Source organism: Patella vulgata, chromosome 4 (genome assembly GCF_932274485.2).
Source record: "Patella vulgata chromosome 4, xgPatVulg1.2, whole genome shotgun sequence".
Lineage (NCBI taxonomy): Eukaryota > Metazoa > Mollusca > Gastropoda > Patellidae > Patella > Patella vulgata.
Window position 1 is genome coordinate 10309106 of NC_065882.2, and position 131026 is coordinate 10440131.

Below are 131026 nucleotides of genomic sequence, written 5' to 3' on the forward strand. Positions count from 1 at the left end.
CAATTCGAAACCACGCTTGCACGTAAAAGATCTCTTGGCAGTTGGAATTAGTAATAAGAGTAGAACGTAGCGCCGCTATCCGGGCGGAATTTTCCTCATAGCACACTGCATGGCGTATGCACGTCGCCATTAGCCTAGTGTGCGCAGAAAGGTAGCACGTTAAACTCCATTTCATTTCATTTTCCATTGCACACAGCTTAAAGGTCACCGGAAAAACTTCAAATTTGTTTTTTGAATATTGGAGAGAGATGCGTTAAGTTTTATTCTAAAATTCGCTTGCGGGGAAACCCATCGGCATCCAATCCATTGAGATCGAAATCAATGGTAGACTTTAACTTGTGATGCACAGTGCACGCCTTAGACACTTCGGTCACAACAACCTTTGACAGTTGGAATTCGAAATAAGAGTAGGACTGACACGCGACCGTTTAGCCGTAAACAGTTGCCCAGTAAAATTGACTGGGAAGGGAAACTTTTTCGACAAGGATTCAATAAGACGGTTCCGGAACGCACAGAGCGAGTGTAATGAGACCTACGTTCAGACCCGAACTAGTTAGATATAAACAATGCGCCATAATTAGATCGCTCAACATCCAGGATATGGATGGGTTTTCCTTTTTGCTATATTTCCATTATATTTTATTTCTCAGATAAAATGTAGCTATTTAGTCTTGCGTGTTGTTAATGATTTATTTCTGGTCTCGAAAATCACATAAAAAAACAAAACTATTAGAATCAAACTGCTGGATATCATTCACTTTGTCTCGTCCATGTTATTTCTATAGTCTGATATTCGTTAAATGAAAACTGAACTAGAACACAGACACGACAAACAAGGGTGGTAGCCTTAAAAATGGATAAAACTTCCGGGTAAATAAAAAGATTTATTTAAAGCCTCAACACGTCATGAAAGAAATGAAATGAAATGAAACTGTTCTACTCCGACGTACTGGGCTAATGAAGACGGGCATACGCTATGAGGGAAATTTTGCCCGGACAGCGGTGCTACGGCCTGCTCTTATATCGAATTTCAACTGCCAAGGGATTTTTACGTACACACCTATGTGTACACGCGACTTCGGTTTTCGTACCATCAGTACGACTAGACAGCTGTACTTGTCAGCCCCTCCACCCTGCACCACTGACAAGGGGAAACCAGGCCGCAAAATCCCGATGAACTTTCTCGGCAAAAATCAGAAGCGAACCCGCGACCCGTCAGTTCAGGGGCCTTATATAAACTTAGACTAAAATCTCTGCGCGTGATTTGTATCGTAGGGTGGTACGGGTGGATGAGGAGTTAGGATTCACCAAAATAATTGCGGCTTTTGATGATATGAAAAACAAATCGACCCACGGTGGCTCATTGGGTGAGACGCTACTTCACTAGTCCAACCTCGTGAGTTTTCTCCGGGTCCTCCGGTCTCCTCCCACTGCTAAAGACCCCTACGCGTAAGCGAATTCTTGAAATAAAATTAAACCATATGTTAATCCCGAAATGACCTAGTTTGTGTCGAGTGGACGGTAAACCTCTCTCTCTCTCTCTCTCTCCCTCTCTCTCTTTCTCTCTCTCTATGACCCGGAGAAAACCCACGAGGTTGGACAGGCGATCCTACTCCTTGTAACGTACAACCGGGAAATCGAAACCACGCCAGTTGACTAAATGACAGACCTTATGATACAGCGCGCACGTGCTAACAATTCGACCATCCAACCCCTCTCAATAGAATAAAAAAAATTAAAGTCATGTTAAAATATTCCGTTACATATATATGTGTGAGCTTTTTATAAACACTTCCACAAACCTCCTATAACACCGAAAGATGCATAGTCACGTTGTTGTCAAGGGGGCGTGGCTACTGATAAGTTCTTTAGATCTGTGCCGGTTTCCTCCCACTGCTAAAGACCCCTACGCGCAAGCGAATTATTGAAATTAAATTAAACCATATGTTAGTCCCGAAATGACCCAGTTTTTGTCGAGTGGACGTTAAACCCCATTTTTCTCTCTCTCTCTCTCTCTCTTTAGATCTGTGTTGTTGATGTTTTTTGAGGGGGTTTATGGGGTTTTCAGCTTGAACGCAATTAATGTATGTTTAAAATATAATTATATCTTATATCCACTGACCGAAATACGTCAATGATTTAAACTTGTAAGATTTTTCTGTGGAATACATTATATTAAAAATAATATATGTTGAATACATAGATAGACCACAAGCAATCTGATTAAAACACAGATCCTATTTCGTTTCGTTTTTTATAGTTCAAAATTTCGTTTGACTTGCATTCACAATACTAGGATCTGGAAGAGTTGTTATATAACAGGCGTACTAGTTGATGTGAAGAATTGGCCAATGAAACGGTCCGTTACGGCGAGTTCTTGACGTACTCTGCACGGAACTGTGGGTAAACCCCTAGAAACATCAACGCTGATTGATTAATCAATGACTGACGTCATAGGGTCACAAGCCGCTCGTGTGACCCCTAACGCGACCTCCCAATACAACTGGTCAGATCTTCGGGTAGTGTAAGCCATCGAAAGTATAAAAAAAAACGAAACGAAATATAGATCTGTATTTTAATCAGACTGAAATGATATATATTGAACACATAGGGCCGGTCGAATGGTTTAACATGTGCGCGTTAGATCACCAGGTCTGCTATTGGGCTATAAGGTCTGTCATTGTGTCAAAATGGCGTGGTTTTGATTCCCCGCTTGTATGTGACAAGAAGATGGGTCGCCTGTCCAACCTTGTGGGTTTTCTCCTCGACTTCTGATTTCCTCTCACTGCTTAAGACCCTACGCACAAGCGAATTATAGAAATAAAAAATATGTTAGTCCCGAAATGACCTAGTTTGTGTCGAGAGGACGTTAAACCCCATTTCTCTCTCTCTCTCGTGTGAAATGAATATGAACTATATTTTAGTCCCGTAATGACTTACTCTCTCTCTCTCTCTCCCTCTCTCTCTCTCTCTCTCTCTCTCTCTCGTTATATTTCAATAATGAGAATTTGCTTCGGCTTTCTATCACGAAGCCTCTTTAAAAACTTATTACTACCCCATATCTTCTGTTTATTTACACACTGTCCCACATACCCGAATATAATTATGTCTTTGTGAATAAAATTTTATGTTATTTTTATGTTGTTAGACATCGTTAAAATATATAACAAATAAGATGTAAGTCAACGTGGCCCTGGTGGGTGTCACTGGCCCACTAACTAGAAGGTTCAATCAACTTTAGCTTTGTTTTAAATCGTTTGTCATTGAGTCAACAGGTTCAGTCAACTCCTTGTTTTAAACAAATGAAATGAAATGAAATGGGGTTTAACGTCCTACAGTTCTGCTCCAATACTATGCTATGAGGGAAATTTTGCCCGGGCAGCGGCACTATCGCCTACTCTTATATCGAATTCCAACTGCCAAGGGATCTTTTACGTGCATTCCAATGTTTACACGGGACCTCGGTTTTTCGTCTCATCCGAAGGACTAGACAGCTGTCCTTGTCAGGCCCTCCGTCCTCCTTGTTTTAAATCGTCTGTCATTGAGTCAGAAGGTTCAGTCAACTTGTTTTAAATCGTCTGTCATTGAGTCAGAAGGTTCAACCAACTTCCCCCCTGTTTTAAATCGTCGGCGAGTAAGAGGCCGAATATTAATGAATTTTCAACCTGCCAGGTTAAAAAATATAAGGATAAAATTGATAATCGAGACTTAGTCTCGGTTGACAAGTACCGTTAGTACGATAATAAACGATCTTCGCTACATCTTCAAACTGTCATAATTACGCCACGTCTAAAGTATTTTGAAAGAACATTTCAATATATTCATTTTCCATTTTCTCTATTTGAACCATTACAGCAAGAACGACCAGCTCTTTATCTAAATCTTACATAGTGTATCTTTAAATAATCAGTCTGAGTATATACATGTATTTAGCGTGCATGTTAGATCTATTTGATAAGGCCAACTTCCAGTTTGGTCAAAGGTCACGAGACGTAAACAGGGCTAGCGCTAATCCCTGCCCTAACCCTAACCCCGGACCTAGCCCTAATGCTTACCCTAACCCTAACCTACAATCTCGCCAACAATCACATGCCCTATCCTTATTTACATCTCAGCGACCTTGACGAAAATTGAGCTGGCCTTAACAAATAGATTTAGCCGTGCATTAAGCCGTGAGAAATTGGATGTTTTAGCGAAAATGCAATCGACGCTGCTTTGAGCCTTTAATTCTTTCAATTTAAATAAAACTAATGAGTTTATATTGATGTTAAATTCTGTTGAGCTGCCAAAATTAAAATTGTCATGAGTTTATATTGATGTAATAGACCAAGGAGCCGCCACTATTAAAACGCCAGTCCTGCAATTTAACATGCACTGTATGTTTATAGCCCCTGGTGAATTACGTAGGAGGAGATAATTATATCCAATATACGGTTATTAATATAACCACGTCAATAATCTACTTTATGATGTTTTTAGATATAATTACGTCATTGAGCTAAAGTTACAAATAAGGTTACTTCACGTAGGTCATAAATAAGGTAACTCTATTAAAGGGAGAGAGAGAGAGAGGGGGGGGGGGTGTAACGTCAACACGACACAAACCAGGTCATTTCGGGACTAACGTATGGTTCAATTTTATTATTATTTCGCTAGGGAGTATGGGTCTTTAGCTGTTGGAGGAAACTAGAGGACCCGGGGAGAAGGTGTTAACGTCAACACGACACAAACCAGTTCATTTCGGGACTAACGTATGGTTTAATTTTATTACAATTTCGCTAGGGCGTATGGGTCTTTAGCAGTGGGAGGAAACCAGAGGACACGGAGAAAACACCCACGAGGTTGGAGAGGCGAAACTCTATTAAATGGGCACGTGTTGGTAGGTAGTAGACTAAAGTCATAAATAAAGTAACTGTATTAAAGGGCCACGTGTTGGTAGGTAGTAACTCTATTAAAGGGGGTGTGGTGGTAGGTAGTAACGCTATTAAAGGGCCACGTGTTGGTAGTAACTCTATTTTAATAGGGGGTCACGTCTTGGTAGGTAGTAGACTAAAGTCATAAATACAGTAGCTCTATTAATGGAGCACTTGTTGGTAGGTAGTAGACTAAAGTTATCAATAAAGTAACTCTATTTTAATAGGGGGTCAGGTGTTGGTAGGTAGTAGACTAAAGTCATCAATAAAGTAACTCTATTAAAGGGTCACGTGTTGGTAGGTAGTAGACTAAAGTCATCAATAAAGTAACTCTATTAAAGGGTCACGTGTTGGTATAGTCTGGTCGGGGTAGAAAATTTGTGGGAAGAAATTCCTACCCAAATGATTTCTTCATTTTCTGAAACAACTATGTCCCTAGTGTTCCAGATAAATCTTCCCCGCGGATCGGAGTTGCGCAAAATTTTTTACAGCATATTGACATTTTGACCCCCTGGGTCAACATAATGAAACTGAAAACCATTTATTACTTCAAAAATATCAATTTTACAGCCTAGAAATGTATTATCAACATATAGGAAAGTGATACCAAGGAATCCAAAAATAACGTACGACGTCACCGTGACGCCAGAATACAAAATGGCGGAACTATGACGTCACTTTGATGTCCAAAATTCAAAATGGCGGAGACGTGTTGTGAATAAAGCAACAACAGCAAACAAATAGACAAGAGGAACATTCTGGTCACCATAAAATATTCATTCGGATCATCATCAATAAAATCATCAAAATATTCTTCAGTTCTGATTTGTTCTACCCCGTGCCAAATTCATCTTCTAAATCAATGCTGATTTGCTCGCTATTCAGACAACCCTCCCCGTGGCATCCTCCACACGCTTCAACACATTTCAAACCATTCTGTATACAAGAACATGACGAGCATTGGTTTTTCAACGATTTACATTTACACCGGATGAAATTCAGAACGTTGTCTGGTGCTGATGGAAGAACCGTCGCGATGGGACCGTATCTATTCTCTATCACTTGCCAACCCCAATTCACAGGATCGACGCCATCGTCTAGTTCATCCCAAATTCTAACCTGAACATGCACGCGGTGAGCATGCTGCTCGACCGCGGCAGCTGTTGGAGGAAGTCTATTGATTTGAATGGAAATTTTTTCAGCGATCATAGCTTTGTAACTTAGGTACCGGACTTTAGTCAGAGATATCTCATTTTTGTGACCATACATTACACAGAATAACCTTCCTCCCGCTTCAGATACTTCGGACTGGGAACTTCCAGGTGAAGCTATTGTCTTGCTAGCTTCTCGAAAGATGTCACTGTTCGTATGTTTAAGAAGTCCCAATTTACCGAATCCGAAACAACCAGAAGTGGTATCACACCCAGACCAGAAGTGAATGAACAATAAATTGTCTAATACAGTTTTATCCATTGCGCTGCAGACTGATTTTATGTCATAGGTGTTCCGCTTTTTGTCCAAGTGTCGAAGATGAATTGTCGCCATTTCTGCTTTCGCGTGGTGCAGTAATAAGACCAAAATATTTGTGTCATTGGCAACTACCGTAACAGGTTGACAATTTCTAGCGTAGTCAATACACGTCTTAGTAATAGTGACATCTGCATCACCATTGCACCATTTTGTCGGGACTCCATGGGATTCAAGATCGTTGACTACCTGATTGATTAGACGGATTTTGTTTTCAGTGTTGGCCAGAAACTGGGCTTGACTATAGATAACTGTTGTGTCCGATTTCAGAGAAATGTCACTGCTCCTATATTTAGACGTAGCAGCTCGGCGCTCGTGCTCATGATCCTTAATATTTGGTTCATAGCCGTCGAACACGACGATTGGCGAGGGAAATCTTTTTACAAATGACCGATAGTTTTCTAAGATGTTGGAGATATTCGTACCCTTATTCCACCTTACAAAATTAATTAGCAGACCTCCATCAATTACAGTTATTTCACTGGTGAGCGAAGTGTTCGAAACGGGTGAAACGTTCTTGAGCAAATGCTGAGCGAGATCGGACTTGGTTACATGTCGCATGAAAGCTCCTGCGAACAGTGAGGACGGGAAGGCACTCAACTCATATTTGAAGAACTGTTGAATATCTGTATCTGTCCGCTGTGCCACCGTAATACATCTTTGAAAAAGAACTTCTGGTTGCACTCGCACTGTCTTGCCTTGAACTTTAACACCTGGCTTCAGGTCATCCAGAGTCTTAACGACACTAGATCGTCTGATCTTTGCTTCCGAAAAAATAACGTTGTTAAGAGATTCTTGGATCTTATATCCGATAGTTACGGCGTCATCACAATTTATCCCGTCCCCGGATTGGGACGTCAACCCAGTCGAGAGTGACCGCAAGTCGGAGACTTCGCAATCGAACGGATTGTTTGTATCAAACCAATCGATCAATTTAATTAGATGATCGGTGTCTGTTTCTCGACGCGAAATACCACATTCAACATGCTGTTCAGATGTGTGTAGGTCTTTACCGGTCAAATTTGACATGGCCATGTGCATCGCGATTATAAAAGGTTTACAATAGACGAATTGTTGTCTCACACTTTCAGTGAACCCGCGACCATGAGTCAGTCCACTGCGAATTTTCATCGATCGCATGGCGGTTTGTTCAATACAGAGATCGTTTGGTAAGCCATTGAACGGATGACCCGACCGTTGTATTACATGCATTCCCTTTTGCGCGTAGAGCTCATGTAAATTTGGATGAGTGTGGGGAAGTTCACGCATTTGCTGCAGATATAGTCGAGCAGACTTGGCATTATACCCATGTCCCGCTGCAGCGAACAATGGAAGAAGTTCATTCGTGATGTTGAGATGCCCATCCCAAAATTTAAGTCTGTCACAAGCTATGAAATATTCAACAGTTTTGATTTGCTCTAAAAAGTTTATCCATAGTTTACAAGTTCTAGACTTACTTTTCAAGTTGTCTTTCAGCAAAGATAGTTTGACGTCCAAACCACATCGGTGGATGGCATCTACAATGTCTTCAAGTTTACATTCCTCAAGCATAAGCATAGGAGCTCTTCTTCGAAAAAGATTGGTTCCATCATTGATATTAATTTGTAGGATAATGCGGCGTCCAACAAATGGAGAGCCCAGATGGCTCTAGCTATTGCTTTCCCACTTATAATCTGTGGTATGCTGTTTTCTGCATATACTACCTTTAAGGCATCTTCCACACCCGAACCTTTCATAAAATGGAACAAACTTCCAATTTCACTCATTAGCATATGGAATTGGCCCATTCTAACACAAACATTATTGATGCATTTGGATAAAGTGATTTCGACCGCCTTGATATATAACGGTTGGTCAAATGTAACAGAAGTAGAATCGACGGCCGACTTGCTAACCTCTTTGGATATGTAACTGAGGCAGGAGAATAGTGTTGTTTCATCGCTGGGGTTCAAGTCTATCAACGGTAAGATTGCAATGCTATCAAGGTCAGTTTCATCAGTACCTTTGAATATGTAAGTCATAAAACCAGACCAATTTAACCACGATTCATTTGATTCCCGACAACGAATGAACAAAGTTGAAGACCAAATGATGTTGGAATAATAAATCCACGGCATCTCGAAATAAGGGACTTGCAGCTGAACTAATGGTTTCAATTTGACCCCACTTAGTGCAGATGGTCCTAGTTGTACGTAATTCAAAATGGGTATACCTCTATTTTCTGTGATCTCGGAAACTTTTACCCTGGCACGTCGTCGAACTGACTTGTTATCATATCGTTTTAGCCTCTGTTTTGTGGCGCATATAATAGCAAGGCCGTGAAATGTCCCTTTACCATCTATGGTTTTAATATTGTTGTCAGCAACAAAACTAACAGGTGTTGACTTTTCTATTGAAAAGTTATTGATATCAGCATCTTGCACCAGCGAGTTTTTGAAAAGTTGAATCTCATCATACGATGTGCAAAACCCCAATGACCATAGTTCTTCTATCATCCACTTTGAACCGATCATATGATCTGTTTCAAGACCAAGACCAAACAGCAATGGAGCAATCACCGACCGAGGCCTAGTGGCTTGAGTTAGGGCTTGGCCGATTGCCGCAGATTTCAGGTTCTCTCCAATCAGCTCTTTCAAAAATACACGCATACTGTTCACTAGAAACGATTGACAAGTGTCAACATCTTTAATATCGTTTTGGTTAGGATAAGTTTCTTTTTCATAATGTCGTTCCTTTATCTCTGCTTTGATGAGTCGCGCAGCCTTTTTCATGATTCTACGTGATTCAGACTCTACATCATTTTCTCGATTTTCACACCATGACTGGTTAACTATGTAACCCGCCATATTTTTAAAACACACAACGTCTTTTCTCGTCCCACATGCTTGAGCGAAGAATATATGATCCCCGTACCGTTGTTTTAGCCTTTCTCTCATCCACTTTTCAGAACATACGTTGTCAGGATCACCACTCAAATCAATCATTTTTTCATAGAGTTCTGTAAGTGAGTAAGGTTCAACTTCTTTTTCCAACCAATCACATAATAGCTCAAAATTAACAGCATGGGTTTTATTAACTGGACGTCCGGGTACGTCTGAAACGGGGATTTCTGACAATTTAAATTCATGGTAGCATCGCTTATGATAGCGGCTGTTTGGAGAAACTAAATCATTGCATGACAATAATCGCGGTTTAACATCCTCGGTCCATCGATGGGCTTTTGCATCACAGTCTCTAAGAAGTGATTGCTTCAATTCCAGGGTTCGCACAATCACGATGGGGTCGCGATTTGGGTTTTTTGTGTCTTGTATGGCTGGGGCTGAGCAGAATAGGCAGTGTATATTCCAATCAAACGTGGACAAACTCGATCGTAATTTCTTCGCGGTATCATCATCACCCGAACATCCGGCATCATTCGCCCGCTTGCGATAATTCTCATTGATATTTCTACGACAATATTCATGAATATAGCATAAATCTACCTGTTGGAGTTTCCATTTCAAGTTTTCATGCACATGAGCCTCGCATGATTTCATCAACGTTTCTCGTCCAGTTTTGCCGATACAAACTCTGTCAACGGTCGGAAGCAATGTCTGAGCCATTAATGACCTCGACGATGAACCAGCAATTTGTTGAGAAGTCGTAAACGTGCCTCGTGCGTAAAACTACTTTCAGTTTGATTCACGGCCAGCTTCAGGGCTGGATACAAGTCAGACCAGCTTCAGGGTTGGATGCAAGTCAGACCAGCTTCAGGGTTGGATACAAGTCAGAATAAGCAGAGTGGCTAGTTAGAATAAGAAATTACAACTTGCGTATATTTGACAAAGGAGAAAAGAATTCTGACGTCACAGTGACGCAATAGTTCCGCCATTTTGTATTCTGGCGTCACGGTGACGTCGCACGTTACTTTTGGCGTCATTTCTGGATTCCTTGGTATCACTTTCCTATATGTTGATAATACATTTCTAGGCTGTAAAATTGATATTTTTGAAGTTATAAATGGTTTTCATTTTCATTATGTTGGCCTAGGGGGTCAAAAGTTCAAAGTGCTGTAAAAAAATTTGCTCAACTCCGATCGGCGGGGAAAATTTATCTGGAACACTAGGGACATAGTTGTTTCAGAAAATGAAGAAATCATTTGGGTAGGAATTTCTTCCCACTAAGCTGGATTTGTCACCTTCTCCAACCAGCCTAGTAGGTAGTAGACTAAAGTCATCAATAAAGTAACTCTATTAAAGGGTCACGTGTTGGTAGGTAGTAGACTAAAGTCATCCATAAAGTAACTCTATTAAAGGGTCACGTGTTGGTAGGTAGTAGACTAAAGTCATCAATAAAGTAACTCTATTAAAGGAGCACGTGTTGGTAGGTAGTAGCCTAAAGGGTCACGTGTTGGTAGGTAGTAGACTAAAGTCATCCATAAAGTAACTCTATTAAAGGGTCACGTGTTGGTAGGTAGTAGACTAAAGTCATCAATAAAGTAACTCTATTTAAGGAGCACGTTTTGGTAGGTAGTAGCCTAAAGTCATAAATAAAGTAACTGTATTAAAGGGCCACGTGTTGGTAGGTAGTAAGTCTATTAAAGTAGGCAGTAACTCTATTAAAGGGGTGTATGTTGGTAGTAGGCTAAATCCTTGTTACTTCCTTGTAAATCATTAAAAGGAATAAATGGATAATATTTGGCAGCTAGAAATCGACACAAATTGGTTCGCAACACATAAATATAATAATGTAAATAAACTGATTTACATTCAATCGTTTCCGTTTTTACTCTAATTTCAAATCAGTTATGTTCGACGTATTGCGCATGCTCTCCTGATAAGAATATCGCCATGGCCAATCGGTTTTGACTTCCGGTGGTTTCTTAGTAGACATATGGGAATGCCCTCTATAATAACACCCATAAAGACTGGGTTTTAATTCTCAATAGGAAATTCTACATATGCACATAATATTTAGTTATTAAATATGTAAATTATCATAATATTATATTTATAAATATTGCTATAACTATAAACGTTTGCTGTGTGTGCAATGCATATCATCATATTGTAAATATCAGTATGATGAATCAGAGATAAAATTAGAGTTTAACGTCCACTCAACACAAACTAGGACATTTCTGTACTATCATATGGTTCAATTTTAAATCAATAATTCGCATGCGCGTTGGGGTCTTTAGCATCGGGAGGAAACCGGAGGACCCGGAGAAAACCCAACTCCTTGTGACGTACAACCGGGGAATTGAAACCACGCCAGTTGACTCAATGACAGACCTTATGATACAGCTCGTACGTGCTAACCATTCGGCCATCCAACCGCCCCCCCCCCTTATATATGATGTTATCAACAAAAAAACTTAAATCTTATCTAATCAAGATGAGTAAGAATGATGATTTAATGTTCAGTTTATTTAATAAATTATACAATTGTGGTAGGATAAAATATCTTAATAACAAACCAATTAAATGGCCCACATTTCATGACTGAAATAAAAATTTAAAATTATTAAATAATTAGGATTGTTAGTAGCCTAATCACTTCTGAAGTTTTGGTAGACAAATGACATTTCAGTTAGATATACAAGAGAAAAACAAAGGTAATCATGGCCAGGGAGGTCAGGGGCAGATTTGTATATTATTTGTTTACAATTTTTTTTCTTTCCTCGCTGCATGTTTTTTCTTGTAAACTGTCTACTTTACAAATTGAATAAATACCGAGTGATTAACATGCTATGGGGTGTGTGCTTTTTTTTTATGGCTGGACGATATTTGAAATTTTCATCAATCTGATTAAAATACAGATCTATATTTCGTTTCGTTTTTTTTGTTTTTTTTTTTTTTATACTTTCGATAACCTATACTACATGAAGATTTGACAAGTTGTAGTGGGAGGTCGCGTCAGGGGTCATACGAGCGACTTTTCACCGTGCATCGCACACCAAGCATTTGCTGCAACAGACCGTTTCTTTGGCTAATCCCTCACACCAAGCAGAACAGTACGCGGGTTATATAACAATTCTTCCAGATCCTAGTGTAGTAAAGAAAAGTAAAATCAAATTTTGGACTATAAAAAAACAAAACGAAATAGGATCTGCATTTTATTCAAATTGTAAAAATATCAAAATCCACAATATATTATTTCAGTAATATATTGTTACAAGAACAGAAATGAAATGAAATGAAATGGGGTTTAACGTCCTACTGTTTTGCTCCGAACTGGGCTAATGAAGACGGGCATACGCCATACAGTGTGCTATGAGGGTAATTTTGCCCGGACAGCGGCACTACGGCCTACTCTTATATCGAATTCCAACTGTCAAGGCATCTTTTACGTGCACGCCAATGTGTACACGGGACCTCGGTTTTTCGTCTCATCCGAATGACTAGACAGCTGTCCTTGTCAGGCCCTCCGTCCTGCATCACTGACAAGGGGGAACCACGCCGGAAAATCTGGATGAACTTTTTACAAGAACAGAAGCTCGATGAGAGGTGATACCCACGTCAAATAGATTTCAAATGAGACGCATTAAATCAATATAAGGTCAAGCTTACATTATGTGTAGATAAAATATAAATATTCCTTCATTAGGGAAAGAGAACCCCACCCCCGCCCCGCCCCAAATGATATATTGTTTGAGGAACCTGACAAACCCCCTCCTGCAAAAATTCCTCCATCCGCCCCCGTTTAATTGTTTTACTTAAATTACAATTTTAAGCATATTTTCATTGTGAAAGGATAAAAGTCAACGAGGCAAAATATGTGTAGTAATTTATCAATTGAAATATAAAACTTGTATTGCCAGTGTAATATGCAAATTTTTTTTTTTTCAACTCACTTGAGGCAAAGCCGGATCAACTGACAGGAAAGGATTAATGATTATATTCTATATGGAGAGGTGAAGAAAACATCAATCAAGATATAATAACCATATACCCTGTCTAAGTGCATCGTATCGGATATCGTCTGTTAATGCAAAAATACCATTTTCGTATTAGAACAATGTTTCCCCGACACCTGTTAAATCTTTTAAAGGAGCTAAATCGCTAATATTTAGGGACCTAGAAATTGACACAAATTGGTCGCAACGAATACAATAATGTAATATTAATGTATATAAATTGATTTACATTCAATCGTTTCTGTTTTTACTGTAATTTCTAATCAGTTAGATTCGGCGAAATACGCCAGTATTCTCAATCGAATTTCAATCTCTAGCGACTGGTTATTCCAGCCTACGCCGATAGTATTTATTGGGCATGCTCTCCAGATAAGAATATAGCGTCACCTTTTGACATGACTTGTGGAATATGCCTAGCCTCGTTTTTCGAGTCCCTTATTTCAAATAGCGCTGAAACGTATTATGGTACACGATTCGTGTACCAATTGTAAAATGTTTATTTTGTCTTAAATATTGGATATCAGAAGGTCATCTTTTCCCGGTAAGATCACAACATCAATGTTGATTTAAACCGACAAATAAATCGTGTTTTTAATGTCGAAGATTTTGGATGATATTGAGTTAGAGACTTAGCTACTTTAAATGTTCATGATTACCTTTCCTGTATATGTAATAAATCATATAAAATGTTCTACTGATTTCTTGAAATGTCTAAAAATGTGTATGTATAGCGTTATTCTTCGAGTTCCTTGTTACAAATTGCGCTGAAACGCATTCTGGTACACGATTCGTTTACCAATAGTAAAATGGGGTTTTTTTGTCTTAAATATTGGATATCAGAAGCCCATCTTTTCCCGGTAAAACCACAACATCAATATTGATTTGTGTTTTAAATATTGAAGACTGTGAATGATACTGAGTTAAAGACTTAGCTACTTTAAGTTGTGTGCAATGGAAAACGAAATGAAATGGAGTTTAACGTCTGCTTTCCTGTGCAGAGTAGGCTAATGGTGACGTGCATGCTCGGACAGCGGCGCTACCTTCTACTCTTATTACTAATTCCATCTGCCAAGGCATCTTTACGTGCACGCGTGGTTTTCAATTGTCAGTGGTGCGGGGCTGGGCTTAGCAAGGAACAGTGTCTAGTCGTTCAGAGGTCTAAAGCTCGGGGTCCCGTATACACGTTGACGTGCACGTAAAAGAACCTTTGACAGTTGGTATTCGAAATAAGCGTAGGCCGTAGCACACTGTGTGGTGTATACCCGCCTTTATTAGCTCGGTGGATAAGTGGGTAAGGCGCTGGTTCGCTAGCCTGGAGGTCGGGTGTTCGATCCCTGCATTGGCCGAGAAAGTTCATCTCGTTTTTCCGGCGTGGTTTCCCCTTGTCAGTGATGCAGAACGGAGGGCCTGACAAGGACAGCTGCTTAGTCGTTCGGATGGGACGAAAAACCGAGGTCCCGTGTACACATTGGCGTGCACGTAAAAGATCCCTTGGCAGTTGGAATTCGATATAAGAGTAGGCCGTAGCGCCGCTGCCCGGGCAAAATTTCCCTCATAGCACACTGTATGGCGTATGCCCGTCTTCAATTAGCCCAGGTTAGGTGCAGAAGAGTAGGACGTTAAACCCCATTTCATTTCATTTCATTTCATTTCTGAGCTCTTCCATATTTTGACTGAAGTCGCCCAGGGGCGACTACTCGCAGATAGTTGTTACCAGGATACGACACATCAAATTTATAGAGCATCTCTTTGTACATCAGACTTAATATCAATTTCAGCATTTCATTTTACATTGATTAAACTGATTTGTTTCTAACTCAGTAAGGGTTTCATAGAATTGAAATGAAATGGGGGATTTAATGTCCTATTCGTCTGCATCAACCGGCTTAATGAAGACAGTTATAGCCTACTGGGAGTAATTTTTCTGTTCCTTCTCAATTTGATAACAAAATCAGAATTTTAACAATTCAATAACGCCGATTGCTGAGAAAATTTACCTCATAGCACACTGCTATACTTTTCTGCACCGATCGAGCCAATCGTGCTGTGTGGTATAATGGTAAATCTATTTGTTAAGATCAGCTCAATTTTTGTCACGGTCGCTGAGATGTAAATAAGGTTAGGGCACGTGATTGTTGGCGGGATTGTGGGTTAGGGTTAGGGTAATCATTGGGGCTAGGTCCAGGGTTGGGATTAGCGCTAGCTCTGTTTACATCTCGTGACCCATATCGAAAAATTGAGCTGGCCTTATCATTTAGCACTAACCCGAAATCGTGACATGATAGCGGCGCTACGGTTGGCTATTTGGTTTTATTTACAACATTACGTCGATCAATTGAGACTAATGCACGGTTATAGACATAGTGTGTGCTATGATTCGAAGGGCAGTATTGCTGCTGGGCCCGTAGCCATCGGATGGCTTAGCCCCCCCCCCCCCCCCAAAAAAAAAATCCAAATTATCCCCACCACCAATAATGATTTTTTTTTAGGAGTGTTCAAATTGGTAGGCGATCCGTAGGCTCGTAGTACGGTCCACCGAGGCCTGCCTGTCATCATCACCTACTGATCCTCTTGTCTTGGTACCATACGTGCGTTGTACATAACTACTGTGACAGGAAGAAGAAATAGTTCACAATTAGCTCGAGCTCTTGATGGTACCAGAGGCTGCATAAATTATCGCCATTTTCCTGGGGATCTGCCCCTTTATACCCGGGTTACGGGTTTAAAGAGGCCCTGGTTTATTTGTTCGCCTACAAGGCGCCGGTTCAAATGTTTGCATTTGCCTACAACCGATGTAAGCTGCCTACGGATGCCTATTGTGTCTAACATCAGGTGCCTATTGTGCAGTCTATACTGTAATTCTATGAATAGAATAATAGAATACCTATAGTTCACTTGAAATTTGATACTACAGCTGTATTACCTGGCCTAAATCTCCGAGTAAATCAAAAGACACTCTCTACTACCCTCAAGATGATATCGGCGGGAGGAGTCGAAGAAGGAAATTTCAGAAAATTCAGCCATAAAACCCTGTCTGGGGCACTTCAATTTGAGGCCCAGGAATGCACTCAGATGCGAGGAGAGAGCACCAAATTTTTAAAATTTTCTGGTGGAGGAGACCAAGCAAGGCTCGTGCCATCGGGGCTTCGCGGTGGCTTAGCCGGCCACCTCATCAGCCTCTCCAAAATATTCCATAGTCATGGTGTGTTCTATGATGTGGAGGGATATATATTAGTTATTTCAATAATTCGCTTGTGCGTAGGTGTCTTTAGTGGTGCAAATCCCGCTTCTAGTCTGATTTGTAAAATAGTGTGTTTTACTAAAAGTATATACAGACTGTCGTGTTTGTGACCAACACTCGTTTAAATCTCTCTTGAAGTGAATTGTGACCAACCCGCGTTTAAATCTCTCTTGAAATGAACTGTGACCATCCCGCGTTTAAATCTCTCGTGAAGTCTGATTTGTAAAATAATGTGTTTTACTAAAAACATTTACAGACTATGTCGTGTTTGTGACCAACACTCGTTTAAATCTCTCTTGAAGTGAATTGTGACCAACTCGCGTTTAAATCTCTCTTGAAATGAACTGTGACCAACCTGCGTTTAAATCTCTCTTGAAGTCTGATTTGTAAAATAGTGTGTTTTACTAAATAACATTTACTGACTATGTCGTGTTTGTGACCAACACACGTTTAAATCTCTCTTGAAGTGAATTGTGACCAACTCGCGTTTAAAATCTCTCTTGAAATGAACTGTGACCATTCTGCGTTTAAATCTCTCTTGAAGTCTGATTTGTAAAATAGTGTGTTTTCTAAAAACATTTACAGACTATGTCGTGTTTGTGTCCAACACTCGTTTAAAGCGATAATTTCATAAGTCAAAACATAATTATTTCAATGTCTTTTGCTCAATAGGTTGTCAAATCACTATTATACGATCATGGGTATTATTCTCCCTCTTAAAAATCCTTTGACCCCATAAATAATAACACAATTACCTCACTTGTTTTTCTATCCCCCCCACCCCATGGAATAGCTATCTTCAAATGTTGGAATTTGAAGTTGAAAATGATTTTTTGCCAATTTCTCAACTGGCAATAGTGAATTATAGGATTAATAGGATTATTCTTTAACAAGGTAGGACTGTTTATAGATACCATCTATTTTAAGGCTTTATTTTAATAAATTTTAAAAATATAACTTAAAAATATGAAATTGCAACTTTAAATCTCTCTTGAAGTGAATTGTATAATAATCTGTGTACATATAAAAAACAAGTGACGTAATTTATATAGGATTTATTTGAGTTGTTGCAAGCGGAGAAACAATAATATACGTGTCAAAGCAAAAGACAAATTACATTTATAAAGAGATGATAAAGGGCAACCATGGTTTTAAATTGAAAAAAGCCAAGAATCACAATAAAAGGATATAATGCTAACTGGTTTATCGCCAGCATAAAAGGGAATCACAATCAATAAGCGAGAATAACTGATTTATCGCTAAAATAAACGGAAATTACAAGTAGAAATCACAATAAATATATGAGAAATAAACCTATTTTATAGCTAGTTTATCGCCTGCTAAACCAATATTCTTTTGATCAAATTGATTGTACATTTTGTTCGATTTTCACTGGGTCAGAACAACAGTCATACAAGAGTTATTCCCCTTTTGATTTAGCGCCCGCTTTCTATAGTTTTTTTCTCCAATTTCTCAAAGCTATCCCACTTTAAGCTATATATACATATATAATATATGGTTTTATCAACAATGGACGCGGGAATGAAGATCACCATGTACTATCAAGAGAAGATTGTTGAACAAGGAATTAGGTATGTCTCCAATCTTTCCCACCCTGGGGTCATTGTAAAAATGTGCGTCAGTGAAAATAAAGACAGCCAAATACTCGTCAGATTAACCCTATACACTCATCCCTGTTAAAAAATCGATCAATTGTTTTATTATTGGTCTTTATTCTTACACAAGAGCGGTCGTGAGTAAATATAATGGGGGGTGAGGTAGGGTTAAGATGGCGCCTGTTAAAATGGCGCTTGCTAAAGACGGCGCATGTTAGACCTTTTAAAGTATTAAATTTCGAAAGTTGCAAATCAGTCCTGGTGGATTTCTTAAAAGTCCCTTGAGTCCTGCGAGTGGGAAAAGGTTGGAAACCATTAGCCTACGATGTACTTAGTGGTGGTTTGGTGTCCACACTGTCACGTACGTCATTTCCGTTGTCGATAAACACAGTTAAAATTGTCTTAAGACTAGCATGAAGTGTCGAAGAAGCCATTATCAATGCGCACGCACACACACACTATTTATCTATCTATATATAAATATATATTTGTTTATATCACATATTCTTCATCTCGTCCTCGTGCATCACCACGTCTCGCAGCTCCCCAAACCGACAGAGCCGTGTCGCTGTATTTCAAAGGTTCTGTATCATCAGAGGTGGCCTCGATCGCGCGTAATTCACGGTTGTGATCGATAATATAGTCCAACTTAGTAAAACAAACACAAGGCAAACAGCTTCTAATATCGCTGTACGCCAACCACAGGAAGGGAAAAAAGGAGATCTTCACAATGCGAACCCAAAGCGCAATCTCAACGCCTTTTAGACCGATACAGAAAGGTGCCGTGCAGGACAGAGTGGCGTTGAGCATGCCCACAACGAAGGAAGGGACTTCCATGATAAGTGAGAACACGGTGACGAGAGAGATGACCATAACGGCTTCTCTCTTTAACAGGATCAACACTTTCTCCAGCGGTTTCAATTCGTTCTTTCTAACATGGTACACGCCCGTCGACAAGGCTACAGGAACGATGAGCAAACCAGGGAATATGTAACTCATGACTTGAGCCGCTATGAAATAGTTCTTATCACCCATGTAGACGCATTCTCGCTCGGGGTCGGCTTCTCCCATCCCCACGTAGAAAAGCGGGAGAATGATGATGACTCCGATAATCCAGGGTGCCAAGAAGAGAATTATGGTCAAACCCCATCTTACCGGGGTAGTGAATGATCCGTCCTTTATCACAAATATACTTCGTTCAATGACCAGACTCAGTACCGTTAAAAGGAATACAAACACGTGCAGATAATCGTTGAAGAGCTTCAGCGCAATTCGTAATGGACAAGGGAGATAAGCGTTGATTTGAAGATGCACCAAAAAGGGCACGATAAAAAGTCCCACCATCAAATTTGTCAACGAAATATTTACGATTAAGATATTCTTGGGATTTTTACGAAGCCTGTTGCAACATAAAATGAAGCCTATCAAAGCAAGATGGCTGCCGAGCGTCCATATTGTCAAACACAACTGACCAATATTGGTGTTACTGAAATGGTGGACATCTGTCGGGATGACAGATTTATCATAAACACCGTCATCCATCTGAAATAAACAATAATAGTTGGCATTAAAACAATAATAGGTTAGTATTCAAAGAATTTGTAACAAAAACCAAGGTTAAAGGTCAACAACACAAACTATCTACGTCATCAGGAGTTTGTATCGTTGACAAAGTTAGGTGGATAAACATAAACCACTTCCTACATGATACTCAAATTAAATGAAACGCTTATGATGACGGATGAAGTAAAAGATACTCTAGACCATGGTCCAAGCCGCGTTTACGTATTGTCAGTGATGTACAACGGATGAGCTACTAGTTTTTCAGATGGGATAAATAACTTAGCCGCGCGTACACGAGACAGAGAGAATTGGGGTTTAACGTCCACGCAACACAAACCAAGTCATTTCGAGACTAGCATATGGTTCAATTTTATTTCAATAATTCGCTTGCGGGTAGGAGTCTTTAGCAGTGAAAGGAAACGGGAGGGGCAGGTGAAAACCTACGAGGAAAGGACTGTATTTTTTTATATTTTGTTAATAATAATACATCAGTTTTAAGTGAAGACATTTTACATTTTCTTGTCAATATTCGATCCCTGCATTGGCCGAGAAAGTTCATCCAGATTTTCCGGCGTGGTTCCCCCTTGTCAGTGATGCAGGTCGGAGGGCCTGACAAGGACAGCTGTCTAGTCGTTCGGATGGGACGAAAAACCGAGGTCCCGTGTACACATTGGCGTGCACGTAAAAGATCCCTTGACAGTTGGAATTCGATATAAGAGTAGGCCGTAGTGCCGCTGTCCTGGCAAAATTTCCCTCATAGCACACTGTATCCCGTATGCCCGTATTCATTAGCCCAGTTCGGAGCTAACAGTAGGACGTTAAACCCATTTCATTTCATTTCTTGTCAACAATAACATGTCAGTTTAATGCCCAGAGAGAAACAAGGTACACTATAGTTTGATCAATCGGTGTCAGTAACCTTAAAATATAATATATATCACACTGGTTTCCATCCTTTCAACAAAATACATCAAAAAGTATATTAAACATTTATAAACAATGTCATGCACATTGAAAAAAATTACAAGGTGTGGGCTATGGCTTGTTTGATCGACGTCAATATTTCTTAAAAAATTAATATATACATGTATATACATATAATCGAAACATCAAATATACCATGACAGATTATAATTATATGATATAAAAACAAGCTCGAAGTTTATAGAAAATTACTTCATATATCCCTTCAAACATATTTATTGTTACCCACGATACTAATAGCTGAAGGCCTGAAGACCTGAAGGCAGGTGTTTCACAGTGGTTGTTTTCAAATCCATTATAGGCCCATATAGTACTTGAAATACAATATTGTTTAGACCAAGTCAATCATAATTAGAAAACCTCTAAATAATAATAAATGAAAAAAAAATATGTTACTTGTTTTAGATAAAGTCTATATTAAACAGTTTCCAATAAACATGTATATTATTAACCTGGCATAATGAGAAAAACTCAAAATAATAATAAATGAAAAAAAAATATGTTACTTGTTTCGGATAAAGACTATATTAAAGAGTTTCCAACAAACAGGTATATTATTAACCTGGAATAGCATTAAGTGTTTATTAAATTCCTTTATTAAAGTCAGTTAAGCTGTTTAACGGGTGTTAACCCCAGGTCAAAGTCTATAGAGTTTATGAATGTATATAATATATAAGTATATTTAATACATGTATAGAAAAGGGTTAATTAAGAGTTAAAGAACTGTGTAATATATTATATATTCAGTCAAACTAATCAATCAAACACACGTCAATACCTGTATGTAAAGATCAATCACCTGGGTGACTCATCCGGATTATTGCAAATAGATATTTCAAAGCATTCAATTTCAATGTTCATTACATTCGAATAGCATAACAAATTTCATAGCGGAGAAAACCCTCAGATTTTTATAATCAATTCGATCCTTGCCATTGAAACCGTTCTGTCGTTTATAAATGCACCTTGTTTAATATGGTTTTCGTTTTTGGGTTTTAACGGTCCTGATGTTCTGCATTAACCATGCTAATATGGGATTTAACGTCTTACTGTTGAGCATTAACCACAGGCCCGTAACTATCCCCCCCCCCCCCCCCCGTGAAAAAAATTGTCGACCATTAAAAAAATAGATATACATTGTCCGTCAATTTTACAGCCCCCTTGAGAACACTTCTCAACCCCTTCGTTGCTCTGATATGGGGTTAAACGTCCTGCTGTTCAGCATCAACCATGCTAATGATATGGGGTTTAACGTCCGACTGTTCAGCATCAACCATGATAATGAAGGCCGGCAAACCGGGAGTAATTTTTCTTTTTCTTCTATACTTGATAACAAATACAGACTTGATTAAAGAGCAAACTTTCCCTTATAGTCTTATAGTACACTGCATGGCGTATACCAGTCTTTATTATCCCGGTTGGTGCAACAAAGTAGGACCTCAAACCCCATTTTATTGCATTCAGTAAAAAAAAAATAGTGTTAGTCATTGACAGAAGATCATAATATGCAACTCCCTAATTTAACTTTAATCGGATGGGACGAAAAACTGAGGCCACGCGTACACATTGACATACACGTAAAAGATCCCTTGACAGTTGGAATTCGATATAAGAGATGGCCGTAGCGCCGGTGTCCGGGCAAATTTTTCCAAATAGTACACTGTATGGCGTATGCCCGTCTTCATTAGCTCAGTTCGGAGCAAAACAGTAGGACTTTAAACCCTAGATAACAAACCTCATCTCTCAACCCTCCGTGTTTCGAGATAAGACATGGTGCTATATAGTTCCACGTAGCAAAGCCCAACGCAAATCACATCGGGCCCCAGTTAGCAAAATTGACAATATTTTTCATCAAAACAACGATTGATTATTGTTATTTACAATATTTCTGCTACATCTAACTACAACTAAGCATATAATACTACCTGAAACGGGTATAAATAATCGTATTTGAAATCGAGGCGTTAATTAAGCCGTTACTAAGAACGTCATTTTTAAACGGACGATGTATGACGGTGTATGTCGCATAAAAGCAACGCTTCGTTAATTTAAACGCGAATATTTGGAGTTTGGCGATAGTTGTGCCACTACATTGGCCTCTGTAAGTTTAATTAGTCATAATAGTATAAAATTATTTTATTTTTAAGATGTTACATGCATTAATAAAGAAACTGAGTTTGTCACTTGGAACTAAAAGCACCCAATCGTAGCTAAAAACAAGCACACGATATAGCTAGTTAAACCACATTTCACTTTAATTACATTTCTCAGAATGTTTGTCGTGTAGTCAAGTGCGTTAGATCGTAAGGTCTGTCATTGAGCCAAGTGACGTGGTTTTAATTCCCTGCTTGTACGTGACAAGGAGAAGAGTCACCCGTCCAATCTCGTTGATTTTCTGGGGATTTCTTTATTCACTGATCGAATATTCGAACATAATAATTTGTAAACAACATGCATATACACTCTTTAATCACAGACTATTGCTTTGATGTAGATCTAACATGATTGTAAAAGCTCCGGTCTACTTAATGCTTATTCATTAATAAACGACTCAAGAGAAATAAAATAAAACCGCGATATCTTATGATCTCTATTCACTTAAACATGAATCAAATTTCTCCTACGAACTTTATTTTCCGAAGGGATTAAGTTTCATAATCCCTGCAGATTATCTTGCTAAAGGTATAAACTGTTAAATTAAAGGTAAAGGCAGATTAACCTCGTTTTATTTGACTGAACATCATTTTTGGATATTTTATGGGTTAGTATTTTGTTTGAGGTTTGGGTTTGGTTTTTATCTATTTTTCTGGGTGTTTTTTTTTCTAAAGAGTGTATTATGTTAATCAAAAAGGAGACGAATCTTAAAAGCCTTTGGCTTATAAAATTTTTTTTGAATCCTCACTTTTTGACAAGGTGTGTATTTAACATCAATCTTATCTGAATAACTTGTTGTTTAAATCAACGGTAAAAGCCGATTTCATTTGATTGATCATCGTTCATATTATCTCATAGGTACTTTATGGGTTTGGTTGTTGGGTTTTTTTGTCTGCATTGATTTTAATAAAAGTGTTTTCTCTATCTAACAAAAATTGTTTAAAATCAATGACATTTAGTAACTGAACAGGAAAGACACGGGTCACAATTCTACAGATTACAAATACTGTTGATTACTGAGCAATCTGTTTAAAATACAGATCTTTATTTCGTTTCGTTTTTTTTATATACTACAAGTAAAACGAAATTTTGAACTATAAAAAACGAAACGAATAGGATCTGTGTTTTAATCAAATTGATTACTGAGCGGCGTTCCACTAGACTTCTCTAGTCTTTATTAATTACCATTAACAGTAGGGGGGGGGGGGGGTCACGGTGGCCAAGTGCTTAAGGCTAGCCTGGAGGTCGGGTGTTCGATCCCTGCAGTGGTGAAGGACGGAAGACCTGACAAGGACATATTCGCGTGCACGTAAAAGATCCCTTGCATTTGGTCTTCGATATAAGAGTAGGCCATAGTGCAAAATTTCTCTCATAGCACTCTGTATGGAATATGCCCGTCTTTCATTCCATTTCCATAAAGAGTACATATATTACATGTCTCGTGCGGTTATTTTCACGATCAAAAAGTCGGGGTTTAGATTAGAGATTTAAGATTATTAAAGGGTCAATGGCGTCTATTAAGGGATTAACCATAACTTGCCCGATTATATCAAACCTGTAGACTATATTAAAACAATAATAAATCTATACAAGTCAAAATAATTTGCTGCCATTATTTAGCCTTTAATCCGACTAATTGTTGAATACATTAACGATACATTATGGGAGATTCGATAACAAGTTCGCAGTTCTCACTATAATAGTTAAAATCTAGATAATGTAAAGGCAATTTGTTGAAAATTTCATTCATATTGATCCACTATGAACCGAGAACTAAGCGTTTGAAATTTCTGCCTAGCCTCCATCATCATTACTAAAGTCTGTACGATAAACAGCATAGTCTCGATTATACATTTAATCGTTAAATCGTGAAGGAAAGTTATGCAGTAAATCGGCTCATAATCCACTTAAGATCGCAGGCTAGCGATGCCATCGAGAGTTGATTATGGTCTGGATAGGTTGATTAATGTCTAATTAATAAATTAGATAACATTTCAGGCCGAAAGAAAGACCTGCAATAGACAAATTTAGTTCTTGCATAATGTATGTTTAAATTAGAAACTCTAACAGTTTATAGACTCCGCCACTAGTGCTATATTCTTCAATATTACCTATTGTATATCTTTCCATAACGTTACTGAATGTAGATGTAAACATCAGATTGGTAGAAAATCAATTTAAGAATCGGAGTTTTCAAACGCTTTATTCAAAGTGCCGTTTAGTACTTTCCGAAGAACTCTGCACATTTATCTTCAATTTAAAGGCGAGTCTTAAAGTTGTTCCTATGCCACGCCGGTGTTTGCACACCGATATAAGTACATGTTTAACTAGACCCAGGTATATATACCTACATTTTACCTATAAAATATTTATAACCCAGGGCTATACTGTGTTATATATGGAGCTATATACGGGTACTTGTGTATATCTATATAAACATACCAGTTTAAATGACAGATATCTGACATACATATCAATCATCAACATATACTTGACTGGAATATTGTTTTATAGTCTATATCAACATGGACTTGACTAGTATACTGTTTTATACAGGTACTTGACTGGTATACCGTTTACAATCTGTCGGCCATATTGTTAGTAGTTTAATAAAACTGTATCATAACCATAACAAGTGTGAAACAGGAACCGAGCATGGCTTCAGAAGTCCGATGCGCAATTGGCCAAGGAACATACATGACGATCGTACTTGAATTGTCGAGGCCATACGTCGTTTTCTGGACGAGCGTCGCCCCTAAGAATTACTATAAGATGTATGGCGCATGGGGGAGAAAGGGGGAAATGGGGTTTAACGTCCACTCGAAACCGGAGGACCCGGAGAAAACCCACGAGGTTGGACAGGCGACCCTACTCACGCCAGTTGACTCAATAACAGACCTAATGATACAGCGCGCGCTTGCTAACCATTCGGCCATCCACCCCCGTGGAGCATGGGAACAAGTTCATAGGCCAAAAAATTAATATTTTGGCTGTTCTTAATATGAACCCCCCCCCCCCCCCCCGACAAAAATGAAACGGAGTTTAACTTCCTACTTTGCTACATAAAGCGGGATAATGAAGTCGGGCATACGCTATGTAGTGGAATATTTACCAGACCGGAAGGTCTCGTGTAAATTTCTCGGTTTCGTTTGGCTAATTGGTGTTTCACATGATCAGATTTTTCACAAGAACGACGCTCTTCACAAAAAAAATAAAATGTTTTTTTTTTCTCCGACTAGGCTAATGAAGTGTGTCATGAGGGAGATTTTGCTCAGACAGCGGTGATAAGGCCTCGAATTCCAACTATCAATTTTCGTTACGTGCCTGCCAATATGTGTACACGGGACCTGGATTTTTCGTCTCATCCGAAGGACTATACGCTGTCCCTTGCCAGTCCCTCTGTCCTAATTTTAGTATGATATTTTTAAACTAAGTAAAGAATGAAATGATTGCTATTTGTATGGGTTATATAATGTGACCGTACCTTGTCTATGTAATATCTATCAACACCTAGTATTAATATTAACACTGGATATCATCAACATCATCTGTAAATATATAATATAGTATTTATATAACACATAAATAATAAACCACGTATATAAATCATATATCACAATCATCATCGTAATCCATGCCCATAGAAACATCATCACAAGTCAGGAATTGTGGAAAATATTCTACCAGCTTCATCACAATCTATAGGTTGTATGCAATTACGTCAATAAATTGGCTGTGCTTCTCTGGAATTTTCCAGCGTAGCTTTCCCCTCGTTCGCATGGAGAGGAAATCTTGCACGTAAAAGATTCCTTGAAAGTTGGAATTCGAAATAAGGGTTGGTCGTAGCACCTCTGTCCGGGCAAAATTTACCTCATTGCACACTTGCACGGGAGTAGGATGCTCTGGACATTTCTCACAGCCTACCTTAACGACTAGTAAACCAACATCTTACGGTGGCCCCCGCAGCATACCACGACCGGCGTTAATCTCACCAACAATCACGTGCCCTAACCTTATTTACATCTCAGCGACCTTGACAAAAATTGAGCTGGCCTTAACAAATATATTTAGCCGTAACGTAACTTTTTAAACGATCGCAGTATACCCTCTACTTACGTCGTCAACTAACATGCTATAATTGATAAACTGTCCACCATCAAGTGAACCAGCATCACTTAGTCCAAAATTAAAACATTACCTTAGATTTAAAAACTAGAGATACGCAAAGTTTTATGTTGTTCCGTTCTACAACTACTTCAAAATCAAAAACTATTACCAATAAAAGATCCAAGTGATACGTCGTCCTGTTCTACCCCAAATTTAAAATATTACCAATAAACGATCTAAGTTTTATATCGTCCTTGGCCCTGTTTCTCGAAATCTTAACTAAAAATAAAATCCAAATTTTAGTAGATACTTCATTTTTGATTGGCTAAGCACTAAAATCAATCTAATATTATCCAATCAAATTACTAAAATTTGGATTTTATCTTAGTTAAAACTTCGTGAAACAGGCCTCTGTTCTACACCAAATTAAAAATATTACCAATAAAAGATCCTAGTTTTATATCGCCCTGTACACCAAAATCAAACATGTTACCAATAACAGATCCAAGCACCATGACGAGCAAACACCAATATGGTGGAAATACGACAGATAAAAACACCTTATTATAGCGATAACAACAAGATGGCTTCATATTTTACTTAACCACACTCATCATTGATTGGGTGAAAAAAAAGAATTATTTTCAAACGAAACAAAGAGCTAATCAGTTGATTACCTGAATATCGATATAGATCGATATCTCACACAAAACTTTTGTTTTACTCGTCAATTAAGTAGGTTGTTAGACAAAATACGACGGCCATTGCTCAAAGATTTTCTGTAGACAATTGAACATAAAGAAACGCACTGCGTTCATATAGATGGAAGCAATGGGAGGCTGTTTTTCTCATGTGTTATCAAAATACAGTGGCAAAGGCGCAAATAGTTTCTGTTTCTGTAGATAAGTGAAAACAAAGACGTTGGCCATGTTTATAAAACCTGAATGCCCTGGTTTGTTGTTGTTCACATGTCGGCATAGGTGTTGGTTGGGGAGGGGGTGGGGGCATTATCATCCAATCCTTTTAAAGCGCGCCGAATGAACTCAAGGGGTGGAGTATTGAAATAGGTTCCGTCCCCGTTCGTCTGTCCTTCCGTCACAGTTTTATTTCCAGGGAATATCTCAGAAACCAATCCATATAGCTTTGTACACATATCGAGGTATTAAAGTAGTTATTCCTTTTGCTAATTAGAAATTTCGTAGTTGGATAATTTTACTTAAGATATTTTGCAATGGCGAGGGACGTTTATGACCTAGTCATCTTTGAAATTTGTATAGGTAGTCTGTCTATAAAAGCATATTCATTGGCTGAGATTCAAAATCTTAGAACAAATTTTATTTTTTAGCCAATACAAAGGCAGCATTCTGATATAGCATACGATTTCGTGGATACGATTCCCTGTATGTTCTGCGGATCACGGTGGCTAAGTGGGTAAGACGCTGGCTCGCTAGCCTAGAGGTCCGGTGTTCGAGCCCTGCATTGGCCGAGAAAGTTCATCCAGATTTTCCGGCGTGGTTCCCCCTTGTCAGTGATGCAGGACAGAGGGCCTGACAAGGACAGCTATCTAGTCGTTCGGATGAAAATAAACCGACGTCCCGTGTACACATTGGCCTGCACGGAAAAGATCCCTTGACAGTTAGAAATCGATATAAGAGTGGGTCGTAGTGCCGCTGCCCGGGCAAAATTTCCCTCATAGTACACTGTATGGCGTATGCTCGTCTTCATTAGCCCAGTTCGGAGTAGAACAGTAGGACGTTAAACACCATTTCATTTCCTGTATGTTCTATGACAATCTCCTTTTTTTTCGTTGCTTAGCAACTTATATATTTCAAATTACTTTGTTGTAAATGACTGGACACAAAGAAGAAGATGGTGGACCAAGAGCCTTTAAACTGAATACGGTGGGTTTCTGTTGATTTCAGGTCAGCCATTGTGAAACTTTCCTTGAGCAAGTTTCATAATAATGTTGATTTATGCAGTTGTCGGCTCATCAGTGCATCTTTAGTAAACATGATTTAATACGTTTGTCAATAGCAACCACATGTTCAAATCTTTACCGCCATTATCCTAATGTTTCTATATGACTAAACAGGCCTATAGCTTCATTTATTCTCATATTTAACATATAAATTTTAAACACATGAAAATAGTCTTTGATATCGTCGAGAACACATTATTCCTTTTTACTGGGTGTTTGAAAAGACAGAAAAAATAATCTCAGATGAAATGTCGATTTCATACCCATCTTTCGCCAGACTTTAGAAAGTTGTTTTTCTCTCTCTCCATAGAAGTTTGAGATTCGTCTACAACGTGGGTGAATTTCCACATATGAATTTAAAAAAGTCACGTAGTCCATTCAATCGGCAATCGATTGTCCGATAGCTTTAAATCTGGTGTATTCTATATTAGACAATTCATCGGAGATTGATGGTATGAGATATTGAGCAATTCCAGTTAGAACACGACGATTTTGAGATATAAAAGTGAAATGAAATGGGGTTTAACGTCTACTTTTCTGTCTCGAGCGGCTGATGCTGCTCAGACAGTGAAATTACAAATGTTAAGTAATATTGGGCGTTAAACTCTGATGCTGCTCAGACAGTGAAATTACAAATGTTAAGTAATATTGGGCGTTAAACTCTCTCTCTCTCTCTCTCTCTCTCTCTCGGGTATGCCCGATCGAATGAAGTTTACCGTCATACTAACATTTGGGTCATTATTTGGAGACTAAAATACCTAAATGTTTGGAGAACGGCGGAAATCACTAACGTTGAAATTTACCTGTGGCAGGTAACATTGACATTCGGGATCGTGTTATACTTATGGAAAGGATATGTTGACATAATTATTTGCATTAAATAAAAAAAATTATGAAGCTTTTCCGGTGACCTTTAATGGTTAAGTGAGAGTATAGGAATTTTCCCGAACAGAGGGGTTTCCGATTGCTAATTTGTTGTTTTATGTACACGCCAATAGGTAGGTTACATAGGCTATGTAGACCGCGATTGAGTCGCCGCATCTCGAAACCATTTGCATCGATGACATACTTTATGATCCAAAAGCCCACGCGTTAGACCTTGACATTGAAGGGATAAGCATATAGCCAAACACAGTAGTACTTGACAAGGACAGCTGTCTAGTCCTTCGGATGAGACGAAAAACCGAGGTCCCGTGTGTATACATTACAATGCACGTAAAAGATCCCTTGGCAGTTGGAATTCGATATAAGAGTAGGCGATAGTGCCGCTGCCCGGGCAAAATTTCCCTCATAGCACCCTGTATGGCGTATGCCCGTCTTCATTACCCCAGTATAGGAGCAGAACACAAGGACGCTAAACCCCATTTCATTTCATTTACCTACTACAACTACTAGGGATTTACATCCGCTTCCTTGATATATAAATGACTGCGACATGCCGTTTCTCACGTATAGGGTCGGGTCGGGTCGGGGCGGGAGAATGGCTTAACACGTGCGAGTCAAATCACAATGTCTGTCATTGAGTCAATTGGCGTGGTTTCGATTTCCCGCTTGTACGAGACAAGGGGCGGGGTCGCCTGTCCAACTTTGTGGATTTTCTCTGGGTCCTCCGGTTTAATCCCATAGCTAAAGACGCGCAAGCGAATTATTGAAATAAAATTGAACCATACGGTAGTCCCGATTGGCCGAAATGATCTAGTTTGTCTCGAGTGAATGTTAACTCCATTACTCTCTCTCTCTCTCATTTGTATGATACAAATAACGTAACATTGCGTCACTATGGCAACGTGACATAACATTTAATCTCCTAACCTGTGCCCAGTGTCAACATTAGTATTGTCCATAAAAACGTGTTACAGAAACCCTTGTTTATCCTCGTCCAATTTAAACAAATTTACGTTAAGTGCTGCATCACGCTGTGAAGGGACTTTTATAATTATAGCCTGACATCCATATTAAGGATTGTCACAACTTAACTCCGAACAAAGGGGTCGGCTCAAACAATTTATTTTACAAACCCATCCCGTACTTTTTATGAAACTTAAATTAAATGAAATGAAAGGGGGGTTTAACGTCCTACTCCAACTGGCTAATGAAGACGGCTGAAACTTAACCCCAACAATTGTGTAAATTTTATTACTGCTGGAGAAAGTATTTTTAGTCCTGATGTTTTTTCTGGGGTGTTATCTTCCTGAACCAGTGTGTTTGAATATTTTCTCTTGTACGGTCTCAACTCGTGAAGTCGGAAATAAAATGTGGCTTGACGTATTTCTGTTCTCTACCTACCGGACAAATGACGACGGGCCATAATATGTGATAGTTATAAGGCAAATTGTGCCCAGACAGCGACATTTAACCACCTGTTCTTCGTGGAAATCCAACTGTCAAGGGTTCCTTTACGTGCACGTTAACGAGACATGGGTGAACCTAGTTTTTTCTGTCCCATCCGAACGACTGGACGCGTATCCGGTTGACGTTAAACCCCATTTCTCTATTCTAACCATCTACTCGTGTCATGTCTAACCCGGAGTGTGGACCCCCCTCTGTAAATATACGATCTCTATATATAAACTAGCGTGTCAACCATTGCAATTTGAAGACAGGGTGAACGGTAAAGTAAGTAAACTTGAATTTTTTAAAGACAATAAACTTGCTTGCTATATGTATTATCATATATATAGCCTACGTGACAAAAAGCTATATATCACACCTGGCTGAATATATCCACCCTTTATTAAAAAAGGCTTATGTGTATATTGTATTACCAAGCCTTATTATCAAGCAATTTCATTCTTAAAAGATTGTTTGTTTTTCTCCCATTACGAAGACGAGTGATGCAATCAAATTGAATTCTTACAATAGACACATTTTGATGTATATTTGTATATATTGTAATTGTATAAAAAGGGCAATGGTTGTTAGAATTGTACAGAAAATGCATCAATTACATGAATTACAAAAAAAAACTTCGACTAGTTTTCAAATCCTCTATTCAGAATATTCATGTTACAATTGACATCAAAATATTGCAAGCCTAATTAATTCTGAAATATGTCATGTGGTTTTTAAATAAAAACTAGAGTTCGCTTTTAGAGCTGATCCAAATCAAAGGGAAACTTTTAATGGGGGCTAGTTTACCGTGCACTAAAATTAGTCCTTGGCAGTTGGAATTCCATGAATTTCCCCAGAGCATACTGTGTGTCGTATATCTATCTTCACAAGTCCGTCTGATGCAGGCAAAATAAGACTTTATGTCATGCCCCATTTCATTTTGAATACAACCAATCTGATTATAATACAGATCTATATTTCGTTTCGTTTTTTTATACTTTCGATAGCCTACACTACATGTAGATCTGACCGGTTGTAGCGATAGGTCGCGTCAGAGGTCATACGATCCTTTGTTGACCCTATGGCGTCAGACATTTGATTAACCAATCATCATTGATGTTACTAGTGGATTACCCACAGTTCCGTGAAAAACACGCCTAAAGCTCGTCGTAACAGACCGTTTCATTGGCCAATTCCTCACCCCATTCAGAACACGTCAATGATAACAACTCTTCTAGATCCTAGTGTAGTAAAGACAAGTAAAACGAAATTTTGAACTATTAAAACAAAACGAAATAGGATCTGTGTTTAACCAGATTGGAATACAACCAAATGTTAACATATAAAGTTAAATTATAGCAAATAGAAAAACATTTTTTTCCGACAGGAGAGATCTAGCCTCTTTAAAACACAAATTTTGATATCCACTAATATTATAAAAGCAATGAATAAAAACTGATTTTTTAGTAAAATGAAAAATATCTAGGCCTATATAATCCCGGAAAAAAGAGCCGGTTTTACAGCCCCTTTAAAACATAAGTCTGGTGGACTGACATTAAAGAAGCCGAGAATGAAATAGATATTTGACTACAACGAAAACTATTAGGATGTCGGATATAAGATATTGTGTTGTATAAATCTTCACAGTATATCGTGAACATTAATATGACAGATTAGAGGATAATATTATGTTATACTTTAAATTAAGATTAGAAACGGTCTAGCAGTCACATAGACAATTACATAATATACAAAAAAACAACACTGCATCGGTCTTTATACGGATAATATTTAGTGTCAAATAAATATTTATCTTCGACGGTGGAAATTCCTACATGAACATATCTATAGCGTCTGGTACGACGATGGGGATTCCTATATGAACATATGAATTATAGCGTCTTGTACGACGGTGGGGATTCCTATATGAATTTATGAACTCTGTAGTCTGGTACGACGGTGTGAAATCTGCATTTTATAAAGATATTATAACAAAAGGTTTGACGGTTTCTGTAAAATACACCCTCCGGTATTTATCCCAGAAGTTTATCAATGACCTAGAACTATCATTATTAAATATACGACAATAATAAACCAATGGACCTGAATAATATTATATTTGAACTATAAAGGTCAAAATATAAAGGCTGTGTAGATGTTTGAGCCATTATTAACTTCCACTTTGACGACGTTTTCTTAAAAAACACAACACAATTTACAATATGGAAAACAACCACTGGTTTGTTGACTAAGACACTTAAAGATACATTATGTACATTAAGATTTAGACAAAGAACTGGCCAATCTGGCTATAATAGTTCAAAAAAGGATTGATTATGGTCTTGTCATGTTAATAAAAGTCTAATAGTTTATATAACATTTAGACCTAAAGAAAGACCTGCAATAGGCAGATTTGGCTCTTACATAAATGCTAACTGTCTATAACTCCATTTTATAGAATTAATTCAATCAAATTGAAGTTCTCTCGGTGGATTACCCAAAATTACAGATATCTGGAAAATGTCTGATTCGACACAAACTAGGTCATGTCGGGACTAACATATGGATTAATTTTTATTTCAATAATTCGCTTGCGCTTAGGGGTCTTTAGCAGTGGGAGGAAACCGGAAGACCCGGAGAAAACCAGGCGATCCCACTCCTTGTCCTGACTCGATGACAGTGTGATAATTTATTACTAATTACATACAGGAGAATTTGTAGATAACGAATGATATATTAATATATTGCTATAAAAAAAACTGTAATGGCTGTCGTTGTCCTTTAAGTGCGAGATGGAATGTGATTTATTGTCTAGTCAATACAATATGGCGGTTATTTTGAGATTACGTAATTGCAGGAGAATTCTCCGTCCCATCTAGACAACTAGGCTCACTTGCCCTGTCAGTATTACAGACAAAACCTCTGACAAGTAAGAATCGGGGTTAAAAACTTCGAAGATTCATCTTGGGAACCTACCAAGTGATCATACACCGGAATCATACCGTGGGATCATACCCTGTGACCATACCAAGAAATCCTACCAAGGGATCATACCCTGGGATTATACCCTGGGGTCATACCTATAGAGATCCTATCGTGGGATCATACCCTGGGATCCTACCAACAGATCCTGCCATCCTCTGGAATGCTACCAACAGATCCTGCCATGGGATCCTACCAACAGATCCTGCCATGGGATCCTACCAACAGATCCTGCCATGGGACCATCCTCTGGGATGCTACCATGGGATTATACCCTGGGATCATATCATGGGATAGTCTTAAGGACAGACCAGTATAATTACAGATGGCTTACCACGGTTCCACACACCCCACATCCCTTGTATGTTCCGACAATTATACAATCCTGGTTTAAAACCCTCAGGTATAATCGATCGACTAGCGGAATGCACCCACCCCCTCCCCGCCTTACCGTTTATGTTCCGACCATTTTATGATCCTGGTTTATAACCCTCAGTTATAATCGATCGACTAGCGGACTGACCCCCCCCCCCTCCCCACGCGCCCCACCGTTTATGTTCCGACCATTATAGAGAGAGAGAAATGGGGTTTAACGTCCACTCGACACAAACTAGGTCATTTCGGGACTAACATGGTTTAATTTTATTTACATAATTCGCTTGCGCGTAGGGGTCTTTAGCAGTGGGAGGAAACCGGAGGACCCGGAGAAAACCCTCGAGGTTGGACAGGCGACCCTACCGACGATTATACAATTCTGGTTTATAACCCTCAGTTATAATCGATCGACTAGCGGACTATAAAGCACCCCACCGTTTATGTTCCGAACATTATACAATTCTGGTTTAGAACGCTCAGTTATAATAGATCGACTAGCGGACTGACCCCCCTCCTCCCTTTCTCCGCTTCACCGTTTATACATGTTCCGATGATAAAATGGTCCTGGTTTATCACCTTCAGTTATAATCCATATTGTCATTAGTTATAGGTATATATGCCTACTGATATACATATAACCCTGGGCTATAAACTAATGAACCTCACCAGGTATAAAGTATATAACAATATAATAATATACCTTAATGATCACTACTCCACTCTATATACCTGAACACAGGTTCAATAAGTTTCTCTTCCAACCAACTGAACCTAGTCGCACTGGTGAAGTACAATATTGACTTTAAAACAACTAAATAAACACAGAGACCCCGTCTTGAAATAGCCAGCTATTGAAGTCTTTATAGGACATATCGCTTTGACATTAATACGACTTGAACATACGTGCAAACTTAATGGATTTAAAAATAAAGGTATGAAATGTATACTACTCTATATAGGCCTACAATGTCTACTGGAATACTTTTCCTTGAATATATATAAATCAAGACGACATCTTATCAGACGTCTTCGTTAGTGTAGATGTAGAAAAGTTTAGACTTGAGGCTAAACTCTCCATTTTATTACAGTTTGTTTGTGTCATTAATAATAATACGACTTGAACATACGTGCAAAATTAGCGGCGATTTTATAATAAAGGTGTGATGTAGGCCTACTACTCTATATAGGCCTATAATGTCTATTGAAATAATTTTCCTTAATGACGTCTTCGTTAGTCCTGTAGATGTAGAAAATTTTCCTTGAATATCCTGTGGATGTAGAAAAGTTTAGACTTGAGGCTAAACTCTCCATGTTATTACAGTTTGCCTCAACACTGTTATCACACCACTACCTGATCGGTAAATATTTGAAAACTGCGCACAGGTTTAATGGCTTTTTAATTGCTCTTTGAAAAGGTGGACATAGAACGAGTTGTATTAAGTCACAAGTGTGCATTGAAATTTAATACAATTATGCCGTTATATATTATTAAACAGATGGAGCTTACCTCTTTCTTTATACAGTACGTGTGTGTGACCCTATTTCTCCACGTTATCATATGGTTCGCTAACTTGTCAACCACTGCCTCTAGTAATAACTCCTCTCTTGTCAGTGGTGCAATCACGTGGGCCAAAGGTCAAAGGTTTTTTTTTTAGCCCTGAGGTGAATATAATCTCGATCATCTAGGCTCACCAAACCGTGAAAACGTTAAGCGGTAAAAGTTGTCACATTTGGAGACCAAGGTACCCGAGGCTATATTGGATTTTGACTGGGCGTGGCTAAGTTTTTTCTGTCCGGATAACCAAGTGTATGTCAATATAGTCTTGTGTTTACAAGACATACAACTGTCGGTATTGCAATGTTTGTTTGAGATAGAGAGAGAGAGACAGACAGACAGACAGAAAGACGAGGTGTGTGTGTGTGCGTGGGCATAGGCGTACGGGGAAATTTTTGATTGGGGGGGGGGGGGTAATAGTTGGTGCCCGAAAATGTAGTTAGATTTTTAGTATGTTACATAATAATAATAAATTCGCTGTTAAATTGGACACATTCAAGAACACAATATTTTTTTATACAACTTTTACAAAGACAAAGTACAATTGTGTGCCCAAATTTTCCCAGCATTTGGTGCCCAAAATGGGGGGGGGGCACCACCCCCAGCTCGTACGCCTATGTGCGGGGGGGGGGGCGTTGGTCCGTCCACAACTAGGTTATTTTGGGACTAATAACATAATTCGCTTGATGGGTCTTAAGCAGTAAGAGGAAACCGTGTGACCCGGAAAAAAATCACGAGATTGGGCAGGCGACATATATATACTGCTTATCACGTACGCGCTAGAGATCGAAACCACTTGACTTAACGACAGGCCTTAAAGCGGACGCGTTATACCACTCCGCCACCCTATTGAGGTGTATTAGTATGAGGTTTTACAATGCTGCTGAATGACAACGCGACGTGGTCATTTCTGTAGAACTGTTACCTATTTTAAGCCACGTTTCTCAAAATCCCCGCACCCCCCTTACGATTCTTTTATCTTGGGCATCATCACAAAAACTACAGCCTCTGTCGTGTTCAGGGGGTGTAACTCTAGGACAAAAGGTCGCGGAATGCTGAATATCGATAGGGTTCGTCATCTCATGACTACAAAAAAATTGAAAAGAATCCGATAAAGACTGTATATAGCCTCTCATGCGTTCACAGGCCAATTATTGACGGAAACCCCGACGGACAGGATGACGACATCATACGCCCGGATTTTCTATGGTCTCGAGTGATCTTTGTAAGGAAAAGAGTTGATGAACAAATTACAAATCAAAAACAGACCCGACAAGTCAATGCGAAATGGAGAAAAAAAGGGGAGACAAAATTTAAGGGAAATAAAAGAAACTAGTCTTAGCCCATATCTAAAGGAACCGGAGTCTTTGGAATTAACATATAACTCAAGTTTCGTCAAAATCGGATAAAAATAGTAGGCCATAAGCTAAATACGTTTTTTTTCGTACAATCTGGGGCCATAATCCAGGAAGTTACAGTCTGGTGCGCGCTAATATCTAAATGAACCTATGTGCGCTAATATCTAAATGAATTTAGATCTTTGAAATATATACATATATTTCAAATTTCATCAAAATCGAATAACAACTGAAACCATGTAGAGGATCTACACACAAAATGTAAACAGACAGACGGACACAGGGAAGACGACATAATACGTCCACATGAAAATGTGGGCGTATAAAAGATCTGTTAAAATCTATATCATAATTGCAAGGTTTTAAAACAAGTTTCATGAAATTCGGACAACAACTCAGACCTAAAGACAGCCTTTATACCTTTTACGTTAAATCAAGATCGTATAATTCTAAAAATGTATATCTAATTATTCAGAAAAGAAACAGACACCCTTGTTGTCTCATAAAGCAACTTTTCTGAAAGTTTCAGAAAGATTCCATGAGATCTGTTAACTCTACCATGCTAACAGGTAGTTTCGACAAACAAATGGCATAAGTTTCAGAAAAATCTGATATAAACTGACAAGCATTGCAAGCAGTGTGGACAGGTTTCGGCAAAAAAGGGGCAAAACTCTAAAAATATTATAACGATTTTGATGAAAAGAAATAGGAGCCTTCGTCGTATCATAATACAAGCTTCCTGGAAGTTGCAAAACCATCCGATAAAAAACATAGCCTCTAGTGCACTAACAAGAAAGAGTGGACGGACTAAAAACATAAGGACCTTCATCGTATCTTAATACAAGCTTCCTGGAAGTTGCAGAACCGTCCGATAAAAAACATAGCCTCTAGTGCACTGACAAGAAAGGGTGGACGGACTGAAAAGAAATAAAGACCTTCATCGTATCATAATACAAGCTTCCTGGAAGTTGCAGAACAATCCGATAAAAAAAACCACGTAGATTCTAGTGCGCTGACAAGAAAGTGTGGACGGACTGACGGACGAAAAGGGTGATTACAATATACGTCTACATTAACATGTGCGACTTTGTCATTAGTTATGCTTATCTCTGAGAATGCACTAAATGGAGACGAAATTTCAACAGAACGCCTCAGTGAATGTCCCAAATCCCGCTGTTATTTCTAAATGAAAAGGCCAGCTCAATTTTTCGTCATAGCGCTAATCCCAACCCTAACCCTGGACATAACCGCAATGCTTACCCCAACCTACAATCTCGTCAACAATCACGCACCCTAACCTTATTTACATATCAACAAGGACCTTGACAAAAATTGAGCTGGACTTAACAGATTTATTCCAACCCCACAGCCAATTCCAAATGCTTTATTCAGAAATATTATAAATAGTCTCCTAATTTAGTTTCGGACTTTTAGAAGCGAAACATGACACAGGTGGCTAAATTTAAAAAGTTAATAGAGAATTAATCTTAGTTTTCATGTACCACTGCTACGATAATAAACAGGTGGGGTTGGGGGTGGATGGCCGAAAGATTAACGCGTGTACGTTGTATCATAAGGTATGTCATTGAGTCAACTGGCGTGGTTTCGATTCCCCGGTTGTACGTGACAAGGAGTAGGGTCGCCTGTCCAACCTCGAGGATTTTATCCGGGTCTTCCGGTTCCCTACCACTGCTAAAGACACCTACGGGCAAGAGAACTATTGAAATAAAATTGAACCATATATTAGTCTCGAAATGACCTAGTTTGTGTCGAGTGGACGTTAAATGCCATTTCTCTCTCTCTTTCTTTGACTGATTGAGATTGAAATAAAAGTAGGATGTAGAGTGCCCCCGCCCCCCTCTCTCTCACGCACACACACACATTATAAACATGTAACGGTAAATCTCTGATCTTTGGGGTATATTCTATGCCTTTCCGACGTGGTTTCCCCTTGTCAGTGGTGCAGAACGGAGGGCCTGACAAGGACAGCTGTCTAGTCCTTCGGATGAGACGAAAAACCAAGGTCCCGTGTATACATTGGAATGCACGTAAAAGATCCCTTGGCAGTTGGAATTCGATATAAGAGTAGGCGATAGTGCCGCTGCCCGGGCAAAATTTCCCTCATAGCACACTGTATGGCATATGCCCGTCTTCATTAACCCAGTATAGGAGCAGAACAGTAGGACGTTAAACCCAATTTCATTTCATTTCATTTCATATTCTTGAGGTCTGAAAGTCGGGGGCGGCTATGTATATATAGAGGGAAATTTGGGGTTATTCTTCTGAAAGTTTTTCTTTAAACCTGTAACAGGTTATACTTCTAGGGTAAGGTTTTTTTTTCCATAAGAAAACATGATCTAAGGTTTTTCTTATGGGAATTCTGTGATATTCTCATTTTGCGTAGATGAAAACGTAGGCGGTTTATAAGCAAGATAAAGTTCTCGACTTCGGTTATGCTGGGGAAGAAAGACTTCAGAAAAAAAACCTGTCGGCCTCGGTTTTTCTTTTTCTCTGGTTATTTTCTTCAGTCTTTCTTTCCCTAGCATGACCTTAGTCTCGTACTTTATCCTACACATAATAAACGATCTTCGCTACATCTTCAAGCATTCATAACTTCACCCAGAATAAAGTAATTGGAATGAAAATTTAAATATATTCATTTTTGAACTGTCAGTTCTTTCTCTAAATCTTACATACTGAATCTTTAATATAACTTTTTTAAAAATACGGGTGGTATGTTTCTTTGGGTTTAAGGAATAAGTCGATCCAGTTTCAACAATTCTTATTGCATATTATCTTTCCGGTCATATTTTGACTTTTAAAACTTTGTGAAAAGGATACGGAACCGGGTTCTAGACATTTTTGTATTGACTTGGATTGGTCGTCCATTTGATGCTAAGGAGGCACCCTATCGATTTTCGACAGCAAATCGTGAAATTATCCCCCCGGTTTAGGTCCAACCCCATGACCCGTCTTCAATAGCCCAGTTTTATAGAACAGTAGGACATTAAACACCGTTTCATTTCAAATTTATCACATTTTGTTAACCCGACAGAAATCTTTAAAGCTTCATTGGGGCATTAGGGAGAACCTTTTTCGATTTTTAATTTCGTGGAACCACCCTTCCGTTTCGTGGAAGTATCTTAACACTATCATCTTTAAGTGGCATTTAGCGATTTGGAAAAAAATTAACGGAACATGGTTTTTATGGGATACATTCACTGGTTTATTCTAAAAGCACGACGTGTTGACGTTTTGACGTTGTGTTTCAGAGGATACTTGTCGAAACGTCGTGCTTTCAGAATAAAACTAGTGATTGTTTCCCATAAAAACTGTGTTTGGTTATCTTTACGCTTTTTGAACAGTTTGGTTCATTATAATATTTTTTCCTTTTAGATATTTTGCTAGTAAATAGTTATAAGGTGCATGTTTCTTTAAAAAAATGTGAGACCTTTAAGTATGATTTTGAATAAGGCGGAGTCCCAATCTTTATACAGCTTATAACTTCACCAAGTCTAAATTTGGAGGCACTGCATGGTTTTCTGTTGGGTAAATTAATCTAGAATTGCCCATATATCTAGAATTGCCCATATATCTAGAATTTCTTTATAGAAACAAAAACCGTCTTTATTTATTGAATATAATTAAGCTTTCATATTACATATGAAAGCTTATTGTTTCTGTTAAGATTATTATTGTTATTTTTTTTTTGTGTTTTGTCCACAAATCGGATTTCTCAGAATCTAACCATAGGATCGTTCTGAAACTTTTACCTATCCCCCCAAAAATGGGTGGTGGCTGTTGATTAAATATATTTTCAAAACGTTTTACGAATCCGAAATCACCGAATTTTACGAAGGAATGCATTTGACCTACAATGCTGTAACTCTGTGACTATTTGACCTATTTTACTAATTCTTTTTTCTTTGAGTATCTTGAAACATTTACTTCAAATCTACAATTTCGGATTTTGGCATTTCGAAAATTCGTCGCTGTCATTTCGAACCGGAAGTTATTACCAATTTGACAACTTCTTTAATAGTTGTGCGATTTTCGTGAAATTTAGAATGTTAGTAGATCTTGCCAATGCGACTTCAATGATGTCCTTGGAAATTTTCTAAATTATCTCCCCTTGGTGAAATTAAGGATCAAAGTTTTCAAAAAAATCGTCGAAATATAGGTCAGAATGACCTAAAAAAAAAATTCGATACTAGACAAGTAATTACTGATTCGTACACAAAATATGGAGTTTGTCGATTGAACCGGAAGTGCCACCATCTTTAAACGTGAAAAATCAAAAAGGCTTTTTTGCTATTTTACTTACAGACTCGGTCGTCATATTTTTGGAATCCTGGAAGGAATACCTAAAAATCTATCGGATCAGAATTTTGATTTCGGTCACGTGATGGTCACCATTTTGAATTGAAAATGAAAAATAGAAGCAATTTGAAGGGCCGGGACTTTGGAACACAAGAACTCTCCTTCTAATTAAGCTAGAATGTTCAAACTTGGTGTAAGCGTTCACTAGGTCAATGTCATGATTGAGTTCAAAGATGAGCATTTTTTGCCTAGGGTAAGCAGAGATAAGCAAGCTGATTTGTTGATTCTTTAGGGCACGATGACATTGGTTATAATGAATGGAGGGCGATGAAACTCTTGTCAATCGAGAGGCTAATAGTTGGCCTGTTGTGTGAAATCATTGTATCATTTTTTATTCGAATTTCTCCTTTGATGTTTTCCGTGCCGACAAGGTTGTTTTCGAGTTTAGCTGGATTTGACTTCGCGCATGCGCTACGCTGGAACCAAAGGTACCATGAGTACTAAATTCCGGCGAGCAACTTTTCACGTTGGTACCTAGGTACCCTGAAAATTTCAAGGTGATACCTGCATTCGTTCAAGTCGTTTGTTCTTGTCACCTGCCTTTCGTCGTTTTTTTTCTAAGTCAATTTACGGCTTCCATGAGGGGAAAAAAGTGGAATTTCGCCGTGACACCGGCACCGATTGTCCGAAAACCATGAAATTTGGACACAATACGTCCATTACCACCCCGGACTCTGTGCCTTACCCCCATTTTGATCCCATTAAAAAAAAAGAGTTTTAGCAAAAAAACGATTTTCGGAATTTAATATTGGTTTTAACCCTGTACCCAGACAAGATATAGATATTATTATAATCCCTATGAAATATTTTAATTATTTACTGCTATAATATGAATTATCACTTATTCCCCGTTAAATAAATATCGGTCACCGGGTGCAGCTGTACAACTTCAAGGACCCTGGCTTCAAGTCAATTTACGGCTTCCATGAGGGGAAAAAAGTGGAATTTCGCCGTGACACCGGCACCGATTGTCCGAAAACCATGAAATTTGGACACAATACGCCCATTACCACCCCGGACTCTGTGCCTTACTCCCATTTTGATCCGATTAAAAAAAAAAAAGTTTTAGCAAAAAAACGATTTTCGGAATTTAATATTGGTTTTAATTAATTTTGAAATTGCAAATGCAAAGAGATTTTATCGCCTCTTCCGTATGTGATAGGTACTGGTACTATACACATTATCCTTAAAAGACAATTTTTTAAAATGACCGTAACGATGTATCGACACTAGAAACCGAAATCGCCTATTTTGACCTTTTTTGACTGCTGAGGTATCATTCCGGTGGTCCAAATCTCTGGAATTTCTAGCGGTTGGCTGCGCCGCGATGATATTTATCACATACTAAATTGAGAAAAATCCTCAGATATCAAGAACAATAAAAATTCGATAAAATACGGCAATTTTTTAAGCAAAAAACCTTTGATTGTTGGGGGCGGGTTTTGAATTTATTTTGAACGTTCTCGGAATCCAACACTCTTCTATTTTTAATATGTGATAGCTAGAATCCCAAGGTACATTCTGTGCATATTTGAAGGCAATCGGAGCACAGGAACGTTGCCTGGGCAGAGCAAATCAAAGGCTTCTTCGTCTTATGACCTTAAACACTGCGTATAAATTTAAAGTCAATCGGATATTAACAGCAAAAGGGGGGCGACGACAATATACGACCACATTTCAATGTGGGCCTATAAAAAGTAAATCATTGCCAATAGAAAAGACCCACCTTTCCCCCAACAACAACCATGTAATGCACTAGCTATAATGGGGATTTTTCTGGAACACAGCGAAATGGGTCTTTTAAAATGTTCACAAGTGTATCACAAGGAGGGTTTGCTTCTTCTCTATGGGACACCCGATACCACTTCTCAACGAGGAATTCAGTCACACAGCCAACACCATTTTGTATGTTTGTGTAATCTTTATTCAGTATAAATCAAGTAATACAAATAAAAAAATACTTGGATTGATGAAAACATAATTTTTGAGAGTTATTCATACATGTAGCATAATTGTTCTTATTTAAAAAATGTACATGATTACATGTTTGTCATAAACAACATTAAATAAACAATCATGTTTCTTCACGATAACAGTAACAGTATAACAATTGTATGAAATATATTTTCCTTTATTTTTTTTTATTTTTAGAAAGGCCACTTCCTTGGTTTAAAATATATCATAAATTGTAGTTATCTAACATATACTTCCATGTATGTTTATCTAACAGATTACCACGTCGCCTTATCTAACAGAGAGTAAATGGTATACAATATCAAATTATAATCTACCAGCATTACTTGTTTCAGTAATTTAATCGTGTGTTATTCTTGTATTTAAGTGAGAAGAGTGAATAAACTATCATGGGTTGAAACAAATATATTGGAGTAGAAATAAACATTGTATATTGGTTTGCAAATAAATAATTGGTACAGATAATGCAATGTCATACAACATACTTTTTGGATTCGGTACAAATACAACCTTTTTATCATCAATGAAAATAATGTGATTTCAAAGTAACGATGAATAAAAAAACATTGCTTATATAAAGTACATGTAATTGGGTTCATTTAATTCACTTTGTATCTATAATATACATGTAGTATTAAACAATAAATATATTGATTAATGCCAATTCTATACAAATCTCATAGTTGTATTCATGTTTTCTTTACCATAACAAGAAACAGTACAACAGATTTAGTAACAATATTATATTATATTCCTTTCTACATCCGTCAGAGTGGTTGATGATTCATAGATTCTAATAACCCCTTTTGAAGTTTATATGAAAGCTTTGATATCTGCTATGCAGATCTAGTTCTATTTATAATAACAGAAATAAGCAATTAATATATCTTAAACATTTGGCACAATTGGATATCACATTTAATGCAAGAATTAATCAACATTGTTATTGAACTGCACCTCGGACATACATTGACAATCAAAATCATGGCAATCAAGCCACAGTTAACAGCAGCGAGCAGAGACGAACATTTCAAGCAGGCACTTAATAGAAGTTTGTTTTTTTTATTTTGAAATTATCGCGGATATCTTCGTTGTAACCATTCCTAGAGTTCCACAAGCTGGGGGTTGAATGTGGATCTGTGTTTTAATAAGGAAGAAAGAATAAGGGAGACCAGAATATAGAATAAGGGTCCCCTGAGTATAGAACCTGTATTAAATGAAGTGGTTCAAATGTTTTCCTGACAGCCGATCTCATTTGGAGCACTGAACTTAATGTGGCTGATTTATATTTAATTTGAATAAAAAGTTTCTCATCTTGTTTTGTTTTACACAAATGTTTTCCTTCTCACATTTATTCTGCCCAGAACTTAACTTGGTATTGTTCTGGAGTAATCAACTGTGGACCCCAATATTTTACCGAGTAGTATTGTTCTGGGGTAATTATCTGTTGGCCCCATTATTTCACTGAGTTTTGTACTGGGGTAATCAGCTGTGTGTGTCCCAGTATTTCACTGAAAATTGTTCTTGGGTAATCAACTGTGGGCCCCAATATTTCACTGAGTATTGTTCAGAAGTAATCAACTGTAAGCCCCAATATTGTTCTGGAGTAATCAACTGTTATAAATCAAGTAAGCCCCAATATTTGACTAGGGTTACACTATAATACTGAAATTCACTTGAAGTGATCACTTTTACCAAGGTCCTTCCTATATATATTCCAACGGGTCACAGACAATGTCAGGCACAAATACAAATTCTGTCTTGTCAGGCACAATCTCTTCAGTGTTGTTTGGCACACAATTCTCTTCTTTTTAATGATAAATCCGACACAAAAGTCAAAATGTGAGTTACTAGTTCATTACATACAACTAAAATAACTGAGTTACTAGTTCATTACGACAACTAAAATAACTGAGTTACTAGTTCATTACATACAACTAAAATAACTGAGTTACTAGTTCATTACGACAACTAAAATAACTGAGTTACTAGTTCATTACAACTAAAATAACTGAGTTACTAGTTCATTACGTACAACTCAAATAACTGAGTTACTAGTTCATTACGTACAACTCAAATAACTGAGTTATTAGTTCATTACGTACAACTAAAATAACTATTTCCAGATATATATACATATATTAAACACAAGAACTTCTCTCCCGGTGTTAAACTGGTTCAACATATATTATACACCAGAACTTCTCTCCCGGCTCTTCATATATTATATACCAGAACTTCTCTCGCGGTTCTTCATATATTATACACAAGAACTTCTCTCGCGGTGTTATACCGAAACCCGCCATACACACGGTTAAAACTATGAGATCTGTCCGTGAAATTGTCTCACAAATTAGGCTCTGTTTCTCGGTGACTTCCTTCTTAATCACGGGTGATATGGTAAAAAAAATCGTGAAATGTATTCTTGACCATTCTATAAAAAATCCAGTATAATTTATAAAGCGTGTTCATACTAAAGACTTGTAGCAGATGCTGATGACTCCTTCCTTCACAAATCGTCTACTGTGCACCGTGTTTCCTTCTGTTTAAAACGGTTCCTGAGCTCAAATCATACATTTCCGGATTCATGTTCTTCATTCAAAAACATCAAACAGCTTAACATTGCTTTTTGTAGATAAATATTGTCGACTAGATATGGCATTGTGGTCGCCAAACGCACTTGACTTGACTTTACGTTATTATTGCTTATGGTGGTCTTTTTCTCTTGCGGAAACACCTGCACGAAATCGATAAGTGAGACAAACCCCACCGATATGTGTGAGACAAACCCCACCGATATGTGTGAGACAAACTCCACCGCAATGAGTGAGACAAACTCCACCGTAATGAGTGAGACAAACTCCACCGTAATGAGTGAGACAAACTCCATCAACATGAGTGAGACAACCCCCACCGATATATGTGTGAGACAAACCCCACTGACATGAGTGAGACAAACCCCACCAACATGAGTGAGACAACCCCCACCAACATGAGTGAGACAACCCCCACCGATATATGTGTGAGACAGACCCCACCGACATGAGTGAGACGGACCCCACCGATATGAGTGAGACAAACCCCACCGATATGAGTGAGACAAACCCCACCGACATGAGTGAGACAAACCCCACCGACATGAGTGAGACAAACCCCACCGATATGTGTGAGACAAACCCCACCGACATGAGTGAGACAAACTCCATCAACATGAGTGAGACAGACCCCATCGATATGAGTGAGACAAACCCCACCAACATGAGTGAGACAACCCCCACCGATATGAGTGAGACAAACTCCACCGATATGAGTGAGACAAACTCACCGATATAAGTGAGACAAACCCCACCGACATGAGTGAGACAAACCCCACCGATATGAGTGAGACAAACTCCACCGATATGAGTGAGACAAACCCCATCGGTATGAGTGAGACAAACCCCACCGACACACATAAAACAAATCTCATAGTCTTAACCTCACTTTGATAACATATATTTTGTTATTCACATGTTTTTTTGTCTCTGTAATGTTTGCGTCTTCAGAATAGTTTAATCCATGATAAAAATCAAACTTTATGGAGTTTATTTTTGTGTTTAACACCACTGTTTTCTTGTACAATTAAGAGCGCGAATTGTAATCACTGACGAAGCAGAGTTCAATTAATAGTGTGAATTGTAATCACTGACGAAGCAGAGTTCAATGAACAGCGTGAAGTGTCATTACTGATGAAGCAGCCGAGATGGAAGGACTGTTTAAATATAAAGCATATTCATTCAACGCCTGAAAAATATAAAATAAATAATGTTATCTATTATATTGGCATTCACTGTATTTATTCTATTATATTCACTCAGTCAGTAAGGTTTTGATTCGATCCCGGTGTTGTCCTCGGTTTCTCAAAGCATTCTCAAATACATCAATAAGAAACTATGTGCGAAGTTTTGTGTTTCTGGATCAAAGATATTTCCCATAAACAGTGATTTCAAGTTGAGTAAACTCTAGTCTCAAAATAACCCAACTATTGTGTCGACGATGCGTTAATTTTCCTTTCTCTCAAAGAGTCGCGGTGGCTCAGAGGGTAAGAATTTAGCTCGCTAATCCGGAGGTCTCGTGTTTGATCCTGGTGTTGACCCAGAAAGTTCATGGAAATTGTCCAGTCTGGTTTACTCATGTCAGTGGTGCAAGACAGGGGTCCTGGCAAGGGACAACTATAGTCGTTGGGAACGATGAGACGAAAGACCAAGGTCCTGTGTAGACACTTGCGTGTAGGTTAGGGATCCCTTTGTAGTTGGAATTCGATATAAGAGTAGGCCGTGGCACCGTTGTTCGGGTGAAATTTCACTCATAGCATTGTGTATGGCATATGCCCATCTTCATTACACCGGAGTATAAGAGTGGAACGTTAAACCCTACCTCACCTGACATGTTCTCTCACCTGATACATTAGAGTGTATTGTTCTCTCACCTGATACATTAGAGCGTATTGTTCTTTAGTTTGTACGGCTCCAGCTCTTTCCTTCCTCATTTTACTGACACAGTTTAATACGTCCGCCACCCTCTCTTGTTCATATTGTCTCATACAAATATCTATACCTAATAATGTACCAGTTCTACCTGTACCAGGACTACAAATAAAATATAAATAAAATATAAATAAAATATAAATAAAAATAAAATAAATTAATAATATAAATATGAATAAAATACAAATGAAATACAGATAAAGAAAAATAAATTTAAATATGAATAAAATATAAATAAGATATAAATAAAATATAGATAAAGAAAAATAAATTTAAATATAAATAAAATAAATTTAAATGAAATAAATTTAAATATAAATAAATAGATTTAAATATAAATTAAAAACAAAAATAATAAAATAAAAAAATAAAATAAAATAAAAAAATAAAATAAAATAAAGTAAAACATAAAATAAAATAAAATAAAATAAAATAAAATAAAATAAAATAAAATAAAAAAAAATAAAATAAAAAAAAAAAAAAATAAATAAAATAAAATAAAGCATAAAATAAAATAAAATATAATATAAAGTAAAGCATAAAATAAAATATAATATAAAGTAAAGCATAAAATAAAATAAAATATAAAGTAAAGCATAAAATAAAATATCAATAAACTAAAATCTAAACAAGCCAGCACAGCTCAAAATCTTTTGATTGGCCACATTTTACTGCAACCTGAAGATTATCTACCCATAATTTTGGTTTTGGTTTCTTGATTAAATGTTCAATAATCAATCCGAGTACATTTTAGCAATGATTAAGCTATGAAAAAATAAAAAATTGTCCCAAAATATACAATGATTGATTGTTTATCCTTCCTGCAATCAGGGAACAATGGTGGCTCAGTGGTTAAGTCATCTTGGGTTCGCTCCCTGTTTTGGCCGAAAAAGTTTATGGCAGGGGAAAATGTATAGTTGTTTGAATGGGATGGAAATGACCCGAAGAAAACCCATGAGGTTGGACAGGCGACCCTACTCCTTGTCACGTACAACCGGGGATTCGAAACCATGCCAGTCGACTCAATGACAGACTTTATGATACAGCGCGCGCTCGCTAACCATTTAGCCATCCAACCCCCTAGAGCAGAACAGTAGGACATTAAACCCTGTTTCATTTCATTTCCTACCTGCAATGAACAACTAGAGGACCTCCACTATCTTCATATAATTTTCTGATTTCAATTGTAAATTTGACAAGAGAAATGGCTTCAGGTAAACCTTGCATTGGCCAACATGTGTACCAAATATGTTTTATCTCTCGAAATAAATTATTCTGAAAAAACAAAAATACCATATTAATTGATTAATTTTACACATTTATAATACAGGGCTCTTGTTTTAATTATTTTTACCAGTTCTGATTGACAGAATACGAGACTTAGTTGTCTGTTGAGTTGCATGCCATAAATTAAAGGACAATATTGGTGTCAGTCATGAGTCATTATCACATATGTGATAGAACTGGTTAAACAGTTCCAAATATAATTTTAACACAGAGATCATTGCTACGATAGATGCGTAATCAAGGTTTCTACAAAATGAAGTGACGAACACAAAAGGAAAACACGAGTTATCCTTCTTTATAATTGACTGAAGTGACGAGTGATAAGAGATATATGGGCGAATTTCTGTTCAATAACAATTCCTTCGAAGACCAATAGTTGTTATGTGAGACTGTGCGAGGATATCTGACGATTCAAAAAAGTAATTGAATGTCACTAGATAAGAGAACACGAGAAAAATAGAAACAGTCCGTACATTCACGTGTGTTTATTCATTCTATACTTAATAAAAACATGGTAATGCACAGACTTTTTCTATATTTTTTCGTTTTCCCTTTTCTAGTGGCAGTCAACCCGAGTTGTTGTGTAAAACAAGAGAGGTGTGTTAACTTACATCTATATCTTTAAGTTCTATTGTAGACATGATATATTCTTGTGTAACGTCTCTCTTCTTTAAAGTCACCGTAAATTCAGCATATTTAATCAATGTACCAAGACAGTCCGGCCAGTATTCAGCACATTTTGGCTACAAAAAACAGGATGAAGCTACATTTATTAAATGTGATATTAGTGCTATTAACATTAACATGATGTATTGCCAGGGTTAATTACTGATAGTGAACATATTTGAAAAGAGTTATTTCCCTTTTGTTGCTTTCTGACAAATATTTTGCACAGTGCTGAGTGAATTGAATGTTGCTGTGCAGAAATCCAATTTGACAGAGACAGAGAGTGGGGTTTAACATCCACTCTACTACACAAAGTAGGTCATTGTGCGTAGGGATCTTTAGCAGTGGCAGGATACCGGAGGACCCGCAGAAAACCCACGTACAATCGGGGAATCCAAACCACGCCAGTTGATTCATTAACAGACCTTATGATACAGTGCCCACATGCTAACCCTTCAGCCATCCATCCACCCGCCCCCCCCCCCCCCCGAAATCCAATTTCATCAACTACTTCCATATTCATCAACCCCTTGAACACATGTGACCATGGTGTTATAGTGCTCACGAATACGAGTGCAGTGACTGTCACTTATGTCTGGCCACTGGATGACCTGGCAACAGATGTTGGATTGACCAGTACTACAAGGTAGAATACTGGAGATAAACCAAGAAAGCAGCTACCAAGTTGTCTACCCACAGTGCAAGCTGTCAGTTCTCTGAGAGAGAGAGAGAGAGAGAGAGAGAGAGAGAGAGAGAGAGAGAGAGATGGGGTTTTACCTCCACTGGACACATGGTCATATGGTTCAATTCTATTTCTATAATTGGCTTGCGTCTAGGGGCTTTTAGCAGTGGGAGGAAACCAGAGGACCCGGAGAAAAGCCAAGAGGTTGGACAGGCGACCCTACTCCTTGTCACTTACAACCAGGGAATCGAAACCACGCCAGTTGATTCAATGACAGACCTTATGATACAACAGGCACATGCTCACCATTCGGCCATCCAAACCCCCTGTCAGTTTTCTGATTGTGACCTTCACTATAAAGCTGTTTATAGGTGTATGTGAGGTTGTGCGTCTGCTCACTTTATATTGTCACTGAGGACAGGAGAACAGCAGAAGTTGCAGGTGGATCAGAATAGAGATTATTTATATTTTAAAAATCGACTTACATGGCCATGTTCATCCATAGCTGTTAACATAACAATAACTCTAGACTGTTGTTCCCAGATCATTCTCCAGAAATCAGCTTTAGTATTAGCTAATGGTGCTTGTGTGGCTATATACGCCTTCGATTCATCAGGATAACCCTTCAATAACAAAATACATTTATATAATCTATAGCTTAAAGAAAGGCAGAGAGAAAAATTGGATTTAACGTCCACTCGACAGAAACTAGGTCACTTCGGGACTAACATATGGTTCAATTTTATTTCAACAATTTCGCTTGCGCGTAGGGGGTCTTTAGCAGTGGGAGGAAACCGGAGGACCGGGAGAAAACTCACGAGGTTGGACAGGCAACCCTACTCCTTGTCACATACAAAGACAGAATCGAAACCACACCAGTTGACTCAATAACATTATATAAGGCGCACATGCTAATCATTCGGCCATCCAACCCCCCCCCCCTCCCTCTTCATAGCTTACAACTAGCCTTGGATTTATTAGGATAACCCTTGAATAACACTTATATAAATTTATAACTAGCCTTGGATTTATCAGGATAAAATACCATTATTTAATTTATAGTTCATTAATAACCAGTCTAAGGAAGCTGGGAGTCGAGCCAGACTTTCTCAGTTAGTTTTACTTGTCTTTACTAAACTAGGATCTGGAAGAGTTGTTATCATTGACATGTTCTGGCTGATGTGAGGGATTAGCCAATGAAATGGTATGTTACAGCGAGCTTTTGGTCTTTTGGTGCATGGAACTGTGGGTAAACCACTAGAATGTCAACACTGATCGATTAATCAATGTCTGACATCATAGGGTCAAAAGACGCTCGTTTGACCCCTGAAGTAAACTCCCACTACATGTTGTGTAGGCCATCGAAAGTATAAAGAAACGAAACGAAATATAGATCTGTATTTTAATCAGATTGCCTGGGTTCACTAACCAGGAGAACTGGGGTTTGATCCTGGTGTTGGCTAAGAAAGATTTTCTCGGACTTTCCAGTGTGGTTTACCTTTGTCAGTGGATACAGGAAGGAGGGCCTGACAAGGACAGTGTCTAGTTATTCAGATGGGACGAAAAGAAACACCGAGATCCTGTGGATACATTGGCGTGTACTTAAAAGAACCCTTGATGGTTGGAATTTGAAATAAGAGGGGGCAGAAGTGGAAATGTCTAGGCAAAATCTCTCTGTTTATTATGTACTGTTCTCGGAGGATCACAGTGGCTAAATGGGTAAGATGCTGGCTCACTAGCCTGGAGGTTGGCTGTTCGATCCCTGCATTGGCTGAGAAAGTTTATCCAGATTTTCCGGCACGGTTCCACCTTGTTAGTGATGCAGGACGGAGGGCCTGACAAGGACAGCTGTCTAGTCATTCGGATGTGACAAAAAACCAAGGTCCCATGTACACATTGGCGTGCACGTAAAAGATCCCTTGACAGTTGGAATTCGATATAAGAGTAGGTCATAGTGCCACTGCCCGGGCAAAATTTATCTCATAGCACACTGTATGGCATATGCCCGTCTTCATTAGCCCAGTTCTGAGCAGAAAAGTAGGCTGTTCTCAACAAATATAATCTATACTCACTGTGACAAAGTTAGCGTTGATATAATCTGATGTAGCTTGACTTAATTTTCTCTTTAGGCTTACACGAGTTCTTGGTACTAAAAATAAATTGTATAAAAAGGATATCTTGAAATTCCATCTTCATTAGCCTATTCCGGACAGAACAGTAGGACGTTAAAATCCATTTCGTTTCAATTTCATTTCCTTTATATTGAAATTAAACATTTTTGGGGGAAAACAGAATGTTATTGATTTTAAGTCAACAAAGGGGCCATAAATCAGTTGAAAATAAATCAAATCCCACAAAATACTAAATATCAAGCAAAGTTTAATATTAAAAAAAAAAAAACAGAAAAGAAATTAAAATAGGGTTTAACATCCTACTTTTCTGCAACAGTCAAACAGATGGATGGTGACAGAACCTTAGTTGTCTTCTGTCTCACCTGTAGGTGACTACAAACAAGGCCCTTAGCCACTGTGTTATTTCTGGCCTTTTAACAATGATACAACCAACTGGAGTGATTTTCAACAATTCAAGCCGAATTCTTGCATTCAGAAGCAAATGTTATATATATAGCAAACACAGAAATGAAATGAAATGAAATAGGGTTGTCTTACTATTCTGCACCAACTGGACTAATGAAGACGAGCATATGCCATAAAGGGTTCTTTTACGTGCACGTCAAGGTGGACACAAATGACAATACATTGTCCATTGCCAGACCCTCTGTCCATGTAGCAAACACAGGAGAGGACAAAACACAGTTGTACATCCTGGAGAAGTCATTTCTTTCTCTCTATTTATAAACTTACTTGGAATAACATTAGCATATCTATTCTTATCTTCTGCTCCTGATGGTACAGTGGACAATCTTGGCATCTCATTCTTTATAGCCTGTAAGAATCAATAATACAGTAACTATCACAAAATCAATGGAGTTTAATGTGAGAGAGAGAGAAATGGGGGTTAACGTCCACTCGACACAAACTAGGTCATTTCGGGACTAACATATGGTTTAATTTTATTTCAATAATTCGCTTGCGCGTAGGGGTCTTTACCAGTGGGAGGAAACCGGAGGACCTGGAGAAAACCCACGAGGTTGGACAGGCGACCCAAATCTTTGTCACGTACAACCGGGGATTCGGAACCACGCGAGTTGACTCAATGACAGACTTTATGATACAGCGCGCGCACGCTAACCATTCAGCCATCCAACCCCCCGGAGTTTAATGTCCTACTGGGCTTATGAAGACGGGCATACGCCATATAGTACACAGGGTCTCTGTTTTTCAAGCAACTATTTGTTGTCCTTTGCCAGGTCTTTCGTTCTGCATGTAACTATCACAAGGTGTGCCTTTCATAACATAATGTTACTAAGCATTGGAAAAGACACGCACCTGCTATTTATGTCACATGCACGGGGCTTGAAATGAAGGAAAATGTTACTGCGTACCATTTGGTTTTTTAAATGCCCTAAGCACCTTCCAAAAGATGATAAATGTACTAACAATTGTTATTAATTTTGATGATCTTATAATTTACATAGTCTTTTTCTTGGCCAATGATAGGATTTGAACCTGTGACTTTCTAGTTAAATGTCCAGTTCCCGTAATGTTCAACTACTGCTGGTTCACATTGTGGACAGATGAGCCAGTAAACTTAACAAAAGATTATTCATAATAAATTAAAGATGTAGTGCAAAGCTATAGTGCCACTTACATAAAATTCCTCATAAATTGACTCTGGTTCAGAACACAGGTTAGCTAAACCAGCAAAATTAACAGGATTTGATAAGACTCCCTACAAAATAATAAAAATTTGGATAGAAACATACATTAATATTAATTTTCTATGGTGAATTGAGAGCAATCCTAAAGAAGAAAGCTGTCATATCTTTCGGTAAGTAAATGAAATAGGATTCTTCTGTTTTTGCACCAACAAATGATATGGAGTTTAACGTCCTACTCTTCTGCTCCAACTTGGCTAATGAAAACGGGACATTTTTCTTGGCCAATACTTGGAAAGATAGCAGGATTGCACCTTGCTTGCAGAGCCAGCACCACCATGGCTCCCCTTTAAAATAGAGAAATGAAATGAAATGGGGTTTAACGTCTTACTGTTCTGCTCCTATACTGGGCTAATGAAGACGGGCATACGCAATACAGTGTGCTATGAGGGAAATTTTGCTCGGGCAACCGGAGTACCCAGACAAAATCCACAAGGTTAGATAGGCGATCCTACTCCTTCTCACACCAGACCGGGGAATCAAAACCACGCCAGTTGACTCAATGCCAGACCATATGATACAACGTGAACGCGCTAACCATGTGGCCATCCCCCCCCCCCCAAACTTACAAGTAACTAATATTCCACATGTGTGTCATATATTATACTTACATTATTGTTGATGAATTTTTGTATATCTAAATCTAATGCTGGGTTGAAGAGGCCGCTGTTAGGTCGACTTTTTACTGATGCCAGGGCTATGGAATCATTACTTGCTACAGAAAACCTTCTCCTATTACTATGGCTGTGACTGTGATGGAGTGTACGGGTTTTGCGATATCGTCTCTTCATCATAAACTAAAATTATATAAATAAATATATATAAGAAAACTTTCAACCCAAACAACCAACGAGGATTCACTCAAATCGTAAAAGTTTGTACTCCGGGGGTCTTCTCAAGAGTCCTTTCTTTACTGCTTACTCTTCATTGTATCCCTACTCTCTAGTCACTACTACAGGTAGTGGGAACCGAGCCTGAAAAATCCTATTGTTCTTCTCTGCCCAAACTTTGAACCTCGGTTTTTCGTCCCATCAAAATGACTAAACAGCTGTCCTTGTCAAGCCCTCCATCCAGCACCACTGATAAGTGGAAACCATGTCGGAAAATCCTGATTAACTTTCTCTGCCAATGCAGGGATAGAACACACAACCTCCAGGCTAGCGAGCGAGTGTCTTACCCACCGTGGCTCTCCTATTTATAGAGAGAGAGAGAAATGGGGTTTAACGTCCACTCGACACAAACTAGGTCATTTTGGGACTAACACATGGTTCAATTTTATTTCTATAATTCAGTTGCTCATATGAGTCTTTGGGAGGAAACCAGAGGAACCAGAGAAACCCACAAGGTTGGACAGACGACCCTACTCCTTGTCACGTGCAACCGGGGAATCGAAACGCTGCCAGTTGATTCAATGACAAATCTTATGGCACAGCGCGCACGTGCTAACCATTGGGCCATCCAACCCCCCTATTTATATAGAAGATAGATTATAGTTACCTGTAATACTATAACCGCTATACAACAGATACCACCAACTGAAGCTATAGTTATAGCAACAGTAACACCAGATATATCTTCAGATTCTGCATTAGGGTCAGCTGTAGCAATAATATTAGATCGACTCTCATCTTTTGTATTTAAGGTTACTCTCACCAACTTAAATAAAATCCAAACGCAAAATATAATAATGACACGATAATATTCTTATAGTTCGGGTTATAATTGAGAGAGGTGCCACCCGGCAAGCCTGGAAATAAGGCACCTGTCACAGACAATGTTAGGCACAGATTCAGGCTTTGTCAGGCACAAAACCTCTGGTGCCTGTCATTTTGTCCGGCACCGATTTGTCTTTTCTATTGATATTATTAATACATGTCCGGCACTAAGTTGAAAATGTCAGGTGCTATTTCATTAGTGTCTGACATTTTTGTCAGGTACATCTAAAACTGTTATTTCCAGATCTGCACCTGGAGAGGAAGAAATTGTCATGTGGTTTCTCTAGACCAGTTCTGTATTCTGAACAAGAATATATGAGGTAAAGAGGCTGTATTCCGAACCTTTTTCCGTGAGGGCGCTTTTTTCAAAATGGCCACCAAAATCTCATATATAGTGACTATGTGGGTTAAATAAGTAACAATGATGCACGTTTGACCACTTTTTGATTTATTTTTTTTTAAAGTTATTCCCAAACAAGCTACGATTGTATTCCAGACTGTAGAAAGCAATGAAAAGTGAGGGCGCTCTTCAAAATGGCCACAAAAATCATAGATAAACTGTATATATTTATTAATAAGCATTTATTAGGCCATGCAATGCTCACATTTTTGTATTATTTGTGATTAGAGTTATTGCATAAAAACTGTGACCTCTAGAGGATCTACAAGCTAAAAACGTGATTTTTCACACCATCAAGTGTCATTATCTAGGAAGTGATGGTCCAATATGCGCTAATGTTGAAACGGACCGATATCTTTGGGCTATAAACATACATTTTTAGTTTCATCAAAATTGGACAAAAATTGTGACCTCTACAGCAGCCACAAGCTAAGAACAAGACTTTTCGTACAATCAGAGGCCATAATCCAACAAGTTACAGTCCGATACATGCCAATATCAAAATGAACCGAGATCTTTGGGATATATACCTATATTTCAAGTTTTGTCAAAATTAGATAAATGGGGTTTAACGTTCACGCGACACAACTAGGACATTTTGGGACTAACATATGGTTTAATTTTATTGCCATAATTAATTCACTTGTGCATAGGGGTCTTTAGCAGTGGGAGGAAACCGGAGGACCCGGAGAAAACCCACGAGGTTGGACAAGCGACCCTACTCCTTGTCACGTACAACCGGGGATTCGAAACCACGCCGGTCGACTCAATGACAGACTTTATGATACAGTGCGCGCACGCTAACCATTCAGCCATCCAACCCCCCTGGCATATAAAAAGATAAGATAATGTTCCATGACATACGAACCTTGTCCTTAAAGAAAGATTCATCCCTGAATCCAGTTTGAAAATACTGAGCACAATCAACGGTCAACGAACTATCGTACTGGCCATCATAATCCACTATATACAGACGAACATAGATATACTCCTCCTCAGCTACAGACCAAGGTTCAACACAATAATTGATCTCTTCATTCATAATCTTAACCTGCTCTTCGTTAAAACTATCTTTATAATTGGCTTCTAATATATCTACCACTTCATGCTGAAAGGTCTGGTAGTTCACACAAAACATTGACCAAGACATACGAAATCGTACTGTCACAAACACAGGAGGTAGGCTTTTAAAAGTGGTGGAAGCTGATGGTAGCACTGAAGATTGCAATAGAGGAGAGCTTGGAGTAGTCACAGGATGTTGCTCTCCAGGAGGTGTACTAACAGTTGATGCAGGAGAAGCACTAGAAACATTGTTGATGGTTGATCCCGAGACTGTCTCATGAACTGTTATGTTTTGATTTATAAATGTTGTTGGTGATTGCGTGGTATTGGAGCCGTTATTAACCGTCGAAGTTAAAATACTCAGCAATGTTGTTGTACTACCTAACTTTTTCTTGGTTGTGGAAATTGTAGAAGTTAAATTTATCTCAGTTGTGTATGGTTTCTGAGTGCTAGTTGACGAACTGAGGGCTCCCTTTGTTGTGGTTCCCATAAAACCAATATGTATAGTTGTTCTCCTGGTGGTTGTCCTATTGTTGGCGGACCAGTTATGATGGATCTTCCGGGTAACATATGATGTTGTCGTTGGAACAGCATTTGTCGATGACACAGGATTTGTTGATGATACCGAATTTGTAGTTGTGGCTGATGCTCCAGCAGTAGGGGTAAATGTAAGGTGTGTTCTCTGTTTAATTTTGTGTTTATCATGTCTTTTTGTACTTCCTATTATTGTGGAGGGTTGTGTCGTGTTTTCATTTGTAGAATTAGTTGTTGGCATTAAACTGGTTGTAGTGGGTATGGTTGTTGCAGATGTAGGAGTCGATTCTTCTGATTGTACTGATATCAAATTCGTAGACGTAGTTGATGGAAATGGCGTGGTTGTGGAGGCATGTGATGTTGTAATTGGTCTCATGGTTTCCGGAATGGTATTATTTGTGGTTGGCAGAGATGTGGTTGAAGATGTTGTGGGCCTTGTGGTTGAGGATGCTGTTGTGGGTGTTGAAGCTGTTCCCGTAGTTGGCCTAGACGAGAAGCTTGTCTGAGAGGTTGAAGATGGTTGAGCTGCTGTTGGTGCTCTTTCTGTTGTGCCCTGTGTGTTCCGTTCCTCTGTAATTGGAACCAGTATATCTGAATCTCTTCTCACCGTAGTTTCCATGGGTGTAGCTGGAGATGTTGAGTTTGTAATTAATGGAAATAAAGTAAGAACTTCAGGAGTAATTGTGGTCAATCTGTTCAATGCTTGTACTGTAGGCAAAACAATTTGTGGTGTGGGTAAATCTGTGACTCTGTTAACAGTTGTGTTGTTTTTAGGAAAGAGAGTCATCCATATCCTTGATGTTGATGCCGTAACATGTGGTGTGGTAGAACTGGATCTCGCCATGGTGGGAACAGATTCTGGGATTCTATGTTCTGGTAAAATTAGTCCTGGACTTTGAGTAGGCAATGGAACTATTTCTGTGGTGGTTGTAGGGAATATTTGGGATACAGATACTAGAAGCAAATTAGGAACAGGAGAACTATTGATTTTGCCCAATGTGGATGAAGCTGCAAGCTGACCAGACCTGATTAACAAGCACAACAAATCGCAGGTGGCTGTTGTATGTGGCCTGGGGTAAACCAACGTTGGAAAGAGGCTTCCTGCAGATTGAAAAGATACTGATGTTTCTGAGGACTGCAGCAGAGGCTTGATAGCAGTTGAACTTGTTTGTTCATTGTGATGAGATGTAGGGATGGTTGAAAGTGGTGTAGTGCTACTTCCTGCAACACCTGCTGTCCTTTCTAGAGATAAATGATCTGGGAAGCTTGTATGAAGTTGTGGAGTTTCTGAATGATGATCACCCACATTTGGTTCTAGCTGGGTTTCGTTGTTTGTGGGTAAAGTTGGTGGTGTGGCTGGTGCTATTGCTTGTAAACCAACTGTTGGGTTTGGATTGATGACTTCAGGATGTTCGTGTTGAAAAGAGGGAGCATGATGAACAGTGTTAGGATTATGTTCATGTAGTGGTTCTTGTTCATTATTAATGTTTTCATTTCCTTCTAAAATTATAAAGAAAAGTGCATATTTGCTTTTATAGTCTGTGAGAGTATTTTTTAGATGAAATATGCTCACAAGATAATTTAAGATCATTTCATATTAGAGAGAGACACAAACAAGGTCATTTCGGGACTAACATATGGTTCAATTTTATTTCAATAATTCGCTTGCGCGTAGGGGTCTTTAGCAGTGGGAGGAAACCTGAGAAAACCCTTGAGGTTGGACAGGCGACTCTACTCCTTGACACTTACAACCAGGGAATCAATGACAGAGCTTATGATGCAGAGCGCACACGCTAACCATTCAGCCATCCACCCCCACCCCCCATGTCATATTAGAGAAATGTTTCTACCATTATCAGACTGTCATTAATTATCAAAATTTATCAGTAAGGATCAATCTAATTAATGTTGAACAGTCCCCACTATACTCAAATGATGAGTTGCAAACCAATCTGATTAAAGCACAGATCCTATTTCATTTCGTTTTTTATAGTTCAAAATTTAGTTTTACTTGTCGTTACTACACTAGGATCTGGAAGAGTTGTTATATAACCAGAACCTGCAATCTAGATGGTGTAAGGAATTAGCCAATGAAACCATCTGTTACAGCGACTTCTTGCCGTGCGCTGCACGGAACTGTGGGTAAACCAATAGAAACATCAACACAGATTGATTAATCAATGTCTGACGTCATAGGGTCAAAAGCCTTTCGTACGACCTATGACACAACCTTTTACTACAACCAATCAGATCTTCATGTAGTGTAGGCCATCAAAAGTATAAACAAGCCAACAGTGAGGCTGATGTCCCCCGCCGAAATTGCAAAATAAATAGATGACACATATTAATTAATCGCACATTTATTTTTTTCACTAAGTTTCATCACTCTCTATCAGATAGAATCAAGATTATGTTGTCCCAAACCATCGACAAATGAAATCGATTAGCTCTGCTTAGCTTCAGCTCGAAATGTTAATTATTGAACTCAGTCAAGACATTCACCTAATGAACATCTACATATACATCAAGTTTAAACATTCACCTAATAGACACCTATGCCAAGTTTGAACATTCTACCTCAATTAGAAGGAGAGTTATTGTGTTCCAAAGTTTCTACCAATCAAATTGCTTATCACTCTGCTTACCCTCAGCAAAAAATGTTCATTATCGAACTTAGTTAAGGTATTCATATAATAAATCTATACACCAAGTTTCATCAATCTCACTTAATTAGAACTAAAGTTATCGTGTCCCAAAGCATCAACCAATCAAATTGCTTATCTCTGCTTACCCTAAGCGGAAAATGCTCATCTTCGAACTCCATCAAGGCATTGACCTAATCAACACATACACCAAGTTTGAACATTCTAGCTCAATTAGGAAGAGAGTTATCGTGCCCCAAAGTATCAACCAATCAAATTGCTTATCTCTGCTTACCCTAAGCGGAAAATGCTCATCTTCGAACTCCATCAAGGCATTGACCTAATAAACACATACACCAAGTTTGAACATTCTAGCTCAATTAAAAGTTATCGTGTCCCAAAGCATCAACCAATCAAATTGCTTATCTCTGCTTACCCTAAGCGGAAAATGCTCATCTTCGAACTCCATCAAGGCATTGACCTAATCAACACATACACCAAGTTTGAACATTCTAGCCCAATTAGGAAGAGAGTTATCGTGTCCCAAAGCATCAACCAATCAAATTGCTTATCTCTGCTTACCCTAAGCGGAAAATGCTCATCTTCGAACTCCATCAAGGCATTGACCTAATAAACACATACACCAAGTTTGAACATTCTAGCTCAATTAGGAAGAGAGTTATTGTGTCCCAAAAAGTGTGACGGACAGACAGACGGACGGACAGACAGACAGACAGACAGACAGACAGACAGACAGACAGACAGACAGACAGACAGACAGACAGACGGACGAACCCATTTTAATAGTCCCCTGCTTTCTTCGAAAGGCGGGGGACAAAAAAATGAAACGAAATATAGAGACAGAGAGAGAAATGGGGTTTAACGTCCACTCGACACAAATTAGGTCATTTCGGGACTAACATATGGTTTAATTTTATTTACATAATTCGCTTGCGCGTAGGGGTCTTTAGCAGTGGGAGGAAACCGGTGGACCCGGAGAAAACCCACGAGGTTGGACAGGCGACCCTACTCCTTGCCACGTACAACCGGGGATTCGAAACCATGCCAGTCGACTCAATGACAGACTTTATGATACAGCGCGCGCACGCTAACCATTCAGCCATCCAACCCCCCGAAACGAAATATAGATCTGTATTTTAATCACATTGGTTGCAAACAGACTATACATTTCTGATTAATCAACAGATTAGATGTTGCCCAGAATTCCCCGATAACTAACCATTACCTGGTGCTGTTGGGGCTAAAAACCTCTGTGAGAGTATTACCTGTATGATGTTGATCTAATTGGTAACCTGCAGGTATATTATCTGGTTGTAAACTATTGGTCCCCAATAACCTGGGCTCTATTATTGATACACAATCTTCTACTTTACTTAATATAACACCTGGGGAAAATATATACAAATATACATCATTAGTTATACACTCTATAATACAAACGGATGCACAGAATCAGTACTATATTCATCTAATACATTTAAAAATGGGGTTGTAAAATCAATAGAATTAAAATGGGGTTTAACTCCGAATGGGCTAATGATGAAGATGGACATACGCCATTCAGTGCGCTACAAATGAAATTTTTCCCAGAGAGAGAGAGAGAGAGAGAGAGAGAGATGCGACTAACGCAACACAAACTAGGTCATTTTGTGACTAACATGGTTCAATTTTATTTCAATAATTCGCTTGCGCGTAGGGGCTATTGCAGTGGAAGGAAACTGGAGGACCTGGATAAAACCCATGAGGTTGGACAGACAACTGGGGAATTGAAACTGCGCCAGTTGACTCAATGACAGACCTTAATATGCAGCAAGCACGCGTTAACGATTCTGCCATCTAATGGTGGTTATAAAGGGAAGGGGGCTAATTTATATTATTTAACAGAATATAAATCCTAACATACCTAAGATTATCAAAATATTCCAAATGCTCATCTTTATCCGATTAAATACTGATCCGTTTACATGTGGGATTTCTGATCTGGTCTGGTCTTCAAGTTGTAGCGTTGTTTTCTTCTGTCGCCATTAATCTCCATTTGTAGCAGCGTGATATATACTTCCCTCTAACTGGCGTCACAAACCAACAAACTGAAAATAAAAATAAGTTAATTGGTGATACTCGATCATCGACTGTGACCAACAAGGATTCAATTACTACATTAACGTCAAGATCCATGTAATATGACCCTACTTGTAATACAGACGACCATACTTGTATACAGACGACCAAGGTTTCTAGTTTATTTAATTGCAGGCGAGTTTAATTAACTGACCTTGAAATCATCAGACAGAGAGAGAGAGAGAGAGAGAGAGAGAGAGATCCACTTGACACAAAGTAGGTAATTTCAGGACTAACATATGATTAAATTTTATTTCAATAATTCACATGCACGTAGGGTTCTAAAGTTGTGGGAGTAAACCAAGAGAGAAAATTCACAAGATTGAACAGATGACTCTTCTCCTTGTCACGTACAAGTTGGGAGTCAAAACCACCTACTTGCCTCAATGACAGACCTTATGATACAACGCACACATGTTAAACCAATTGACTACCCAATAAACATTCTTAGAAATGGGGTTCTGCTCCGACTGGGATAATGAAGATGACATACGTAAATCAGTGCGCTATTATGAGGGAAATTGTGCCCGGACAGCTGCACCACGGTCTACTCTTATATCAAATTCAAACTGCAAGAGATCTGTTATGTGTACGTCAATGTGTACATGGGACCTCAGTTTTTCATTTCATCAGAACAACTAGACAGCTGTCCTCGTCAGACCCTCCGTCCTGCATCACTAACAAATGGAAACAACGCCGGAAATACTCTGAGAGCATGCTTGAAGCAGTACATGTTTCTTACCAACCCCAACATACCTATAGATAGAAAACATTATATAAAATTTAATCTTCACTAAATTGGTCTTTAACTCTCCTATGTAAAACAGTTTACTTATGCGAATGAAATCGTGGTTTTAATTGTAGAGTAATCATGGTGATCCTATCAGGTCTTATCATATATTGAGGTCGGTGTTGAATGGATCGTGGACTCAACAAGGACAATCCTATCGTAACACATCGCACAACAGTGGGAATCTGGCATTAATTTCAATCAAGCAAATAAAAGCTAAACCTGAATTTTTTCCGGAAAACAGAAATTTCATTGATATGAGGTCAATAAAGGGCCGTAATTTACAGATACAGCAGTTAAAAGAGAAACTTACACATTACATGTTAGAATAAAATCCTTTTCTGGTAAATTTGTGATCTCTCACTTCAGTGCTCCATTATAACACAACGAGTACTAGATATGATATTAGGAGTGGATATTATTATTAATACATGTGTATTTATAAAATATGTAGCATACAGTACTTCCTGTAATAATATATCTGCTTAGAGAATCTTAAGTAGAAAAACTTGACTTACCCACATAGGATACATGTATTAAAGTAACGGTACATGATTTACATTTTGTCATAAAATTATCTCATTTTTCATGGATTAATAATCCATTATATTTTAACAGATTCATGGTTTAACATTTAATTCAAAATACAATGCTAGATAACCTCCTGGCTTGGATTCAATGTGGGTCCTGTTTAACAAAATTTTAACTAAGATAAAATCCAAATTTTAGTAATTTGATTGGATAATATCAGATTGATTTTAGTGCTTAGCCAATCAAAGTAGCTACTAAAATTTGGATTTTATCTTTTGTTAAGATTTCGAGAAACATGGCCCTGAGCTTTAGATGGTTGCATATGGAATGAAATGGGGTTTAACAACTGGCCTGGTTTCGATTCCCCGGTTGTACGTGACAAGGAGTAGGGTCGCCTGTCCAACCTCATGGGTTTTCTCCAGTTCCTCTGGTTTCCTTCCACTGCTAAAGACCCCTACGCACAAGCGAATTATTGAAATAAAATTGAACCATGTGTTAGTCCCGAAATGACCTAGTTTGTGTCGAGTGGACGTTCAACCCCATTTCCCTCTCTTTATGAGCACACCAATGTGTAAACGGGCTCTTGGTTTTTTGTACCATTGGAATGACTAGACACTGTCCTTGCCAGGGCCTCTGTCCTGCACCACTGACAAGGGGAAACCAAGCTAGAAAATCCTTGGGAACTTTCTTGACCAACACCAGGATTGAACCCCAGACCTGGTTAGTAAACCAGTGTCTTACTCACCGAGCCACCGCAGCTCACTGGTTGCATATTTACAAGCATTTACTTTCCTGGCCACTGTTCAAAAATTATCATTATATATCAATAATCAATTGGATTGTTTATTTTTTAACAGTGTTCGAGAAATTAAACGTTTGTAAATTGGACACTCATTATCAAAATTGAAGGTCAGCTTAAACTAGACACAAGTACAAATTAGATGATTTTGGGCAATTTTAAATGATTTTTACTAATTTCAAAACAATGATTTGATATTAAACGAATGTGAAAAAAAATTAGTGCTAGATACACAAGATTAAATGATTTTTGGTGATTTTTGGTGATTTTAAACGATTTTTACAAATTCCAAAACAAAGATTTGATTGATATTAAACGAGTGTGAAAGAAATTAGTGCTGGATACACAAGATTAAATGATACCCAGGTTACAGTGTGTACAACTGTATCAAATTACACAAACAGTTTAAACATGATAAGAGAATATTTTACACACTATTGTGTTTTAGTTTCTGTCAACACTTGAGACGAGGTAATCCTGGGGTATAGTTTATCTATTAAAACCTGATAATTAATTTAAACATATACCATCTGACATATAAACACACTTATATACACCATGAGATAACTGTATGGTTGTCTATATCATCCACCAATCAAAATGTACTGGAGAATTTTGAAAATCGACCCATTTGCTGGGGGGGTGTGATGGCCTAGTGGTCTAGAGTGTCTCGCTTTGACCTCTAGCTGGCGAGTCACCTCTGGCTTGCCGTTGTGGTTTTGATCCCTGGTGTGAGTGTATGTGACTTGGAGATAAGAGCGCCTATCCAAACCTTGTGGGTTTACTCCGGGTACTCCAGTTTTACTAGCACAGCAAAGACCCTTGCGCGTGACCTAAGATAATAAGAAAATGACAACTTGTCTGCGATATCACCCTCGGTGGAAGCAGATGTTAAACTTAAAATCTCAGTTAAGTCTAAATATTAAGGTCACCCGCAGATTTCGTCAAGCTCATGAGATGTAAACAGGGCTAGTACTGGGGGGTGGTTAAGGTGTGTGTGTGTTGCATCATAAGGTCTGTCATTAAGTCAAGTGGAATGGTTTTGATCCCCCTCCCACTCTCTCTCTCTCTCTCTTTCTCTCTCTCTCTTTCTCTCTCTCACTCTTTCTCCTCTCAGAGTGTGGATTAACACATGAAAAAATACATATTTCTCAAAAATGAACAGGGGGACCACACTACAGAGCAAAACAAATCTGAGAGGACAAACCTGTGGACAAGACACAAACTACACAGATGTTGCAAGAAATAAACAAACATATCAAATCAAGTGAATGAATCCATCAGTGTAAGTAATATTTCTGTCCCTCTGTCTGCCTTCCCCAACCCACTCTCTTCATACCATATTTTGCAATTCATGTGTACACTACAGAAATGATAAAATGAAATGAAATGGTGTTTAATGTCCTAAAGTTCTGCTCTGACTTAGCTAATGAAGATGGGCATACGCCATACAGTGTGCTATAAGAGAAATTTTGCCTGTTTCGTGACACTGAAAACGGTTCTCCGTCAACATAGGGATCGAGAGAGAGAGAAATGGGGTTTAACGTCCACTCAACACAAACTAGGTCACCGTGGGACTAACATATGGTTTAATTTTATTTCAATAATTCGCTTGCGCGTAGGGGTTTTTAGCAGTGGGAGGAAACCGGAGGACCCGGAGAAAACCCACGGGGTTGGCATAGGGATCGAACACAGGACCATTAGGTTAACGATCCAATGTCGTTCTCACCGAGTCAACCTGACTCCTGCGTACACTACAAAGGAGAATAACCAGATTGATAATATGTAAATAAGTAAGTCAATATATAAATATCTAATATCAATTGTTTTAAAAACTATCTTGATATAAAAATAAAATGATAACAGGTACAGTTAATACACAATAAACCATATGCATCTAATATCAATTGTTTCGATACCTCGCTTGTACACCACAAGGAGTATAGGGTCACCTGTCCAACCTCGTGGGTTTACTATGGGTTTCCTCCCACTTATAAAGATTCCTTTACGTAAAAGAATTATTGAAATAAAATAGTCGAGAAATGACCTAGTTTGTGTTGAGTGGAGAGATAGAGAGAGAGAGAGAGAGAGAGAGAGAGAGAGAGAGAGAGAGGGGGTTAATATCCACTGGACACAAACTAGGTCATTTCAGGACTAACACATGGTTCAATTTTATTTCAATAATTCGCTTGTGCATAGGGGTCTTTAGCAGCGCGAGGAAAACAGAGGACCTGGAGAAAACCCACGAGGTTGGACAGGCATCCCTACTCCTTGTCACGTACAACCGAGGAATCGAAACCACACCAGTTGACTCAATGACAGACCTTACGATACAGCGCGCACATGCTAACCATTTGGCCATCCAAACCCTCCCCCCCCAATGTGTTGAGTCACTCAACTTGAGTGGACATTAAACCCAATTTCAATGTCTCTCAACTGTTATTCATGGTTTCCCCTTGTCAGTGATGCAGGAAGGAGGGCCTGACAAGGACAGCTGTCTAGTCGTGCGGATGGGACGAAAAACCAAGGCCCGTGTACACACTGGCGTGCACGTAAAAGATCCCTTGGCAGTTGGAATTCGATATAAGAGTAGGCCGTAGTGCCGCTGCCCAGGCAAAATTTCCCTCATAGCACACTGTATGACGTATGCCCGTCTTCATTAGCCCAGTTTAGGAGCAGAACAGTAGGACGTTAAACCTCATTTCATTTCATTTCTCAACTGTTATTCAATATATCTTGATATAAAAACACATTAAACCACTACGTTTACATCGTGATAAACAAGAGAATTAAAATTTAAGGTACTAAGATACAGGAAATAGTACTTACATGGTTTAAGTGATCTATCCTATTGTTGTGATCTAAATTAGATATATAATTCACTGAAATGAAAGTTTAATTCGTACAATATTTCGATTTCATCTTCTATCAATATGAACTTTGACATCTTGATTCATTATCAGTTTAGGCAATCCTAAGTCCCATCCACTTGTTGCAGACCAATCAATATTGTTTCAGTGAAATTTAATAGTGGGGTCATTAGTACAGTTACATTAAAGATTATATAAGTCAGTTTAATTAGTGAAGTATCTGGTTATGATTACTGATAAGTAGATGTCATTAATAGTCACTGACAAATCAACATTTGGTTAAATTTTATAGAAATCTTACATACACAACTAACATGAGCTCAGAGAGAGAGAAATTGGGTTTAAAGTCCACCTGATACAAACAAGGTCATTTTGGGACTAACATATCATATTATGGCAGGCTAAAGGGTTTGGTAAATTTTTTAGAAATCTTCCATACACATGAGCTCAGAGAGAGAGAATGTGGATTAAAGTCCACCTGATACAAACAAGGTCATTTCGGGACTAACATATGGTAGGCTAAAGGGTTTGGTAAATTTTATAAATATCTTCCATAGACAACTAACACAAACTCAGAGAGAGAGAGAGAGAGAGAGAGAGATAGAGAGAGAGATAGAGAGAGAGAGAGAGAGATAGAGGTCCACTCTTGGCATTTGGGGACTGGTAGGCTACCTTTTAATTTGAACAATTTGCTAAAGGGTTTGGTAAATTTTATAGAAATCTTCCATAAACAACTAACCGGAGCTCAGAGAGAGAAATGGGGTTTACTGCCCACTTGACACAAACAAGGTCATTTCGGAACTAACATCCTTGTCACGTACAACCAGGGAATCGAAACCACGCCAGTTGACTCAATGACAGACTTTATGATACAGCGCGCGCACGCTAATTATTAAGCCAACCAACCCCCCCAAAAAGTAGAGAAAATAAGACAAAAGTCAGTGAGGATACAGAGTAAACTAAGACACTGATATGATCTACTTAAACATACATTATGCAAGAGCTAAATCTGCCTATTGTAGGTCTTTCTTTAGGGCTGAAATGTTATATAAACTATTAATTAGACATTAATTAACGTATCTAGACCATAATCAACTCTCGATGTCAACGCTAGCCTGCGATAATTGTTGGATTATGATCCGATTTGCTGCATAACTTTGCTTCTCGATTTAACGATTAAATGGATAATCGAGACTATGATTTTTGTCATACCGACTTTAGTAATGATGACCGAGGCTATGCGGAACTTTCGATCGCTTATTTCTGGGTTCATAGTGAATCAATTTGACTGAAATTTTCAGCAAATTGCCTTTACATTATCTAGTTTTTAATTATTTTAGTGCGAACTGCCAACTTGTTATCTAATCTCCCATAATGTATCTTTAAATAAATAAATAAATAAATAAATAAATAAATATTATCTACATTAATAGAGAGTGACATTGTAAAATAAAGATATCTGTTAAAAGATGAAATAAAAATGATGATAGTATATAAAGATAAGTATATTGAGTATTAACCTGATATGACAATCTAATCTATTTAATAACAAGTCTACCTACACCTAGATGTAAATCCTGGTGCATCCAGTACATATAGTAACAACAGTCATCAACAAGGTAAGGTATGCATTCAGTACAAATATCAACAACTGGGTATGCTGACTGTTAATTAGAAGTCCTGTTAGCACTTTAAAGAGGGAGAGAGAGAGAGAGAGAGAGAGAGAGGTCCACTTGACACATCATTTTTCTTGGCATGTTTCATACTACAAATATAGAACTTAGAAGTGAGAGAGAGAGAGAGAGAGAGAGAGAGAGAGAGAGATGGGCTTAATGTCCACTCCACACAAACTAGGTCATTTCATGACTAACATATATTTTATTTCAATAATTTGCTTACGCATAGGTTTTTTTTAGCAATGGGAGGAAACCGGAGAACCCGGAGGAAACCCACCTGGTTGGACAGGCAACCCTACTCCTTTGTCAGGTACAACCGTCAGTTGACTCAATGACAGACCTTATGATACAACGCGAACACGCTAACCATTCGGCCATCCAACCCCCCGACAGCACTTTAAAAGATAATACAACACAGACGTAAATTCTGGTGCATCCATCGATCTATGTTGTTCCTTATGTAATAAGTCACCTTTTTGTTGTCAACGAAAATTTGATGACGGGCCTGTTTTAAGTCTAATTGAATCCAAGCCAGGAGATTAACTAGCGTTAGTATTTTGATTTACTTAATTAAATGTTAAATAATCATTCTAACTACATATTAGTAAGCCATGAGACATTTGATATTTTAGCGAAAAATAGCCAAAAATCCATTGTTACTTTAAATTATCAAATGGTGCGCATGGTCTAATCCATTCAGTCATCCTATGGTCTAGTCCATTCAATATCATGGTCATCTGATGCACATGTGTTCTAACCCATTCATTATCACGGCCATCTGATGAACATGTGTTAGGGTGGCCCATGTACTCACAGAAATACAGTCCACCGCTGATAGTTCGAGACTACCACTGAAGCGTGCACATTCGCCGTGCCGAGACCAACTTTCTGACAGTATGATACTATAAATAGCCATGGCACGTGCAATTCTCTACAAATTTATCAACTATTACAGCCGTAAAAAATTTATTGTTGACGATTTTGAATAGCAGTAAAATTAAGCTTCTTGGTTATTACAGCAGATTTAGAAATTACGTTCGTTTCATTTTTTAAATCGCTTTATCATTAACTGTACCGTTAAGAGCGGCATCTTTTGGTTTAGTACAAATAATATCTCTGAAACACTCAGGTTAGGCAAGAACATGATACTAGCAGTAGTTTCATTTTACTTTTACAAGCTTCTTAAAACGATTGTTGAGCTACCTAACGTGCTTATTTCTAAATTCAATTTCTTGTTCTAGCTTTCTGTTATGTTTCGTAAAAAAGTAGTCTTGATTATCCCGACCTGTCAATCAGACGTAGAATGGTCGATAGACTGGTTAAGCGAGACTAATTTCAAAACAAGGGCACGTAACCTATCTTTTACTCAAAAGTGTCTGGATGTTATGGACGACTCTTGGAACCAGTTTTCAGTCTATTATTTATACGTGATTAATGGCCATAGCTTATTAAGTACAACATGATCGTTTATTTAGTGACTATAATTGTGTGGAACTGATTTGAGGCTTGGCATATATATAAGTATTGTGGCGTAATTGTCGAGATATATGGAGATATTTATTTATGGTGGGTCACCCTACATGTGTTCTAACCCATTCAATATCACAGCCATCAGATGGTCATGTGTTCGAATCCATTCAATATCATGGCCATCCGACTGTCATGTGAATAAATGTCTAAAATTTATATAACATTTGAAGCCAAAAAAAAGACCTGCAATGGGCAGATTTAGATCTTACTTAACCCTTTCACTGCGTATACCCGGTAGTACCGGGTATTATAAAATGTCGGTAAAATGCCCGTACCCGGTATTACCGTGTACTCAGTAAAGCCCTCGCTAAAATTAGTACCGTAACTGCAAGTGCCATCTATTGTATTTTCTATACACTAGAACATATTTCCACGTGTTGCAAAGCAGCAAACCGTAAAATGGCGGAGTGCATTGTGACAACGTAGACGATGCACTCTCGACGAAGTCGTGAATGACGTCTTGCTGACCAACATGTGGACAATTTCGAGGCGGGTGATACACATAATTCGTTTCCAGTTACTTGATAATGATAGTAGTCAGGACAGTGATTGGTATTATGAAGTGTGTGATTTGTTGCGCGACGTTCCGCCCATGGCTAGCTATGTCTCCCGTGCATGATGAACAAGCCCAATGTGAACACGATAGCCCTGTGTCTGCAGTAGATTCTGACAATAATTCTGATGTTGATAATAATGCTGGCCTGCTGGATCGTAAAATACGTAGGTAATTCCTGATTCCCGAACGTGTAGATCTATTGACTGACTATATTGATAATGATATGGGACTTGGGGATGAAAGTGAAAGTGAAAGTAAAAACAAGGTTTTGCAATCCGCACGTGGTCATGGCAGCGGGAGACGTGATGCGCGTGTTCGCGGCGGCATTGCTCATGGCTGCTATTGATATTTTTGTTCATTTTATATATCTTTATCAAAATCCAGTAAAAAAAACAATATCTTTGAAGTATTTCATGGAGAAAAATTCGTTTTCGTGTTAGCTTTAGTGTGAAATGAGAAATCCAAAATGGCCGCCATGACGTCACGTGACTACATTATTATGCAAATTTCCAAAATTCTATTTTTTCCTCTTAGCCCAACCTCATGCCCATCCCAACAGACAAAAAGATTTTTCATAAAAGCTTCCATAAGTACTGCTTGGCATTCAGTTCCAACCTCCCTTTTTTCCTCAAAAAAGGGTCTAGCACAGGCAGTGGATTTACGTCTAGCATTGAAAGGGTTAATGCATCTTTAAGGTCAAAAGTTGAAAAGCAAAAGAGGGTGAAAATCGTGTCGGATGTAAGTTAAATGGTTTTATCCTGTTCAAATTATATACAGATGATCCTTAAATCAGAGTGAATTGGACCAAAAAATGGATTGTGCATAAAGAGAAATAGATATGGGGTTTAACATTCACTGTGAAAGTTGAGAGAGAGAGAGAGAGAGAGAGAGAGAGGGTTTAACTTCACTCCACACAAACTAGGTCATTTTGGGACTAACATATGGTTCCATTTTATTTCAATAATTCGGTAGCACATAGGGGTCTTTAGCAGTGAGAGGAAATGGGAGGACCCAGAGGAAACCCACGAGGTTGGATAGGCGACCCTACTCCTTGTGAAGTACAAGCAGGGATACGAAACCACACCACTTGACTCAGTGACAGACTTTATGATCTAACATGCACACATTACACCGTTTGGCCACCCAACACGCTCAGTCTAGCTGCTAATTATTTAAACTGTCCTTTGATACTGATAACTACTATTCTATATTCTCTCATCATCATTTGAATGATTTTGAATTGCTGAATCTCAGAAATGAAATGAAATGAAATGAACGTCCTACTGTTCTGCTCCTATACTGGGCTAATGAAGACGGGCATCCGCCATACAGTGTGCTATGATGGAAATTTTGCCCGGGCAACGGCACTATTGCCTACTCTTATATCGAATTCCAACTGCCAGGGGATCTTTTACGTGCATTCCAATGTTACACGGGACCTCAGTTTTTCGTCTCATCCGAAGGACTAGACAGCTGTCCTTGTCAGGCCCTCTGTCCTGCATCACTGACAAGGGGGAACCATGCCGAAAAATCTGAATGAACTTTCTCAGCCAATGCAGGGATCGAACACCCAACCTCCAGGCTAGCGAGTCAGCAACTTACCCACTTAGCCACCGTGATCCCCATCTCAGAAAGGAATATCAGTCCAAAAATGGTTTGATTATGTTTAGTATATAGACATAATGAATCTCTTCTAAACAACTTTATTATACATGCTAAATCTTTGAAAGGAATAACAGTCTCAAAATGGTTCAATTATGTTCTGTATATAATAGACAGAATGAATTTCAGCATTTTCATCCTCTGAAGAAAGCGTCACCTATTACTAACTGTTGGGTAAAATCAAACTGAGTACATTTTAACTTGGATCACGTTGCGGACAAATAAATATATTTCAAAAACACAAATAATGATTAGGTTTTAAAGATGCATTATGTAAGATTTAGATAAAGAGCTGGCAGTTCTTGCTATAATAGTTCAAATATAGATAATGCAAAATGAATATGTATTTTATTTACTTTATTCCGAGTCAAGTTATCACTGTTTGTAGTTTTGACAAGATTTTTGTATTGATTGTGTATTATCATAACCAAAGTACTGGTATATTTTTAAATTAAATCAATAAATGGCCGAATCATTCTAATCTAGTTAAAATCTTGAGTATCCGATGGCATTGAGAGTTAATTATGGTCTTGTCATGTTAATAAATGTCAAATTAATAATTTATATAACATTTAAGTCATAAGAAAGACCTGCAATGGTCTTGTCATATTAATAAATGTCAAATTAATAGTTTATATAATATTTAAGTCATAAAGAAAGACCTGCAATGGAAATGAAATGTAATGGGGTTTAACACCCTACTGTTCTGCTCTGACTGGGCTAATGAAGATGGGTCCTGCAATGGGTAGATTTAGCTCTTGAATAATATATCTTTAACACAGGATTCTATAAATTTAAAAAACAAAATAATATACCCATACTTACCAATAAAATCTTTTGTATCATTGACATCTCTGGATTTTGTGGTGATTCAAATCATTTCACAAAAAACATATTGTATTAGATAATGTATTGAATTAAAGACAAAAATGCAACATTCCTCTATAATAAAACTCTGCACACTGACATCTTCAGAACATTATGGCTATATTGAGTGCATTTAAATTATTTTTTTAAAACCAACTTTCATTTGTGGTGAGACAAATTAAATCGTCAATAAATCTGTGGTATCAATCAAAGAATAAAATAATAAAACTCTGAACATTGGCATCCTCAGAACACGACAGTTACATTGAATCAATTTGTCGTGAGTCAGATTATTTTAAAATGTTGTCAATTAGTCATTAAATGAACACCACACCCCAATAACTATTGACAAAGAGGATGTGGTTTGAGCAATAGAAAACATCTCCCCCCTTTCCTAATTGTATGACTTAACATTGTTTTATTACAATGTGTTTTTCAACTTCCCTGTTCAAATATCATTAACACTGTAAGTTAATGGTATAACCATTGTATACTATTCAAAAAAAGTAGGGGATATTTGATTTTTAAGTGTTATTAAAGTCACCTAATGAAACTGACGAAGAAACAAATGACAAAATGAAATGAAGTTCACATTCATCGATTTATTCCAAATGATCGTTAGACTAAGTAAGGCACAGACTGACCATTATAAGGGTAAAATGATACCCGGGGTCAAACAGCAAAGTTACCACAGCATCACAACCAAGTCAGTAACGGGTAAATCCTCCTCTGTTTGCCAAACAAGCATTGATCCGACGTGGCATACTCCTAATGAGACGTCTAAGGTCATTTTGGTCCAGATTGTCCCATTCCTGTTGCAACGCAGCAGCAAGTTCTTGGACATTGGCAGGACGTTGTTGACGTTGACGTAACCTCTGTCCAAGCATGTCCCAGACATGCTCGATGGGGGAGAGGTCGGGACTCAGTGCTGGCCAAGGTAATGTGGTGATGTTCTGTTGTTGGAGGTAACCTGTAACGATCCTGGCCCTGTGACATCTTGCGTTGTCATCCTGGAAGATGAAACGGCGGCCATGACGTCGTGCGAACGGCACAACATGGACTGCCAAGATGTTGTCCCGGTAGTACTGGCCTGTAACACGCCCTGCAACAACATGTAAAGCCGTTCTTCCAGCAACAGTGATGCCTCCCCACACCATAACAGAACCACCCCCAAATCGATCATGTCTCATGACGTTAACGTCTTGGAAGCGCTCGTTTCGACGACGCCACACCCTCCTACGTCTGTCCAAAAAATCAACAGTGAACCTTGACTCATCTGAAAACATCACATTGCTCCAGCGTCGATTATCCCAGTGTTGACGATCCCTACACCAACGACGTCTTGCCTGAATGTGATGATCTCTCAAACAAGGGATCACGCGAGGACGTCGGGCGCGAAGGTGACCCCTATGCAGTCGATTCCGAATCGTCTGGCCACTCACTCTCACACCAGTGTCTGTTTGAAGACGAGCGCTGATCTGATTTGCTGTGATGACACGATTTCTCAAGGCCAAGGTACGGATAAATCGATCCTGGGCTTGAGTTGTCGCCCTTGGTCGACCTGAGCGTGGTCTGTCCTGTACAGATTGTGTATCACGGTATCTGGACCATAGCCTGCTTATGACAGACTGAGAAACATTCATCGTCCGCGCCACAACCGCCTGTGTTGTGCCGATCTGTAGCATGCCAAGGGCACGTAACCTTTCATTTTGGGTAAGCCGACGCATATCAAAATTTGTTTTCTGGTCACTAAAACAATTAAACTGATGTTTCCACCCTGGAATTCAATGCCACAATGACTGTAACATTCAAAGTCAGAGTCGTGCAAATCTTGGGTTGGACCCCCATGATGATCCCAAGCATCACCTGCATTCCATGCGGTAGCTATTGGTGCGTTTGGGCGTCACATGTAACTGGAAATGTTTCTTCTGTTAGGTTCTATAGTGACTTTTTTCGTAGTCATTTGCATATTTTAGTATTATGCCCCCAAAATCAAATATCCCCTACTTTTTTTGAATAGTATATTTAACACTCTAACTTAACACTATAAGTTAATGGAGAGAGAGAGAGAGAGAGAGAGAGAGAGAGAGAGGCAGAGAGAGAGAGAGTTTAACCTACTCAACAGAAACTAGGTCATTTCGGGACTAATAATTAGAAAATGAATGGAGGCCATTATGGCTGCTAGAGTTTTATAGCACCAGCTAGCTTCTATCAGTTAAGAAATTAATCAGACAAATTAATTACTCGACACCACTCGGGGAAAGCCAACAGTTGTAAACCCAACACTCATTATCTAATCTAGACAGACCATTTTAAACTATGCAACCGTAGGAACCCAACAATGATTTGAAACAGACCATTAAATACATCAACTCCCACTAACTTCTATTACCACCAGTTGGCTCCAATCAGTGACAGTTGACTTCTACCAGCACCAGTTAGCTTCCATTGCCATCAGTTGGCTTCTATCACCACCAGTTGGCTTCTATCACCACCAGTTGGCTTCCATCGCCATCAGTTAGTTTCCATCACCAGTTAGCTTCCATCACAACTAGTTAGCTTCTATCACCACCAGTTGATTTCAATCGGTAACAGTTAACTTCTACCACCACCAGTTACCTTCTATCACCATCAATTAGCTTCCACCACAATCAGTTAGCTTCCATCACCACCAGTTAGCTTCCATCACCACCAGTTAGCTTCCATCACCACCAGTTGGCTTCCATCGCCACCAGTTCGCTTCTATCGCCACCAGTTCACTTCTATCGGCACCAGTCGGCTTCCATCACCACCAGTTGGCTTCCATCACCGCCAGTCGGCTTCTATCACCACCAGTTAGCTTCCATCACCACCAGTCGGCTACTATCACTACCAGTTAGCTTCCATCACCACTAGTTAGCGTCTATCAGCATCAGTCAACTTCTATCACCACCAGTTAGCTTCTATCACCACTGTTAGTCACAAAGTGAATGTACATATATTTGTTTTATATTTCTTTAAACCCAGCTGGCTAAAGTTATGTTTTACAGCAAAATTATTGGGCATTGTCAATTACCAATCCATTGGTGGAACCAATGACAATACGCCCGTACCCCCCCCCCCCCCCAAAAAAACCCAAGTGCAACCAAGAAAATTTGCAACTAAATAAACGGCCCTATATTTTTTTTCAAATTGTCCAGGGTCTGAAAGTAGGTTTCTTCATTTCATGAACATAAATCGTGCATATCAATTTCATTTCACATTTCACATGTGGGTGTATAAAAGCAGATTTCATGATTCTCTTGATTTGAACCAGTACCCTCCCCCCTCACTGATTTGTCTGTATACCTGCTCTCCGCCACCCCCACCCCTTCACTGATTTGTACCAGTATCCCCCTCTCTCCCTTTGTAGCAGCACCTATTCTTAAAGAGAGAGAGAGAGAAATAGGGTTTAACGTCCACTCGACACAAACCAGGTCATTTCGGGACTAACATATGGTTTAATTTTATTTCAATAATTCGCTTGTGCGTAGGGGTCTTTGACACGTACAACCGGGGAATCGAAACCACGCCAGTTGACTCAATGACAGACTTTATGATACAGTGCGCGCTCGTGCTAACCATTCAGCCCCCCCCGCACCTATTGAAATGTATACAAAAAACATGTAAACTGATTAATAACCATGGTTTTTGTTGATCGATGTTGGTCAAGAAAATGAGGCTTATCATCTTGATCTAGTGGTTTTTAAGACAATGTGAAAACAAAAGAAGTACCATACCAATATATCATTAGTTGTACAGCCCTTCAAGCTATAATTATTCCATAAATACATTCATATACACTGTAACCTGGGTATCATTTAATCTTGGGTATCTAGCACCAATTTCTTTCATATTCGTTTAATCTTTGTTTAAAACTTTGTAAAAATCATTTAAAATCACCTAAAATCAAGTAATTTGTACTTGTGTCCAGTTTAAAGCCGACTGATTAATTTTGATAATGAGTGTCCAATTTACAAGTATTTAAAAGTGATTGAGAAATTAAACGCTTATAAATTGGACATTCATTATCAAAATTAATCAGTCAGCTTTAAACTGGACACAAGTACAAATTGGGATGATTTTTGGTGATTTTAAACGATTTTAAAACAATTTTTAAACAAAGAATTGATGTTAAACAAATGTGAAAGAAATTAGCGCTAAATACACAAGATTAAATGATACCCGGGTTATAGTGATGGCTGTTGACAATATACCCCAAGGTTGAAATTCCATTCTCTGAGAATATTCAGAGGAACATTTGAACTAGCCAGATCTTTTTGATCGATGTGACAAGATTAAATTTTCATTTTTGAAAAAATCAAATAGATAGACACAAAACGTGAATATACACACACAGTCGCTAATCTGAAAGTAAAACTTAGATGTTGTCCAAATTAGATATGGCTCATGCCTTCCAGAAATCTGATCTTGTGTTGGACGGACGGTTGTGGAATGCTGAATATCGATAGGGTTCATTTCCTCATGGCCACAATGTTTCACACCAAATTTGAAAAATCTTTATAAAAATCTCTAACCATTTGTTAACGGAGGGACAGATGGACAGGGTGACGACTACATATACGCGCAAACTATGAGCGTATATAAAATATGCTTACTGACTGTCGAAGATCTTAAATCCTCTTTAAAATCATTTGTACCTGTTTTGAGTTATGACTTCAGTTCTTCAAAAAATGCAATTCACACACAGCCATGAAAAATTGTAGCCTGTAGACACAGTACAAGACAAATGTGCAAGGATTGACAGACGGGTGTATAAAAATGTAATTCACATAACTCTTAGTACATATCATCAAACATAACATGAATTTATTTCTTTGAACAATAAAATGATTTCATTAATAAAAACAATCAACATATTTATATCACAGTAATGTCATAACACCAGAAAATAATGTGTTGTTAATATAAATAAACGTCTTAAATGGCATTGACATACACTGTATCCAGTATATTGTTTGATCTTGCGTCTTTAGCCTTAGGAAATTCCTTTCACATTCAGTTTAAAGCTGGCCATTCAATTTTGATAACGAGTGTTCAATTTACAAGCATTTATTGTCCTGACCGCTGTTATACCATAATCAATTGGGTCGATTAGTTTTTTTAAAACGAGTCCCGAAATAAAACATCTGTAAATGGGATTGTTGTAGGTAATTCCAGACGATTGATTTTTACAAATTTTCAAACAAATGATATTGAACAAATTATCGAAAGAAATTAGGACTCAGAAAGCAAGATTAAACGATAATCCGGGTTACAGTAATAGGAGTACAGAATTATTAAATTTTGGTGAAGGGGGCACAGTTTTTGAATGCCTTATTTTCATTCAATACATATCTTGCCGAATATACCAAAAAGTGGTCTTGACATGTTTCTTTGAAGGATTTGAAACAAAATAAAATGAAATTTTAAATCCTATTCTTCTACATCGACTGGACAAATTGTGACCATGTTAAATTTGGCATTTTTTTCATGCCATAAAGATAAATCCGTAAGACTGAAAATATTTATCAAATACTAGGACATCTAATTCTACCGAAATAATATTAGATTCATGTTATGAAATGAAATGGAGTTTGACAGCCTACTGTTCTGCGCCAACTGGGCTAATGAAGATGGGTATACGCCATACAGTGTGCTATAAGAGAAATTTTGCCAACTCTTATTCCAACTGCCAAGGGATCTTTTACGTGCATGCTAATGTGTACACAGGTACCCAGTTCTTCGTGCCATCTGAACAACTATATGTGTTCCCTTGCTAGGCCCTCGGGCTTCCACTTCAAAATTTTTACTGCCGGGCATTTTTGATAATGCACGAAAACTTTGCAAAGTAAATTTATATTTCATGTTTTTTATTCATGGTAGGGTATTGTGAATCCACAGGTCTATAACATTTTGTCAGCATGGTGTACACAATAGTTATTTGTGCTTCATTTATTTATTCTGTGAGCTAATCTACAATGTGGCTCACCATCGTAATTTCTATGTTTCATTGACGTCTTCAATGTATTATTTCTTTATAGAAGTTAAACCATTATGAGCACACTGGAAAAGGGAGTTCTCCTTAAATCTTGTAATAAAAATAACAATAATCTTTTGTTTGAATGAAACAATCGTCCAATAAAATAACAAATTCATGATTTAAATATAACAACAAATGTCTATTTACATAAAATATAACAAATGTCTATTTACATAGAATATAACAAAAAATGTCTATATACATGAAAAAAAAAACCCAACAGAAATACAGAAATATCAACATCAAATTTTTAACATAAAATTCATTCACGATTTTCATTGTTTAAATTTAACATCTAGTGCACAGATTCCTCCTCCGTGGACGTCACAAAAATCATTTTTGGTTGCCGTGGTGATAGCTGCCTGGTAACCCTCCACCATATCCTCGTGGATTGTTAGAAAAGTTTGGATGAGCTTGACCTGGTGATGAAGAACCCCTTTGAAGTATCATGACAGGAGACATACCTGGTCGCGGGGAGGCATTGGACGATGACATCATCATTCCTCCCGACGACTGGTTGATATGAGGATTAACATACATGGAATTAAAACCCGGATTCATTGCAGATAAATTCATTCCTTGAGAATAAACATTCATTCCACCATGACCATGTTGGTTACCTTGACGATGGTGACCATGCGATTGATAATGACCTTGAGAATTGTTGTCATTTGTGTTGCCTTGGTAACCAGAAGAGAAATTAGGTGAGGATGACTTAGATTTGGAAGTAGTTGACTCGCTCTGAGATGACTTGACCGTTTGTTTAGAATGAGATGATGGTGAAGAACGTTTTTGATCCCATAGTTTTAACAATGACTCTCCAACTTTGGGTTCAATTTCCTGTAATAATAATAAAAACCTCAGATATTAATCTAACAGTAAGACTTATGTCGCCCACCTCAATCGCAAAACAAGTCAACAGTAAGAATCAAAACCGATGGGATGCTGTTTCAATATTTCTATGGTCAGAAAGTTTTAATTAGGTCTATCATTGTATCAAACCACATCAGAACTCCCCCCACTAAAATATTTATAAAGTCTTTGTTCTTATAATACAGGTCACAAATAATATTTTCAAATAATAAATAGTTTACCTGTCCATCTCGACTAATCTGAACTTTCTTTCCATCATTCCAGGGATTTACGAGATTGTGTGCACTGGAAAATGGAATGTTTGACCTACGAGAAAAAAAAATTACCATTAGAAACAGGCCCATGTATCCTTTCTCTTGATTTATATTTGTTGTTTATTGTTAGCATTGTCTGTGTGCACCATTTTCTGCAGGTTTGTCTAATGGGTTTTTGGAGCCACGATGGCTAAGTGAGTAAGACGCTGGCTCCCTAGTCTGGAGGTCGCAGTTTCGTTCCTAGTATTGGCCGAGGAAGTTCATCAGGATTTTTCATTGTGGTTTCCCCATGTCAGTGGTGCAGGACCAAGGCCCGACAAGGACAGTGGCACTATGGCTTACTTTTAAATCAAATTCCAACTTTTCGTGTACACGGGGCCTTGGTTTTTCTTCCCATCCACATGACTAGACAGCTGTCCTTGTCAGGCCCTCCGTTCCTCACCACTGACAAGGAGAAACCACGTTGGAAAATCAGGAAGAACTTTCTCGGCCAATGCAGGGATCGAACACTCGACCTCCAGGCTAGCTTTTGACCTTATGACATCAGACATTGATTAATCAATCAGCATTGACATTTCTAGTGGTTTACGCAAAGTTCCGTGCACCTCACGCCAAACAGATTGTTTCATTGGCTAACACCTCACATCATCCAGAAATAACAACTCCTCCAGACCCTAGTGTAGTAAAGACAAATAAAACGAAATTTTGAACTATAAAAAACGAAACAAAATTATACCTTTTGATCCATTCTATCGGAAAGTTTCCACTTAATCCTGGTAAACTAAAATCAGTGGACTTGTCTTTACTGGATTCTCCGATCATTCTCGCATAACCTTGAAAATGTCCGCTACCTTGGATAGAGAATATCAGATAAACCGTCTTTCCTTCCTGAAATATAAAAAAAACACTTCTTAAAGTGTCAGAGAGAAATGGGGTTTAATGTCCCCTTGACACAAACTAGGTTATTTTGGAACAAACACATTGTTTTAATTTCATTTCATTAATTGGCTTGTGCGTAGGGGAAACTGGAGGACCCGGAGAAAACACATGAGGATGGACAGACAACCCTACTCCTTGTCATGTACAAGCTGGTAATTTAAACCACGCTATTTGACTCAATGACAGACCTTATGATGCAATGCGCACAAGCTAACCACTCGAACTTTCAGTATTATATAGTCCATCTACTTAGAAAGTCAAAATTAAATGTGTCAGTTGAGACAGATAGACAACAAGTATATAATACTAACCATGAATGATTTATTAATTGTTTTATTATTTGCTGCCGTTGTCGCCCAGATGCCTCGACTTAATGATATATCTAAATTCTTCTGGTTATTACACTTCATTATAAAATATCTAAAATATACAAAAAACAAATTATCTAAGATATACAACAAATTAAATATCGAAAATATACCCCAAAAAATAAATATCGAAAATATACAAAAAAATCAAATATCTAAGATATACAAAAAACAAAATATCTAAAATATATAACAAATTAAATATCTAAAATATACAAAAAATAAAATATACAAAAAAATAAAACTAGTTTCTTGTTGTTGTATTATTTACATTAAAACAACAAAAGTTTTATAAAGGGCTATATTTTAGTTAAAATATGGCAAACAATTCTTGTTTCTTATTAATATATTTGATACGTTAAAACAACAAATCTTAGTTAAAAAAAGGCGAACAATTTTGAGTAAATTCTTAAGTCTGAAAATGCTTTGTGAACTTGGGGCCAGGTCTACCATCAGACCATTGAGAAGTGGTCTGTGGTTGTTTAGATGTTGTTATAGTTACCTATTGCTACTAGTACCATGATCAGGTCTACCATCAGACCATTTTGATGTTGTATGTGGTTGTGGACTAGCACATGGTGTATTATTTTTACTACCACGTAAACTATTAGTACCACTTGTATTTGATGAATTACTCCCTTCGCTTCCATCTAGTGATTTACTCGACGGACTCTCTACAAATAAAACATGTAAACTATTAGTACCACTTGACTCACTCTCTATAAATAAAACATGTCAGCTATTAGCGCAACTACTTGTGTTTGATGAATTATTCCCTTTGCTACCCTCTCGCAATTTACTTGATGGATTCTCTATAAATAAAACATGTAAACTATTGGTAATTCATCCATAGCTTTCTCCAAACATACATTGTGTGAAATTAAGTTTGTTTTTTAAAAATAAAGATGATTTTCAAATGTTCTTGAAAATATGCCTAGTTGTTTGGATGAGAAAAAAAGAAACCCACTGATGGACACATAAAAAAGAAATGAAATGGAGTTTAATGTCCTACTGTTCTGCTCCAAGGACACATAAAAGAACTTTTGCAGTTGGAATTCTTTCCCTCACAGCACACAGCATTAGACCAGTTCTTGGAGAACGGTAAACCCCATTTAATTTATTGAGTTGTGATGGTAGTGGAGCTTGAGCATACTTACTAAAATTTTGATTTCTGCGAGGAGGTGTATTAGTTGGTGTTTTAGTCAATCTGTTGTTTCTGCCACCATAACGATCAAATTCATCGTAGGAGGTATGACCACCTCGACCCCCACCTCCACTTGTCATCATAGTCTCGGCAGCTAGAATATAACCCCAATATTTACAACAATTATCTTGTCAATTAGTAACAACACACAAGCCATCAACATACTAATATTTCTCTAAGTGAAGGTGTTTAATGCACACTCAACATTTTAGGAAACAAAAATGAAATGAGGTTTAACGTCCTACTGTTTTGCTCCGAACTGGGCTAATGAAGACGGGCATACGCCATACAGTGTGCTACGAGGGAAATTTTGCCCGGACAGCGGCACTACGGCCTACTCTTATATCGAATTCCAACTGTCAAGGGATCTTTTAGTGCTAGCCAATGTGTACACAGGACCTGGGTTTTTCGTACCATCCGAACGACTAGACAGCTTTCCTTGTCAGGCCCTCCGTCCTGCATCACAGACAATGTAGAACCACGCCGGAAAATCTGGATGAACTTTCTCGACCAATGCAGGGATCGAACACCTAACCCACTTAGCCACCGTGATCCCCCTAACATATACAAAAGAGAGAGAGAGAGGGGGGAGAGAGAGAGACTAGGTCATTTCAGAACTAACATATGGTTCAATTTTTATTTCATTAATTCGCTTGCACATAGAGGTCTTTAGCAGGGCGAGGAATCTGGAGAACCTGGAGAAAACCCATGAGGCTGGACAGACGACCCTACTCCTTGTCACGTACAAGCGGGGAATAAAAACCATCCCACTTGAGTCTCAACTCAGGCTGGCATATATACATTTTTATTTCAATAATTCATTGCCCATGGGGGTCTTTAGAAGTAGGAAGGAAAATGTTGGACCGTGAAAAATACAACGAGGGTTGGGTCGGCGTGCTTACTTCTTGTCACGTAAAAGTTTGACTCACAACCATGTCACTTGACTCAATAACAGACCTTACGATCTAAATCATATGCATCAGACCCTAGAGAATAGTGAAAATTTATTTTTACTTACACATTGGTCTCGGTCTTTGTCCTATACCAGCTGGTTGTTGTAGACCTATAGCTTGTTCTTCATTGGTTAATACATTAATAACAGCTCGTATAATACACTGGAAATACAAGGCTACATACATTAATAACTTTTTTTAACAACTTTGTTTGTGTCAATTCATATTTTATCATTTGTTTATTGTAAAGCGAGTGTGAGAGCATTCTTTGTGGATATCAAATAAGTCATAAACCAGTGACTGCCAGGCAGGATACGCCCACATTTTCGAGTGATGGATAGAGAACAATCTAAAAACGCGATTTTTCTTACAATCGGGGGCCATAATTCATGAAGTTACGGCCCGATATGCGCGAATATCGAAAGAAACCGAGATCTTTGTGTTATAAACTTACATTTCATATTTCAACAAAATCAGATAAAAATTGTGACCTCTATAGGGTCCGCAACCCTGATATACCATATTTTTACGCTATTTGAGATCGGAGGGTGTACATTTTGTCTGTCAGTTTTGGGCTGATTTTCACGAAATTTGAACTCAGCCGTCCTTAGGGTGTAACGGTGATATAAGAATACGTTTTTTTAAATCGGATAAAAATTATGGCCTCTATAGGGTCCACAAGCTAAAAACGCCATTTTTCGTACAATCAGGGGCCATAATTCAGGAAGTTACGTTCTGATATGCACGAATATCGAAAGGAACCGAGATTTTGGGTCATAAGCATACATTTCAAGTTTAAACCAAATCGGATAAAAATTGTGACCTCTACAGTGTTCACAAGCTAAAAACGTGATTTTTCGTACAATCAGGGGCCATAATCTATGAAGTTACAGTGCGATACATGCCAATGTCGAAAGGAACCGAGGTATTAGGGTGATAACCCTATATTTCAAGTTTCGTTGAAATTGGATAAAATTGTGACCTGTAGACTGTTCACAAACAATTGTGGACGGACAGACGGGGGCGACAACAATATACGTCCACATGAAAATGTGGGTGTATAAAAAATGTCTAAATTGTAACCCTATGATATAACATCAATAGCATCTTGAAAGCCACTTCAGACACCTTTGACAGATATTATATACATCAGCTTCAGTAATCGTGAAGAAAGGAAATGAAAATTAATGCTGTAATAAACATTATATCAAAGGCACAGATGAGCCTAAAGTGATTAAATCTACATCCAGATGGGCCTAAACTGATTAGATCTACATCCAGATGGGCCTAAACTGATTAGATCTACATCCAGATGGGCCTAAACTGATTAGATCTACATCCACATGGGCCTTAACTGATTAGATCTACATCCACATGGGCCTAAATTGATTGGATCTACATCCTTATAGACCTTAACTGATTGGATCTACATCCAGATGGGCTTAAATTGATTGGATCTACATCCACATGGGCCTTAACTGATTAGATCTACATCCACATGGGCCTAAATTGATTGGATCTACATCCTTATAGACCTTAACTGATTGAATCTACATCCAGATGGGCTTAAATTGATTGGATCTACATCCTTATAGACCTTAACTGATTGGATCTACATCCAGATGGGCTTAAATTGATTGGATCTACATCCACATGGGCCTTAACTGATTAGATCTACATCCACATGGGCCTAAATTGATTGGATCTACATCCTTATAGACCTTAACTGATTGGATCTACATCCAGATGGGCTTAAATTGATTGGATCTACATCCATATGGGCCTAAATTGATTGGATCTACATCCAGATAGCCCTAAACTGATTGGATCTACATCCAGATAGCCCTAAACTGATTGGATCTACATCCTGATAGGCCTAAACTGATTGGATCTACATACAGATGGGCCTTAACTGATTGGATTTACATCCTGATAGGCCTAAACTGATTGAATCTACATCCAGATAGGCCTAAATTGATTGGATCTACATCTTGAACATAATAAAACATAACACGAAACCTACCTCGTCCATCGGAGACCATGGTTTAGAGGGTGATCTCATCCTTCGTAACAACAAAGTGTTCCATTTCTGTCGTAATTGTAACGCCAATTTACAAGCCTGTCGATAAATACAAAATACAGACAATAAAATAAGTGAAATTTATCAGCGTCTACACAACAATAAATTTAAGGAAAATGTTGCCATGTGCTGAGATCTTTTTATGGTTGATCTGTAACTTTTACACGCAAGTCCTGAATGTGTGAGGTGTTTCTGTTAGTAATATTTATCAGTGTTGTACAAGACAAGAAATTGGAGGATAATGTTGATGCCCAATAACTTTACACACATGAAAAGTTAAGATCTTTGCTATGCTAGATTTACACAGAAGTCCTAAATGCGATGGAAATGTGATTGTAATACAACACAGCAGTTTTTGTTACTGTCTGAGGTATGGAACAGTAACATGCACATGGAGCAATACTAGGAATAAAATGAAAGTAGTTTTATATAACAAGTAGATTACACTAGCCCTGGCCTCCTTTCAGCACAGGGCACAACTGATAGCAATTCGTCCAAGGGCCACTCTTTCTTTAAATTTACATAATGCATCTTTAATCTGAGTAGTCAAGAGAGATAGAGAAATGGGGTTTAACGTCCAGTCCAGTCGACACAAACTAGGTCATTTCAGGACTAACATATGGTTTTAATTTTATTTCAATAATTTGCTTGCGCTTAGGTGTCTTTAACAGTGGGAGGAAACCGAAAGGACCCGGAGAAAGACCACGAGGTTGGACAGGCGACCCTACTCCTTGTCACGTACAACCGGGGATTCAAAACCACGCCAGTTGACTCAATGACAGGCCTTATGATACAGCGAGCGCGTGCTAACCATTCAGCCATCCACCCCCCCACCCCCTGAGTAGTCAAACAGAGCCCTACATTTTACAGTCATCTGATAAAAATATTGAAAGGGTGTTGATCAGCCTATAGACTTACTTCAGTCTCTAGACAATGACTATTCCCCAAACCAAATGATAGCAGCTTATCCAAAAGATTTAAGGCAGGCCAAGAAAATATGAAAATATCCAAACCAAGAAACGATCATCCTACGAGCGAGAGAATATCCCAAGAAACGATTATCCTACGAACGAGAGAATATCCAAGGATTATCCTACGAGCAAGAGAATATCCCCACCAGGAAACAATTATCCTACGAACGAAAGAATATCTAACGATTATCCTACGAGCAAGAGAATATCCCCACCAAGAAACAATTATCCTACGAACGAGAGAATATCCCCACCAAGAAACAATTATCCTATGGAAGATAGAATATGCCCACCAAGAAACGATTATCCTATGGAAGATAGAATATGCCCACCAAGAAACGATTATCCTACAAACGAGAGAATATTCCCACCAAGAAATGATTATCCTACAAACGAGAGAATATCCCCACCATGAAACGATTATCCTACGAACGAGAGAATATCCCCACCAAGAAATGATTATCCTACGAACGACAGAATATCCAACAATTATCCTACCTCTTTATCAATTCTAAATGAAATCCAATCATCTATATTTAACGTAGATTTCTTGCAATCTTCCTTATCTTCACTTTCACTTTCACTACTGTCATGGTGGACGTCATTCATAACAACTAAATATATAATACACACTGGTGGAAAATGGTGGATGGATAAAACACTATAAGTCTTCATAATAATAACAATAATTTATCAAAATTTCAAACAACTATAAAAAACATTTGGTCGGACTTATGATTTTCAAAATTTTAATGAAAAAAAAAGAAGGTTAACAGGTGTGATTAAGACCATTAAAATAAAAACACAGTTTTTTTATTAATAAGCACATGGCTTCTTTTACGCACTGGTTTCTACGGTCAAATGCACGACAAGCGTGTTATCTAGTCTCGTTCTCCAAATTGTTTCTTTTTTTAGTAACAGTGTAATTTTAAAGGCCCTGTCTTTCAATTAAGTTTTGTACAAACTAATGTCTTTTTCCCAACGGGACTCAAGTGGCTTTATATCTATCAATATACATAATATACACTGGTGGACAATGGTGGAAAATGGTGGATGGATAAAGCGCTATATAAGCGTTCATAATAATAATAATAATTTATCCAAATTCCAAACAACTAAAAAAAACCCAAAAAACATTTGGTCGGACTTATGATTTTCGAAATTTTAAAGGAAAAAAAAGGGGTTAACAGACACAGTTGACTTTTTATTTATCAAGATTCCAAATTGATTTGTTTTGTAAAAGTAAGTTTACCCTCGTCGTAACCTTCTGCTTCACGTACAGACGATTCTGATAGTTTCGCTGAGCCTCCAAATAACGCTATGGCTATCGGTGATACCAGCGTACAACATCGTACAGACGCCATCTTCTGGAGACGAGTCATCTCTTCATAAATCAACCAATCAGAAGGAAGGGTTTTGATTGTTTCTGCTTGATTAGACATACTCAATGAGGCAGCAGTCGGAGCTGGACTCAAGACGGACGAACTGTGAAATCTTACTTTGCCTTCTTTCCTACAGATAAAAAGATAGTATGAGTTTTAATGAAATGAAATGGGGTTTAACAGTCTACTTTTCTGCACCGACTGGGCTAATGAAGACGTGTATATGACATCAGTGTTTTTGCCTACTCTTTGTTGCATTACAACTGCCAAGAGTTATTTTATGTGTACGCGAACATGTACACAGGATCTCGGCTCTTCGTCACATCTGATCGACTAGAACTATTCCTAGCAAGGCCCTCCCCATTCTGCACTACTACCAAACTTTTAAGAGAGAGGGAGAGAAATGGGGTTTAATGTCCACTCAACATAAAGTAAGTCATTTCGGACCTAACACATGGTTCAATTTTATTTCAATAATTCGCTTGCGCATAGGGGTCTTTAGCACTGGGAGGAAAACTGAGGACCTCGAGAAGAGCCACGAGGTTGGACAGGCGACCCTACTCCTTGTCACGTAACAACCAACCGGGGAATCAAAATCGAAACCACGCCAGTTGACTCAACAATTTAGTCATCCACTCCCCTTCCAAACTCTTAAAGTAAAAGTTATGGTATAAACTTACTGAGTAACAAGACACCGTTTCTTTCTATCAACTCGGATAACATTAGGATACATTCCAGCGCATAGAGCTGCTTTAACTACTGCCCAGTTCTCAGAGTTTGTATTTAAATCTCTTATATCGCCACCACCTCTAGCTCTAACAAAACCGGAGGCTCGCAACTGTCCTAATAGCTGGGTTCTAAAACATAAACACAAGAATGGAATAGCGTTTAATAAAACAACATAATATATACTCACCACCTCATGCTCGAAGAAAACCAGACGCTAGCAACCCATAGATAGGGCAGGAAACCTGTCGGGGACAGGCTCAGGGACCATTGGAAATGAAATGAAATTGGGTTTAACGTCCTACTCCTACTGTTCTGCTCCAAACTGGGCTAATGAAGATGGGCATACGCCATACAGTGTGCTATGAGGGAAATTTTGCCCGGACAGCAGCACTACGGTCTACTCTTATATCGAATTCCAATTGTCAAGGGATCTTTAACATGCACGCCAATGTGTACACGTGACCTCGGTTTTTTCGTCCCATCCTAATGACTAGACAGCTGTCCTTGTCAGACCCTCCGTTCCGCATAGGGATCATTGGCTCCCAGTCCACCAATAAATCTTGATAATACATTATTTAAGACAAGTTTTTTTTTAAGGGTGGGTGGAGCTAAAGTGTGCAGTTTTTACCCCAAGAATTTAACAAGTTATCAGGCTTAACAAGCCAACAGTGAGGCTGCTGTCCCCCGTCGAAATCCCGAAATAAATAGATGACACATATTAATTAGTTGCACGTTTATCTTTTTCAACTATACACTAGGTTTCATCACTCTCCATCAGATAGAATCAAAGTCAAAAAAGTTGCTTAGCTCTGCTTAGCTTTAGCGGGAAATGTTGATCATTGAACTCAGTCAATTATTCAAGATTAAAATTGACCAAATAAAGTCTGCTGAGTTGAAAAAAATAAATTAATATAGAAATAATTTGTTTACCTCATTCCTACAATCATTTCCATACAAGCAGACGACAGAAAATTCTTTTCACAGAAACCTCTTTCCCATCCTTCAGTTCTGGCTTTCTGCCATGCCTAAAACATAGAAACAACATCCCGTACCCATTACCAAGATAAAAAAAACCATCCTGTGAGCATGCTCACCAAAATCTTAGTCAACTTTAATACCAGGGAAACCCAAATTATTCAACTGATAAATTTCTAATTAACAAAAATCACCACTACTCTAATATGATAATGTGTGTACAAATTTTTATAAAGATATCTTGAACAGTTTATGATATGCTCTTGAAACAAAACATGGACAGACGGATGGACCCCATTTCAATATCACTCCCCAATTTCGTTTAATGTAGGATAATAAACATTAAATTTCCCATTCAGGAAAATCCAGCTGATTTATAAAGACAGATACTTTTATTATTATTATTAAGATAGGTTGCAAGAAACATACACCCACAGCATCTAAATCGTCTGGGCTGTCAACAAGAGTTTTTGCATATTTTTTTCTTTTGTTGGTAATGAAAAATTTATAATACACTAAAATCTGATTAAGACTATGTGTATAAATTTAAAGTCAGTTGGATATTTAATTAACTTTAGCCTCTAGAGCATACACAAGCGATTGTGAATGCCGGACCGCCAGACGGGGACCACAACAATATACAACCACATTTCAATGTGGGCATACAAAAATAGTTTACCTGGAAAGCTCTAAGTAAAGCCATGTGATCACTGTAGGTATCCGATGCAAACTTCCGTCTGGCCATCCCACTCGCTCTCTTCTGATATGGTTGAGCTGGTAGAACAACTGAAAATAAGCATTAAACAGAGGGGGTCATTTCGAGACTAATATACAGTATAATTCAATTTCAATAATTAGCTTGCGGAGGAGTTATTAGTGTGAGGAAACTGACGCAGAGAAAAACCAAAGAGCCTGGAAGGTGATCTTACTTCTTGTCACGTACAAGTATGGGATTGAAACCACACCACTTGACTCAATGACAGACGTTATGATCTTTACAACAGAAGAGAGCGAGAGTATGCGATTTAATGTCCACTCGACACAAACTAGGTCATTTCTGGACTAACATATGGTTCAATTTTATTCCAATAATACGCTTGCGCATAGGGGTCTTTAGCAGTGGGAGGAAACCGGAGGAACCAGAATAAACCCACAAGGTTGGACAGGTGACCCTACTCCTTATCACGTACAACTGGGGAATCAAGACCACGACAGTTGACTAAATGCCAGACCTTATGATACAGCACGCACGCGATAATCATTCGGCCACCCCCCCCCCCTTTACATTAGAACTATACACAGATAGATACTAACTGTATTGCCAATCAGAGTTTATCTCCATTTTTCTAACATTCAAAATAACACAATTATCACCATACTGCATCAAATTACTTGTCAAGTTATTATAGAATTTATAAGTTTACCCACTTGGTACCCCATAGCGTACACGGTTGATACACTGCTGTGTATAGCAGAGTTATAATACTGAATATACTATTCTGATCATGGCCAGTATTCTCATACGGTTGGGGGTGGCAAGACTTATTGGCCATGAAGAAAATGAAATGAATCGAAATGAGGTTTAACGTCCAATTGTTCAGCGCAGGCTGGACTAATGAAGATGGGTCTACGCCATACAGTGTGCTATGAGGGAAACTTTACATGGACAGCAGCGCTACGGCCTAGTCTTATATCGAGTTCCAACTGCAAAGGGTTCCATTATGAGCACGCAAACGTGTACACAGACCCTCAGTTTTTCATCCCATCCTAATGACTAGACATATTTCTTGCCAGGCTCTCCGTCTTGCACCACTGACAAGGGGAAATCACCCTGGAAAATCCTGGGGGACTTTCTAATTCAACACTGTTATCGAACCCCGGACGTCACTAAGCCACAGCAGCTCCTCTTGGTCATCAATGGTTGAATTGTGTATATACATGTAATTAAATACATGAATGGTTGTATTGTGTATATAATTGAATACATGAATTGGTGTATTGTGTATATAACAGAATACTTACATGGATCTTTATAAGCGATAGAACAGACAATAGTTAAAACTGGATCTAGACATTTTAACACCACCGAGAATAAAACCATTTTCCCTAATCTTGGTTCTATCGGTAGATCTGTTAAATGATGACCTAATTCAGTTAAATCTTCAAATGGATCCAATGCATCAATTTGCTGAATAAATTAAATAAATTTAAAATATAGATGTGATGTCATCCTTTGATGTTGGCGTACCATATTTCCAATAATGTACGGGCAACTTGCCAATTGTACATTATCTATACTAGATGAAATATTGGACTCGCATGACATATTTCACTGAAAAGCACGTGCATAATAGTGTCTGTATTTTAAGTTGTTTAATGGTCTCGAGCTAAAGACATTGAGTAATATATTGAAACAACACTCAGCTGATGCCCCTCGTGCAGTATCAATATATTACTTAATGCCTCGCTCTCGACCATTAAACCATATATAATTTACAGTTCATCAGAATCCTCTCAAGTCAATAATTATCAATCATAATCTTTTAGAGGCATTTAGTAACTGGATAGAGCCAATCTGGTTAATGTACAGATCTATATTTTGCTTCGTTTTTTTAATACTTTCGATGGCCTCTACTACATGAAGATCTGACCAGTTGTAGTGGGGTCATACGAGCGGCTTTTGATCCTATGACGTTGGACATTTGATTAACCAATCAGCAATGATATTTCTAGTAGGATACCCACAGTTAAGATGCCAGTGTAGTAAAGACAAGTAAAATGAAATTTTGAACTATGAAAAAAGAAACGAAATAGGATGTGTTTTAATCAGACTGAGATAGAACAATAAACTTTAACACAAACGTGTACTTATGGAAAATCCGCTACTAATTTATTTGGGCAACGTTTTGAAGTGTATTAGCGTGATAATGTTAAGAGAGGGAGAGGGAGAAATGGGGTTTATTGTCCACTCGACACAAACTAGGTCATTTCGGGACTAACATATGGTTTAATTTTATTTACATAATTCGCTTGCGCGTAGGGGTCTTTAGCAGTGGGAGGAAACCGGAGGACCCGGAGAAAACCCACGAGGTTGGACAGGCGACCCTACTCCTTGCCATATACAACCAGGGATTCGAAACCACGCAGTCGACTCAATGACAGACTTTATGATACAGCGCGCGCACGCTAACCATTCAGCCATCCACCCCGCCTAATGTTAAGAGAATAGCAACATTTCTGCATATTCATCAACCAGTTCCAACTGTCAAAGGTTCTTTTACATTCCAACTTTCAAAGGTTCTTTTACATGCATTCCATACCAATTTGAACAAGAGTGTACTTTGATTTCCGTCCTATCCAAATGACTAGATGTTTTTCTTTACCAGGCCCTTCTTCTTGCACAACTGACAAGGGAAAGTTGCCTGAATCGTTCTAATTAGACTGTAATTTACCGTAGTCGCTCAACTGACAAGGGAAAGTTGCCTGAATTGTTTTAATTAGACTGTAATTTACCGTAGTCGTAAGTTACAGTAAATCAGCAAATATATTCAGACTAAAAGAACACAATATATATAGGAAACAATCACTGGTTTATTATATAATTAAATGAAATGAAATGGAGTTTAACATCCAACTGTTCTCTGCTATGAGGGAAATTTTGCCTGGACAGCAGCGCTATGTCCTACTCTTATATCGAATTCCAACTGCCAAGGGATCTTTTACCTGCACGCCAATGTGTACCTCCACTGACAAGGAGGAATCATGCTATAATATAATAAAACTGACGGACTATACCTTTAATATCTGTATGGAATTCTTCACAACTAGAAAAGCTGGGGGTTCTGGGGCTTTGGCAAGAAAATCAGCTATTTCACAATTTGCTGGTGCTAATAATTTAGTATTCAAGCACAATTCCTACAAATAATGAAAAATAATTCATATATTATTAATCTATAATTCATAGAACCAGCCCAAAAAATTCACTCTCGGCAAAGTGATATAAGAAAAGAAAGAACCTTGAGAGGACCCATGGCCAACCACAGACATTTTTTCAAGCTCTTTGAATCTGATCCAGAGAAATATCCATGAGGTTGGACAGGGTATATCCTACTCCTTGTAACATACAAGCAGGAGAATTAAAACCATGCCAGTTGACTCAATGACAGACCTTATACAGTAGATGTTTTTTTTATAAAATGTTTTAAAATGGTCCTACCTGTAACGGAAATCGTAATATTTCTGGTTGTTGATATTCCATTAAATTAGAATAACGAATCCGACTGAACATATGATAACAGATGCCTGGACGACATCTTCCAGCTCTGAAATATAAAATATTAATATTACATTCATAAATTATCATCTTCTAGCCCTTAAATATAAAATATTACATTTATGATGATAACAGATGCCCAGACAACATCTTCCAGTCGTGAAATAGAAAATACTAATATTACATTCATAAAATTATTATCTTCTAGCCCTTAAATATAAAATATTACATTTATGATGATAACAGATGCCAGGATGACATCTTCCAGCCCTGAAATAGAAAATACTAATATTACATTCATAAAATTATTATCTTCTAGCCCTTAAATATAAAATATTACATTTATGATGATAACAGATGCCCGGACGACATCTTCCAGCCGTGAAATAGAAAATATTAATATTACATTTATAAAATTATCATATTCTAGGCCTTAAATATATAATATTACATTTATAATGATAACAGATACGTATACCTGGATGACATCTTCCAACCCCGAAATAGAAAATACTAATATTTCATTCATAAAATTATCATTTTCCAGCTCTTAAAATTAAACTATTATATTTCATCTCATTTTTTATACAGAGTTTATACTTGCATTTTGGTTTTCTATATTATTAAAATTCTTGTTTACAAATAGTTCCTTATATCTGTGACTATTGGTATCAAATTAATCACATGAATTAGCCAATGTGTTGTATTATGGACAATAGAGCAGGAATGTTTCAAAATTTTGGAGTTAACAAAGACTAGATGTGGGTCACTAGAAGTGAAATGAAATGAAATGGGGTTTAACGTCCTACTGTTCTGCTCCGAACTGGGCTATTGAAGACGGGCATACGCCATACAGTGTGCTATGAGAGAAATTTTGCCGGACAGCAGCACTACTGCCTACTCTTATATCGAATTCTAACTGTCAAGGGATCTTTTACGTGCATGCCAATGTGTACATGGGACCTCAGTTTTTCGTCCCATCCAAAATCTGGATGAACTTTCTCGACCAATGCAGGGATCGAACACCCAACCTCCAGGCTAGCGAGCCAGCGTCTTATCCACTTAACCAAGATTAGGCCGATAAGCTGCTTTCATTCCGTGTTAACAGCTTCAACAAAAAACATTTCTTGATAATCTGATACATAACATATCATACCATATTCTGATTTACTAAAAATAGGAATATTTGATTCATATTTTCAATATTTAATTCATTTACTGGCTTCAAATTCATATCAATAATATTACTCAATAATAACATTCTTTATTTATTCGATAAGACACTTGAAAATGAAACTTCTGTGATAAGAATAATGTTTAAAATAACTAATTATCACACTAGCACAGTAACAGGGGAAATAAATAACATACCTTCCCTTCCTCTGCTGACTACTAGCCTTCGATATCCAGTTACTCTTTAGCATGGTTATACCAGACAGGGCATCAAACGTTTTCTGAAATAAACACAAGAATTATATATTCAAACTATCTAACTACATTTCTAAAATAATCATTCTCCACAATTATCTGCAGTATCAAAACAATTTATATATTCAAACTATCAAAAGTTTTCTAAAATAAACAAACAAAAAAACAATTTACATATTCAAACTATCCATATAACTTAATTTTTTTTGTCTAATTTTCATCAGCTTTCAAAACAATCTAATATTTTCCTTTCAATTAAACATTAACTGTTTTTAAGAGAGAGAGAAAGAGAGAGAGAGAGAGAGAGAGAGAGAGATGGGGTTTAACTCGATATTACAAACTAGGTCATTTCGGGACTTACATATGGTTTAATTTTTATTTCAATAATTCGTTTGCGCCTAGGGGTCTTTAGCAGTGGGAGGAAACCGGAGGACCCGGAGAAAACCCACAAGGTTTGACAGGCAACCCTATGTACAACCGGGGAATCGAAACCACGCCAGTTGACTCAATGACCGACCTTATACTGTTTTTAAGGAGAGTCGTGCTACGACCTAATATTCTTTCCATTTTTATATTGTCATGGAATCTTTAGCATGCTGCCAACATAATACACAAGACCTTGATTTCCTGTCCCATCATTGACAGGGATCAAACCAAGGACCTGGGTATCCTTAATAATTTACTCAACTTTAAATCACTGTTTATGAGAAATATCTTTGATCCAGAAACACAAAACTTTGCACATAGTTTCTTATTGATGTATTTGATACATTAAAACAAACCATCGGCTGCCAGGCCACATTTTCGAGAGATGGATAGAGAACAAGCTAACAAGAAAGTGATTTTTCCTACAATCAAGGGCCATAATTCAGGAAATTACAATTCGATATGCGTGAATATCGAAAGGAACCGAGATCTTTGGGTTATAAACTTACATTTCAAGTTTCAACAAAATCGGATAAAAATTGTGACCTCTATAGGGTCCACAACCTTGATATACCATATTTTTACGCTATTTGAGAACGAACGACGGCCATTTTGTCTGTCAATTTTGGGCCGATTTTCACGAAATTCGAACTCAGCCATCCTTAGGGTGTAACGGTGATATAATAATACGTTTTTTTAAATCTGATAAAAATTATGACCTCTATAGGGTCCACAAGCTAAAAACACGATTTTTGGTACAATCAGGGGCCATAATTCAGGAAGTTACGGTCCGATATGCGCGAATATCGAAAAAAACCGAGATCTTTGGATTATCAACTTAGATTTCAAGTTTCAACAAAATCGGATAAAAATTGTGACCTCTATAGTGTCCACAACATTGATATACCATATTTTTACGCTATTTGAGAACGAACGGCGGCCATTTTGTCTGTCAATTTCGGGCCAATTTTCACGAAATTCGAATTCAGCCAACCTTTGGGTGTAACGGTGATATAATTGAACATTTTTTTAAATCGGATAAAAATTATGACCTCTATAGGGTCCACAAGCTAAAAACACGATTTTTGGTACAATCAGGGGCCATAATTCAGGAAGTTACGGTCCGATATGCGCGAATATCGAAAGGAACCGAGATCTTTGGATTATCAACTTAGATTTCAAGTTTCAACAAAATCGGATAAAAATTGTGACCTCTATAGTGTCCACAAGCTAAAAACGTGATTTTTCGTACAAACAGGGGCCATAAGCCATGAAGTTTCGATCCGATACATGCCAATATCGAAAGGAACCAAGATCTTTTGGAGATAAACCTATATTTCAAGTTTCGTCAAAATCGGATAGGAATTGTGACCTGTAGAGTGTCCACGGACGGACGGACGTCCGGACGGACAGGGGCGACGGCATAATACGTCCACATGAAAATGTGGGCGTATAAAAAGGTTTTATAAAGATCTATATTTAAGTTAAAATAAGGTGAACAATTTTGACTAAAATCTTAAACTCTGAGCCAGGACTTGGAGGTCAGTGATGATATGCCTTACTCACTAAGCCACAGTGACTTCAACAACAATGTAAAGACTAGAAACTGTGAGTAAATACAGCACAAGCTAAATATATAACTAGACCTACCTCTTTCACTTTACCACAGTCAACAACATAGACAACATCATTAATAGTAATACTAGTTTCAGCTATATTAGTTGATAAAATCTGTAAATAAAGTTAATAGACATTAAAATATCACCGACAGATAATCTGCTGGCATGGATTCAATTGGACCAAAAATAGGTGATTAGCAGCTTTAATAGTAAGTGCAGGGAGATTGCACCACACATAATTTACACAAAACAAATCTACCGACAAGGCACAATATGCAGAAATCACAAACAAGAGAGAGAGAGAGAGAAATGGGGTTTAACGTCCACTCCACACAAACTAGGTCAATTCGGGACTAACACACGATCCAACTTTATTTCAATAATTAGCTTGCACATAGGGGTCTTTAGCAGTGGGAAGAAACCGGAGGACCCGGAGAAAATTCACATGGTTAGACAGGCGATCCTACTGCTTGTCACGTACAACCAGGGATTTGAAACCACGCCAGTTGACTCAATGACAGACCTTATGATACAGCGCGCACAAGCTAACCATTCGGCCATCCAACCTCCCAAATCACAAACAAACGTACACGTCAAAATAAGTGAATGGATTCGGGGGGCTAGCCACTGCGCTGTACAGTCCCGGGCTTGTAGTGATACAGACTTCACGATGTCCAAGTCTGGAATAAACAACACAGGAAATAAGGCACCGGTCACAGACAATGTCAGGCATTAATTCAGGATTTATCAGGCACAAAACGTCTGATGCAAGTTATTTTGTCAGGCACAAAGTTATCTTTATTTTATCAGTTTTTATTGATATTATTAAAATATGTACAATGAATGCTGTGATGGAAATTACAATGAATAGTGTGTGATGGAATTACAATGGATACTGTGATGGAAATTAAAATGAATACTGTGATGGAAATTACAATGAATATTGTGATGGATAGAAATTACAATGAGTACTTTGTGATGGATATAACAATAAATACTGTGATGGATATAACAATAAATACTGTGTGATGGAAATTACAATGAATACTGTGATGGAAATTACAATGAGTACTGTGTGATGGAAATTACAATGAATAATGTGATGGATAGAAATTACAATGAGTACTGTGTGATGGATAGAAATTACAATGAGTACTGTGATGGATAAAAATTACAATGAATACTGTGATGGAAATAACAATAAATACTGTGTGATGGAAATTAAAATGAATACTGTAATGGAAATTACAATGAAGAGTGTGATGGAAATTATGAATACTGTGATGGAAATTATGAATACCATGATGGAAATTAAAATAAATATTGTGATGGAAATTAAAATGAATGCTGTGATGGAAATTACAATAAATACTGTGATGGAAATTGCAATGAAATACTGTGATGGAAATTACAATAAATACTGTGATGGAAATTACAATAAATACATGAATACTTACAATTTTTCTAACACCTGCGGGAGGTTGTTTAAATACCCGTTTTTGATCGGATGACTGGATGGATGAATGAAGAACATATAAAACATATCTGAAATATAAATCATTTATTTATTTACTATTAATTAAAGATACATTATTGGAGATTAGATAAAGAGCTGGCAGTTCTCACTATAATAGTTAAAAACTAGATAATGTAAAGGGAATTTGCTGAAAATTTCAGTCAAATTGATCCACTCTGAACCAAGATTTTAGCGATTGAATTTTCGGCCTAGTCTCAATCATTATTACTAAAGTCGGTATGCTAAAAAACATAGTCTCGATTATCCATTTCATGATTAAATCATAAATGGAAGTCGAACAACAAATCAGAACCTAATCTAATAAACATTGCAGGCTAGTGATGACATCGGAGTTGATTATGGTCTGGATAAGTTAATTAATGTCTAATTAATAATCTAGATAACATTTCAGGCCTAAAGAAAGACCAGCAATAGACAAATTTAGCTCTTGCATTTAACTATTAACTAATAGTAAGTACAGGAGGACAGCACTACACACAAACAAAAAATATGACAAACCTGCTGATAAGACAAAAATGCTGATAAGACAAAAATGCTGATAAGACAAACTACCACAGACATTGCAAGACATAAACAACAAATATCAAATCAAGTCAATGAATCCCCCGTTGTCAGACATAAGCCTCCACTGCAGTATTCAAGAGCTGACTGTTGATAATGTTAACATTCAAGAACAAATCGTGGAGGTTTTAGCCATTTAGGCAGAATTTCATCCATTGTTCCATGCTAATACAGTAAAAAAATAAATAATTAGATTTAATTTTAAAATGTTGCTGTGAGAGAGAGAGAGAGAAATGTGGTTTAACGTCCACTCGACACAAACTAGGTCATTTCGGGACTAACATATGGTTTAATTTTATTTCAATATTTCGCTTGCGCATAGGGGTAACCCTACTCCTTGCCACGTACAACCGGGGATTCGAAACCACTCCAGTTGACTCAATGACAGGCTTTATGATACAGCGTGCACGTGCTAAAGATAGCAGAATCAGGGCTTACAATTTGTTCTAATCCCTACTAGTAGTTGCGTATATTGTGATTTTCTATTTCAATGACTGAGATCACATACAAGTTCCGTGTTTTTAACAGTAACATCATTTACCTTGATTGTTCAAACTTTTTATCTTCTGAAACTCTATCTCTTAAAGCAACAATATCATCGTAACCAGGTAAAAATACTAATACAGCACCTGTTAATATACAAAAATATCATCGTAACAGATGTAACAGTTTAAATAAAGAACGGTTGCCAGGCAACAAAGTGAGATCGAAATGTGTTTAAAATCCACTGAACACAAATTAGGCCATTTTGGGGCTAACAAATGGTTCAGTTTTATTTCAATGAAACCGGAGAACTTTGAGAAAAACCATGAGGTTGAATAGGCAACACTACTATTGGTCACATACACGCTTGGGCTCGAAACCAGTCACTTGACGCAAAAGAGAGAGAGAGAGAGAGGGAGAGAGAGAGAGTAAATGGGGTTTAATTTCCACTCGACACAAACTACGTCATTTCAGGACTAAAATATGGTTCAATTTTATTTCAATCAGATGATTTGGGGTGATTTTAAATGATTTTTACTAATTTTTAAACAAAGATTTGATATTGAATGAATGTGAAAGAAATTAGTGCTAAATACACAAGATTAAATGATACCGGAGTTGTAGTGCAACATACCTTCTGGTTGTGATGTATGTATTTTATACAATAAAATAGACAATAAATCTATATCAACTTTCTCATCATCAAAACTATGTTGATACGTTTTTAATAATTCTCGATCTTCTGTAGATATAGTTTCATCATTCTTTTGATTGACAGATTCTTCAGTTCCTAACTCTAGAGTCGATCTGAAATACAAACACGTCAATCAATGTTACATTTCACGATTTTTGTGCATCACAGCCTGCTAAAATAAACAAAAATATAATTATACAGATCTTACCCCTACACAAATCAAAACATTTATTATTTGACTTAAATTTAAAGAGAGAGAGAGAGAGAAATGGGGTTTAACGCCCACTCGACACAAGGTCATTTCGGGACTAACATATGGTTCAATTTTATTTCAATAATTCGCTTGCGCGTAGGGGTCTTTAGCAGTGGGAGGAAACCGGATGAGCTGGAGAAAACCCATGAGGTTGGACAGGTGACCCTACTCCTTGTCACGTACAACCGCAGAATCAAAACCATGCCAGTTGACTCAATGACAGACCTTATGATACAGCGTGCACTTGCTAACCATTCGACCATCCAACCTCCCTAAATTTAAAGATGTATTATGCAAGAGCTAAATCTGCCTATTGGCCTCAAATGTTATATAAATTAGTATTTAGACAGTTATTCACATGAAAAGATCTTAATCAACTCTCTATAGCATCGGATGGCCATGATATTCAATGGATTAAATCATAATAATTTAACATAAAAATGGATAATCAAGACTTTATTTTTCTATCATAGCCATGGTACTTGACAATTGTGGAATTTTAATAAAATTTTCAATATATTCATTTTTATTTTCGATATTTATAGATAGAACAGACATCTTTTATTTAAATCTTACATAATGCATCTTTAATCAAAGAAGTTTAGCTCCTTTAAATTATTATAAAATAAACTTACAAGTGACCTTCAAGCATATCCACTATATCATTCTGTTCAAACTTTTTTGACCAATCCAGAGCTGTCCACTCATTTGATGCCTTTATATTAATATTGGCGCCGAGACTTAATAATTTTTCTACAATATTAGAGAATCCTCTACCAGACGCTATCATCAATGGAGTGACACTCGTCTCAGAATGTTTATAATCAACTGGAAGAAAATGTAAAAACAGCAAAGTAAAAGAAAATGCATGAAAAAAAAACACCGACACAGCAGCTATATGCCCAATCTGGTTAAAACACAGATCCTATTTCGTTTTGTTTTTATAGTTCAAAATTTTGTTTTACTTGTCTTTACTACACTTGGATCTGGAAGAGTTGTTATTTAATTTGTGTTCTGAATGGTGTCGAGGATAAGGCAATGAAACGGTCTGTTACAGCGAGCTTTAGGCGTGTTTTTCACAGAACTGTGGGTAATCCACTAGTAACATCAATGCTGATTGGTTAATCAAATGTCTGACGTCATAGGGTCATACGTCGGTCTTTTGACCCCTGGCGTGACCTATCGCTATAACTTGTCAGATCTTCATGTAGTGTAGGCCATAGATATCTATGGTGTAGGCCATCAAAAGTATAAAAAAACAAAACGAAATATAGATCTGTATCTTAATCAGATTGTTATATGCCTTGACAGCACAATCCGAAAGTAAAAGTTGTCCAAATTTCATGGTTACAAGAAATCTGATTTCTATTGTGTTAAAAATCTTCAAGAAATCTGTTAAAAAACTGTCGCTCCCATATCATCATTGCAGATCTAGAGTTTTTGGATGGTTGTGGAATGTTGAATATGTATAGAGTTCCTAATCGCATAACGCCAATGCTTCAAATCAAAAAATTGTAGGTTTCTATTCAATTCACTGTTGACGAGACATTATACCTCATTCCATTTCATAAATTTAGATTGACAAGAGCAAAAAATGAAATGTGGTTTAACATCCTACTGTTCTGCTCCAACTGGACTAATGAAAATGTGTGCTATAAGGGAAATTTTGTCTGGACAGTGGTGCTACGGCCTACTATTATTTCGAATTCCAACTGTCAAGGGTTCTTTAACGTGCAAGTCAATGTGTACACGGGGCATTGGATTTTTGTCCAATCTGAACGATACTCCGTCCTACACCATTGACAAGGGGGTACCAGACCAGAAAATCCCAATGAACTTTCTCGGACAAAGCAGGGATCGAACAGACAAGAGCAAAGCTGCAGTTTGCAAACAAATATGGTGTTATACTTACCACTAACATTTTCACTCAAAATAAGATGGAAGACTTGTGAAAAGAGATCTTCATTTCCTGTTAACCACAATTCCCCTAATAATCTGTCCATTTCCTGTATCACCCAATCTTCTAACTCATCACATTCTTGTCCTAACTAACAGACCACAATAAAACACTAATAATATCTACTTTCACTTGTAAATTCATTTGGTAATATGGGACTAACACATGTATACACTATAAAAATAAAATGAAATGGGGTTTAACGTCCTACGTGCATACACCATACAGAGTGCTACGAGTGAAAATTTGCCTTGACAGCGGCACCGCGACCTACTCTTAAATCAAACTCCAAATTGACATGAGGAATGTGTAAATAAGGGACTACCAATAAAACAAAATATACTACTTTCAATTTCATTTGGTATCTACTAAATGTAACTACCTTGGCAAATGTGAAACAAAGCAACTTATATGAGAAGATTTAAACCTGATGACAACTAAATTACAAATTAAACGTCTTCAAACAACATATCTGAGAAATTTAGATGGCCACAATATAGTTTGTTTTAACTCCATGTAAGGAGTGGACGTGGTTCTTCTTTTATAAATAAATAACAATATTGCTAATTACAAGACTTGCTTTAACATGAGATATTTTCAAATGGTCTGCTTTTTATTACATTATGAATTGAATTCAGTATAAAATCTTACAAAATGAACCAACAACTTTAAAAGATTTTTTACAACATAAGACCTGTTCGAATGTGCTACTTTTCACCAATAAAAATGTTAAAAAATAAAGAAGAACTTACTTCTAGTTGTTGTTCATCTAAGTGAGTATTAGTGTTGATGTCTATAGCACTATCTGTCACTGATGTTGTTGATGGTTTATCATCGTTTATCATCTCATGATGACACCATTCACTTAATTGTTCTTGCTGTTTCTCAACTAATTATAAACATAGAAACAGCAATATAGAAACATCCACATATAAAACAGCAATATAGAACATAAAACATCTGCATAGAAACAACCGAATAGAAACAACCATATAGAAACTTCTGTATAGAAACAACCACACAGAAACATCCATATACAAACAACCATATAGAAACAACCAAATAAAAACAACCATATAGAAACAGGAAAGAATTGCTTGGTGCATTTGAAACTGTACATCAATCACAATGTATGCAGCAGCAGTAGGCAAGGCAATCTCTTGTGGAGCCTCTTTATATTATCAATTTTCATCTTTTCTGATGTTCAGGTTAAATTTTTTCTGTTGATTGTGCTCTTTATACAGGACATACTCCAAATCACGGATTTCATCGGGAGAGAGAGAGAAATGGGGTTTAATGTCCACTCTACACAAACTGGGACATTTCGGGACTAACACATGGTTCAATTTTTTTATTTCAATAATTCACTTGCGCGTAGGGGTCTTTAACAGTGGGAGGAAACCAGAGGACCCGGAGAAAACCCACAAGGTTGGATTTTGTTGGGGAAAACACATCATTCTAGTGCTGCCACTGAATACACTGGGGGTACTCGATTTTCAGGTAGTGTGAGTAGAATCGTGATGTAATTTAACACAATGAATATGGTTCAGCTGCCATGGTTGATTGAGGTATTTTCTTATGCAGTCGGCGAAAACCAACTTTTCAATCGGTTGTCACTATGTCAGGTATTGAGAGAATTCAATTTCAAAAGGTTCAATCGAGTGTCCATAAAGTCTTTACCAAATTCATTACACACAATCATATTTTGTACCTAAAGAATATCAGAGGGTGAACACCATATTTACAAGAATTAAAATTAGCATACCTTTGTATTGTTCTTTTTTAAACTTTAACATTTTCTTGTTGGAATATTCAGTCCTACAAAATAAAAACAAATGTTATATAAATTATTATTTAGATATTTATGAACATACAAAGCCCATAATCAACTCTCTAGACAATCCGATTGGCCATGATATTGAATGGATTGGAACACCTGCACCTTTTAATAATTCAACTTTAAAATAGATAATCGAGACATTGTTTCTTATAGTAGCAGTAGTACTTGACATTCGAGACTATTTATATTAAATCATGTCAAAACTTTAAACATGCATAACTTCGAACAGAATAAAGTGATTTGACTGAAATTTTTTGAATAGGATCATTTTTCATTATCTATTTTTGAACTATTATATCGAAAAAGTCCAGCTCTTTATCTAAATCTTACATAATGCATCTTTAAATATCAAATTTATTCAGTTCTCTTACAAAGCCCAATGTGTTTCATTTTTAAAATTAAATTCTATAATGCGTCTAGCCTATAATTATCTATTGAAAAAAGAGGATCGATGATACAGAATTTTTTTTATTGAAATTCCAAAACAAGCCAGAAATACTAACCATTTTAATATATCTTCTAAGAAAAACTCTTGCACATCAAATAACGTACCAGGTACTGAAATACGGCAATATTAAAAATAAGAAATGGGTTTAAAATGTTCTGTGGTCAAGACAAATGATTTAACTAGAATATCCAGGGTTTGAATTCTAGATTGAAAATGACTCAAATATACAAAAACAAAATGAAATGGAGTTCAACGTCCTACTGTTCTATTCCGAATGGGCTAATGAAGACGATTGTACAAAGCAAGACTTAATAGCAACCAAAATTAGCAATTTGATTAAAACACAGTTCCTATTTCGTTTCTTTCACAACAGGATCGTTAAGAGTTGTTAAAAAAAACCTGTTCTGGTTGATGGGAGGGATTAGCCCATATCTATGCCATGTCTCTTATTTTGCTAGAGGTAAATGAGAGCTGATTTCTTGTCAAATGGATAACTTTATCCAAACTGTAGATAAATCTACCCACTAAATAAATATTATGGAAAAGTTTAGATAAGAAATAATTCAACATTCATGCTTTAAATTCATTCAAAACAGCATAGATTTTTGCAACCAGGAATTAAGACGGGGAAAGACATCATTAACATTAAACATACATTATGCAAGAGCTAAATCTGCCTATTGCAGTTCTTTCTTTAGGTCTTTAGGCCAGAAATGTTATCTAAATTATTAATTAGACATTTATCAACTTGAAAAGATCTTAATCAACTCTCGATACCATATTATGTGTCAGATTTTCATTGGATTTGAATCCGATCTACTGCTCAACACTCACTGATGATTAAATCCAAAAATGGATAATCGAGACTATGCTTTTCATCGTACTGACTTAAGTTATGATGATCGAGGATAGTCTAAAATTCAAAATCTAATATCTTTGTTCAGAGTGCAGCAATTTGACTGAAATTTTCAGCATATTCTATTTACGTTACCTATTTTTTTATTATTATAGCGAGAACTATCAACTTTTTATCTAATCTCCCCTTTAAGCTTAAGCAGGTTTGTAATCGAAACTATTTTCTTGAAAGTTTATAAACAATGTGGATTCATGTTTGTTACGATTTTATTATCATAACAAACATGATTGTATTCAAGAAAGATACTGGGTATTACAGTGCTTGATAACGATAAGAAGATACATCGTGCTTTTAGAATAAAACCAGTGATTGCTTACCATATAAAATGTGTTCTGTTAATATTTTATTGATTTGGATAATGAGATTTAGGAGGAGTCAGGGTGGTCACAAAGCTGGTGACAAGTTATGTTTCTATACTCACAGAAGTAGATCTTTATACTTACTTAACACTATAGGACACCTATTAAAATACTGTAGAAATAAATCAGTATTTAATGTAGCACTCATTAGAACTAGACTTACTTAACGCTATAGGACACCGATTAAAATACTGTAGGAATAAATCAGTGTTTAATGTAGCGCTCATTAGAACTAGACTTACTTAACGCTATAGGACACCGATTAAAATACTGTAGAAATAAATCAGTGTTTAATGTAGCGCTCATTAGAACTAGACTTACTTAACGCTATAGGACACCGATTAAAATACTGTAGGAATAAATCAGTATTTAACGTAGCACTCATTAGAACTAGACGTAGATTTTTATATTTGACTAAAGCATCACGTAGAACGATTAGCAGGAAATCACTGAATCTGTCTCGTTCATGAACTTCATCGACGAGTATGTGAGTGACAGCTGTCAGGGAAGAGTCACCTCCCATTAGTGTTCGTAGCAACACACCATTTGTACAGAAAGTCAGCAATGTCTTTGGTGAAACTCTGAAATGAAGTAAACATAACTGTTTATAAGTTTAACCTTCACTCGACATAAACTAGGTCATTTCGGGACTAACATATGGTTCAATTTTATTTGACTAATTTGCTATAGTTTAGGTGGACTCGAAAAAACCCTTTGTATATTTAAAATATCTGTTTACACGATTTATACATAAGTTGCCAGGCAATGAAACATACAGCCACAGCAGCTACATTGTCTGAGTAGTCCATAAAGGCTGCTACATTTTTATTGTTTTGTAGGTTATGGGAGCATTTACAAAACACTAAAAGCTGCAATCTGTTTCACAGAGAATTACGAGTAGTAATATCTCTGTCAAAGATGACTGCCTTAACACGTGCCGTCACAGCATGCGGGGTCAATCATTGGTTGAATGGCGCATGCATTGTTTACATAAGATAATACTGCTTTGGGCGGAATGCTGCCTTTTAGTCATTTTAATACCCATTTACACTAAATAGGAAATAATTTTTACCTACAAATACGTCAAACACCTTTATTTATTTTTCCAATAAATAAAAAAAATGTTTTAGAATTTAATTTGTTGCACGAAAAAAGTTAATATTTCTGGCTCATTAAGTCGCATCGATGTCATCTTTATCAGTGATTGTAGCGGCCTAGCAAAAATTCACTGCTGATCAGTGTGTAAAAGCTGAAGGCCACAACTGATTCACAGAGAGAGAAGGATATGGGGTTTAACATCCACTAAACACAAACTTGGTCAATTTTATTTCAATTCTTTTCTGCATAGGGATCTTAAGCTGTGGGAGAAAACCTACAGGTGATGCCACTCATTGTCACATACAAGTGTGGGATCTAAACCGCTTGACTCAATGACAGAGCTTGTCGGTCGTGGATCAGCCATTTTTAATAACTTCTGCATTGTCTTTGTTTGATTATTACAAATGATGGTCAAAACAATTATGTCCATAGAGAACACGACCTGGCTTAGTGATTTTAAAATGTTCATTGTGTCTTAAATATTGCTTATAATAAGGACCAGAGGTTGCAGTCACGCAAAAATCCGCATATTTTACGCATTTTTTTCAAAATAAACGCAAATATTGATGGACGCTGCGTAATTTACACGCAGAAAATTTCCCCGACCTGAGAATAATTAGATTATTCTATGTCGTAGTTTGTACAATTTATGTGCTTCACCCAGCATTTACACACCTCTACTGTACGTAGTCTCCGTAGTTTTTTATATTTCCTCTTATTTCACTCATAAGTTCATTGCAGTAAGCCTACGTAGCTATCCTATTGGAAGCAATAAAGCGCATTTCATACAAGACTTGGGATTGGCTAGAACAAGATATACTGTTTACATTCAGCCAATCAAATGTTGGCTTTTATAGCGATAGTTTTCTCTTTACGTCCTGCCGAAGTGAAAGATTGAAATAACTGTGCCGTCAACCATGGACATGCCGTTAACCTCCAGTTGTCATTAGACTAAATACAGTAGGCATATCAATGAAATAAGGACGCTTAAAATAGGGTTGTTCACAAAACGACTTTACATGCTTCTATATTGAGTATTTTGAAAGGCTCTTCACGCAGATGTAGAGGGCAAAAACGCAAAATTGATTCACTGCGACCTCTGATAAGGACCCCTATTTTCACGGCAAGATAACATCAATATTTCTTTAAATTGACCATTTTTGAATTATAACACATTTTTTTAATTTCCAATATTATGTATAAAATTGAGTTACAGGTTAAGCTGCTTTAAAAGTCTAATTTATGAACTTACTTGCTTTCTAGTCTGATCTGATAACCGATAGTTTGACCTATTTTTTCTCCACGTTCCGCGGCAACTCGTTCAGCTATAGACAAGGCTGCTATACGTCTGGGCTGGGTACAGAATATTCTACAGGGTTTACTGTTAGCAAAACAATCGTCTAATATCATCTGGGGTACCTGCATTTTACACAAATTATGAACTCAAGGGAAATATAATACACATTAACTTTGTAATGTGAGAGAGAGGGGGGGGGGGGAAGAAAGAGAGAGACAGAGAGAAGGGGGGGGGCAGTAAATACCACTCAACACAAACTAGGTCATTTTTTGACTTAACATATTATTTCAATAATTGGTTTAAGCCTAGTGATCTTTCATCAGTGTTAGGAAACCAGGAGAAAAACGCTTATTCTTGCCACACACAAGATTGGGATTGGAACCAAAAACAGTTGACTCTGTGAAAGAACTTATGTGTATGATCTAAAGTGCATGATAAACCGCTTTAAGACGCTATATGATATCTAACTAACCTGACAGAACAGCATCAAGTCCTTCAGCATTGTCAGAGGTGCATGACAGAACAGTGTCAAGTGCATGACAGAACAGTGTCAAGTGCATGACAGAACAGTGTCAAGTCGTTCAGAAGGGATGAAAAACAGAGGTCTCTTGAACACATTGTCATGTACACTATAGAACCCATGACAGTTAGTATTCCAAGAGGAGTAGGAGGAAATGTCACTAGATACCTGTACAACTTACCTGTGTTGTTTTACCTGATCCTGTCTCACTCGATACGAGAACCACCTGATTATGATTAATCGTATGTATAATATCTTCTTGATATTCCTGTATCGGTAAACTTTCACGGAAACTATTCAGATCAGAGTTACCTCTCTGTGGGGGTATCTGTGGGACACCATTATTTAATCGGCCTGTGGTCGTCTTGTAGTTCAGATCCTTGATAACTAAAATACAAATTTTCTAAATAAAAATAAGAAGAATTTGAATGCAAGAGGGAGAGAGAGAGAGAGAGAGAGAGAGAGAGAGAGAGTTTAACGTCCACTCGACACAAACTATGTCATTTCGGGACTAACACATGATTCAATTTTATTTCAATAATTCGCTTGGGAGAAAGAGATCTTTAGCAGTAGGAGAAAACCGAAGGACTCAGAGAAAACCAACGAGGTTGGACAGGCGATCCTACTCCTGGTCATGCACAACCGGGGAATCAAAACGACGTCAGTTGGCTCAATGTGCTAACCATTCGGCCACCCAACCCCCTGAATTTGAATGCAGACATCATAAGGCACAAATTAAAGCACAATCCCTATGGTGGCTAGCATAGATTTTGTCTTTTATCAGAGTTTTAAATGTCCAGAACAAAACTTCATAATGTCAGGTAGAAATCATTATTTCTAGTCTCCAAGAATCTTTTAAATAGCATCTATAATTAAACTGAAATGAAAAGGGGGTTTAACGTCATACTGTTCAGCACCGACTAGGCTAATGAAGGTAGGTATAGGCCATGCAGTCAGCTATGAGAGTAATTTTGCCTGGACAGCGGCACTATGGCCTACTCTTTTTTTGAATTCCAACTGTCAAGGGTTTTTTTTACGTGCACACCAATATGTACATATGACCTCCTGGTTAGTGAGCCAATGTCTTACTCACTGAGCCACTGTGGCTCCCTGTAATTGAACAGGAAATAGATAGGAAATGGAACTATGTAATACAATTATTATTTATTACTGAGCAATGTTTCAAGTAGGCTTCTCTAGTCTTTATCTAGGCGTCGCTCAGAAATGAAATGAATTGGGGTTTAACGTCCTACTGTTCTGCTCCTATTCCTAAACTGGGCTAATAAAGACGGGCATACGCCGTACACTGTGCTATGAAGGAAATTTTGCCCGGGCAGCGGCACTATGGCCTACTCTTATATCGAATCCAACTGCCAAGGGATCTTTTACGTGCATGCCAATGTATACACAGGACCTCGATTTTTCGTCCCATCCGAACAACTAGACAGCTGTCCTTGTCAGGTCCTCCGTCCTGCACCACTGACAAGAGAAAATCACTTCAGAAAATCCCAATGAAACAGGAAATGAAACTATATAATACAATTACTGTTTATTTCTGAGCAATATTTCGAGTAGGCTTCTCTAGTCATTATCTAGGCGTCGCTCAGAATTATGACCTGTGTAACTGATAAAGACTAGAGAAGACTAGTGGAAAGGTCGCTTAGTAATGAGTAGTAATTGTAATTTTTATTCCCTAGAACTGTGTCCTATGTTTTTTTTACAAAATACTTACTTTCATTAACTGTTGACTTGTGTGTTTTAGGCTGTAGTTCTTGTCTTTCTTTGTTAGTCAGAGGAAAACGCTGCATCAAACTTAATATCTGATGTCGTGAGTTTCTGGCTAACTGAAACGTGACTGATGTACCAGATGATTGGTTACCTTCTTTCTTGTAAATTGTCAGACATCTTGAGGCACCTTTACTATTAAAAAAACAAAACAAAGAAAGCTCATTCATCATCCTTAATACCAAAACCAACTCCAATTTGTTTCCATGGTTTTTTATTTAATCTCAGGAGGTTTAAGAGAGAGAGAGAGAGAGAGAGAGAGAGAGAGAGAGATGAGATTTAACATCCACTTGACACAAACTAGGTCATTCTGGGACTAGAGAGAGAGAGAGAGAAATTGGGTTTAACGTCCACTCGATACAAACTAGGTTATTTTGGGACTAACATATGGTTTAATTTTATTGCGCGTAGGGGTCTTTAGCAGTGGGAGGAAACCGGAGGACCTGCAGAAAACCCACGAGGTTGGACAGCGACCCTACTCCTTGTCACATACAACCGGGGAATTGAAACCCCGCCAGTTGACTCATTGACAGACCGTATGATACAGAGCGCGCGTGCTAACCATTCGGCCATCCCCCCCCCCCAAAAAAATTTTGGGACTAATATATGGTTTAATTTTTTATTTCAATAATTGCCTTGCACGTATGGGTCTTTTAGCAGTGGGAGGAAACCGGAGGATCTGGAGAAAACCCACGAGGTTGGACAGGCGACCCTACTCCTTATCAAGTACAACCGGGAATTCGGAGGTTTATGAAGCAAAAGGCATAACCGGTAGAACAAAACAAAATGAGGAAAGAAACAAAATTGGAACGAAAATATGGATGGAGCCTATTTCAATATCCCTCCCTTAGCTTTGCTCAGCATGATGAAACAGATTTTGATAAAATAAAGGATTTGAAGCAAGGGGGGTGCTCGATTCGGAACGTTCAATCGAGTATATCCCCTTGGTGTTTTCATATAAAGGGAGAGAACTACCTTGTTTAAACACATAATTTGTCTGCATTGTATTTATTTATAGAGTGATGCCCTGGGGTATCATATTTATATAGGGTTAAAAATTCAAAAACTTAAACTAAAATAAAAAGAAAAACACATACTTATGGAAAATAGCTACTACTACAGTAGTCTCTCATTGTTTTCAGCTTAATAAAGTTGAGAGAATACACCTTGAAACATTGCCTTAAATACATTATTAGCTGTTTTCCATACATACTGTAGTGTTTTTAGTTACAAAATGACATTTAAAGATTATTATATAAACTAAAATATTTTAAGAATTCAGCCAATAAAAAAGCCTTACATCCTTAAAACATTTAAGTTTAAATCTAAATTAATCCCCTGTACACAGGGAGCAAACCCACAACCTCCAGGCTAGCGAGCCAGCATCTTACTAATTTAGCCACCGTTGCTTCATTTGAATTAAACCCCAGCGAACCCATGAAATCCAGGCTAGTGAGCCAGCGTCTTACTCACTATTAGCCACAGTTGTTCCATGCAAATTAAACCTCAGTACTGTTGGAATAAATTGTAAATACAAAAAAGAAATACCCATGACTCTTAGACTTGAGATTATAATCTTCACACAATCTGTGGATATAAGCTCTCTCTGTAGCTGTTAAAGATGATGGAAACTCTAACTCTGAAACAAAAGAAATGAAATGGAGTTTAACGTCCTACTGTTCTGCATCGACAGGGGTAATAAAGACAGTAACCCTGAAACTACAAAACATGGTTATCAATCTTGTGCGATTAACCAGCTCTGTCTTAATATTTGGTTTCATATTTCAACTAACCTCCCAAGAATAATAATGTAGACCAACAACAAATAAAAGAGGCGGCTATTATTACCTTTCTGTTCAGGATTGAGCCTGAATCTTTCAAATGCTAAATGTATCCCAATCTTGACCTCTTCACCGATACAGACTGGCTGATTTGGTCTTGGTCCACGCGTTGGATCATTCATGCTCGAATAACTACTTCCACTTGAGGGTCGAGGAGAACTGTTATCATTATTCCTGGAAAAGATAAAAAAAATACAATAGAATACAATTTCAAATGTTTATTGATGAGGTTCTTATGACTAATGAAATGAAATGAGGTTTAACATTTTACTTTTCTGCACCAACTGGGATAATGATGACAGGGCATACACCACCAGGCTAATAAATATAAGAGAGAGAAAAATGGGGTCTAACGTCCACTTGACACAAATTAGGTAATTTCGAGACAATAATAAATAAGAGCAATGCCATGCAGTGTGTTGAAGAAAGAATTCTTGCCTAGACGGTGGCCGTCTGCGGCCTACTTTTATTCCAGTCTCAATCGGTCAGAGAGAGATAGAGAGTGGGATTAATGTCCACTCAACACCAACTAGGTCATTTCGGGACAAACATATGGTTCAATTTTATGTGAGGAAACTGGAGAAAACCCACGAGGCTGGACACACGACCACGTACCCCTTGTCACGTTCAAGCGGGAATCAAAACATGCAACTTGACTCTATGACAGATATTATGATTTCACATGCAAGTAGTCAATACAAGACTGTACTACATTTTATTCTGTAAGAGTACAGTGTTGTAATTTTACTGATGACCGTAAAAATTTGGTGTCTATTTAACGGGGGCCCCGCTTAAACGACCGGTACTGTAACAGACCAAACCTAACCAAACTACACCACACCAATGTTTCCGTAATCCGTATTACTACGCCGGCATAGATTTCACCGTCTGCAGATCGGTCTTCTTTTTTCAACTACAGTAAAGCAAGCTCACAGAATTGAATTACGGTAACAGGCTTACTATTTTGTATTTACAGACATTCTCGGGAAAAGAAAATACAACAACAGTCAGTAATTAAATTTGATTTTGAACTCAGACTGCAGGTGTTGGATAGTAAGAAAATCCCTGACAATTATATTGGAAGAGCTTATTCAATATCCTAGAAATTACAATGGCCGACAGGCCAAAGCCGACAAATGACAATTTCTGGGAATACCAATTTCTGATAATCCTACTTTCGATTTGTTTTGCTGAACAACAGAAAAAAATATGCTACGGTCGAGACGCTGTTATTTAACTTTTTAACACGCGATGCATTGAGTGAAACCTCAGATAGAAGTAAAATCTATTCTAAATGTTGACATCCTTGATTTTATAAGTATTCACCTATGAGATCCATAGTTATTGGAACCAGACATTGGCAAAGGGGATCCATGATTTTGATTCCCTGTAGAGCCCTGTCGATTAAAATATCGACCCCGCGCTGCCATTTTGTGCGATTAACCAGCTCTGTCTTAATATTTGGTTGCGTATTTCAACTAACTTCCCAAGAACAGAAGTACACTTTGACAAAATACTTTGTTTGAATTTGAAAACACGAAAACTATGCATGCCGTATGTTAGAAATAAAAATCTAGGACGATGTGATGGAAATTCTGGGAATACGAAAATTTTGCAAATATATTTTCTCTTCTGGATTACTTCCCTTGTTGAATTTCTTTAAAGTTTTATTATGAAATTGAAATTGGGTTTATTTTGTTTATTAAACCGTGTTCCATGTTGAGTAAAATACAGATCTTAACAAAATACATTGATAAACAAGAACAAATTAGTAAGTAGGCCTGCAAACATTTATAATTAGTTTTTAGTAACTAGTCAGTACGTTTGGGGCGAGAAGAAATGTTTTGTGTTTGTTTATTTTTTTGTTGTTGTTAAGTTAAGTACAAGGTTTCAAAGAGGAGTAGAATTAGAGTCTACCACCAGATGTATTTTGTTGAATAGAAGTGGTTAATTCGGGTATCACTAGTCTTAGTGTTGCCAACCTTTTTCCCATTCCTCGGCAATTAACTTGCACTGGAAGATCTGTTACAAGTAGAAGTTTATTGTATAGTAGGCCTATTATACTACTTACATCATGTATACTACTTACATGTAGTAGCAGGGGCGTACATAACGATTTTGTTTGGGGGGGTGTTTAGCCAAAATGCGACCGACTGATGCCCATACCCCTACGAGTGACGCAGTCAGGAGCCGAGCACCACAGGTGCGAGTTTTGAGGGGCCATGTGCAGTAGCGGATCTAGATAGGGGTGAGGGGGTCCAAATCTAGGGCGCCACCCCAGCCACAATTCCACCCCACAATGAATATCAACAAAATACTGGCTATAACATTAAGCGTCCCGGTAGAACATAGGTGGTATTATTTAATTATATCGGTGTTTGCCGATCGTTGTCTAGCTGGAAAGCAGTTTTATTTAAGTTGACATAAAGTTTATGTCATATATGATTGTGCCTATAACACTGAGCAACCTGAGAAAATTTTGAAATATTGAGTCAATATCTTGGCATTTGAGGTCATTGCTTGGAGAAATTCTTGTGGACGAGAGGACCAGAAATGTGAGTCAATTAGACAAAATCTCGAGATCTGCCCCTGTCAATTCCGCCTGTTTTGCAAGAGTTGACAGAACTTTTGTATAGTCTGACACCCCACGACCCACACACCAGTGCCAGTGGTACTACTAACATAACTAGTCAGTTCAGTATAACCGTGAATATGATAGTGCTGAGACAGTATAAGACAACAGAGGAGTAGAAGAATGACGTTATAATGGAATCGAGCGCCGCAGGCGCGAAAAAATTTCAGATGTGTAACCGAGCTTTTAATTTTTGGTATTGGGCCTGACAATTTTAATCAATGTCATGGCAAATGGATCCAAATTCTCGTTAACGAGAGGATAAGAAATGGGACAGAATCTTGAGGCCTATCTGTCAATGTCGCCTGTTTTGTGAGAGTAGAACTAACAATTCTACAGTCTTTTGCCCACGACTCACTCACTAGTGGTACTACTAACTGGGCGATTTACTGTAACTGTGAATATGATAGTGATGAGATAGTATAAGACAGAGAAGGAGTTGAAGAATGATGGCATAATGGAATTGAGCGCCGATATGTAACTGAGCTTTTAATTTTTGAGGACTGGGCCTGAGGGCACTTTACCTCAATGGGGCGCTTACTTGGTCTCTGAAATGCCCTGGACTTTGGGGAGTGATTTTGCAGAATTCTGATGGTCAGAAAACACCCCATTAATTCATTTAGTCTGAGACCGACTGCGGTGAGCACTTTTTTTTTAGACCGACTATTTCTTTGCCATGGGGTGAAAAACATTTTATTCAAACATGATAAGTTGACAAGGTTATTTTATACTAAAGTTTTGCGTGAGTAGAGTGACGTATGCAGTGAGCACTTATTTTGATACCGACTGCTCATATATCTTACGACCGACTGCACTGATTTTGCGACCGACTAGTATTTGGGATCTATTCTGGCATTATTTGTTTACCTCATTAATTCATTAAGACGGCGATGCATAATTTTGAGACCGACTGCAGTGACTGCACTTATTTTGAGACCGACTATTTTTCTACCTGGGGGAAATTTTGTTCTTAGACCTACATACTCACAACAGAATAAGAGTTAAACACATCATTTTTTCAAACATGATAAGTTGACAAGGTTATTTTATACTAAAGTTTTGCGTCAGTAGCGTAACGTGTGCAGTGAGCACTTATTTTGATACCGACTGCTCTTATTTTGCGACCGACTGCACTGATTTTGCGACCGACTATTTTTTTTCCTGGGGGAGTGTACCACCCCACCACACACCCCCATATTTACGCCCCTGTGTAGTAGCCCATATATTCAGTGCCAGCACCAGTATATTTCTTGTGACAGGAAACCAGAGTAAATCCATGAGGTTGAGAAGGCGCCCTTACCTCCAAGCCACATGAGCTCGCACCAGGGATGGAAACCACAACTGCAAGCCAGAGGTGACCAGCTGGCTAGTTTTCAAAGCACATCACTCTAGAGCAAGGGCATTGCAAGTACATGTATTGAAATAAAATTGTGCTATGTTAGTCCTGGAGGGACATTTTGTCAAGACAAGAATTGAATTCCAAATATCAAGGTTCTTTTACATGCAAGGTAAAAATGTAGGCTCAGGACCTCGGTTTTCGTCCCATCCTCCATTATTAGCATCACTGACTAGGGAAATCCTGAGAAACTTTTCTGTCCAACACCTGGATAGACTAAGGCCTTTGAAATATCAAAGGCTTTTTTTTTGTAAAGAAGGCCTATAGCTTTATTATATGTGCATGTATGCTACTATTACTAAATAACTAATAATATGTTAACTAATAATATGTTATATTATTACAGTTTGAAGGAGATCTGTAAAGTTGATCAGTTAAAATGCCTATGGAGGACAAACACAATATTCCAGATAGTCAAGTAAGTATTTGACAGACAGTTTTTATAAAGTAGGCCTATAAATGTAGGCTTTTGACCTCAAGGCATATTTAGTTACAGTATTCAGATTTCAATCAAATTTAGATTAACTTCATTCTTTAGGAGAATTTATAAGACCAAGTTCTTTCTAGAGCAGATTTTATGCATAGATTTTGATTCTGGTTGGTGATCGGGCGTTGGGGTGGAAATGTGTTAAAATTCATATAATGGATCCATTACAAATTATTGGTGTGATTCAAGCCTCCTCATCCCCGACTCCCCATTACCTGTAGACTTGAAGTAAATAACAGTGTACGTACATGAACATATTTTATTTCATTACAGAAAAATACTTTGGCAGAATTACTTCCAGCAGACCCAACGCCTCCAGAGATGCCGATAATAGCTTCCCATCCTTTCGATGATAAACCTCCGAGTGCTGGCCCACCATCATCCGTACCCACCAGCAGTCCCATGGGCCATCGGCCAGGCATGGGTCAAAATACAATGGCTGGTAAAGTTTACCCTCCGAATCAACCAATGGTATTCAATCCATCCAACCCAAACGCTCCTCCAATATACCCGTGTGGAATATGTCATAAAGAAGTCCATGAAAATGATCACGCCATATTATGCGAGAGTGGTTGTAATTTCTGGTTTCATCGTGCGTGTACAGGACTAACGGAACCAGCCTTCACGATGTTAACTCAAGAGATTTATGCTGAGTGGGTTTGTGATAAATGTTTGAACACTAAAAGTATCCCGCTTGTCAAGTTAAAACCATGATTTATCAAAAAAATAATATTTTAAATCTGAGGAACTCTTTACAAAAATGTCAGATTTGGGGATAAACATCAGATGTTTTTCCGCGGAAAGCCCCAAGACCGTAAAAACTTTGTTTGTGATTTTGCAAATAATGAACTGAAATAAAATGAGTGTCCAACTTTTCTCAGCACCACTTTTGTAAATAATTGCTGTTGAAGGTGGCCAGGCATTTATCACTTTGAAAATGAGTTTTTCTGTTTTATTAAAAGCATAATAATGTTCATATAGGGCTGTGTTAGGGCTAACCATATAGCAGTTGAGTTTAATCATAAAGCTACATGTACATTATGTAAGATTTACATAAAGAGAAAATTTCATTGAAATTACTCTATTCTGGTTAAGTTATGAGTGTCTGAAGTTTTGACAAAGATAGTCTTGGTTGTCAAGTACTATTGCTAATATAATAAACGTCTTAATTATCCCTATTAACATTAATTTATTATGTGGCATGCATGTTGTAATACCCTAAATATCACAGCCAACCAATGGCTTAGAGAGTTTTATATGGTCTTGTGTTAATAAATGTCTAATTAATTATTTCCATTTTACTCCACTAACCCCTGGGTCCATTCACAGGGTTTTCACGAACTCAAATTATCTGCCCTTGATCGTAGGTTGATTCTACGAACCAATCAGAAAACAGTTTAGAAACCAATCTTAGCGTCATTGTTTACATCCACCACAGGGATCTTAGTTGCAATAAAATGTCAGTTTCTTCCCTTCGTCCGCTCGATTTGTCGATAAAAACAGCACAAATATCAAGGGCGGATAATTTGACTATGTGTCTTCCCCCATGAATGGAACCAGATGTTAGTGGAGTACATGTAGAACTGAACGATACCACTGGGGATACCGAGAATGTAAAAACAAAGATGCAATAGGAAGATTTAGCTCTAAAATAATGTATCTTTGATTATACCAGACAATATGACGTTTGTGTCAGATTTGAATTAATATTATTAAAATCACTGATGAAAGACAATCTGTGTCAGGTAGCGGAGTAATAGAGACAATCTGTGCCAGGTAGCGGAGGAATAGTGTCTGATATAACCTGAATTTCTGCCTGACAATGTCTGTGACAGGTGCCTCATTTGTGAGGCCACAATTCTACTTATTGATTGTATTAATGTTAGGAAATTAAAACCCTTTTTATGAATATGTATAACATACCTATGAATATGTATAACATACATATGAATATGTAACAGGTGCTTTATTTCAAGGGTGGGGTGGATGGCTGAATGGTTAACACATGCGCCCTGTATCATAAAACCTGTCATTGAGTCAACTGGTGTGGTTTCGAATCCCCAGTTGTACATGACAAGGAGTAGGGTCGACTGTCCAACCTCATGGGTTTTCTCCAGGTCCTCCTACTGCTAAGGACCCCTACGCACAAGCAAATTATGGAAATAAAATTAAACCATATGTTAGTCCCGAAATGACCTAGTTTGTGTCGAGTGGACGTTAAATCCCATTTCTCTCTCTCTTTTATTTCAAGGCTTGCCTACATCAGTTGTAGGCCCAGTTCTACTTATTGATGATATTATTATCAAGTGCATGTTAGGAATTTAAAAACCGATTTATGAATATGTATATAGCATTCATTCAAAAATACTCATCTAACCATCATTCAAATTATTATGCATATTCATGTTCATTGTTGTTATTGCAATATGTATGATAAAAATGTAATACCCATTTGTTTATCATGTTTTAATGACTTTAATAGAATATTTCTGATTAGCATCTGTTTGTTTATCATGTTATAATAACTTGATTGGAATATTTCTGATTATCATCCATTTGTTTATCATGTTATAATAACTTTATTGGAATATTTCTCATTAGCATCCATTTGTTTATCATGTTATAATAACTTTATTAGAATATTTCTGATTATCATCCTTTTGTTTATCATGTTATAATGACTTCAATAGAATATTTCTGATTAGCATCCATTTGTTTATCATGTAATAATAACTTGATTTGGAATATGTATGATAAAAATAGAGTGTCCATCCATTCATTTAAAATGCTATAATGACTTTATGGGAATATTTCTCATAAGCATCCAATCATTCATTAATCATATATGATAAAAATATATTGTATTCAAAATTGTTATTTTATTTCCAACATAAAAGATTAGAAACTGATTGAAGATATTTGACTTAATGTTCTGGAATTGCATTCCTCCTATCCTCAATATAGTGAGAAGTGGGGAAAAGGAGGGATTTCAAGCTCTAACGCTGGCAGTGACTGCACAATATAATTTCTCAACCATCCATGACAGCTGAAACCTATTAGTTGTGTTTAATTACCTCATGATTCTACTAACACCATTATTGGGACTGATAGAACTGTGCTTGGACAGAATTTTACTTCACTCGATTGCAATTCTGGATGTTCCAGACTGACAATCTAGCATCCCCATTGAACTAAGCCTAGTAATTATCTCCCCTTATGGGCAGCCAATGCAGCTTTTGGAATATGTCGCTGGCTGACCAACCAGGAGGTCTACAGGGCGACCTTTGGTTGCACAGATTTTCGTACTATAGTCGAACCATCTGCATGCGAATGACATTTAGTTCAACCAGTGGTCGTGACCAGCCGTACCATGCGATAAAGCACGGTCGGGATAGTTCAAAGATGGCTGACAAAACTGACACTTGAGAAGATTTTCTGAAAAATGTAATAAAATTGCCGTTGCGTTATTTACACCTTGGTCGGTATTATAGGGCCCATGATAACACCTGAAAGATGGTAATGGGCATTGTAGTATAGATGTTAAATTTGAGAGATTAGGATCTTCTTATTTGAATATATATAGGCACACAACAAAAAACTGTAAGTGTTAAATCATCTTGGTTGGGTGACATAAATTCAATGAAAAATATTGATAATTGACTTATCCTATTTGTAACCTATTTTAAACTTGCTTTCACATCGCAGTATGGAAAATTGACCAGTTTTTAAAGATACATGAGTAAATAGGAGAAAATATAGCAGGCGGAACAACTGACATGGTCGCCACCATATTGAATAGTCAATGGCTAGGGCCATTTACATTTGGGTGCTGGTTCAGACTGTAGTCGCGACCATAGTCTACATCCGAAGGTCGCCGGGGATATTCCTGCCTTGGTTCCCCGTTGTCAGGATTGAAGGCCTGGTGAGTAAAAGCGTCTATCACAGTCATTCAGATGTGGTGAAAAACGATACCCCATATTACTATTATTGCTATCATTCACAGTTGTGAATCGTAATAAAATCAGGTTGTGGAGCTGATGTCTGTCTGCATTACACTCATTAGAGCATAAAAAAAGGCTTCAAACCCCATTTCAGTTATTCCCCTTATTTCAAATGTAGTTGGTCTATTTATAGCAATTCTCTTTTTCTCCCATATATAAGGGATTTTTGTTGATGTTTTGGTCTGGAATTGAATTTACATTTTCTACTGATTTCTGTCGTGTTTTGGTGAATAATCATGATTTCGAGGAGGAAGGATCAAGGGGTAAATAACCAGACATGAATTGGGGAAATCAATTAAAAAAGAATGTCAGGCTATGGATTCCTTTGCCCTGGTGTAGGAAGAAAATCAAGAGAGTCAACCCACTTCAATATTTTTGTCAGATAATTATGACCATGTTGGGAACTTTGTGGTTATAAAATTTAAGATCATCAGACATCAGAATGTTGAAACAAATATTATAGGCAAAGAAATGTCATGGATTTAATGCTGAAGTTAATGAAGGAAGAATTGCTTGTCTGAACCCTGCTATGGTAAAGTTATCTCCCTTTAGTCTTCAAATTTCAAAAAACGTTTTTCAACCTCAACACATATTGTGTTTGTAGTTGCATAAAATCATTTTATTAGACCATAATACTGTAACCTGGGTATCATTTAATCTTGTGTGTCCAGCACTAATTTCTTTCACATTCGTTTAATATCAAATCTTTGTTTAAAAATTTGTAAAAATCATTTAAAATCACCAAAAATCATCTAATTTGTACTTGTGTCCAGTTTAAAGCCGACTGATTAATTTTGATAATGTGTGTCCAATTTACAAGTATTTAATTTCCTGACCCCTGTTCAAAAATTAATCATTATGCATCAATAATCAATTTGGTCAGGGTTTTGTTTTTTAACAATGATTGAGAAATTAAACACTTGGACACGGTCAGCTTTAAACTGGACACAAATACAAATTAGATGATTTTTGGTGATTTATACAACTTTTTATACAAAGATTGGATATTGAAAGAATGTGAAACAAATCAGTGCTAAATACACAAGATTAAATGATACCCGGGTTACAGTGAATGAAATAAACTTTTTATTTAAATACAAACGGAAAAGTGGCTGGCTAATATCAAAATTGGGCCCTCCCCTCCCCCCCCCCCCCCAATGTATCAAATTAAAGAAACAAGAAACAGATATTTAATAGGAGATGTTTTATTTCTTATTGAGACTCAAAAATGTCAAATTTAATACAAACGTCATGGTATATTATAATATTCAAACAATATGATAAACATGTCGCTCACTGTAATATAAGAATCAACGCAGTAAATGAAATAGACACAGAAATAGGGTCCTCAGATGGTGTGTTAATTTACATAAAAAATTAATGACAAATCTTAGAACTGATTTAACGTAACAGTGCCCGACTGATATCTCTAATACCTATATTTTCTCATTGAACATATTGATGGTATCAAAATAAATGAAGCGTTTAAATTTAAAACATGGTATATCGTATTTTAGTCATTTTAAAGATACATTATGCAAGAGCTAAATCTGCTTATTGCAGGTCTTTCTTAAGACCTGAAATGTTATGTAAACTATTATTTAGACTTTTATTAACATGACAAGACCACAATCAGCTCTCAATGTCATCGGATATCTCAGATATTAAGTAGATTAGAGCGGCTTAGGCATATTTTGATTTAATCTAAAAGTGATGAAGCAAGGCTAAGCTTCGAACAACCAGTGCGATGGTTGCAATCAAAAGCTAATATTTTCGCTCGCAATGGAGCAATTTGAATGAAATTTTCAATAAATTCCTTTTGCATCATCTATTTTTGAACTATTATAGTAAGAATGGCCAGCTCTTAATCTAAATCTTACATAATGTATCTTTAAAAACTGTTTAATGTGTGGCATGTATGACACCCTGATAATAAGTTGGGTGACAAGAGACTATATATATGTTGTGTGGTAATTTATAGTCTGTGACAGATGCCTATGGTCCAGGCTTGCCTGTTCGGCCATTTTAGTAAGACGTACACGCTGTTAAAATTTGGACTGACGATTCTATCACGCTGTGACCAGAAACTAATATTGCTAAATTCTTTTACCGACCCAAGATATTTCACAGAACAATTAACTTTTTTTTGGCTGAAATGACTTATACCATATTTTTCATTTAAGCTGTTTGCATGTACATGGATAATACACTAGAAAAAATTCAAAACAGATTTGGCACAAACAATGACAAACATACAAGTATACAATTTTGGCCTTGTCAGTTATACACCAACTCAGGATGTCAGTAAGAATTATCATTTATTTCTATAATGACTGGAGTTCCAGGCCTTAAAAACTTGCTTGCCCTGGAGCCAGAAAATATATCACTTCTGAATCAATTTCTATTGTAACTGTAACAAATTTTTTTTCATTTGTTACTATATAATGTCTCCTTCGAAAAATTTACTAATACTAAAAAAAAAACCAAACAAATATATTGAATTTAAAGCTTTTAAAAACATCTTTAAATTCAAAAATGCATCAAAAACGGTCCAAAATTTTATCAGTTTAATCAAATGGAAAATTTGAATGGTGAACTCCACATAACCACTAGCCTCAAAAAAAAAACTGAACCGAGTTAAAGTATACCCATTATACATGACGGCCGTGATCTACAAATCCTTGCGCAGTTCTTTTACAATATCTACTTAGTAATAAAATTCACAAAAAAATATATATATATATATACTCTGAATAAAATCTGGAATAAAAACAAGTAATGTTATACACAGTGTAACTGTTTAAGATATAAAACCATTTACAAATTAATATAATATTTATATATAATATACCAAATAATACTCTAACTTATTATTAATAATACCTTTTTTAACTAACTACTTATAGAAAATAATCTTAATAAAAAAATAAAACAATTATTTACCGCCCGGGGAGAGAAAGAGAGAAAATGGATTTAACGTCCACTCGACACAAAGTAGGTCATTTTGGGACTGACACATGGTTCAATTTTATTTCAATAATTCACTTGCGCGTAGGGGTCTTTAGCAGTGGGAGGAAACCAGAGGACCCGGAAAAAACCCACGAGGTTGGACTGGCGTCCCAACTCCTTGTCATATACAACCGGGGAATCAAAACCACACCAATTGACTCAATGACAGATCTTATGATACAGCCCGCACGTGCTAACCATTCGGCCATCCAACCCCCCATCGACGGGGAAGGTAAACCTTCTTACATACAGTGTGTCAATTTGTTCACATACGAATTCAGATGTGCCATAGAACTTTTTGTAAAAATATTTTAATTACTATAGTATATTTAAGGAACGACTGCAGAACAAAAATCAATATTCCCTAATTTGATACATTAACCAAGTTTTTAACCGAAAACAGATTAATATGACAGAAGATAACATACGCTAAAAACGATGTGCACGAAATAATAAAATCCCTAAAAATAATAAGTAGGCTTACTGCCTTAATTTATTATTATCACAGGTATGCAATGTACCACTTCTAATCATCCACGGTGCCCCGTTTGGCAAATGATCCAGATGGTTGGCATCCTTGATTAACTGAATTATATATGGTTTAATGGTCAAGAGCGAGACATTAAGTAATATATTGAAACAACACGAGGGGCATCAGCCCCGAGTTGCTGTTTCAATATATTACACAATGTCTTAAGCTCTAGACCATTAAACAACTTAAAATACAGATACTGACACGTGATTTGCAATAAAATATGTCACGCTGGTCAAAATTTCAACTAGTATAAATAATGTACGCTTGGTACATTGCCTGTACCATTATTTCAAATAACGGTACGCCACCATTAAAGGATGACATCACATCTGTATTTTAAAACAGTATATATTATGTATTTAAATTAATACTGAATTTAGACTATGGATAAACTATCCATGTATAAACATATTCCGCAAACATTGACTGTGTTCACATTTAACATCTTCAGATTCAAATCAACTTTCACCATGCACATGAACATATAGATTCTTTCATCCACATAGACTCTCCCCAATTATCTGCTTTAAAGGAATTCAAATCCATTACAGTGACAAGCGTGAATAATAATTTGTTGCTCAGGTAAAGCTACCTCCAAATGAAATAATGTGAAAGCCATCTTAACACTATGTGTGTATTAGAATGCTATGCCACAATAAGTTAAGATAGACGGATATTTGTATGACAGTTTAAGGCTGTTTATCACATGTGTACTACAAACTAATTTGGACGGAATACTATATCACTAGACTTACAGTTATAACAAGCGAAGGCGAGTTATACATTGGGGGAGGGAAATGATGGACATTATGATCTAAGATTATTCAGCTAACCGGTCATATATCACTAGGCCTACAGTTATAACAAGTGAAGGCTAGTTAGTTATACATTGGGGGAGAGAAATGACAGATATTATGATCTAATTCTAAGGCTCACAAGTTAGATATTCAGTTAACCCTTGTCATATATAACTAGAGGTACAGTTATAACAAGTGAAGGCAAGTTTGAGGAGGGAGAGAGAGCCCATTCGGGTTTTCCACCCACCCCCACCCCCTTATATATCAATAGGCTTTGATACAGTTACAAGTGAAAGCAAGTTATACAGAGAGAGAGAGAGAGAGAGAGAGGGAGAGAGAGAGCTTATATGATCTATGGGGTACCTGTTAGAGGACAATTCAGCTCCTGTTATTCATCAATAGGCCTACAAACAGTTACAACAAATGAAGGCAAGTTATTTATACATTGAAATATGTATAAATAGAAAATATATGAGCATTAAATAAAATACTGATGTTTATATCACAATTTATATTCTCATGCATAAATTAATTCATTAATCACAGAATATATCACAGATATCATCTCATTCAGAACAAATTAAAATAAAAAGTTTTTATATCATGTATTACAGTGAGAATATCTTAATATCTCACTTCAGAACAAATTAAAATAGAACGTTTTTATACCATGTATTACAGTAATAATTCCTTAATAGTATTATATCTCACTTCAGAATAAATTAAAATAAAACGTTTTTATATCATGTATCACAGTAAGAATATCTGAATATCTCACTTCAGAACAAATTAAAATAAAAAGTTTTTATATCATGTATTACAGTAAGAATATCTTAATATCTCACTTCAGAACAAATTAAAATAAAAAGTTTTTATATCATGTATTACAGTAAGAATATCTTAATATCTTATTTCAGAATAAATTAAAATAAAAAGGTTTTATATCATGTATTACAGTAAGAATATCTTAATAGTATATCTTTATAAATAAGCATATTCCTTTCAGAGATCAATTTTCACAATATGGTTGTTTGCAAGGGATTCAGATCCCTGTTTCTCGAAATCTTAACTAAAGATAAAATCCAAATTTTAGTAGATACTTCAATTTTGATGGGCTAAGCACTAAAATCCAATCAAATTACTAAAATTTGGATTGAAACAGGCCCCTGATCTTGAGATAGTTAAATGGGTCTGAGATACATATCTCTATCGATTCAGTCCCGCATATTACCATAACCAGATTTATTTACTCACTAAAATATATCTTGGAAGGCTTCCAGAGCATCAGATAATTATCTTTCTAATAATTAAAACATATTATTGTAAAAACATTCTTTACAAAGGGATAAGATCATTTTGTAACAAATTATAAATCTTCTACCTTTATAAGAATCCCTTAACTTTAATTAACCACTAAAATATATCTTGAAAGGCTTCCATAACCCAGAGCATCAGATAATTATCTTTCTAATAATTAAAACATATTTTATTGTAAAAACATTCCTTACAAAGGGATAAGAACAATTTTGAACAAATTATGAATTTTCTACCTTTATAAGAATCCCTTACCTTTAATTAACCACTAAAATATATCTTGAAAGGCTTCCTTTAAACTACAAGGGTCTTCGATAAACATTTGTACGATTCCCTTCCATTAAATTAATCAAATTTATTCACTAAAATTTATCTTAAAATATTATTCAGATCACGATATGCTACATAAACAAATATTTGAAATTGAAGTCAACTAAACAGAATGGATGCTGACCTAATTCTGGCCATTATCAAACCCAATTAAAAATGTCTGATGAGCAAAATTTTAAAACAGATTCCCCGCTTGGAAGGCCGTCATAAACTTTATATAATACTGAAATATGATGGAATTATCAACTTATTAAATATATAATTTATCTCTGGAATGCAAAATATCTTTTTGAGACTATTAACAAATTCAGTGGGATGTTAAACCACATTTCATTTAATTTCATTAACAAATTAATTATACATTAATACTGAAGTATGATGGAATTATTTACTGGTTAAATATAATAAAATTATCTCTGGAATGCAAAATATCCATGAAATTAAAAAGAACCTGTTCCGTGATACCATTAGAAATACTGAGAGAAATTCATTTGGCAAAAATATAATCTGACGCATCTGTGTCGATAATCTTAATATGGCCATGGACCCTAGAATAGATCTAATAAAGGGTCCATGATATAGCTAGATCACATTGATCTGGGTACAAAAAATAATTATCCATTTTTTTTTTGTGTCGATTTGTTTTGTTTGATGACAATCTGTCTTAATCAATTTTAACGTCTGTAGATAAAACCAGTGTTGAGATATAATAGATTTTATGTTCAGCCGTCAAAAGTGTAAATAAAAGCTGACTGCCGCTTAATCTCCCGACACAAAATCTAATCTTCCAAGTTTTCTCCATCACTAATCAAAATAACACATTCCATCAACCCAATTTAATACATTATTTTGGCTCAGATCTAATAGATTTAGCTCCTTTAAATACCATTATAACCCCACTTCAGGATTTAGCTCCTTTAAATTTAAATATTAAGTTATATAAATCAACCCAATTTAATACATAATTTTGACCTAGATCAAATTAATTTAGCTCCTTTAAATACCATTATAACCCCACTTCAGGGTTTAGCTCCTTTAAATTTTAATATTAAGTGATATAAATAAATCAAATAATAAATTTTGACCCAAATCCAAGAGGTTTAGCTCCTTTAAATTTTAATATTAAGTGATATAAATAAAATTAAATAATAAATTTTGACCCAAATCCAAGAGGTTTAGCTCCTTTAAATTTAGAGATTAAGTGATATAAATGAAACTAAATAATAAATTTTGACCTAAATCCAAGAGGTTTAGCTCCTTTTAAATATTATCACATTACTTGCATCCATATATGTTAAAAATAATTAGATATAATCTATCTACAACAAATACACCCGACGGAGCAGAAAAAGCCATGCCCATTCAACATTTAATAACGTACATCTTTTGTATATCGTGGAAAATATTTACAAATGATCTTGAAAATCTTCTATCTACAATAATCCCCCCGAGAGAGCAACCATACACAAGTGGTCATGCTCATTCTAAATTTTTATAACATACCAGTACATGTTTTGTAATATCGTGGGAAATATTTACAAATGAGCTTCAAAATCTGGATTAGACCACAACAAATTCATTATTTGTTCTTCAGGAAAACATATTAAAATTTTTCTTCTTGAAAGAATTATTTAGCTTTTAGTTCAAATTTTTAGAATTTGAAATTCTAAACAAATCATTGATAATGAGACTC

General features: G+C 37.3%; 3 protein-coding genes and 1 long non-coding RNA gene across 8 annotated transcripts; 1 reads left to right on the forward strand and 3 right to left on the reverse strand.

Moving 5' to 3' along the window:
- Positions 1–18368: 18368 nt before the first annotated feature.
- On the reverse strand, positions 18369–36343 carry LOC126817778 (uncharacterized). Of its 2 annotated transcripts, none has more exons than XM_050544923.2 (3): positions 36177–36343; positions 26381–26444; positions 18369–19737 (listed from the first exon to the last, which is right to left on the reverse strand). In XM_050544923.2, exon 3 carries the CDS (start codon positions 19735–19737, stop codon positions 18688–18690), a length of 1050 nt encoding a protein of 349 aa, XP_050400880.1. In that variant the 5' UTR covers positions 26381–26444; positions 36177–36343; the 3' UTR covers positions 18369–18687. The 2 variants fall into 2 exon arrangements, with proteins under 2 accessions (XP_050400880.1, XP_050400881.1); XM_050544924.2 differs by lacking the exon at positions 36177–36343 and adding an exon at positions 35370–35459.
- An 8437-nt stretch (positions 36344–44780) lies between these two features.
- Positions 44781–74794, reverse strand: LOC126819027 (mucin-2). Of its 4 annotated transcripts, XM_050546836.2 has the most exons (15): positions 64531–64616; positions 63213–63396; positions 62575–62694; positions 57919–60146; positions 56433–56591; positions 55547–55732; positions 54869–54949; positions 53962–54043; positions 53170–53246; positions 51583–51720; positions 50361–50492; positions 49592–49737; positions 48405–48564; positions 47609–47719; positions 44781–47567 (listed from the first exon to the last, which is right to left on the reverse strand). In XM_050546836.2, the coding sequence occupies exons 2-14, from the start codon at positions 63241–63243 to the stop codon at positions 47636–47638; spliced, it is 3624 nt and encodes a 1207-aa protein (XP_050402793.1). In that variant the 5' UTR covers positions 63244–63396; positions 64531–64616; the 3' UTR covers positions 44781–47567; positions 47609–47635. The 4 variants fall into 4 exon arrangements, with proteins under 4 accessions (XP_050402793.1, XP_050402792.1, XP_050402790.1 ...); XM_050546835.2 differs by lacking the exon at positions 64531–64616 and adding an exon at positions 74667–74794 and having other exon boundaries at positions 44781–47719; XM_050546833.2 differs by lacking the exon at positions 64531–64616 and adding an exon at positions 68377–68488 and having other exon boundaries at positions 44781–47719.
- Positions 74795–95846: 21052 nt separating this feature from the next.
- On the reverse strand, positions 95847–116363 carry LOC126819030 (3'-5' RNA helicase YTHDC2). Its single transcript, XM_056100181.1, has 19 exons — positions 116159–116363; positions 114840–115006; positions 114540–114630; positions 112939–113126; positions 111388–111593; positions 110642–110808; positions 108613–108872; positions 107072–107126; positions 106494–106546; positions 105481–105617; positions 104684–104819; positions 103407–103599; positions 102459–102631; positions 101883–101970; positions 100701–100788; positions 99275–99355; positions 97142–97224; positions 96000–96040; positions 95847–95869 (listed from the first exon to the last, which is right to left on the reverse strand). Exons 1-19 carry the CDS (start codon positions 116260–116262, stop codon positions 95847–95849), a joined length of 2334 nt encoding a protein of 777 aa, XP_055956156.1. The 5' UTR covers positions 116263–116363.
- Positions 116364–116472: 109 nt separating this feature from the next.
- LOC126819033 (uncharacterized) lies at positions 116473–119924 on the forward strand. Its single transcript, XR_007679470.2, has 3 exons — positions 116473–116603; positions 119207–119278; positions 119621–119924. It is a non-coding gene; the product is annotated as an uncharacterized LOC126819033 (long non-coding RNA).
- Positions 119925–131026: the final 11102 nt, after the last annotated feature.

Coding starts and splice junctions, on each gene's coding strand:
- LOC126819030 (XM_056100181.1), bottom strand. CDS start 116,262: ATGGCAGCGCGGGGTCGATATTTTAATCGACAGGGCTCTACAGGGAAT. Junction 101,971..102,458: donor ACATACATCACAACCAGAAG/GTATGTTGCACT, acceptor GTATATTAACAG/GTGCTGTATTAGTATTTTTA. Junction 96,041..97,141: donor AGTCAGCAGAGGAAGGGAAG/GTATGTTATTTA, acceptor TTTCTATTTCAG/GGCTGGAAGATGTCATCCTG.
- LOC126819027 (XM_050546835.2), bottom strand. CDS start 63,243: ATGAGCATTTGGAATATTTTGATAATCTTAG. Junction 51,721..53,169: donor TCAACGCTAACTTTGTCACA/GTGAGTATAGAT, acceptor TTGTTATTGAAG/GGTTATCCTGATGAATCGAA. Junction 50,493..51,582: donor CTATGGATGAACATGGCCAT/GTAAGTCGATTT, acceptor TGTTTTTTGTAG/CCAAAATGTGCTGAATACTG.
- LOC126817778 (XM_050544923.2), bottom strand. CDS start 19,737: ATGGATGACGGTGTTTATGATAAATCTGTCATCCCGACAGATGTCCAC.